This window comes from Terrapene carolina, unplaced genomic scaffold (genome assembly GCF_002925995.2).
Source record: "Terrapene carolina triunguis isolate 2854851 unplaced genomic scaffold, T_m_triunguis-2.0 Scaffold211, whole genome shotgun sequence".
Classification (NCBI taxonomy): domain Eukaryota; kingdom Metazoa; phylum Chordata; order Testudines; family Emydidae; genus Terrapene; species Terrapene triunguis.
The window spans coordinates 23913261-24057439 of record NW_020664562.1 but is presented as its reverse complement, the minus strand read 5'-3'; the positions used below and the strand labels follow the sequence as shown (position 1 = coordinate 24057439).

Here is a 144179-nt window from a genome sequence, read left to right as displayed (position 1 = left end):
AGGATCAGGCCCCAGGTACCGACCCTCTAGACAGAGTGGGAGGAAATATGCCCCAGCACCGCCTTGGGGCACCCCTGCCCTGGGGAATTTGTAATAGACCCTGCAGCAGGTTAGGGAGAAGCATTGGTCAGAGGGGAGGCATGGGGAGCGGTTCTCCAGCTGAACACATGCTCACTGGAACCCCCTACCCCATATCATATAGGCCATACAAAAGGTGCCTCACTGGCTAGCACAGGTTCATTTACCTAGGTCCCCAAGACTGGATGTAGGGCAGCTGGAATGGCAGGTAAAGAATGGCTCCTTTGTGGAGGCTGCATTTCATCCTACCTTGGCTACTTGAAAGAGCAGGGCCCCGAAGATCATGAGTCACTTGTAACACATGAGGGCCAAGGGAAACCATTTACTTAGAAAAATTCAAACTCTTGGGAAGGATGTTACAGAACAGAGCCTGCTTTCTACCGCTCATCAGAACCCACCCACCCTATGGAGTCTCTTTGGGTCTTCCCTTTAGAGCAGGGGTTCTCAAACTGGGGGGGGGGTCACAAGTTGTCAGCCTCCACCCCAAAACCCCCACTTTGACTCCAGCATTTATAATGGTGTTAAATATATAAAAATGTTTTTAATTTATAAGGGGGGGGGGTCACACTCAGAGGCTTTCTATGTGAAAGGGGTCACCAGTACAAAAGTTTGAGAACCACTGCTTTGGAGTGCCATAAACCAGGCACTTTCAGCTGTGGGGCCTTAGCCTGCTCCCATTGGTCTTAAGGGTCTGCAGGATTAGGCCTTTTGAAAACTGTGGTCTGCTAGCAAATGTGGTCTCTAAATGCTGGGTGCCCAATGTGAGGCAGCTGGGGCCTGATTTTTCAGAGATGCTGGAGTTGGTGGGGGCTGTAGATGCTTAGCACCTCTGAACATGAGGTCTTTGGTGTCCCAAAAGATGGGCATCCAAAAATTACGGCATCACAGATTAGAGGCTACTTTAGAAAATTTGGGCCTACTAGCCTTATCCTTGAGAGGTCACCACTGCCCTCAGCTCCCATTGAAACCCAGAGGTGTTCAAGACGTTCACTAATTCTGGGACTTATTAGTCTACATTTATATTGTATTAGCACCTAAAGGTCCCAGCCAGGATCAGAACCTGATTGTACGTTATTTTGGAGTAAGGACCTGGCACAATCTAATTACAGACCAGACAAAACAAATTGGTGTGACAGAAAATGGGAGAAAAGTAGGCAGGGAAAGTAGGTTAACAATATGATTTTAGATTACATAGACTCAGAAAGTGTGTACAGTTTGATGTGTCTGCTTTATTTAAATAAGGGTAAAATGACATGAAATAAATACAAACATTTAACAGTAAGGATGATTAACCATTGGAACAAACTACCAAGGCAAGTGGTGGAGTCTCCATTTCTTAAAGTCTTCAAGACATGATGCCTTTCTGGAAAATATGCTTTAGTCAAACAACCTGCTGGGCTCAATATAGGAGAAATTGGAAGAAATGCAACGATATACAGGAGGTTTCAGGCTAGATGATCTAATGGTCCATTCTGGCTTTAAAATCTATGAAATCCCTTTCTGTCTCTCTGTGTTGGGTTTGTTTCTAGCCCTACTGATCACCAAGTGGCCGACTGCTTGCAGTCAGAAGATGTGGCACTTGAGGAGGGATTTGAAGGAGGAGAGGACCCTGACTTTATGGATCCGTTCAGAAAGGGTGCTCCATACTTACAGAGAGGCATGAAAGAAATCACTCTACAGTTATTGGAGGAGCAGACAAAGGGACAGTCAAGGTTCCAGTCTTAATCCCTAATCTGAAGATGACAGTGCTTCCTTCCATCCTACCTCTCCCTATCCCAACTCTAAATTTGGCCTCCTCCCTGTATCACCAGAGAAACCAAGCTCCATTGAAGGTTGGGTAGCTAGATGACAGCACTGAATGGGAGGCATACAGGTGATGGGGCACTGAGGCCAAGAACAAAGGCCCACCACTGGCTGTGATGGCAGCCCAGAGCACCAGCACTGGCGGCATATCTGTAGTTGGAAACTTCTGCCTAGAGTCTTTCCTGGCCAGCTGTATAGATAAAGTTCTGGCAGGCCTCAGAAGGGATAGGGGGCGCACCTGGTCTCTTGTCACATTATCATAGTTTCATCAAAGTCTGCAACAAAAGGAATCAAAGGGTTCCAAAGCATTTCCAGGGAGAGAAAGACAAACTCTAGGGGATCTGGGCAAGCCTTCCAGAGTCCCATGGCCGCTAAGAAGCCAGCAGTGGTTTGAGAAAAGAATATTTCTGAGAGAAAGCTATTTTGCATTCCTTCCCTTAACTGTCAGTCTGCATGTTCCTTTCACACTAATTATGTGACCTTCAGAGGCATTAGAGCTGCAATTCCCAGCCCTAGGAGAGGACAACACATTCTACTGTTAAATCGAAGACATGAAACCCCAGAGATTAAACCAAGATGGAAGTTCCCGACACACAAACACACTGTCGCTGTGAAGAAGGAAGATTTATTTAAAGCCATGGACCAAAGCAAGAATATTAACAACAAGCTAGAAACACCAGTAACATCTCTGGGGTGTTTTTATTAGTATCACCCCTTTGTAACGTTTTAAATGCTGCTCTTAAGGAAAATGCTGATAATCCTGCTGAAGTACTCTCTCTGAACTTTTGGCTGAGTGTCTGCCAGGCCACTCCCCTGCAAGGCAAAAATGTAGCAAACTACTTCCCTAACAATGTAGGTTTTAAGTAGTGGGCCTAAAGATCAACCAGATTTCTAAGTGGAGACTAGTGCCTCCTCTGGGTAAATGCCCTTCAAACATTCTTTTGAGAATGGACCATGGTTTCTAAATAAATGAATTTTTAAACATTCATGTTCTCTTCTTGAAGGAGGAAGAAACCCTGATCTGCAGATCTTTGCCAAGCATAGAAACTGACTCAAAGCAGAATCAAATGGAGTTTGAAAACTGAAGCCAGACCCTACTCCCAATGACAGTTTTCCCACTGGTTTCATTGGGAGTAGGATCAGGGCTTCTAGTTTTAACAGTACCAGTTTTATAAACAACATAGGTGAAATCCTGGCCCAGATAAGTCAATGGCAAAGTTCTCTTTCAACAGGATGAGGATTTCACCCTATGTCTTCTATTTGACCATAAAGAAGACCCATCCATTTCCTTCTCCATCACATGGGTATTTTCAGATGCTACAAGGACTTATCTCTGTGCTTTGTTTCTGAATTAACTCTGAGGAAATGATCCCTAAAACCTCCTAAACAATTAAGATTGTGGCAAGTGATTATGCTAAATCCAGTGAACAGCAGACTCCCTTAGTTTTGGGGATGGAGCAGTAATTGACAGCCAAAAAGAGAGATCGTCTCATGGAATTATATATCATCAGTGTCATCAGTCCTTTGCCATGGAATCAAATCTAAGGACAATACAACTCCTTACATCACTTGATCAGAGATGGGCCATTGTAAAATGTGGCATCAGCTAGTTTTTTCCACAATGTTTTTTGAAGAAAAAGTGAAGTCACAGCCTTGGTATTACTTTTTAAAATGATGAATGGGAAATGTAACATTTCCCTCTCCTCTTCTTTGTAATATCCCTCCAACCCCCATAAAAACCAAATAATTCTATTCACACATCAATCATACAAAATCATCTAGTTCAAAGTGATCTTTTAACTGTAGAGGCTCTGGGCTGGAGATCCTGCTGTCGTTACACAGGCAAAATTCCCATTGACTTCACTGGGCTTCAGTTGATTTCAGAGGGAGGTTTAACTGCCTAGGAAGTGCATGATCACAGCTTGCAGCAGTGTTTCTTGAATTCCTTGATTACTCTTGTACAATATTTTTTTAAAAACTGTTTAGGATTTCTCTAATAAGTAATGCATTGCAGTGTAAATGTCTGCCCTCTGCTTTTAACAGCATTAACTACAGCCCCTGAGTTTTATTAATCCCCATTTGGTTTTCTTTGCATACAAAAAAAAGAGGGGTTTGACAATAATCTTAAAACAAAAATATAAATTTATTTCTTAAGTGGTTTTTACTTACCCTTTAAAATACACACTGAAATGCTGACACACAGATACTGCTTTTACAGTATTTGTGTTATATGAAAGTAAGATTCAGATTTTCTCTTAAACTGAAAAGCTTCCTGCACATGAAAGCGACCATAATGAAATTGTGAAGCTCATCTTATATTCTTTCCACAATATAGGAGGGATATTCCCTGTAAAATTAAAGTCAAGAATAAAACAAGACCATTAGGATATTAAATATGCCAAGATACATTCGCTGTCTCTAAATCAACATTGTTTACTTAGAGAACAGAAACCCTTTTTGCACAATGTCAAAGTGCAATTAGTTCTTTATACAATAACAATTTAGGGTGCATTAATTTGGATTGAATTACTAAGAAAATAATAGAAATGTTTATAACTTCAATTTTAATGCCAATTGAGTTAATTGGAGCCACTGCTGTTCCAATAAACATTCAGTTCAATAAGCCACTAAGCACTATATAGTGTCAAACAATCTATTTCCCAGTGTACTTCTGAAAGAAAAAATCAAATCTACATACCTGGAACACCTAGGAGGTGAGGTAAAATCTTGATATGTACCAAAGCTTTGCATTAGATGTGGGGCCCAATTCTGCATTCGCTGTGCAACCCAGCCTCCTCTTTAAGTCAATGAAGGTGCTGGCTGCACAAAATAGTGAGTGCTGGGTGCTAAGTAGGTTAAGCACTTTCATTATGAAAATCTATTTACAGACATCTCTGGAAAAAATGACATGCTTGTTCCCAGCCCAAAGGGGTGTGTGTGTGTGTGTGTGTGTGTGTGTGTGTGTGTGTGTGTGTAGAGATCAATACAAATTCTATTTTGCTCTTTTTAAAAATTGACTTTGACATGGTTTGAATGGGAGCTCTGGATGTAAAGTGCTTGTAGGGTTGGGCCCTGGGAATGTGAAAAAAGGTGTTTTCACATTTTAACAGTTCCTGATTTTTGTTTGTTTGTTTGGGCAATTCAAACAACAGGTTTATTTTTAACATGTCAGATTTGCCAGTGACTTTGGCCTGATCCTGCACTCTTTATTCAAGCAAATGTCCAGCTGAATTGTGCCTAAGTAATAAGCCTTTGGCTGGTCCAATAAAATTTGGTTTGGAAATAGCCAAGTTACAAGTGTGTGAATATAGGGAATAGAGAATTAGCACGATTGTCCCACATTTCCTGTTAAAATTCCATTGAAGTCAACTTAAAGAGAATTAAGGATCTGGCCCTAAATGTTTAAAAACACACCACGTTGGAGAGCTTTAGATAGACACATAACAAGCATGACATGTACTGCAACAGTGTAGTCCACTGTGAAAACAGTCTAATAAATGCATTAAGTTGCAAATTCAAACAGCAGCTAAACAAACAAATGTAAGGCCCAATTCTGGCCTCAGAGGCACACCCAATGAAAGCCAATGCACATACACCTCAGGACAGAATTTGGCCCTAAATTGGTTCATTTTAATCTTACAGTGTACGACTGAACATACAAAAATAACTGAGGGGTCCAACATGATTCCTCCAATCTTCCTCCTCTCATTGAGTTCGCTGGAAGGGGGATTAGGCCCACACTTCACTTATTTCCATGGGGTTTTTCTTCTTCACTTTTCCCTTCCACATTTTCACTAAATGGTGTTGCCTGAATAATGTGTACTGAAAATGGCAATCACACCAACATAGCTCCTGCTCCCCTTGACTTCAGTGGGGGCAGAATTGGCCTTTCTGGGTTCAACACTGAGGTAAAGGGACTATCACAAGTGTGTCAATACCCTTTCATAGCACAGGTGATTCCTTCATGCCAAATACTAGATTAAAACTCTTTTTGGAAATCTCTTAGAATTTAAAATCTATGTTGATACAAATATCCCTATCCGCCTATCTCGGAGGGTAGGTTGTGCTTGACAATTATGGTTACTGGTGGAAAGAAACATTTTAATTAGTTTTAAAACTTTTAAAAGCGATTTAAAGGAGCCTCTCTGTAAACAGTGATAGTCACAGTTCTGGGATCCAATATCACATTACCTGCCAAGACAAGACAAGTTGCAGCATCTAGATTACTAGAAGGCCTGGAATCCTAGCCCTCCAATAAGATTTAGCAAGTGGGTTTTTTCCCCTGGCAGTTTAATTCGTCAAATCTGATGCTGATTCAGAACCGAATAATGCCAATCCTGGACTTTGCATCATACGATTCTAAATCCCACTGGTTCTTTTTTGGCGGGGAGGGGGAAAGGAGAAATGAATGTTTATGTCAGGTTTTTTTGGCAAAAATGGCTGCTATCTCAAAGCTGCTCAGAGGTGTAGAGCATTAGAAGTGGTCTTGGCTAAGGTAGATCAGAGGGTAGAATGCAGGTGAGATGATCATAGGTGTTAAATAAATTCACTGTGTTCTATGGTTCTGCAATGCTTGCAAAAATAAAGAAAATTGAGTGTTTAAAGCTTGTCAACATAAAGGTGTAAAGATGTTTATCTAGCCTTGGGTGTTCACTATATGATGGATTTAAGTGTTTAACTTCTTTCAGTACTGATGGGTAGTTAGGAGTGCAAATCTCCACCTATTAGCGGAGATCAGTAGACCCCATAGTTGCTCAATAGCTATCTCGTAGTGTAAAGATACTATTCAATGGTGGGAAATGCAGTACACTTTTTACATTATATATATTAGTGACGACCATGCACACATCATTTCTGGCTTAGCATAATCTAAGAACTGTATGATGATTTCCAGTATATTATACTGTCTACCATCCAGGGCTGCCCAGAGGGGAGGGCAAGTGGGGCAATTTGCCACAGGGGCCCCCACGAGAATATAGTATTCTGTAGTATTGCAACTTTTTATGGAAGGGGCCCCCAAAATTGCTTTGCCCCAGGCCCCCTGAATCCTCTGGGCAGCCCTGCTCCCATCATACATGCTCTATAGCTACCAGTCTTTCTGCAGAATCTTCAGAGACAGAGGACAGCTTCCTGTAAGAAATTCCAAGCAACATTGTAAACAATGAATGTTTCCTACAGTCTGTGCATATGCTTATGTATCAATCAGTACACATCACAGCAGAAAATGTATGCATGTGCTCTGTGTATGTCTGTGATCATGTATAGATATAAACAAAAAGACACAGCTAGAGAGATAAACACATATCTCATGGTCCTTTTCACTGCCGTTTGGAATTTATGATAGCGTTTCTATTTAGGTCTTCATTAACATTTTATGTAATACTGAAGAGAATAATGCTCTTTATACACAGAAATGCATATATTAAAATACGCATACATACCAAGGTTGAAAAGCAGTATCACCACCAGTAATAAAACTAAAATGGTTGTCACACAACAGCCAGGGTCGTTCATTAGACAGACACACCGTCATGGACTCTGGGTAAGTTTCCCAATTGCACCTGTAATTTTCATATGACATGTATAACATTACCTTAAGCATGAAGTGCAACAAAATTAAAAAGACTCCCCTTACTATTCTTTATTCAACACTTCCAGCAAGTGCAAAAGGTTGGCTGGTTTAAAAATTGAATATTTACATTTCAAGCACTCTTACTTGAGGAACCTTTACAACAATAGCATGCAAAGACTGCTAAAGACATTTCTCTCCCCCCCCACATCTGCTTTCTAAATATACATGTGGCAACTTACTAAATAGCACCCTTTGTGCTATAGAGATTGCTATCAAAAGCGAACCTGCAAAATAAAAAATCTGAAGACACAAAAATGCATCAAAAATTAAAATAATAATAAAATATTTAAAATCAGTAAATGCATTATAATTCAGAATGAACAAAACACTATAATCTTATTTTAAAATGTCATTTCCAGGGAGGCAATTGTTTACCCCTTAGAGGTGGGCCATAGATAGCCAATTAATGCAACTTAATTCTGTAGTTGTTTCTGTTTAAAGAGTATTTGGAATGATTTTTTTCTGTTGTTTATGATCAAACAAACGAGCCCTGCTAATCTTATATTTTATCTCCCTAACATATGGAAAAGCTATTTATCCTAGCCAATCACAATAAAGTGAAGAAAACCCCATTTTATGGAAAGGTATATATCACAAGTTTGTTCATCATTAAAGATATGATTACCAGTGAAAACCCTCCAAAAGTGGCACATTTATGATTCCAGGAACAGATGGGGACATACATTTTCCTTGCAAATACTTTTGAAATTGCTCTACTGGTAGCAGTATAAAAATGATATACAGATGCCAGTGCCAACGAAGCCAGGACAAGAGGTCCAGATTTACACAGTAAAAGCTTCACATACGCTCTGTCAGCTTTGATTGATCTGTACTATACCTCAGAAACTTGTTGACTGGTAAAGGAAACAGTGCAAATAATTCACTGCAACAAGCCAGATAATTCACAGAGCCAATCGGTCTGCTTCACTTTTCCTCACCAAGATGCATCATTTCCCAGCATGAGCAGTATTCAGTGTCAGGGAGGGGGAGGGAAAAGGAAAGAAAGAAAAAAAGAAAGAAAGATAGGAGTAGCTCACACAAAAGAAAAGGCAAGACAAGAGAAGTTGTTTTGGGTAATGGGCCCAGCCATCTACCTTTTCCACTTTGAGCCCTAGCAGAGCCATTCAGCCCCAATTGTCATTATCATATTGATTAAGTTCATCAGAGTGCAATTTTAGGTTTAACGCCAACGGATTGGGAAAGGGAGCAAAGAATTATCTAAGAAAAGCACAACATTCTCACCGCAGGGACGTTTCCCTGTTCCAGTTCATTGATGGAGTTGATTAAGTTTAAATGAAGCAGACACTGGATAAAAGTAAGGGTATTGACCACTGGGCAGGGCGGGCTGTGCTTGAAAAGGCCTGATACATGCAGAAAAGCAAGATTTGCTAAATGCTCTAATCTTCAATCAAATCTAACATCAATACAGACAAAGTTTGGTAATGAGAGATTCAATGAAGCATGCTGGAGAAAGAATTAATCCTCTTGGTCTAAACTGGGTTCAACTTTGAAGCCTGCTCCGAAGGAAAGACAGTTATCTAAATGCTAAATAAGAAACTTATTGTACTTTTCATGGCATGCTAATCTTTTGTCTATTTCATCTCTATTATTTGTATGCTCATAGATTGCAGTTGTCATGGTGATTATATCAAACCACTCGGAGCGGATGGCTGCGAGGACTCAGGGCCTCCATATAACCCTCAACCACACACACAAAAACAAAAAAACAAAGCATGGCAATTACGCCCCTTCTGTCCGGCTGGCCAGACCCCCAATATTGCCCTGCGGGTGCAGGTCAGGAAATTCTTTACGCTACCAGCCGGGGAACTAGCAGTCACCCGGGCCCTGGCCACTAGCTCTCTTCAGTGCAGCGATTTAATTTGCTGTGGCAGTCAATACCGTTTTATGCACCCCTGCTGCCCCACCCCTTGGGAAGGGAGACCATCCAAAACCAGCGAGATCGCTCCCCTCCACGCTCAGCCCAGCCTACGCGAGGTGCTTTTTGTAGGCTTGTCTTGATAAGCTTTTGATGTCACAAATCAAACACTCGCCAGGAGGTAGATAATGGGGAGTGTGATCTCCTCGATTTGTACATAGCTAGCGCTTTGCATCGGCTCTGCCTTGAACTTTTGGGAGGGAGAGTAAAACAAAGGAGTGGAATTTGACAATTGCGATTGAAAGGGGGGAAAGCGCCCGGACCAGCGGGGGCTGCAGGCCTGTCCTTCGCATGGATCCGCTCCCTGCGCACCACCTGGAGGGACGCAGGCTCCGGGCTCCCTAGGCCGGGCAGCCATTGACAAGGGGAATTAGGATTCATATATGCAAATGCCTAGGGGCCGGCAGACACTTTAATTGAGAAAGATGGGAAGGCAGGGGGAGGAGGAAGCGGTGCGAGCAGGAAAGGGAGTTCGGTGAACGGCACTTGGTTCCCATTTGCAGACAGGCTGCTCGGGACAGCCGTAGGAAGCGCCGCGTAGTTTGTTGGCAAACAGCGAGCTCGCCTCTTCCCTCCGATCGCCGGGCGGGGGCTCGGGGAAGGGCCGCGGCCGTGACAGACAAGCAAGCTACGCCTTGCTGCTGCTATTGCAACTGCTGCGTCTTGTAGGCCTGATACACAGGAGGGGACCTGACCCGCAGGCCCAGAGCTGCCACTGGCCACATAGGTGAGACACTGGAGAGATAAAATAGACCAGAGAGGACAGATCAACTACATAAGATTGGCTAGGCAGGCAGACCAGACAGGAGCCAGGCAACCCAAATCGGTCAGACTGCACAGACAGACCGCCCAGATGGATACACAGACAGGCAGATGCCTGGAGAGAAAGACCAGCCCTTGTCCAGGGGCACCTGCTCCCTGTCTGCCCAGAAAACGCCAAGTCCAGTTTCTCCCTAGGAATTTGAGGGAGTAATCAGGATTTCACTGCAAATGGGGAGAGGGGGTAGAGCGACCAGCAGAAGGGCATGAGGAGTCTAGGCAAAGAGGGGGAACTTCCCTTTGGCTTGTTTCACTATTATATAGTCATTTGAGCGCACAAAGGTAGTACCCCAGCTTTTATGTGTTTTACAAAAGTTACCAAATTAAGGTCGGATTAAGGATCCCTCCAGGATTGGAGGGAGCTTTAGAGGCTGGGAGCCGCAGATATAGCCCGGCTGTGTTTATGAAAAGCTTAAAAAGTAATAAAAGGGGGGAGAGATTCCGAGAGAAAGTAACATGTATAACTCTTATTAAAGGAGCAGCGAGCAGGGCTGTGAACTTGAATAACTGTTTGAACTTTAATTTGTTCATTAACAGGATTTGCCCCTGACTGTGAATGTTATTACTTCTCTAAAAGCGAGGTGCAAATGCAAAGCCATAATGAAAGAGCCTCGCAAAAAGTTAAATGCCTAGTAATTACACTTGTCTCATTGAAAACTTAAAGTAATACAAAAGTGATGAAAAATGGGAGCTGGGCTGATATTCTCCCAATGTCCCAACCTTTAAACAATAGAAACGGAAAGCTTAAGGCCTCCATTTGAACTTCATCTCAATTCGAGAGCAACACACTAAGCTTGTGCGAATATAACAGAGACCCACTGATCCAGCTGAACTCTAGGTACCTAACTCTAGGTATATTTAAAACGGTTATGTTTAAACAAGTAAAAAAAAAACCCTTAGAAAGTCTTGGATTTTTTCTTTTGTTTTATTTTCCTTTTCCTCAGTGGGGGAAGTCTGTTTTATTCCTCCGTTTTAAGTCTTGAGTGAAACATGGTGTCAGAAGTCTGATCTAATCTGCATGTTTGTCTCCTAAACAGGGCACATTAGCTCCTCTCTCCCCCATCACACCGACAGTAGATAAAACTCTGGAGATCTGGAATAAAACAAACTACTGCTCCTCTCAGAAGGTATGTGACTTTGTACTGATGCTTTTGCCTGTTAGCTCCGCATTGACTGTCTTTTCATCTGTCAGTTATTTCTTTCCTGTTTTTGTCAACTGTTTTTTATATATTCACTTGTCATCTGCATCCTTCCTCAACAGGAACATGCAGCCAGGTCGCAATTAAATATACAGATACACGAGCTGTTAGCAAGATTTTACCCTCGCATCCGAATCAGAAAGCAGCAAAGTTTGGGGGGGGAAGGGGGGATGATTGCCATGTCACTTATTCTTTATACTTAAAATGTCTTAAAACTCGCCGGCAGAGCGATGTGTTTGTTATTCAGACACTTTCTTTTGTTAGTGTCCCTTTCGCTACCGAAAAATCTTTGAAGTGTTGACTTAAACTGCTGCTTTTTGGTTTTTAAACTCATAAATGTATTAAAGAGAGAGAGTCCCCAAAGAGATTGTCTACCAGCTGCTCTTACCCATTCGCTTCTTCACAATTTTCTCCTCATCACAATCACTATTTCGAGAAGAAATAGTGGAGTCAGATGGGTTTGATGCTCAGTTCTCTTGATACTCTCCCCCTGGATATTATTATCGCTTGTCTTTACACGCGTTGGAGGGGATCAGCCGACGTGCTTCTGTTGTGCCTGGGAAACATTCATACCAAAGTGTCAGAGAGGAACCCGCGTTAGCCTGATCTTACCCCTCTCCTGCCATCACCCCCTGCGGGACCAGGGTGGGGGGAGCCTCTGCAAAGGGAAACCCGACTCAATCGCTAACTGGCCCGTAACGGCTCCTTGCCACGGCCCTTGGAAAACGTCAGCCCCCCCTGCCGAGCGGGCGAGTTAACACAGCTGTGGGGCCCGGGGCCCACAGCTCCGGGGTGGGAGGAGCGCAGCCCCGCGAGGAACGGAGAAATACAGACACACACACACCCACCCAGCGGGGAAGCTGCAATGGCTGGGCCCGGCAGCTCGCAGTCCAGGCTTGGGAGGGATGCCCGGGAGTAAAGACGGAGTCTCGGCGGTCGGGCAGCGTCCTGCAGCAGCTCAGCTCCTCCCCGAAGCTGGCGAGCCGCCCCGTCGGACGGAGCTCGAGCCTGCAGCCCCCCCGCCGGCCCTAGGAGAAAGGGAAGGCCCCCGCCCCCGGTCAGCCCCTTTCCCGCCCTGAGGGAGGCCGCTCTCGGCCCGCTGCGGGCGCTGGGAGGGAGCGAGGGAGGAGCAGGCCGAGCTCCTGCACGCCCTCCGCCGCCGCACGCCGGGCTGGCTGGGGGATTTGTTTACACGGGGGAGCGGGGCGGGGAGAGAGGACTGAATAATTGATATGGCGGGGCCCGCGCGTCTCCCGAGCTTCCTTTCAGGGGGAGGGGACTCGTGTTCTCACAATAAACACTGCACTTCCAAAAAGAAATTGTAATGGCGTGGCGGCCAATTAAAGCAATTAGCTCCCACCAGCCTCTCTCCCCGCATCTCTGTTCAGCTGGAAACGCTCAGAAAACAACCCCTCCCAGGGGCTCCCCTGCCAGCCCCACACCCCCACGATGGACGGGAGGCGCTTCACGTGCTCCCTCAGGCGTGGGTGGGTGTCTGGCTGTTCGCCTCCCCCTTCCCCGGGCATGGGCGCCAGCGGGCCAGGAGTGGCCCCACACCTAGGTGTAAAAGGGAGCAGAGCGAAGCCACCTCCATCTGCAATGGGGAGACTACCGGCTCCAGCCTTTCACGAGCCGCGCTGAACTTAACAGGAGGGCCCTTAGGCCACGCGATGGCCCATTGCATTGTGGGACCTGTGGTCTCCCATCAACTCCATGTCAAAAACTAGGGTGCTGTGGGGGAGCTCCTGCCATGTGGGCCGTTTTTTACACTTCGACTACCCCTTCCCTAGGTTGTAACCAGGTACCAGAGGACTCTGCTATACAGCAGGTTTTTTCTCTTCACCCTCTTGGTATTTTTTTTCCTTTTTTAGTTGATTAAAAAGATTCTGGATATTTTCAAGATGAGCTGTAAACACACCCAGAGTTTACCAAATTAAAGATGCTTTTGTGAGCGCATGTAAACTATTATTTCAAAAGAAATGCCATATGGGAAATGTGTGACAACAGGAGAAACAGAGTCCTGTGCAGAGGACCCCTAGGAAGCCAATGCACCTCTATCAACAAGGCTTAGGTGGGATTGAGTGATGCACTGGCCTGGTGGTGGTGGTGTTCTGCACAGGTTAAATTATACCTCCTAAAGATGTCCTACCAGCCAGCTCAAACCCTGCTCAGGCCTTTTTCCTGAGAGGACATATAGTGTTCTGCAGGTTCTGCAGAGTCATTGCTGGGGAAAGAAACAATTCTGGGTCTTCTGACAATCCGGCATCTCCGCTGTTTGCATTTATTTAGAATCATCTATCACTGGGGGCTACTTATATGTTTATACTACCCAGTAAGTCCTTCATGAGAGTGAAGATGAACCACACTGGTGGCCAGGGGCAAGCAACTGTTTCAAAATAGCATTAAGGGACACAAGAAAAGCAAAATATGTGTCCTGTAGAGATCTGTCTACAGTAGGGTGATGGTACTGCATTAACTATACTTGTTGTGTAGAAAGGCCTTATTTTTGTATTTACAAAAAAGCAGCTCTGGGACACCATTACAGTCATTAGAAGAACACTTTTTGGGGGGGTCACTATCCAGAAAAAAATCCTACCATCCACAAGCAAATTCCTTTCCTTCAGCCCCTCTCTAATCCCCAACAATCCCGCTCCAGGGAAAGCCTGGGTATATCGATAGGCTTTGCCAGGTGAGCTGAATGGCAACAAATGCAGACTCTACTGGACCCTAGGGGAAAGGTGGGTACCATAGCTGAAGATGCATTTATTGAAGCCACTGACAGTCTCTGATTTAAATCAGGAGCTGTAAACTCCAGTGCTGTAGCTGATCATAACTGTTGCATTATCATATGAAGATAGAGGTAGTTTCTAAAATTTCCAGAACATAAGACACTATGGGTGCTGGAAGTCAAAAAACACCTTACACTGCACCAGGAAACTAAATGGAAGCCAGTGCAGATCACAGGGAATGGGTATAATTTGCTTTATGTGAAAAGTACCATGAAACATACAGATGGCAACATTCTGCACCAGCTGAAATTTCTGAATGGCCTCAGCTACTGTCTCACATATTAGTAACTCAGTTGTTAGGTGACAGGGATCGGTAACTAACAAGGTCCTCATCCAAAAGAGAAAGAGTCCCAACATTTTTTCCAAGCAGAGATGAAAAATGTGGCCAGTCACACCAGTGCAACTATCTGGATAGCTAGAAGCTGCTGGAGTCCAAGTTACATACTTGGCTGACAAATGGCAGGCAAGTGCCCACAAATGAGGGGTCAGACATAGACCCCAATCCTGCAGTGGACTGTGTATGGGCTGTTCCTTGTGCCTGCATGGAGCCCCATTAATGTCATTGACTGCCTGCATAAAGCCTATTGTAAGTTCAAGGGGACAAACCATTTTTTCTGTTTTTCCCCCAGCCTATAAGTATTACCTAAATCTGATAAGGATTTAACTTTAGCAAGATAACCCTCATCCAAAGGATTGCCAAACACTGCTTTGGCTGGATTGTTTAACTTCAGCACACAGGCTTATTCACTGGAGACACAGAGCTGGGTGTAACCTACTTATTGGAAGCACATCAGCATCAAAAGCTTCACTAACTGAGGTCAGATTTAGGATGATCAGACATCCTGATATTATCAGGACCATCCCGATATAGGGGCAACTATACCCCTCCCCCCAAAAGGGTCCCTATTTTTCAGACTTGCTATCAGGTCACTTTAGTCAGACTAGAATGATCACAGTGGTCCCTTCTGGCCTTAGAATCTATGGATCAACTATCTCCCCCAGTAATCTCATATATATATTGAACAGAAGTGACAAAATAGAACCTCATGGAAACTCACGAGAGAATACCTGGGGCAGAGGAGTAGCTGAGGTCACTCAGAATAGAACACTCAAAAGCAAACTTCACCTGCCCCCACTAGAGGTGTCAGCAACACCTTATGGGAAAATAATATTTGCAGCTGATGGGTTTAATTGGGAGCATTTGCTACTGAAAGAGGAAGAGTTCTGGCAGCCAGGCAAGGTGCTTGGCAATGGAGTATGGGATTTGGTAGGATTCTACACACTGAAAAGTGATTGGGCTCTGGGAGTCTTATGGGGGAATATATGTGAGGGGCTTGTCACTGAGGTGAGGGCTTCTCAGAGAATTGCAGGAGAGGTGTCATTGAGGATGCACCTTCCAGTTTCTTCTCCTTTTCTCTCTGCCAAACACCACCTTTGACTGCAATGGGAGTTTTGCTTTAGTAATATTTCAGGATCAAGCCCTACATAGTCATAACCAATATATTTTAATCCTGAGATATGCTATATCACCTGTAAAATTTTAATAAATATGTACTTTATAGGGTATATCAGATAAATCATATGCTGCATGGTAGGACTACATCAGTTCATAAACCAGTCTTTGCCACAGTATCTCAATAAAGCATTAAAAAGTAGGATGTCAATCCATGGAGTTCTAATCTTAATCTAAATACAACTGGTAAACTACATTTTAAAATTTTATTTCACAAATATCCACATTTTTAAATATTGGTAACTTAGCAATAATAATTATATTTTTATACCAGAAATGGCCTACACCATAGTGACAAATATTGGCCCCCACAATTGCAATTGGAATGAAACCTCCCCCAACCCTTTTTTTAGTGAAAGTGCACAAAACTGAACAAAATACTATTTACTTCTTCTGCAAATAAAAAGTAAATGATTTTTTAAAAACGGTGTAAAAATGCCTACAGCCAGAAGATTTGTAATTTGAGTTTCTGTTATTGCGGATATTATTTTTTGTATATAGCTACATAAAACTGATTGGTGCTTTACAGGCAAATAAAAACTGAAGTCCCTGCCCTGAAGATCTTACAATCTAGGTAAGGATCATCTCTTTTCAGCCTGACTTGTGTAATTGGAGAGGTATTTATGTACCTGGGCAATTGTTGTCACTTATTTACCTGACAGATGGTAAAAGCCCTTTTGAACCAGGTGTTAATACAAATAATGAAGTTAGTGCAGATTTTGTCTGAGTAAGAAATTCAAGAGTGGACCATACTATGGATTGCTTCTGTGTGCCATGTCAGAGATCCTCCTATCTGTGCTTCCATTTATGTGCTGAGGATTGAGGGGAGATTCTGAGCACACTATGAACTCAATCCTGTAGTTTTCACTCAGGCAAAATTCTCACGATGGGAGGCAAACTCCCATTGGTGCAAAGACGGCAGGATCAGGCCCTTTGATCTTTGAAAGAGCTTTACTTAGAAGCAATTTTGAGGGAAGACGGAGGAGAGAAGAGTCTTTCAGCGCGCCCTTTTTCTTATTTTTTTTTTTAATCAAACCATTTCATTAGGCCAGAGCAAACCGGGGAGAGAAATTCCCCTGCATCCTCACTGTGTATGAAACAGTCTCGTTCTAATATGTGGTCGAGCACGGAACATCGAATGTAACGTAATAAAGAAATGATGTATAAAATACAAATGGACAGACTTCAGCCTCTCTTACTGACAAGAGTCCCCACTTCACTCATGAGCCTGCCAGAACCGCTCAATTTCGCTCTTGATCAGCCCTGACCTGCTATAGTCTACCTCACCTATAGATGTAGGGGTACTTGAGGGGATTGAAAAGAGTAGGTGAATTCTGGTACCATAAATACTGCACTATGCAGATAGTGATTTACTAAGATAATTAAGAGATCTTGAATTTCTGGGCTACTATGGGTTTAACTCAGATTATTCACGGATTTTAGTGAAGTCTTTTGTATATTACCAGTTAGTTTATAGCATGTTTTCTGCAACCCATAATTTATTAAAGGGCAAAAACTACAGAGAATAAAGGATACATATACATGTAATGATACAAATAGTATCTGTAAGCATTTCCTGTGGGTATTTGATCGTGAATTTCAATACTTTAGTCCCTTCTTTTTTCCTTATTAGTTTCCCTGCATTTGTGGTAACTTGAATCTTTGGTCTTAGGTCATATACTAATCAGTTTATCTTTTATTAATTTACAGCGGGGAGGGAGAGAAAAGACTGGAAGGGAAGAAATAAAAACAGTTTTTATCGAATAGTTTACGGTAGCCCAATGATAAGATCCACACACCCACTCTTTTGATTAGACAATAAAGCTGTAATTCATAATGGGAGGGGAAAATCATGATCGTTCTCAAAAGTCTATGGCAAATATGCGTCCCTTTTAACTCTCGCTAACCTGGATGGTAGTAAAGGATATTCGGTACTTACTCTCTTGTAAATCCAACTGGCCTTCTCCAAATGATTCAAAGCCTTTTAATTGTGAGGTTTCTGATTCAAACCTTCTTACTCTTTGGCTGGTGTAGGCAGACCACGCGCCTAATCATGGTAGAAGTATGCAAATAGAGCGGCCTCTAGTGTTCATTCTCAGATTTGCATTTCTGACATGGAAACAGCTAGTAACAAAACAACAACACATGGGGCTAATGCAGCTATTGGGCAAAAGACGAACAAGAAGTGACACAGAAACCATTCTACCAAAATGAACTGTGATATCCTTTTGATGGCTATAATTTATTCCGCATAGTCCTTGGACTGAAACGATCAATTAGCAGCCTGAAATGCACTGTGAAGTAAATTGTCACACTCCCTATTACAGGGTGGTTATCATATATTTATAAGGTGGGTTTTCTGCAATCAGAGCCAACAAGGTGTTGAGTGATCAGTCATAAACGTAATTCTTCAAAAAAAGAAAAGCCCAAGTATTGTGTACTGAAAAGAGAAATCTTTGTGACGGATATTACACCTTTCCTCCAGGAGTGTTAGATTTTATCTGGGGAATGCAACAATGCACTAAAAATGGGAACCGTGCTATTGCTAAAGAGGGAGAGATTTCTATACATTTATTTAAAGGGCAGCCTACTCTGGCCGCTAGTCGGGAAGATCCGCTGTCTTCTCTCGGTTCATGCGAAGGAACACCGAAATGGAGAGTTTAATCTGCTGACGTGCCCCTAGCTCGCCCAAACCGGGTGTGACAGCTCTCTCTCTCCCATGACATGTTCTGTGCTCGCCTTCTCCACTGGCTCCCCTTTCCAAGCAACTCCTTGGTAATTTGTGCTTTTAATGAATTAGGCCACAGATTTTGCTCCTATTGTTTGTTTCCCAGTAGCATGATAGTTTCATTTGAAAATAAATAAGCTTTTAATTGGAGTTGACATCTCACATTGTGAGAGCCAGGGGCAGGGGTGAATGAGCTACCACTGCCATTTAGGGACATTTTTCTTATTTGAAATAAGCTTCATAGAAACCGAAGGGACCACTCTGAACCAGGCGCTGGGTGTCCTTTGGAGCTACCCTCCCAGGAGATGGAATGCAGGCCTCTTTGCAGGGGGTTCTCTGGGCCGGGCGTCACGGGTGTGACGGGTTCAGTATAGCAGGAGTCAGTCATTCGAATCTGGGATATAGCCTGGCTACAGCGTCCCCTTCTCTCCTGAGAGCTACAGGCCGGGTTCTTTCCCCCCTCCACTTCCCCATAATGCACCTTTCCTGGTGCTGCTGACCGCCCTGCGGTGCAGGAGGGCCTGAGAAAGGAGGTCAGGTTGCGCCTGGAGGGATGAGGGGCAGCTGCTTGGTGACCAGCTCTCTGTCACACCTAGAGCTTTTTTTCTGAAGACGTTCTTAAGCGAGTAATCAGTGGGAAATAATGGCCTCGCCAGAGGAGCCGCGAGCAGCCTCACCCAGTGCTCTCCGACTGGAGACCTGCCCCTCATTAGCATATGTATACTTTTAAATAGCACTTCAGCCAGGGGACTTGGCTGCCGCCCACGCCAGCGCCGGCTCCCAGGCCGAGGGGGCAGGTTGCTGGGACCACTGGAGGGCAGAAGCAGTGGATACAGGAGGGGCTGGGTGGCCAAGGAGGAGGCCGCCCTCAAAAACGGCAGGCACGTGGGAAAGCAGCTTCCCATGTTCAGTACAGCCCCACTCCCTTGCCGTGCCTGCCTGGTGCAGCGCTGGAGAATAGGGCACATCCCGCGGATCTCCCAAGTCTAAGCCAGGCGGCGGCGGTGCAGACACGGAGGCAGAGGCCGTCTCAGCCCAGTGTGGCTCACCGGAGGTGGAATTTAGCTTCTTAATGGACTTCAAATTACCAGCATCGCTAAACTCTCCCCTAATAGACTCGTAAAGATCCTCGCGCTACCTTTTCCCCTTGCATCTGGAATTCGTAATCAAGAGCCCAATTTTGTCATTTGGAAATACTAATTATCTAATCACGCCACGCGACAGAACGCACTTGTCTGCCCAATTAGCTAGGACAATTATTAAAATTCGGAGGCCTAATTATGTCTCAATTTAATGCTGGCAAACTCGTGTATGGAGCAGTAATTAAAATCCGCTCTTTGCCTCTGCCTTTAGGGCAGTGGCTGATTAGGACCTGTCAGAGGCTGTACTGAACCAAACCAGTCAAGCGTATTGTGCAACATGACCCTGCATTGTTAAGTGTGTCAACATATTAACCTGAATTCCCTTCAGCCCCCATAATCACATTTGGTAAGAGGAAGAAAGGAGGCTACAACATGAAGCATTTTATTAAAAACACATACATTCTTTTTAATTAATGCTACAGGAGATCTGACGCGGTTTGAGCTACCAAGTGCTGCAAGTCATAAGACCGGTTCTTCTAATTACCGGTAAAGGAGGGTTTATTCTTTTCCCTTCCAAACGCCTCCCTTCTGGTCTCGTTTAAAGAAAATGATCGGTCTGGTGGATAGTGTATTTTTTTAAACCCAGCTAGTTGGCTCGCAGTGATAAAGTTGATTGCCAGTTTTTCTGTTTGATGAGGGGAACGCAAGTGACTCTGGGCTTCTGCGCGAATCAAACGGAGGGCTGGAGGCACAAAGAAAGAGGCCAGCGTTTAAGACTTGAAAGTAGTTAATGGAGGTTGGAAATTAAAAATCCTAATATTGGGTTAATTGCTAGCTATTGATGTTCGTTCCTCTTCCCAGTTCGGTGTCTGACCGGAATTCCGCCGGAACCCACCCCGAGACCGGCAAGAGCTGGGCTGAGGCCAGAGGCAGGCCAGGGACTCGCTCCGCTGGCGTGGCTGGGGTTACACTGCGGCCGCGCTCCGGCGGGGAATCCGCATGGACAGATTGGGAGCGCGGCTGCGCTCCACGGAGCCAGTGGCGGGGGAAGGCCCTGCAATAGCGAGGCACCCTCTGATCCAGGAAGTTGTCCTTCATCTCCGGGCTGTGTCTGTGCGCACAGGGCCCTGAACGTCCAAGGCCGCCCTGCTGAGGGAGCGGGGGCAGGGCCCAGCCCTGCTTTGCCATGGCGTTTGCCCTACATCTGGGAACAGGCCTTCCTTCGAGCCTCTCTGGACGGCAAGCCGAAGTGCAAAGCTGTGTTTCGACTTGTTCTAGTGGCTGTCAGCATGTTTGCCTCTTGTCAGCAGCAATTGACTGGTCAGGTTCACCCTTGCACAGCAATTGTCACAGCTCATTGACAGACCAGTGACCCAGCCGCACCCGATAATGGAAAACTATTGATTTTTGTGGGCTCCGCAAATCTAAAGCGAACAAGCCCTGTAAACTCATCAATTGCCTTGGATCCTGGTAAAGAGACAAAGTTCCAAAGATCTGCTGCACATCCTGACAATTCGCTTGTAAAAATCAGTGAATACAACAATGAAGTGGACCTTTATCAGCTTGTTTCCCAAATAAACAATGATCAATCAATCCCTCTTTTAACCCTAAGGCTGCACTAGTACATGTGCCTGTAGGCCAGCTGCAGTGGGGATTCCAGCTACCTTTTAACTGAAGAGATCTGTGTCTGTCTCTTCTGCTGTTAACACTTGCAAAGGAAGAACAAGCATAAGGAGAATGATAATAAAAACTGCACCAACCCACTCTAGAACAGAGACCAAGCAATGCCAGGGGAATGAACAAAGACAGCACAGTATCACCTCTGTAGCCAATACTATCAACTTATAGTTGAAATCAAGCAGAAAGCTAGAATAACCAGACCCAGCTGTGCAGACCACATCTAGCTACGGAGTCTTGTAAGGCAATGTGAAACTTTTACTAATTAGGGAATTGATTCAAATGTGACCCACCTCAATTGCCCCCAGCCAGGTAAGACTTGGTTTTCAGAAGAGATGAGCACCCACAAGTCCACCTGAAGTCAGTGGGATATGTCTACACAGGGATAAAAGACCCTGACAAAGCCGCTGGCCGGAGTTTGCCTTGGGAGTGTTTTCTGACAATTAGGCCCTCGCTGTCCAGCTGCTCTTTAATGAATTCTTGCTCTCACTCCCTACTGGACAAATACAGACAATACAAAACCCAGGAGCAGAGCTGACAGAAGTGAACAGTCAGGAACAAATTGCGGGGGTCTGGCAAAATTGTGCTAGCACATAGAACATGGCTTGATTACATTATATCCTGCAGAGGTGGGGAAGTGGAAGACATAGATCTGTGAAAAGTCTGGGGGGAAGGCAACTGCACCCCCATCCCATAACAAATGGCATCCCTGCTTGTAGCCAGTCTCAGCAGAGAAATCAAGGATTGACTGGGCATGGCAAATGAGCTAGTCTCTCACTTGTTCAGGGGTCCATCCCTCTTCCAGGTGACAGGGGAGACACCAATAGGGAAGCTCACACTGCTGTGGGACTGGAGCTTTGCTTTGACTGCTAGGTTCCATCCTGTAAGGCATTGACTAAATCAGTGGTCTCCAAACTTTTTTGATCGCGCACCCCATCAGTAAAAAAATTTTGAGCACACACCCCCTGCCGCGCCGCAGGGCCGGCTCTACCATTTCTGCTGCCCCAAGCAAAAATAAATAAATAAATAAATAAAGCGGCGCTGCTCCGGCGGCACTCCTCCTGCCACGCACCCCGAAGGATCCTCTTGCGCATCCCACTGTGGAGACCACTGGACTAAATGACAGTTAAGGGTACTCAGCAGCTTGCAGAATTAAGCCATTAGGATCTGATCCTGCAAAACCGTACTCATGTGAGTGCTCCTCCCTCAAAGGCAGGGAATATGTCTCACTCCTGCAAGCACTTAAGAACAGGTGTAACTTTACTCATGTGAGTAGCCCTATTCAGTAAATTAAGTGCTTCCTTAAGGGAATAGTGTCATATATAGCTATTAATAACAAAGGATTTCATTCATCAGTATTGTCCATCTAGCATCTTTCCTAAGAAATCATTATTTGGGGAAAAACTGATAGTTGAACAATTATCTGGTTTAAGAGTAGCAGCCGTGTTAGTCTGTATCCGCAAAAAGAACAGGCGTACTTGTGGCACCTTAGAGACTAACAAATTTATTAGAGCATAAGCTTTCGTGGGCTACAACCCACTTCTTCGGATGCATATAGAGTGAAACATATATTGAGGAGATATATATACACACATACAGAGAGCATGAACAGGTGGGAGTTGTCTTACCAACTCTGAGAGGCCAATTAAGTAAGAGAAAAACCAAAAACAAACAAACAAACAAAAACCAACTTTTTAAGATTACCTTATTTTAAAATCACAGAAATCATAGTCTATTCCTTTATAAATGTTGAGTAAATCATTCCTTTTATGAAGAAATATAGAGTAATGAATCACCTTTAGTTTCTTGTAGGCAATTGGCTGAACACAGATCTTGCATACACTTGCATAAATCAGGAGTAAGTTAGTGGAGTTACAACAGCGTAATACATAGGGGAGATTGGAATCAGGCAGGTTCTGGCTGGGGGCTACCAAGTACATTTTTGCAGAAAGTGTTTAAAAGGCCCTTGAAAGGGCCATGGAGATAGCCAGAACTTTACTTGTTTCTGCTAAATGAAGCTTCCTTTAAAGAGAGAGAGAAGGAAACAAATATTTATCTTGCAGATGACATGATAAACTTAATTCAACACCTAATAACAGTTGAGACTTAAATAGCTTTGTAATCCTGGTAAAATGTTAAATTATCTTTGCAGGAAGGAAGTTTATTTTACATCTTAACCATTGACCAGCCCCTATCACCAAAACACAAATCCATTCTGCAATAATTTTTCACTCATCTACTGTAATTTCTCCTTGCTGGCCTCTCACTCTCCTGCCTTTTTTCCATCCATGCAAAGGCTGCTCCGAATGTCACCTTTATCTCCCACCTTTGTGACAATGGGCCTAACCCAGCAATCTGCTAAGGACTGTCAGTCAAGCAGAGTAATTCAGCATCTTGCAGGAAGCACTCAGCCCCTCACAAGATAATGACTGTCTTGCCCCACTTTTGAATTCTTTCTTATCTTCTTTATATATTATCTTCTCACCTTCAGGCAACTCCATAACACCGGTTCTGACAACACCTGAGCCCTGACTTCCCCCTTCATCTCCATCCTCTCCCTACATTCCTCTCAACCCTCTCTCCTTAGTGTTCCCTTTTGGGCTGATACTGTGAGGTTAGGTATGCAGCACCTGAGAACTGCCAAGTGCCATCAACTCCCAATAAAGTCATTGAGAGTAGAGGGCGTCCAGCCCCGCACATAACGGTGCTCAGGACCACACCTTTTGTCATAGTCTCTTACTATGAATTCTGTCATACTGGCCCCCTAATCTTGCAACACCTCCCAATTAAATATTCAATGCCTCTTCCTTCTCCTCACTTCTATTAAGCCAACAAGGGATCACATCTATTCACTGCTCTCTGTTTGACTGCAGTGTACCCACACAGGCCTTTAGATAGTAAGCTTGCGGGCCATGAATATTGCTCATTATTACTGTTGTCATATTTTCCCTGCTGTAATGTTTAATGTACAATTATGATATCTCAAAAATATAATAGACATGTTGGAACACACATGGAAGCAGAAGAGAAAAATAAAAGCGGAGCAACCATCTAGGTTTGTTTTCTAAAACTATGATGGCTCTGATGACATGTTGCCAACCACCAGATCTGAAAAAGAAATGAACTACAATTCTGAACATTTTAAAATACAGCAAACTAAAAGGATCCCAGGCCATGATTCACCTTCACTTAAATGGTGCATTCATTATGGTCTTCAGTAGTTCTTTGTCCCCTGGCTTTTTATCATCTCCTCCCTCAAAACACTTTTTCCTCATTCAAATGATTCAGTTTAATTTAGGCAGTAGTTTTACTGCCACGTGACAAATCCAGCAACAATGAAAGCAACTAACCACAGTAATTATACGAAGGAAAACATTGTTTATTCCTGTGTCCCTTGTGTGTTCTTGTAGCATTTGACTTTTCCACGATGAAGCAAATCTTAACTCAAACAGTAATCTTTTTTCTAGTCACCTCACACACACTTCGGAGATAGAGAGAGGGAATTTAAAACGGCTCAGTTCAGAAACTGGCTGTAGCTGTCCCTCTGCAAACACATGCTAAAATTAACCAGTAAAAGGTTTGCTTCAAATCACCAGAACTTCTAAAGGCAAATCTGACTTGCAACTAAATCCCTCTCTGCAAAAGTTTTCAGTATGAAATCAGTCACCTCCATCTTTTCCATAAGAAAGAAATTAATATAATACAGTCATTCATTTGGTTTTAAATGAGTTTAAATAGATATCATATAGAATCCAGTGTCTTGGGCAGTGGCTTGTCAAATCCAACATGACCTACACATTTAATAGATGTAGGTCCCCATCCTGCAACTTCTCCCACACAGGAAGACTCCTGCGCCCATGGAGAGCCCTACTGGAGTCAATGGGGATCCTTCCATTGGATGCAATTGCAGGACTGAGGCCTAATTTGGGCTGTGATTTTTGTAGGGATCTTACAAAGCCTAGAATTTTTCTTTGCAAGTGGCTACGAATACTACAAACCCAAATCCCACCCTATCTTTATAAGCACATTTTGCTGTTAATCTCAATTACTCCTCTGGCTATCTAAACTTCCCAGAACTTTTAGTAGAATTTCCTAATGCTTAATAATTACTTTATCTTTTCTATAACTTTTAACTATGATATGCTACAAAAGACTAATTTACTTCATGACCAATTTATGTTAGATTTAGGAATAGCGTATTAATCTTAAATTATACAGTGTTAAATATTAAGCTAATATGATCTAATTCTATACTTTCTTTTTCAGTGGAAGGTAAACATGGTTTTCATTCCTGAATAGTAGAAGATCCAGAGGAAGGCCAGCTCATGTTGTTTTGACTTCATAAATAGCTCTTTATGCCTATAAAAGCTCATAAGTGTAAACACAGATTTAACAAAATCAGGTTTATTCAGGTTCCTGTGAATCCAAATGCACAGGTTTAGTTTACACAAAGGCACAGTGGCTCAGAGAGGTTACGTGATTTATACACAGTCATCACAACTCAGTGGAACAGCAAGAACCAAACCTAGAGAGACCCAAACCTCCCAACACTATGGCTTTTTTTTGCGCTACTTAGGCTGTGCAAAGCCCTATAAAGCTGGCTAAATCAGCCCCTTCAAGATTCCTCTTGAGCAAGGAGAAAACCCACATGATGAACAATCACTGTAGCAGCTCTGTACCAACACCCTTCTCAGTCCCTGGCATAGGTAGCATGGCTGGTGTGCCCCTGTCCTTTGGTAATTTCCAATTGCACAGCCCTTTGGTACTGTTGGGCTCTGGACATAATTTAAAATAGCCTTGAGGCTGTTTTAAGTTGCACCAGAGAACAAGCCTGGATGGGAAGGAAAGAGAAGGGTGTAAAACTGACTTATTTTCCCCACCCAGAAACGTTCTGAATGCAGCTCTGGCATGGCTCAGGATCAGGGTCTAGGAGTCTAACTTCAAAACATGCCACAATGAGTTAGTGTGATCCGACTGGCATCCTTCTTTGAAGTGAAGTATAAAATATAAAAGCTTTCATTGGTTAGTTCAAATCCCTGCTAAGAACTCTCCTATTTCTGACCCCATATGGAGCACTCTTAATTTAGTCTCACTGGGAGCACCAGATGCTCTAATTACATCATCCTTGTCTTTTATAAGTTCTATTAGACAACAAATGGGAACATTTTAAATTTAACATTGACAAATATTTTTTAATCAGATCAGCAACATTTTTTATATCACAGCTCAAGAATCCTCTTCAGCGGGACTATTTTATGTTTTAACACTACCCAAGAGCGTTAGTGAGGCATTCTTAGGATGCACACGCTTGTATCTGTATTGAAAAGACTCAGGCACATAAGGCCATGAATATATCTTGCCCATCTGCTCCATAAATTTTTCTGTAAGGCTTATTTGTAGAACATGGTAAATGAGTTATACTTGGTCAGCTGTTGCTTTCCATTTTTGTTGCAGTCACTTAATATGTTGCAGATAAAGCCCATTTCTGCATCAGCCTGTTTGATTTCATTTAAATCTAAATTAAATGGTTAGATGGGGCATCTGAATTACTGTTATCTGTATCATCTCTTAATTAGTCATTTATTTTAGTAATATTAACAGCTGCATGGAAAGGACCCATGAAGCCTTTACATGTTATTTTCCTATAACATTATACGAAAGTGAAGTTTTCCCCCTAATCAGATGTCTCAAATACAGTATGGCAAACTTAAAAATCACAAGCAGTGTAGAATGATCACTGCATTCTTAGCCAGAGTTTTCATCACTTATTGAAGCTGCCCTTCTTTTGTCTTCATGATTAAAAGATGTTCCTTTTCTATTCCCTTCTACACCCTCTGAAGGTATGTGAGCAACTTTTGAAAGTTAGTCTTAAATAAGGATTTGGAGTAAGTGCCATCAGGAATAGCAGACAACAGGGTGCATGGCTGTTGTGATATAAGCATACATCTCAGGTGTGTGCTGAAGTGTAAGACTGAATGCCATGTGCCTTCAGCATCTGAGAAGTGCAGTTTTCTCACAACCATTGCAAATCCTGGAATGTGTTTTTTTAGGTATGTAAAGGAATAAGTGTGTGGGGGGGAAGTGCTAAGCCCTAGTTCCAAGAAGTGTGGCTGTTGTCCCATATCATGTGGGCTAAGAGCTTAACTAGCCAACCTAATCTCTCTCTTGCTCCTGCCCATTTTATAGTGTTCTTTATGCAGGGGAAGGGAATGAAAAACAATGAAATACGCTGGGAGAACGGTGACAGTATAACCTAAAGTCCAGGGAGCTAACTCGGGTTTCAGAGTGGAGTCACCACTTCCAGCCATCCACTCACCATCATACACGCAGACCCCTACCCTGAACAAAACATTTTATAAACTGGATTTGGGCAAATAAAAGGAAGAAGAAGAAGGTCGTATACCTTCTGCTCTACAAACATTGCCAGCCTCTGAGGACTAGGCCGTGCTTTGAGTGCTAAGTTAGAACACCCTTCCTATTCTAGCATGGTAAGGATAGAAGAGGATCCCCTAGTACTCTCTTCCCCCACTAATTCATTTGCACAGCAGAAGCTCTAGCTCTTACTGTATTTCTCTCAGACTTTCTGCTAGGGATTTTTTTTTTGTTAATTTAAATGATTAATTTACTCTGAGTATCTTGCTCTGACCATCACTTGTAACCAACGCTCACCATTGTCATCAGGAAATTCATATGGTAAATCCTTTGCCCAACTGGGATCAGAAACATCTCTTTGTGCTAGGAGTAAGTGAAGGAAAACTCATATGTTAAAAAATACTTGGCTTGTGCAAGCACTCTGAATTTTGGCTAGTATACAGGGGAAGGATCATGTAAGTCTACTCTGTTGTCATGTTTTGGCATTTATCTTTCTGTTTAATTATTTCTGAAATGTTAATTTTCTATAACTCACTTGTTTTACTCTTCGTAAATTCTCCTTTCACTTCACTCCTGCAACAATGGTCAATCAGTGCGATCTTCCTTATTGAAAACAAGGCTGCCAGAATCTAGCTATTTCTTTAATAATTTTCAAAAAATATGTAGGGTTAAAGGGTCCAATTATTCACAGAATGGCTTTGTTTACGGCATTTTGCAACTACTAAAAACGGTATGACAAAATGAGTAATGAAAAGAAGTCCAGATCTTGGGAGACTGGAGTTCAAGTCCCGGTTTTGCCACAGATATTCTACGTCAATGATTCTCAATCAGTATGTGTACCCCTAGGGGTATACAGAGGTCTTCCAGGGGGTACATCAACTCATCTAGATATTTTCCTAGTTTTACAACAGGCAACAGAAAGAGCACTAGCAAAGTCAGTGTGAACTAAAATTTCATACAATGACTTGTTTAGACTGGTCTATGTACTATACACTGAAATATAAGCACAATATTTATATTCCAATTGATTTATTTTATAATTATATGGTAAATATGAGAAAGTAAAGCAATTTTTCAGTACTATTGTGCTGTGACACTTTTGTATTTTTATGTCTGATTTTGTAAGCAAGTTTTTAAGTGATGTGAAACTTGGGGGTACGCAAGACAAATCAGACTCCTGAAAGAGTTACCATAGTCCGGAAAGGTTGAGTCACTGTCCTATGTTATCTTGAATAAGTCATTTAGTCTCTCTATGCCTTAGTTCCCCATCTGTAAAATGGGGATGTTTCCTTACCTCACAGGGGTGATGTGAGGATAAATACATTAAAGATTGTGACGCACTCAGATACTACAGTAATGGGGCCAGATTAGGATCTTAGAAAGATACCAAGAAAAGAATGTGTCAACTACAGGCTTGATCCAGACAACTGTGGCACACTCACTTTCTTGGAATTAAGCATTGGTAGTTGGGGTGAGATTTCTGAGAGAGGACATTGCTGTTTGGGACCATCTCTGTTCAAGGACTGGTGTATAGTATGTAAATAAACCCATTGTACACACACACACAAAATACCCAGACTCAGCATTTGGAAGGCATTCAGATGGATGGTGGGTGAGGTTAAGATTGAACATAACTAAAACACCGCTGCAATCCATTAATTAATTAATAGTTTGGGTAGTGGGGATGGTCAGAACCTGAGGAATTACCCTTAATTTGATTTTATTCAAGATGTGGAGTACAGGGAAATCTTGAGTTTATGAAGCTATTGATATCTTTTAAAAAACCTAGACTGGAAGTTACCTTTCTAAAATAAATCAGTGCAGAAATAGAACATTTGATCTATGCACTCTTTTTGTGTTTAAGCCCTATGAAGCCTGAATTCATAACATACCTTTACCAACTTCCTCATAAGGGTGAAACCCTTTTATGCAATCTACATAATCTAGTAAATGTGATGTTCTCAATTATACCTGTAAACAAGTGAGTGCAATGAACGGAAGTTTTAAAAAGCATGCATCCAAGATACTTTCTGACTTTTGTTTTTATTATTTTGTTCTTGACGTACTCCCACATAATATAAAATTAGGGCCATATTCAAGCTTTTGTTATGAGAAGATGATGAGCCTATGTTTAAGCAAATTTGGTACGTCCCCTTGGGTTACGTGTCATTCACCGAGCTGTGCTTACAGTCTGAGCCAGATGGCTGATGCAGAAGTCTTTTGGAAGAACACATCTCTACAGAGGATGATGTCGCACTGTACGTGGTGGCCAGGCTGTCACTGAATGCAACTCCGTCACGGTATTTAAATCACATTAAAGCTTTCTTTTATTTATGTACCCCCTTGTGATTTTGTCTGGCTACATTCTAATTGCTAGCCTCACTGCAGTGCACTGATGTGCCACAACTAGCTCTCTCTTTTTATTCTAGGGCCTATGACCTCCAGCTCCTGCATAGAGTGTTCACAATCCTGTTGAAAATACTGTGATGAAGTAACTCACTCTTTTCTTATTTTACATTTTCCATTCCACAGCACAAATTTTATTATGAGAGCTGCCTTGACATTTACTCTGCATTTTTTAGGTGCTGTAGATAGACCTGCTAAAGTTGGGGCAGGTTTCAAAAAGTACTATTTTATTACTTTGTTGTGTTTCAAATTTATTGATAGATAAAAATAATTCAGTAACTGAGGTTCTGTAGAGAGGTCAAGGAAGTCAGTTTCCATTGCTTTCAAAAACATATGCACATTTCTATTATGTTTTAAATTATCTATTCCCCCTCAGCAATGGAAAATATAATGTATTAACTAGAAGAATTGTTGAAAATAAGATGTGTTTCACTGACTTCTGATGACTGATTTTATAAGAAAAAAAGTCCAGCAAAAGTTAAAGGTAATAAGTAGCATAGTGCTATTCCATCTATTACCCACTCGCCTGCAGTCTGGATAGGGAAGGGCTCACTGGAGTTTAAAAGAAAAGTGGAGAATGTAATGATCATGAAAGCAAAGGATGTGAATCAGTAGTCCAGTCCTTCATACACCTCTGCCATTGCTCTTCAATCATAGCCTGGAACAACTCTTGCCATTCCAGTCTCAGCTCTCTCTTGAGTAATACGTCAACCATACTAAACTGTGTGTCAGTTCCATAATCTGTCCACCATTCCATAGCTGCCTATTCGAATGATACCCAAACTCATTTGGATTGGTAACCAAAGCAAAACTCCAGTGTGGTGAAAGGTCAAGTGTGTACTTACTTTCTCCTGGGTTTTCCCCCTAAGAATCAAATTGTGGACAATGAGAATGGACCACAGCATGGGGCAATTTCAGTCTAGAAAGTGAAAAGTTCAGACCTACTTAGAGAAAAAGAGGAGCACGTGTAGCGATCTCAGCTACACAGTTATATCTGCACCAAACCTAGACCTTTCATGAGAACCATCTTCATTAAAATCCACACAACTAATCGTTTCATAGTGGTGGCAAATTGAGATCTTTGTGAGATCGTAATCAATACAAGGCATTGACTGTATACAGACAGCACATGCCAATGTTCCCAGGCAGCTGCCATATGGAACAGTTGAAGCTCTGAATACACCTGCTTTAATGTTCACTAAGTACACAATTTCATTTTGATTCTGGGAAGCTCAAACTATTCGATCTATGCATAGTAATAACAGTAACATCACTGGAGGTTTGTAAAATTAGGCCAAATTATTCAGATGTTGGGAGTCTGAAATGAGACACCTAAATAAGTTGCCTGATTTTCAGAGATGCTGAGCCCTCACAGGCCATTAACGGGTTTCTGAGAAATCAGGACACTTTTGAGGTGGCTAACATTAGACATCCAAGTTTGAAAATTTTGGTCCAAGAATTTGTGTAGAAGTAAAGTAAGTTGTAGATAAACTTGTGAAATCTGAGACAGCAATGTAAGAAAACTTACTGCTTCAAATTGAAACAAGTAAAAAATCTGCCTGTTGTAGGCATAGCTGCTGTGGCAGTAGATACTCTGTACATTTATCTAGAGATATAAATACCCTTCCTTCACAATATGCTAACTACTTTACATTTCTAAGGCAACACAAAGTGCATTTCCTTCACATCTTATCTCACCATTCATAAACCAATCCAATGCCCAACACATGTTACAGCAAGTGTAGACTTCAAGCCAGTGCCCCCCCCCACCCTTTATTAAATTATGTGCCAGCTGTTATGTACTGCAAAGAAATTATGTTAAACTGCAGGTTGCTGATTTTGTTTGCTGCTAGCAGTGGGGGGTTCAGGTACTTCTGGCATATTTCCAGATAAAATCTGAAATCACAGTTTAATTTTGTATGGAGATTTTCATGACATCTATTGTATTCATTTTTAATAGGTATACGTGCCATGATTCAGGCTCTTCAATATATTTGTACACAACATATTTTCATTTAAATCTCCCTGTGAAGTTATCAGTACTACCTTGCTTAAAAAGCTAGCCAGCTGCTTGCTCACAAAAAATCATTCAAGTCAAATACTTCATTTCCCAGTTTTCCCCATTTTAAATTCAACTTGTCAGCAACGCATTTTGCTGTTACATTAGGAAACCAGAAACATGGCACAGGGAAAAGAGAGTATTCCATTCATGTGGACTCAGCTCATTCTATGTAACATAATTCAGCAGAAAAGATATTTCAATCATGAAACCAAATAGAAACACAAGTGCATTTTGACCATCAAGATTTGGGAGGAATTGTTACAGCTCTGGCCTTACTATCCCTAGTTTCTCTCATCTGCTCAAAAACATATTTAAACATTAGCAAAGACACCTAGGGTCTATTTATAAGGGAGACACCAACAAAAGACAGTTACCTTTTCCGTAACCGGTGTTCTTCGAGATGTGTTGCTCATGTCTATTCCACAATAGGTGTGCATGCTCGCCATGTGCACCAGTGCCGGAAGTTTTTCCCCTAGCACAGGGGTTCTCAAACTGGGGGTCGGGACCCCTCAGGGGGTCACAAGATTATTACATAGGGGGTTGCGAGCTGTCAACCTCCACCCCAAATCCTGCTTTGCCTCCAGCATTTATAATGGTGTTAAATATATAAAAAAATGTTTTTAATTTATAAGGAGGGGGTTTGCACTCAGAGGCTTGCTATGTGAAAGGGGTCACCAGTAAAAAAGTTTGAGAGCCACTGCCCTAGCAGTACCCATGGGGGGAGCGCCCCCCGCGACCCATGGAGTGGCGCCTCCATGGCGCGGTATAAGGGGAGCTACGTGCTCCCCCCACCCTCAGTTCCTTCTTGCCAGACAACTCTGACAGAGGGGAAGGAGGGTGGGATATGGCATAGACATGAGCAACACATCTCGAAAAACACCAGTTATGGAAAAGGTGGGTCTTTTCTTCTTCGAGTGATTGCGCATGTGTATTCCACAGTAGGTGATTCCAAACTATATCTGCTGGAGGTGGGAAAGAGTTCACAAACTCTCAGGACGGAGAATGGCCCTGCCGAACCCGGCGTCTTCCCTGGTCTGAGAGACAATCGCATAATGCATGGTGAACGTGTGAACTGAAGACCACGTGGCAGCCCTACAAATGTCCTGAATGGGGACATGGGCCAAAAAGGCAGCCGACGAGGCCTGCGCCCTAGTTGAGTGCGCCTTCACAATAGGTGGTGGAGGGATTCCCGCCAGGTCATAACAGGTACGGATGCACAAGGTGATCCAGTTGAAGAGCTGCTGAGTGGAGATTGGCTGACCTTTCACGCGCTCGGCCGAGGCAATGAATAGTTGCGAGGACTTTCTGAATGGCTTAGTCCGCTCCAGGTAAAAAGCCAGAGCCCGTCTCACATCCAGCTCCTCACTGGACGCATGGGGCTTGGGGCAGAGGACCGGCAGAAAAATGTCCTGACCCATGTGATAGGCGGAGACCACCTTCAGGAGGAACAAAGGGTGTGGGCGGAGCTGGACCTTATCTTTATGAAACACCGTGTACGGGGGCTCGGAGGTTAGGGCCCTGAGTTCCGAGACCCACCTAGCTGACATGATCGCAACCAGGAAGGCCACCTTCTACAAGAGGTGTGACCAGGAGCACGTGGCTAGCGGCTCAAACGGGGGCCCCGTGAGATGGGTCAACACCAGGTTTAGGTCCCACTGCGGGACTGGGGGCCTAACATATGGGAAGAGACGATCCAACCCCTTAAGGAATCAGCCAGTCATAGCATGGGAGAATATCGTGTGGCCCTGCACCGGCAGATGGAAGGCTGATATGGCCGCCAGGTGCACCTTGACTGACAAGGGCGCCAGGCCCTGGGCTCTAAGGTGAAGGAGGTAGTCCAGAATGAACTGGATCGGGGTGGAAACACCCCGCTCGTCTGCCCATCTGGAAAACTGAGACCACTTTGCCAAGTAGGCTCAGTGTGTGGAGGGCCATCTGCTTTCTAAGAGGATGCGCTGAACCCCCTCCGAGCACGTCCTTTCCTCCCTACCTAACCATTGAGCAGCCATGCCGTGAGGTGGAGTGCCATTAGGTTGGGGTGGAGGAGGTGGCCCTGGTCCTGAGAGAACAGGTCTGGGCGAGATGGCAACGCCCACGGCAGGGCGACCACCAGGCCTGTGAGGGTCCTGTACCAATGCTGCCAGGGCCATGCCGGGGCAATCAGAAGGACCCGGGCTTTGTCCGTCTTTATCTTTTCCAGGACCTTGCCGATCAGCAGGAACGGGGGAAAGGCATAGATAAACTGGCTTGACCAGGATAGGAGGAAGGCATCGGAGATAGCACCCCGTCCCAGCCCCCTCGGAGCAGAACTGGGGACAGCGAAGGTCCTGCTGAGTCGCGAACAGGTCCACCTGGGGAGTTCCCCACACTTGGAAAAGTCTGTGCACCACCTCTGGGTGGATAGACCACTCGTGCTGAGAGGAGAAGTCCCTGCTCAAGCGATCCGCCCGCGTGTTCCAGGCGCCCGACAGATGGAAGGCCTGTAGGCAGATGTCATGGGCTATACAAAAGTCCCACAGCCTGAGGGCTTTGTGGCAGAGGATTGGGCCCCGCCTTGCCTGTTGAAGTAGAACATCGAGGCCATGTTGTCCGTGAGGACCCTGATCACCCAGCCCCCCAGCTGCGAGCGGAAAGCCATGCACGCCAACAGTACCACCCTGAGCTCCTTGACGTTTATGTGGAGGGTCAGATCCTTGGGTCTGAACGTTTCCCACATGGGCCCCCCATCCCAGGTCTGACGCGTCAGACACCAGTTCCAGTGAGGGGGCCCTGCCCCTGAACGGGACCCCTTGGAGCATGTTTCTCGGGGAGGACCACCACCATAGGGAGGTGATCATTGGCTCGGGCACTGTGAGGGCTTTGTCCATCCTGTCCCTGGCCTGGGAGAACTCTGAGGCCAACCAGAGCTGGAGGGGCCTCATTCTGAGTCTGGTGTGATGGACCACATACATGCACACTGACATGTGACCCAAGAGCTGGAGGCACACTCTGGCTGTTGTCACCGGAAACCTTGTGACTGTCGATGAGTCCCTTCAGGGTCTCGAACCTGTCCAGTGGGAGGGAGGCTCTGGCTGATGAGGCGTCCAGGACCACCCCGATAAACTCTATGCATTGTTCCGGGACTAACGTGGACTTGGTGTTGTTTACCAACAGGCCCAAAGTGGTGCACGTGGACAGAGGGAGAGCCACATGATCCTGCACCTGCGACCAGGAGCTGCCCTTGACCAACCAGTCATCCAGATAGGGGAAGATCTGGACCCCACGGCGCCTGAGGTAGGCCGCCACCACTGACATACATTTCGTGAATACCCTGGGAGTAGTGGACAGGCCGAATGGGAGGACCGTAAATTGGTAGAGTTCCTGCCCCACCGTGAAATGGAGGAAGTGTCTGTGCCCCTCGAATATATGAATGTGGAAGTACGCGTCCTGCAGATCGAGGGCGGCGTACCAGTCCCCAGGATCCAGGGAGGGGATGATGGAGACCAGGGAGACCACGCGGAACTTGAGCTTCACCATGTACTGGTTCAGGCCTCGCAGGTCCAAGATGGGCCTGAGCCCCCCTTTGGCCTTCGGGATAAGGAAATAGCGGGAGTAGTACCCCTTGCCTTTGAACTCCCCCGGTACCGCTTCCACCACTCCTAGGCCCAGGAGCCATCCCACCTCCTGCTCGAGCAGAGTCTCGTGCGAGGGGTTCCCCAGGAGGTACAGGGCCGGGGGGTGGTTGGGCGGGGAGGAAGTAAACTGGAGGGTGTAGCCCCGGGAGATCAGTCCGAGGTCAGCCGCGACCACTCTGGGAGGAAAGCACACAACCAGTTGGAGAAGGGAAGCTTTATTGAGGGTGGATCCCTGATGAGAACTGGCAGGGCGCCCCCGGGCGTCCCGTCAAAACCGCCTTCTCCCCGCTTGCTTGCCCTTGGAGGACCCAGGCTGGGGAGCAGGCCGAGACTGCCTCTGTGGGCGCCTCTTATAGTCCCGCAACTTCTTATAAGCAGTCTCATATTTTGAATGGGTGGCCTGAGCGGGAGTCTGCTGCGGCTTGAACTTAGGTTTAGCCAGAGCCGGAACATAGAGACCCAGAGTCTGGAGAGTCATGCAGGAGACTTTCAGGCCATGCATCTTTGTATCCATTTGTTCCACAAACAGAGCTTTGCCATCAAATGAGAGGTCCTGCAGGGAGGTCTTAGAGGAGGGGGCCAGTGAGGCCAGGGTTTGCCACAGGGCATTTGAAATTTTCGCCACCATTTCGTGGAGAGGCAAGGCCACCCTGCCCGGTGCCAAGGAGGACAGTACATTAAACAGGGAGTCCGAGGGCTCCTCCATCTCCTCTGCTTGGCGGTGGAGGCTTGATGCCCCCTTTATAAAAGAGTTCTTGGTGGGCCCTAAAGTCCTCCTGCAGGATGGAGGGAGGAGGGGTTGTAATTGCCTCATCCGGGGAGGGTGCGGAGGCCGGTGCAGTACTTTGTATGTCCACTGGCAACAGAGGGTCCACCACCTGGTTGGTTTCCGGGCACGGTGCCGAGGATGCATGTCCGACCAACTCCTTCCTTGGAGGTCTGGAGAGAGAGGCTGATGGTCCTTCTGAGGCTCCGGCCACCGAGCAAGCTGACTTGAGTCGGAGGCCTAGCAGCTGGTGGGGATCGAGGACCGCCCAACATGGGTCTAGCCTCTGTCCCGGGTTTACTCCGGTGCCGCGGCGAAGAAGGCCTCTTCCTAGTCTTCTTGGAGAGCTCTGTGGATGGGGAGCTGTGCCAAGTAGTCAATGGTGCCGAAGGGTCGCCGCGCACCGACACTGCGGTGCCAACTCGGAGCAGCGCGCCGGAGCCGGGGTCAGTGTTGACTCCATCAGAATAGCTCGGAGCCTGATGTCCCTTTCTCTCTTGGTCCGAGGTTTAAACAACTTGTAAATCTTGCAGCGATCGCTGAGATGGGTTTCCCCTAAACAGTCTGCATGCGAATCACTCACTGGCATAAATCGTCTACAAGTGTCGCATGACTTAAAACCCAGGGCGCGGGATATGCCCCGGCCTGGGCATTCTAGCTAAGCTAAACTAAACTAACTAACTACAGGTACCATACAAAACGAACAAGCAGTTTTGGGGATGAGCTACAGCAAAGCTGGAGCAGAGCAGTTCCGAAGCACCTTCACTGGCCGCAAGAAGGAACGGAGGTGGGGGGTGCACGCAGCGCCCCTTATACCGCGCCATGAAGGCACCACTCCAGAGGTCGCTAGGGCACTTCCCCACGGGTACTGCTAGGGGGAAAAGTTCCGGCACCAGTGCACGTGGCGAGCATGCACACCTACTGTGGAATACACATGAGCAAGCACTCGAAGAACTTTGGCTTTTAGCAACAAAGCACAGACCATGAGATAGTGAAAATAGGTACTTACTATTAAGTTACAGGTGTTCACAGTACATATATCCTGTCAGCCCTTTTCAATACAATTAGGAAGCAAACCTTTAGCTCTAAGGTGGCAGAGGCAAAACAAGAGCACCAGGCCCCCCACTAACCCCCCAGGCCTCTCTGGACCCAGAGCCATCCCATCGGGGCAACCGCCCCGGGCCCCATGCTTTGTGGGTCCCCACGCTTCAGGGGGATGTGGGGTCCAGGGCAGCCTGGGGGAGTAGCAGGGGGGCCTGGCGCTGGCAGCAGCGAGGGACCTGGCCCCCAGCGTGCCCCCATTCCACCCCTTCCCTCAAGCCCCTGCCCCGCCTCTTTCTGGCTTCCGGTCCCTCCACCAAGCGACGCCGGGGCAGGGCAGAGGGGCAGGCTGGGGCCGGGTTGCTTGCTGCTGCTGGCACCAGACCCCCCTCTAGCTCCCTAGGCCACCCGGGACCCTATGTCCCCCCGAAGCACAAGAAGCTGAAACGTTGGTAGAGCCAGGCCCACGTTCCTAAATATTGGTGGAGCACGGGCATCATGGGCCCATATAACTTGCCGCCTATACCACCTTGCCTTTTGTAGAGAGGACTGCTTCCTACCGTTTCAGTTGGAGAAAAAGACACAAAATGGCAGATGTGTAAGAGAGAGACCTTTAAGAAGGAAAAAATACACCCAATAGGAAGAGGAGTTGGAAAGTTATCAGTAACAGGTTTGTGATTTAGGCTAAATACTGTGAAGAGCTCACATTAATTTGTTATGTGACTAATCATTCATGTCTGCAGATTGAACCATCATTTTAAAAATTTACAGTAAAATTAATTCAGGTGGCAAAGTGGAACAATAGCTTTTCATCTATGGTAATTTGGATTCAAAGCCCGTATTTGTTCCTGGCACAAGCCTATTTCCTTTATATATTTTAAGTGGACAATCAGACAGGGGCCACATTAGTGATCCTTGCCCTGTAAAGGCACTTGGAGAAGAATTGAAGAGTCTGGGAAATTCAGCAATCAGATATCATGGAACACAACAAAATAAGCAGCAACTTTAGGCTAACTTTATCTTCTGCTGTTTCTCTCAGAAGCTGGGGAAAACCTAACAAAAATTGTCTATGTCCAAATAAGGACATTAAGTTATTTTACATTCTGTAATTGGCTTTTTTAGAAAAGAGGTAGATGAAAGTCTTATTTCTAGTAAGCAGGGTTTATACATGGTTGACATGCACTTCCTCATTCAGTTAAAATGTAGCTTAATCTTGTTAACTCTCACTCTCTTTGTCAGTCATATCTCTTACACTGAACAAGTGCAAGAAATCATGACTTCGGCATTCATTACTGCAGTGACTTAAGTTATTAAGTTGAATTTGAATATGTTTCATAAAGACATACATGAACATGATTTGTATTTGTAGCTGTCTAAAGGATCCATCATCAATACTACCTTGTGTAGATAACCCAAACATCTGAAGAACAATCACACTGGCAATGAAATTCCAAAAAGCACAGATCATTACAATAATATACAAGTACAAAGATCAGTATACAGCACATTCCCTAAAAAGTCATTGGGCGGGGGGGAGGGGGAAGAGAGGATGTTGCAGGTCTCTCCAATACAAAATGCCGCATTCAATAAGTAAAGATACAATTGTCAGTTAACTTTTGTTAAAAGACCCAGTTTTGCAAGGTTAAAAACTTAGCTTTTTACTGGGATACAGGATGCTAAAATACACAATGCTACACATGCTATGGGATTGGTTCAAACATTTTTGGAAGTGTAAGGGAGGGGGTCCAGCATTTTGCTATCCCTTCAAGTCTCACTCACAACAAAGCTGTTCATATAGGGGCAATTCCAAGGTGGGTCAATCTCATAACTACCAGGAATACTTGTTTCTGTGACGTCGTATATATTAGGGAAATTTACCATGACCCTGAGTATGGGTCTCCCTAGCACACCTGCACCCTTGCCTCCATACTAGCACTCCCAGTGATGTGTATCCATACCAAACATCTTTTGAATTGGACACGTTTCCAGCCAGGTTAACCACTGTGTCAGTCTCCACTGCCACTGTGGACACAGTCTGCTGCTGTAACACCTCAAATGGTGCAAATAGTCCTCTTCCATCCCAGAGCATTTTGGTGGCCTGTCTGGTCTAGGTTCTGTGCTCCACTGACTAGAAGTCAAGATGGTCAGACACCACTTACCTGTACAAAGTTGCACACACATGGGCTGCAGATGCAAACTACTAAGACTGCAAGTATCTTCTGCTTCAAGCACTTGAATATTACCTGCATGTCATTAAGAGGAAGCCTTCTCATAAATGGGCTGCCAGCTGGCAGGCCCTGGTCTCAAGTCTGGGGAGAGGTGGAGATGCAAGGTAAGCTAGGCAACATAATTAGAAATACTCTGTTTTATGGCCAGGTGGGGGCAGAGTTTAGGATAACCAAGACTAGCAACCAATGCCAGGGGATTAAGGGCCTTACATTACAATATAACAAGGCCAAGAGAAAATAGCAGTTAGTGAAAAACATGCTCATTTTATGATGAACTTGATTGGCTCCTGGGTATTTGCTCCCCCAGTGAGCCTTAAGTGCTGTGAGTCCACAATGAATCACTTTGTGGTGTGGTTGTGAGGGCTCAGGACTGCCAGCAGGGAGGATCAGGAGGCTAAGGAGATGCACTGAGAGATACCTGATATACTGCTAGGATCACAGGATCTTTTTGAGGTGGACTCAGGATCCAAACGTGACTGGTGACCCAGTGGGCAAGCCAGTTCTGTGATGGAGGATCTGGGGGATCTGGGACCCTTTACGGGAGATAGGTAGCTCCTTATGATAAAGGTACCAATGAGGGTGGATTTGGCAGGCTCAGTGGAAAAGTTCTCCAGATTCTTATGAATAGTGCCATTATTATTTGTGAAAGGATGGATATAGCCTCATACCAGGGCAGAAGCGTCCACACTCTCTCTCTGCTCCACCAGTCTCCATTCTCCACCTGCACCACTGTAGCACAAGTAACAGCTGGCTAGACCCTTCCTAGCTCCCCCAATTCAAGCCCCTCAGAATTTCGTAGGTCTTGTAATTCTCTTGGCCCCCATTTTAGCTGCATAGAGTATTGTTCCAGGTGGAAGCAGAAGGGCCTGGTTTGGCATATATGGCAGCTCACCGAACCAAGTCAGGTGGCTGAACTTGGAAAGAAGGACCAGTTGGGAAAAAAATTCAAGAAGTCACACAAACTGCAGTGTTAAAAGGCAAAACATAGGAACATTTTATTGCAAGAAGTTACATATTGGGCACTATGGCCAAAATGTTTCCATTACATTGACTCTGCTAGCCCACGTGCCAGGCAATGGCATCCACATCGCATGCTGAGCTTATACACCTGAAATCACATGAAATTAGTCTGACTTTCTATGAAACACTTTCCTAAGCAGATTCTTTCTAGCTGTTTAGGTAATACCTTTAAAACTGCATAAAGCACAATTCTAGAATGTAACCAATGTGCAAGTAGCAGTCCACTGACTAGTGGGGTACAAACTACAGTCTAGTAGAGAGTTCTGTTAACTATAGCCCTTATTTCATCCCAATCCCTAATTACTGTTTCCAAAAACCATTCATAAGAGCAAACAGTTGCTATTCATCACCATTCTGCTCAGTGTATAGCTGAATTTTCTTCTATATATGTTTGCATACTCAGGAAAAGGCTTAATCTATGAACAAGCCTTGGAAGATAACACCATTAATGTCAAAATAGTTTGGTGGATTCCACAATGCTCACTCTTCTGAAGTTCTAAATTTTGAAAATCCTGGAATTATGCATGTTTCAAGGCTCCAAAGGCTTCAAGAACTTTTCATAAAGATCCAAGAAGGCCTGCACCACCATGGAGAAGCAGCCCTTCCAGTTAAGTGTATTCCTGAGCTTGTTTGGGAAGATGGTGGGACACAGAATGGATATATGGATTCTTCCATCAACAACTCACAAAACCCAACTGTTTAAATACCTTGATAAACTTAGGCACATTAGCAGCTTGATCACACACTCCTGCAATACACTAGGTTTTGTCTTGCACACTTTCACCAGAACAGCAACTACCATGGACTTCCTGATTCCAGACTGACTCTCTCCAGATGACTGGTAATGAATCTGGGGTGGCCAAATTCAACAGGATGACGACTACTCTTTTCCACAGAAGTTTAGCACTGTAGTATTGGGCCCTGGTTAGCATAAGAGTTCCAGAACAGTTTCTTTTTTCATCCCAGGGTTCTGTAGGTAGAGCTGGCCATCCCAAGTCACCAGAACAACTCTGTCCCACAAGCTTGCAGTCGTGCTTCACCGGGTGCAATTCATCCAAGAGTTAAAACACACAGCTATGCATGTGTCAAGCAGCAGTAAGTGCCTGATGTGTGTTTGTGTCTCTAGCTCTCTGCAGGTATTGTCTGAACCATTTCACCACTCTGCAGCAGCTCACTCAGATGCCTCCTAACGGCTTGTCAAAAATTGGACTTTTCCCGTAATTCTCCTGTGCTTCCCAGGATATTCTAGAAGTCCTTCCACAATCTGCCAGAAGCAACAGCTTGCGAGAGCTGTACCAAAAACTAGGATAGTTATTGGGAGGTCAGTGCAACTACATTGCTGTAGAAGAGCATAATATAAGGAGACAGAGCAAAACTGCAACGGTCTTTAGCCTGAAACATGGCTAGTGTGGACACACTGTACCACTGGTGCTTACATGAGTGCAATTCGAATGGTTCAACTCCCTAGTGAAGACTCTGCCTAAAGCCTCCTAAGCACAGCAAACATGCAAAGATTCAACATCCCTATGCTTAGAGGACTGGACTTATGAATTTTGTCATTTGGCAGGGTGGGTGGCTAACAAAAGACTGAAACATTTTGGAAAATGTGTGTGGCCTGATTTTCAGAGGTTTTGAGTACCTGTAACTCCCATGGAAGTCCATGAAATCTAAAAGGTGGCGCCTCTGAAAAATCAGACCAATCATCCTTATTGCTTGACATCCATGCTAAAATGATCCACTGTAAAACTGTCTTGCACTTCACCAAACACCCTATGCATCACCCCTCCCTTTGCTTTTCCTGTCAGTTCTTTCCAACTTTTTGGAAAGCTGTAATCCCTCTTCTACGAATTATACATTTTACCTAAGAAATCTAATAAACGCTTTTAACTGAAAAATAAAATCAGCCTTATCAGTTCAGGCAGAACATGGTCATTTGAACTGGCCACAAAGCAACATGTATAAACTAGTCAGAATGATTTATGTTAATTCAGTCGTCATCTCCATTCAGTTCCTAGTGGAAAAGTGTCTGCAACACAAAAACAATCCATCACAATTGGCATCCTTTCTGGTGATCTCATCGGAGAGACAAGGCATGGGAACTCAGCTGGTTACCAATAAATATATTAAAGTACAATAACCAGTAATGGCTATAAACAAAAGAAAAGGCCAAACACCAGACCAAATTTTTCAAATTGGATGCCCAGCACGAAGTGTGAAAATCCATATTCTGGAACCTACATAATGTGGGCTGAGATGTACTGAGCAACTTACTGAGTCAATGGAAGCACTAAAGTCAGTGGGAGCTAAATGGGCTGTGAATGATAAGCACTTCTGAAAGTCAGACCACTTATTCAGATGCCTAAATATGGAATTAGGTGCACAAGTTTGAAAATTTTAGACTTCTCTGTGAAATGAAAAAGGATGAGCGATTTAACTAAACCTGTTCTATCAGATTTTTCATTACCTCCATAGTACCGGAAATTGGGATTTATGGAATCTGACAGCAAATACTGATGGGGATCAAGACTCCCAGCAACAGTTACACTTGGAGAGTAGAGAAATCCTAACATCTTGGGTCAATAGGGTTATTTGAAAAAGACCTAAGGATAATTTAATAAGCCGCTTTTATATAATGCATTTCAAATCCAATGTAGGTCCCAAGGGCAATGAATTTAACTATTCAGAGTGCTAAGATTTGCCTATATTTAAAAAAAATATATTGGTAGGAGTCCAAGACAAGCACAGCAGGATGCCGCATTTTGAGACAGATCTGGATTAGCAGTGAGGGTATATCTGAAGAATTGTGCAGCTCTGGCTCACACTACGCAAAATTCTAGCCATTACAAACAGACCATTTTCTCAAAATTTAAGGGTCTGATCCTGGAAGTTGCAGAGCTCCTCATTCAAGGATTATAGGACTAGACCCATATGCTTTTCAAACTTAACTTTAAAAGTGAAGATGTTACATAAAGTGATTCACTCAGTGGTATTACACACTGCCTGGTTTGAATGAACTAAATAAAATTCAAGTTATTTATCTTGTTGAAAACCTAGTTAGATTTTCTACTACTGCTAAATTGTGCATGGTACGGTTTTACTCTATCAGCATATTTAGCAATGTTAGATAATGATCAGTGTAGCTTCACCGAATTTTTCATAAGTTAACCAGCCACAGAATATGCTTAACATCTTTTTGTGAAAAGAATAAACAAATATTCTAATAAAACATTCTGAACTTTCAAGGTAATTTCATTGTTCTTATCTAATTTACATCCATTTCTTATGAATATTTTTTCTAATCCTCCACCTTCACCTTACAAAGCAAGTTTTCCACCACAAGAGCTCAAAATCCCACAGGTTGCTTGCAAACACCTACTTATTTTTCAGTATCCACAACTAAAGCAGCTCCCATGCAGACAGAGAATAAGGCTGTTCCCTGATCCCACATTGTCTAGTGTGTGGGTGTACTGCTGCACTCAAGCAAAGCCCAACTGATGTAGATGGAGCTTTGCATGGGCACAGCAGTCCACCTGTGCGCTACCACAATGTAGGATCGGTTCCTAAATGATAACAGACACTCAGTTTTACGATCAGATATTAAAAAAAATCAAGATTAAATGCAGTTTTAGTATATCAAACCAACCACATGTAAGGAAATGCTCAGGAGTATTGCTATGAGATTTTCCTCTCATCCTAAAAATATCAGGAGGCAGCACTCTTTTTAAATAACAAGAGAAGCCCTACAACATTATAGTAGGGTGTTTTTGTACTATACATCGACATATTTCAGTTATCCTATTTTTAAAATTTTTCCCACAGCCAAACACCCTTTGAATATTTTGAGGTATATTTTTGATTCAGAAAGGTAACAATATAATGGACATGTTAAAGCTTCAAGTTATCAACAGGGAGTTACACTAAGACAGTGGCTCTCAAACTTTTTTACTGGTGACCCCTTTCACACAGCAAGCCTCTGAGTGCGACCCCCCTTATAAATTAAAAACACTTTTTAATATATTTAACACCATTATAAATGCTGGAGGCAAAGCAGGATTTGGGGTGGAGGTTGACAGCTCGCAACCCCCTATGTAATAACCTTGTGACCCCCTGAGGGGTCCCGACCCCCAGTTTGAGAACCCCTGCACTAAGAATACCTTACAATACCTCTCTAATGACATTAGCCTAGACATATAGAGAGCTTCTTTTGCAAGATATTAGCAAGTCCTAGTATGGAGATTATTTCAACTTTATAAAAAAACCCCATCATCCTGACATTTACACCAATCAAATGTAATGCATCTGTGAACAAATCATATTATGTTATGAGTAAATGTATTCTACTCTGGATCATTAATGAAGAGATTCTAATCTCAAGCAAGACAAATCAACTTTTCATGAACTGTTATTTCATACATAACACAAATAAGAAATGCTTCACATTATAGACATTTAGATTTTGTTTAAACCTTTTTATTTAGAGATTTTTCTGGTAAGGAGATATACCATAGGAAAGCAATTTCACTGGCAGTGAGGTATGTATATACTCTACCAAAATACTCCTTGTTTTAACTGCTTTTAACTTTATTTACATATAAAGAAAATATCAATGCATATTCTTGATTTAACTACAGTTTTAGTTACCCTACATGAATAAAATGAAATGTTACTTGCATACAAAACTGATTTGTAGAGGAATCTGATTTACTGATTAAAAAATTAAATCACGTTTTGATGACAATTTAAATGAACAAACACAATTTATCATGACCAAGACACCTGCACCATATTGTCCATCCTCACAGCACATTTATTTCAGTAATTCCGTAAGTAGGTCCTTAGCATGAGCATAGTGTTACACAGTTTTCATACATAGAATCACATCCAAAACAAGTTCTAAAATTTAAATTGTAAACATTCTCTTCATATGTAGAAACATTTCAATGTGTTCAAATTTGTTAAAATGATCAAAAAAATTTAAACAGAATTATAAATGAAAAGTCTAGTCCTAAACCGTGTAGTGAGCAGTTCTCATTAGTACATTTCTACAGTGTTAAATAAAGTAGTAGAGAGGCAAACTGTTCTGTAAGCAAGTCAGACTTTAAGTAAAACATCATAAGGAAACAAACTTTAACAAAAAAAATGCTTTGCAATAAAGAAAGTTAGATTTGAATCTACTATGATACAAAAATGTAAAGGGTAAATAACATCTTTGTTGACAAAGTAGGAGGTAGCATGGATGCACCACTTTATTGTCAGTGAGAAATGCAACTGAAGTAAAGAATACTTCCTTACCACAAATAATTTCCAGTACTATGTACATATTTCTCTTAGAAATATTTGTTTAAACAAGTTTCCCTCCACTTTTTAGTACAAAAAAGCCTCATATGATTTTAAAAAAACACTTACACACCTAGATAGAATAGTACTAATTGCCCTATTTGAATGAAACAGTCTCTTGAACTATGAAGTACATGATATTTAATGCCCTAAGTTGAGTAAGTTGTATTAGCGGTTCTTGGTATTATACAAAACACTACATACATACAAACAAAATATAATATCTTATTTTACTATGCAAGTGGGGTTTGTGTGTGTGTGTTTGTTTGTTTTTTGAATAAACAGAGCCTTGATTCTGGTAACACTGCAGAGGGCATGGTTTGTTTTTAATAAAATCTGTCTATAAGTACCCATGTGCAACAATTTAAAAATGGCTGCTTACATGTAATGATCTTGTATTGATAGTGAACACAGTAACTGACAAAAACATAGTAAACCTTAAAAACACATCTGCCACCCTATATAAAATATAAAGACTACTTACTGTAACTGTTAAGTACTCAATTTGTTTTGATGTTACTGTAATTCACTTTCCCTACTTCTCTGGCTTTAGGATTTATAAACATAATTTAGTGTAGCAATATTTTTTAAAAAATGACAAAGTATTTCAAATTTACATCCAATTCAAATTTAAAAGGTTTCCTTGTTCTATGATGCTGCTTCTGCCATCAGTAAAGAAAACGAAGTTTCAGTAATTGAAGCAGGCTTTTTAAGTAGCGATGTGACCTCAACCATGCCAGCCCCAGTCCGTGGAAGATTTGCATTGACGATGTGTCTCTGCAAGTGCTTTATCCAGTCTTCCTGAACAGACAATGGTCCTCGAAAGACCAGACCACAAAACCTGTGCAAATTTTAAAATCATTCCATCAAGAAGATATATTAGCATTAAACAAAGTACAGGTCAGCAGACATTGCTAAGGATTAAGAATTATACAGAAAGTAAACTTTTCTCCTAAAAGCTCATTTTAATATATTTTTTAGATGAAAACCCTAATGGTTTCATGGTTAATTCAACAATACTTGATAATTGTTTCAAATGACTATGAAGATATAAACACAAGATTGAAGTTTATACTACAAATTATACCTTCACATTTGTAATGCTATAGTTAATGGCCCATTTCCATTAATAGGCTTTTGTTTGTTTTGTGCAGGGGAAGAACACTGCCCAAATATGAAATATGGAAAACACATTTTCAGCCAGGAGAGGGGAAAAAAATCTATTCCAAAATGTAAGACTGTTTCAGGTTCTTTTTTGTTTAGGTTACTGTAATATTAAACTTAGTTGTTTGTTTTGCTCAATATTGACTTTTTAAATCAAATGCAGTTACAATATATACTTCTGAATATTCTTATGTAAAAGCAACAATATATAACCTCTTTTTTTTAAAAAAACCCAGATACTGTAATTTCAGTTAACCAATTATAAAAATCCTGCATATACCTGCATCGGAGTATGTAAACTTCATCAGCACTATGAGGTAATGGCAGCATTTTTTTCTTGCTTCCAGATCTTGATCTTGACTTTTTTTGCTTACAATCTAAGGCTAAGAAGGAAGGAGAACATTTTCCATATATAAAAGTGAACAATTAAAAGTTAGTCCTAAACCAAATAGAAATATTCAACAAACCTTCATTTATAACCATGCTGAAAAACTCATTTATTTTCTCTTACTGTGCCATGTTAAATTACCATCTAAATTCCAAAACTTTCAATTACCTTTCAAACTCTAAAGAATGATTCACAAAGAAGCAAAGATAGTCTTTTCCTATCTTTGTTTATCATAGTGTTTGTTCTCCTCTAAAAACCATCGGACAATCATTAAGCTAGATACATTTTAGTTCCAGCAAGCACTAGTAACTGTTATTGTGGAATTACCCAATGACAGTTTGAAATTCCCTTTCATTCTTAAAACTTTTTCGGTCTTAGAAGATCTGTTGATAACTATAGTTCAAATTATGTCATAAAAATACAGTTACAGCTTCAAAATGTTGACGCATTCAAGCTAATTTGATTTAAATCCAAAACATGAATGAGAACTATCTGCAAGGAAGTCTTGTCTACATCTGCTACAACAGTGAGGAATGCACAATCATCTGCTCACATCATACAAGCGCCAAACAGAAGCAAAAGTTTTGGTCCTGTCCTGTCTCTGGGACTCTTAGCTGAAGCTTTCTTACCATTTGTCTATTCGATGGTTAAAAGGAATAATAAGAAAACAGTGATTATGAACCTCTTGTAATAGGTTGACAGACTTTATGACAATGCATAGAGATGCAGAGCCACTTGCTGAATCACTGTCTTATCAGGTGTTTGAACTATGCATGAAAGTACAGCGCAATTACTGCTGAAGCATACTAGCATGTGGATTTAGGATTAAGAGGGGCTGAGCCCTCTAGGGGCAGAGGAAATTGAAGTTTGCAACAGAGGCCTTGCAGGGAAAAACTCTACATCAGCCATGGTTGGGAAATAACTTTAAACTGTACTTTACATTGTGTAATGATTTACACTTACCATGAAGCTAAACTCGAGGGAGAGTCTGGAGGCATGTGGAAACTTTACCTATTCCTAAACATGAACACGAAACACTAATGACATAGAACTATCAAAGTAACAATAATGGAAAGGGCATCAGCAGCACCAGGGAGGGTCACTCTAGACCAGAGGTTCTCAAACAATGAGGCACAGGCACCAGTTGCCTGCCTTTTGGCCAGCGGTTAAGTGCTCCCAGAGTAGACCCAGAGCTCTGTCCTGCCTGGGGGCAGGGCAGAAGGAGCCAGAGCTCTGTCCAGAGGACAGTGCTGGGACAGGGGCCAGCCAGGGGTCTGTGGGGGAAGCAGCTTGCAGGGGCTCCCCTGCTCCAGCCCCCAACTTATCTCTCCCTACAGCAGCACAGGGATTCTCCTGATTCCCCATCTTTTCTCCAGTAACACAAGGCCTCCCATCCCTGCCATCTTCTCCCTGTGCTCTGCTCACCACCTCCATCTCCTGGGGTTCTCCTCTTTGGCTGAAGCACCCCGCAATATCCCAGGGGCTCCCTTCCATCCCCTTCCACCCAGCCCAGCCACATACGTGGGGCTCCCCTCCACTCCTGTCTCAGCCCTGCCCTGCAATATCCCCTCCATTTGCTACTGAGCTGCTGTTCATCCCTGGGCTGCAGGGCTGGATGAATTGGGCTTAGCAGAAGGATTCTCTTTCCTCAGCTGCTGCAGCTGTTCATTTCCAGCTGGTGCCCCTATCATGGCAGCAGCCCTTATGCAAAGCCGGCTCTTAGCTCTGCAGAAGCTATTGGCACTGCCTTCCTCTCCATCCCTGGTGCTGGAGCTTGGCTGCTTGCGACAGGGAGAAGCCACCATGGGGGTCCCTGTGGCAGTGGGGAGCCATGAACCCTGCATGGTTCCTGCTCAGCCTGACACACCACCTCCCCTATGGCACTAGTACAGCTAGACAGTAACCAGCTGGTCCTGGCCGCAGCAGCCCAGCTCAGTCCCGGCTACCAGCTTAGTACCCTGATGGACTTCCTGCTGCACCAGACCTATGCGGAACTCAAAGTGCTGGCGAACCTCTGACTGCCATGCTCTGACCTGCCCTGCCCCCACCTGCCGGGCCATCTGCACTAAATGGGGGGCCCTGTTCCCTGCCTGTAAGCCCAGGACAGCTGGGGCGGTGTCACACAGTCAATGGTGTTATGATTTCCTAAAATATTTGTGCAGTTTTATTTTAGTTGCTACAGTTTGTATTTTTTGGAACACAACTGTGAGATAGCATGAAAAATAATTCATGCAATAAAATTAGTACTTTTGATACTCAGACCCTTATTTTAACTATATTGATCATACACTGCTACATTATTATTTGTATTCTTGCAAAGTATAGGATTTTCAGTTTTGTGTTGTCACTGTAAACAATGGGGAGCTGGGAGGTGCAATTTTTTCTCTCTCTAAGCTTAGGGAAGCTCATTGTGACAAAGTTTGAGAATCCCTGTTTTGCGCTGGTGTTTCTCAGGTGCAGAAACATTAAGATGTAAAATCCTAATGTTTGCGTTCTCTGATATACCAGTCAAGGATCTGTCTACTCTAACATGAGGATAATGACACAAAGACAATTGCTCTCAACACTCAACGCCTCCTCTGCTTACGCATTTATACCAATTAAGAGAAAAGAGAGAGCATCACACTGCACCTTTGCAGTTTTTTTCTACCGTGGGTGAATATTCTGGGGAGCAGGGGATCCCTTTAGATGAACACTTGATCTAGAGGTTTTAATCCAGTGGGCCAAACTTATTTTTAGAGGCCTTGTCTTCATCCCTGATTCTGTCCAATAGAATAACTATTTAAAGATTTCTGTTCCTCTAATTCTTTCCAGATAGAACCTCAAGGCCATAGTGTACAGAGGCTGCCACAGAAACTAACTCCTGACTGAGTACCAAGATGTTCCCTCTCCCTCTATCATCTTATTGTTGTGGAAAGAGAGTAAGGGAGAGGAGATACAGAGACAGCTGCCAACTTGCTGATCCCTTTTCTGGAAACAATATTATCTAGAAAAATGACTAAAAAGCCAATAGAAAACTCACTGACACTTCCGAGTCTTGAAGGTAGGAGAGAACTAAATTCAGACTCCAAATGAGTCCAAAACAGGTATCCAGATAGGCTTATTTACACAAAGCTGAAGGAAGCCTTCTATTAGCAGATGAGGCCCAATGGTGTTCTCTTTGACAGCAGCGAGCGAAGGGATCTGGACACAAAAGGTGCTGACAGCAAGGACTTTGTCAAGACCCTCTTGGAGAAAGTGAAGGATGTGATCAGGGGAACAGGAATTGGCCCTAATGCTTTATGGCAACATACAAAGAAAATGTTCCATTTTCTATAATGGAGAGAAGACCATATCTTCCAAGTTTTAGGAAAGTATGAATTACACAGGAGTAGAAACCATTAAATTGGCCTTTCCCACACCACTGGCACCTTATCTTTGGGGAGGATCATAGGACTGGAAGGGACCTTGTGGGTCATTAAGTACAGTCCTTGGCTATTGCAGGCAACCCCATTATGTAATCCCATTCACAAATTTAAAACTAGTTGGGATGTTCATCCTCACTGCTCCGCTAAGGAGTATTGAGATCCTCAAGTGAAAGGTGCTCTAAGTACAAGGTACTAATTTTAATCACTTTGTGTCCTCTCATAGGTATCAAAGATCCTTTTCAGCCTCATCTATATACACATAGGTTTTTATGTAACCCTCATAAATGCAGCATCTGAGCACCTTCCACAAGAGATATAATCACCTGCACAGAGATATAATCTCTCCTCCCAGTCAGGAGGAACTGGGCTTAATTCATTTTGTATTTTCCCTCCCTTTTAAATCTAGTATTACTGATGGATATCTTGCTCAAAAAAGCGGGATTTGCATTTTGCCTGGAAGGTACTGAAATGTATGGCCATCCTTCTCTCTGAGAGAGGAGACAGGGTACCTGAAGCCTGGATGCCAGTGTGCCAGTGGAGAACTAGTAGCATAAAAGGAGATCCATCTGGCCAGGTGGAAATGATTCTACAACAATGGCTTTGCCTCCGTGGATTTTGCAGAACACACCATAGAGGAAAATTGGAGGAAACAGAGACCACAGCTCCATTAGATTGCCAAGGCATTGATGTGAGATCCTTCTGAGGTCAGTTAGCAGTTACAAAATCAATGACATTAAAGAACGTGAAAAAGGTCTACAAAGTGGCAGCCCTATATGTGTAGCAGGCTCCAAAAACCAGAAGGATGTCACTCTTGTGAGATAAATGCTTTGTGGCTCAGAGTCTCTTAGATCGGATTTCTCTGGATACAGACAGACTTCAAGGCTAGATTCCCCTCATCCCCATCAAAAAATTGGACTCTTCTCACTCGGGCAATACGCCAGTGTTTCAGGGAGGCTATACCATCACTTGTGTCCTAACCCTAGCTTTTCTAACAAAGGGTTCCTGAAGGCTAGCAATTCTAGGACATGGATGTGCAATCTTCTGAGAAATAAACCTCCCTGACCATCCCACACTTAATTGGGCCCTAACACAGGAAAATGGAGTCTGGCATAATGCACCAAGAGAGGTGGCGTTGCAATAGCCAGACAGGGATTTTACAGAGTGTAGAGGGAAGGAAGGAGAGAATGGGGAAGTAATTTTCTGCTGTGTCTAGTACACAGGCTCTAGACAGAACTGTAAAACACAGGACTGAAGAACTCAGCGAAGACTTCCAGCCCCTCTCACATAGGGTAACAGGACTACGGTTGGAACACAAGGATCAGTCCACATGAAGCAATAGTAACAATAGACTCAGAAAACAAATTTGCAAGCAATTCAAATGTTAAAACTGGCCAAGAGTTGAAGTAGCATTCCACACAACACATCTGTCCCCATTTCTTGTGGTTTTTGACTTTCTGAGTACATTTCTTTACTTTTAAAGGCACAAACCAGCATGAATGTGCTTTCGGGTCACTGTAGGAGAGAAGGTAAGACCAAAACTTTTGGTAAAATTTGACTGATGCTTCTGATCAACATTCAGATGATTCATTCACCAAACAGACTGGTATATGAGTAACTGCAAAACTGTCATCAAATTGCTAAAACTCAGGAGTAGTAAACTCACTTAAATTAAAGCCATGTGTGCACAAACACTTTTGATGCTCACATACTGTACTGATAGGATACTAAAACAAGCAGCACCAACTTAAGAATAACACAGTCTCACCCCTAGGTCACCTGTTCCAACCCAGCCCATGTTATGACCAAAACTGGTTATTTAACAACATCTGTCTGGTGGTTTCAATCCTAGTTCCTAGTGGACAGTTTCCACATGACAAAGTAAAACTCCCACAAACAGCAGGCTCACTAACACTCAGCAAAGAGATCAAGAAAACTGAACCCCAACCAGCCTCATGGAAATTCCTTAAGATTAGGGTGAGGCACATTGTCAAAGTGTATGGAAGCTCCGACTGCCACTACCTATGCCCATGTTGTGGATCGAGGGTATCAGTCTCCACAGCTGTCAACTACCACCTTTCATGAGCACTATATTCAGTACAAAAGTCTCTCTGAAAGAAGGCTTTTCCCTTCAACTTTGACTACCCGCTGTCTGCTTAGTTGCTGCTTCTGAAAGCTGTGTGTGACTGACTGGATTCACTGCTCATCAAAAGCTCTGATTCAGCATGGCAGAGTAGAGGAACAACCAATTTAAAATAGAAGATAACTGAAAATCTTTGGAAAGATCACTTGGAGGAGCTCAAGTTCCGTTGAGAACACACTATTTAAAAAAGCATACACACATTAGGTAAACAGGCTGCATATACTCAATTCCACAGCACAGTGTCAGCATGGCAGGAAAGACCCCAGTCTCATGGAGGGGGCAAATTAAAATGTATGCCCAATATGAGTGGGCCGCAGCATGGATTATGTTGGAAATTGTAACTAGTGGTTCTTTGTTGCACATCTTTAGGTCCAATGAAATTCTCAGGCTGTGAAATAAGTGTGCAACTACACAACGACTTAAATTTGTGCTTTCTACTAATCCACAGTCCCCAAAATGGGAACACTCTTTACTTCAAGTGCTGAAGCATGGTCTGTTCTTACTAGGACTTCATTATTTTTGCTACAGAACATTTACTAGTACACTAAACACAGGCAACACTACAATTAAGTGATATATGTTATCATTTAATTGTATTTGTTTGCTTATTTGCTAATTGGCCACATTCAAATCATTTGCGATGTCTCTCCCAGTCATTAGGGCAAATTTGTAGGGTTTAACTATACAACAAAATATTTTTACCTACAGTAATTTTTATGCCAGGGAACTTTATTGTGTATTCCTGAAGATATTAATACATTTTCTTAAGTACTGCTTGATCAATTATGGATGTAAGACTGCAGAATAAAGACTTCCAGGCTATATTTCTTGCTCCTCCTCCTAGCTCCAAGGCCACTTCCCTTGTTATGTGCCTCACTGCAGCAGCACAGCAGGAAGCAGTAGCAGAGGAAAGCATACGTTATTTTCAGGGGAGCCAAAGGAAGGGTAGGACGGTAAAGACAAAAGAAAGGTGGAAATGCCAGAGTGCAAGAGAGATCAAAGAATCTTAGGGGACAAAGAGAAAGTTGGGGAGGTCAAGGAGAGAGAAATGGGGGACTCTGGAATACAAGACCTTAATAAGGAAAAACCAAGTGGAGAAAGATGTATTTTGAAGATGGTGAAGAGGTCTGTCCTTAAAGTGACAGGGTGAAAGAGAAAACCTCTCAGCTGCTCTGCAAAACATCAGAAGTGGACAGCAGTCCACTAACTCTTTCACCAAAATAGGTAGGAGGAAGAAAACTAGCATCTGTTGGGCATGGGGGATTAAACCAATCGTGCAAACCTGTGTTGTACAGCCTGAAAACTTGCACTAACTTCTGGAACCCAGACTTCCAAAGTTAGATGTGGAATTTCACAAGCAAATTGGGTAACTGGGCAAACAAATGCACCTAGGTCATTTATGCATATAATTACAGTGAACAGTGGACCCATATTGCATAAATTAAGTTTGCAATTACACACTAAACTTAGCCTAGCCAATGATCTAACAAATCTTGGCCTTGCTTGAAGATTTGTTCCTTGAACTATTTTTCAATATTGGCAGCTATATTTCATTTTTTTCTTGTTAAATCATAACATGTGGCGGCATAAGACTCCTGTATTTTCTCAGCATGCAAAATTTGGTTACGTACCCTGTAAGTTACTGGTTGTGAAACAGCATGGAATCTACTAGAAAAGTGATGTTGTAATAGTTAATATTGAAAATACGCATAGTCAATGTAGTGGGAAAAACATTAATTGCCTAAAAGAAGGGTACTTAAGCTAATGCAGCCCTGGGAAAGCTTTCATTTCCGCTTCAATGACTTGCAAAGATGACTCTATTTCTTTTATTAAATAGCAAAGTATAAACAGTTCCCATAATAATTGCCACATCACATAAGAATTACAGCAATCATGTATGCATACAATTATGTAATTAGAGCAAGGACCTGGGACAAGTACTGAACTAATAAAGAATTTCTCTGACTAATATTTCTTTACAAAGATGTAAGGAAGTAAAAGAGTAAGTTCAGGGCTTTTTTTAAATAGGAAAAATTACTAGATACTCAATGCCTCTATACAGTTTAGAAGCTGAGGTCAATGAATTTCAGGGCTGAAGACCCTATATAATAATTTCTCTAAAACACAGTCATCTTCATCTAACAAGACACGAAGAACTGGGATCTTCCCAATATAGGAGATGCTCAATAATACCTGCACTCACACAGAGCCATCTCTTCTCACTTCTCAGAAAAATAGAGCACAGTGCTTGTAGTGTGGTATGACATCACTAAGACCTCATCCTACACAATGTACAACAGTGTAGTAGATTTACTGGTACACTATGAATTATCAAATAATTAAAACCACAATTTTCAAAGTACATTTTGTGATCCATTATCCTTGCTTTGTTTATTTGCTTGCCAATTGACAAAACTCAGTAATTTGCAAAGGGTCTCCCAGTCACTAGTGAAAACTAGTAGCATTCTAGTATCAGTTACTGGGGATAAATGAATTCTAACATAATTTAATCTTCCTATACATCATTTTTGAGACACCCAACCCATGGATTTCCTCTAGCTGGTTTAATGTATTTATCTCCTCTCTGTGACCAGATTCAAATTCTGCAGTTAAAAATTAAGTTTCTAGCTCTTCCAGATGAGAAGAAAAACTTCCAAATGGGCAAATATAAATGAAGAACTACTCATACAGAATTATCACTGTAAGTTTGCAGACAGCCTGAAACTGCTCTAAAAACATGAACTGCCCTAAATCTCAGAGGTGTGTTATATAATAAATAATAAGACTAATACCACCTAGCTTTTATATAGCACTTTTCATAAGTAATCTCAAAGGACTTTATTAAGTTAGTATCATCTCTGTTTTATAGATTGGGAAACTGAGGCACAGAATGACCTGCTCAGTGTTACCAAATGTAGGTCTCCTGAGCCGCAGACCCGTGCTCTATACACTAGGTCACAGTGCCTCCTCTGTTAACTTTTAAGTCTAATGAAAATATTTTAAAAGCAATAATTTCCAATAACTTACATATGCAATTGTGCACCTATCTTGCACAATTATCATAACTGTGTGCATAAACTGAATAAAAGCACTAGCAAAGAGTCCAAAACCTCAAAAACAGCAGTGATGGTAACAAAGCCCTATGCATCATCTTTTCCCCACTGAGTGACACTGCAAACAGTAACCTTAACAACAAAATTAATTACACCTCTACCTCAATATAACGCTGTCCTCGGGAGCCAAAAAATCTTACCGAGTTATACGTGAAACCGCGCTATATTGAACTTGCTTTGATCCACCGGAGTGCGCAGCCCTGCCCCACCGGAGTGCGCAGCCCTGTCCCCCCGGAGCACTGCTTTACCGCATTATATCCGAATTCATGTTATATCGGGTTGCATTATATCGAGGTAGCGGTGTATTATGTAAGGGCCAGATTCTATCATGTAGTCTTTGTTCAAACCTCCCATTGTTATCAGTGGGAGATCCACTGTGAATCAAGGGTAGCACACAACCCAACCTTCATAGACTCTGCCTACAGACTAGAATTAAAAACATATCTTGGCCCTCTTCATAGAAAGTTTGACATCCCTGCTTTACATATGACTTGTACTTCATATAACTAGCAAGATCTATGGCTAAGAAAATGGAACACTACTTTTACCAAAGTTTACTTTTCCCTGTGCTTGTTTCTTCTTTATGGAGTGACAGACAGCTGCCTTCCCCAGTTATCTAGTATTTCTATTTCAGGCTCTCCACCTCCCGATTTCCTTGATATCTTCCCCTGCTGCTGACTTCAGTGATACTTCATGTGGCCACAAGGGGTTGCCTGCAGAGAGCCAGCTGCAGAATCAGGCCCTTGGATATTATTCCAGATCACAACATAAAATGGTAAGGGACACCAACCTGAAATCTAGTTTATTTTAATATGAATGAGTTAAAAGTATTGTCAGGACAGTACTACATTCACCTCATAGTACCACTACTAAATTATTTTTGCTTTGTGAACCACCAACATGAACAGAGAAAACCGTGAAACTGACTATACACAAAGTGCTGTCAGATGCATAGACTGAAAAATTCGTTATTTTTCGCTCATCTGTTTCAACTGTAGTACTCTTAAGGGCTATTTGTAATAGTAAGTAGGTAAAAAGTGTTTGGACAGGCATGATTTTTTAAAGCTGTTATATCCCTTTCATAAAAAACAAATAGCTATTTTGATTTTGGGGTGAAGAATGAAAGTTGCTCAGCTTGCAGCTTTGTTTACATACCTGAAATGCTGGACCAAAATGAGTGAGTAAGAATGAAAAACAAACATGAAAAATGGACAACAGCAACACCTATATGTTTACAAGTTGCTGAAGTTCAATCTCTTAATTCAACTTGTTTACCAGAGAAAGCGTCAAAATTCATTTGGATTAACATATAAGTTTGTGCAGTCTGATGAGGAAAATGCATCATACACAAACTTGCTTTTACATCTGTAACAAAACATACCTGTCCCAGTCAAAAGTCCAGCACTCTTCTTTCGTGCATAAGCGCGTAAGTGGTTGGACAGACTAACAGCACTTGTAAACGTCGTATTGCAATGCACACACGTTCTAAGCTTCACAGGCATACCTATCATTCAAAAGAAAACTATAATCCAGTTCTCTCTTCAAAAAATGAAATTCTCAAAGCGTTGTAAAAAGTTTTCTGTAATAAAGATGTTTAAAATATATTCACTGCATTGATGCAATCGTTTAGTATATTAGAAGGATCCAAATTAACCATTATTAGTTTTGCATGTAGCGTTTAGAGCCAAACCATGTTATTTTGAAAGAAAAGGGGGGTAAACCTTGAACCCCCAAGCTTCTCTGGATTTAACACCTATTATCACTTTCCTGCAAATCTCCACAGTATGCAGATCATTTCCTAACCCCAAAATACAATCCTGTGATTTGAATAGCACAATTCTGTTGAGAAGTTTCAAAGCCTGCAACATTCCCAATAAAGAGAATTAAAAAGTCTAGTTGACGAAGTGGTAATTAAAGTGTTTTACCCACAAGACTGTAAAAGGCTCACTACTAAATTAGGCTGCTGATGAAGGCTGGGAGAAAAGGTGGTAAAACACACCACTGAACAGCTGTTAGACAAAACATTTTATTCAGTGCATTTTATGTTCATTACTTTGGATGCGCAATCAATAATGAAAGTTAATGATTTGAAGTTTTTTGCTAAAATCTTTGTGCTAAATAAATGATCAACAAACTAACATCTTATTTATCACAGGAAAGAAAACATAGTGAAACAATACTAAACTCCTCACTTACCAGACAAAGAAACCATTATAATTGGTTTCTTCTCAAATTTACTGTGATACCACATCAAAGTGCTTCCCTTCCTTTTGTCAAAAATACATTATCTTGGTCAATGATGTCAACTAATATTATAGAAAACTTAAAATATGTTAGTTTAAAAATGTCTAGAGCTATTATGTTGGAAAACTTCTGTTTGCAGGATAGAAAGAATCCTATAATCCACAGAAGAAAGACTGCTTTTCAGGCAAATTACAGAACGAGAATACCTGGTTGGTAGACAATTTTTTAAATTTAAATTGTATTAAAGATATTTGGAATAACTTAATTTTTGCATGATAAGCAATTTATGGTTACAGAGATTTTCTTTTCTTTTTAACTCAACAGTCGTAGTGAGTTAGTTGTCAAATTCTATTATCTTAGCCACAGCTAGCTTTAGGTCTTTGTTTATAACTATTAGTATTATGCAAGTGTATATTCATTTTCACTTAATTTTTCAGTACAGCCAAATAGATACCATCTAACATTCAGAAGTAAATGTATTAAATTTGGCAAGCTATACTTCAGTATGTTTTTCTAAATATAGTGAAATCTGTCGAAGAGACAATTCCCTTATTAGGCAACATCCTGTTTGAAGGGACCACCAAAAATATCCAAATGTACTGAATATAATTCTGTTCCACCTCTGTTAGGCCAAATTAGAAAGTCACCTTTGTTAAGAAACTGATTTTTGTCAGACAATTGTGTGGTCACTTAAGACAGATTTTACTGCACAGGCAAGTTATTTTTTAAAAAGGCAAACATTCAGGTGAACAAGCATTGAGCACTGCCAGATATGCTATACTGCACTGGAATATTGGCAAGAGAACCAGCAAAATAAAAAACCGTTAAGGGAATAAAATAAGAACCTATACTTCAGTATCTAGGATATTGCAGTACCAGAAAGCGGTGTCCAAACTAGGAGCAGAAACATACTAGCTATAAATTCTGTTTACACAAAGGTGTTATCAAAGGATACTAGTAGAGTTTCCCTAACCAATGGAAACAGATTTTATTGCAAGAGCTGCGTTAAGAACATTGTTCTAAAACGGGGCTAGAGACTATCTAGCAAGTAGTCAAAAATTACAGAATTGTTTTATTAGCACAGTTCTCATGGAAAAAAAAATCTTTGCCCGCAACAGTCAGGGATTGTGCGTTAGAACCCTGCTGGCAACCACTGTGTTCAAACAGAGCTGTAACTAGCACAGTTCTTCTCCCAGGGTAGACAGGGCTAAAAGGAGAACAGCAGTTTCCCACATCAGCCACAATTATACAACAAACATGCATTAATTTATGCTGAAGAAGCATGTTTGCCTAAAATGTTGAAATTATTCAATAGTTGTTCATAGTTTTGAAATATTATGCCTTTGTAACATTGAGAATAGTTCTGTCAGCTTGGGTAAATGCTGCTTCTGCACAAGTTAGATTACTCTCTGGGAGGTCTAAGGGTTGCACTCAGCTACTTCAACTATTTTTGTTGAGGAGCAGCATATTTTGCTATCAAAGGTTGTACTTTTGTCTAACCTTTTGCTTATTTTCTGGCTCCTTTTAAATCACACCCCAACCACATGCCGAAAAAGAACTATTTTTTGTGCAAGAAAATTCACTAATGTTGGGCAAGTTACACTAGAAGTTTATTGCACTCTCTTTCCCCACTCAGTACTTTGTAAAGGAAACAAGAGTTAAATGAACTGTGTTCTAGGAAAAATATTCTACACTGCAATACCTTTTCTAATAAATGAAAGAACTCTTTGGAAGCATAGTTAGACAGCTATAAACAGCCTCTTACCTGACTGCATAGTCAAGTCCATTCTTTGCGGCTGATACATCAATGGACTGTCTTCATTTAATGGAAGAACACATTTCTGAACAAACCTCTTCCTTGCAGTCTGATTATGGATCTTTTGAGGAGAGATATCAGGATTCCTTTCTTCTCCTAACCTTTTATTTTTCAGAAGTTCTATCAGTGTAAGTGACTGATTTTTTTTTTCATCACGTAGTACTGTTTTTGTTTCATCACATTCATTTAGGAAACTCAGACCTTCTTCCTCGGATGCAGACACTGAAATATCTTCAGTCTTTAGGCCATTACGGTATGCTTCAAGAGGTATAACATTTTGAGATAAAAAGTCATCATTTGAAGCAAGTTTCTGAGCGACAAATGGTCTGGGAATAATACGGCGACTGTTCAATGCCTTTAGGATTTTTTCATATTTTTCTTCATTTTGCATCATCTCATTTAGAACGCAGATTGGAGACTTGTGTGCATCCCACTTGGTTTTGCCAAGCCTTTTCAGGTGTCCTCGCACATGATTAGACAATCCAATTTTCGTATCAAACCAACCTCCACAGAGCTGGCATGTGTGTTCAGAAGAAGTTTCAGATTTCTCAATAGCTAAAAAGAAAAAATAATGATTTATCAATTTTTCCAAACATTTTTGAACAACTTAACTGTACTTAACACTATAAACTTTTAATCATGAGTACAAAAAAACACCTTTTTTAAAGGAAAGAAAACATAATTCATCCTCTTTTATGATTAACAGACCATTATATCCTCCTCTACCCCCCACTGCACACCCAAATTAAAAAATCGTACCTTTTCTAACTCGTTTAACAGGGGTTCCTGTTCCAGTTCTTTTGAAATGCTGCATTTTGTCACTTGTCGCTATCTGCTCCGGTGAAACAACATGGCGGGCTTCATAGCTTAATCCAGCTCTGTGAAGATGCCCACGGACATGATTAGACAATCCAACTCCTGTTTCAAATGTTGCTGGACAGTATGGACAGGACTTCTTCTCAAGTGATAAATCAGTCCAATGGAAAACTGAGTTATGCTTTGGCAATGCTGTTCCTACGTTTTCTAAATTTTGAGGATCATGTAATTCATGCAGAAAGTTACTACTCTCTGCATCTTCATAATACTCAAAATAAAAACCATCATTCTGCTCATAACGAAGAGAGGATTTATCACCAGCTTCTTGATCCTCCATTTTACCTTTGAATAAAGGGAATAGGTTTACATGATCCTGATTAATATCACTGTAAGATTCATCCTCCATAGACTGTGCAGTGTAATCACATAGTTCAACATTATCCCATGAACTTTCATCCTCCGTTTCATAGCTGTCTTTTTTTTCAGCAGAGTTAAGTTTCTGTAAAACAACAACAGTCATTTTATGTAGAAAATCTGGATAGCAATCCAAATCATCTCCTGTAACAGAGCCTTCCCTCTTAGACTCTTTAACCACTCTTTTTACAGCTACACGCCTACGGTCTTTATAGCCTTCTGGGCTTTTGGAATCAAGATTATGAGAATCCATCATAAAACAATTATTATGGGGACTATTTGATGATGAAAATAAATGTAAAGAACTAACAGAGCTGGACTCTTCCTTTTTAAAATGTAAAGGATAAGGATCACTAGATTTTTTAATCATCCTGTAGTTTTCATATTTGTGCCTATATAAATAATTACTGCTTGTTTTGACACTAGCTTTTTGTTTTGCTGCTTGATGGAAATATTTAGGTTTTTGGTCAATGCTATTTTTAATCAAAATAGTCTTGTTTGTAGAGTTTTGATTGCACACACTTACAGCTGACTGTGAAACGCTTTTCCGAGCCTTCTGTATCCTGCGGGGTCTCTTGTGAAGTTTCGCAAAGTTACTGGATTGTGAAGCTGAGCCAAACGATCTTTTTACATCTTGCTTTAGAACAGAATTCTTTGGAAATGTAGATGATTGTTTGATCAATTGTTTAGTTCTGCTACCAAAATCTAAAGGTTCTTCAATTATGCTACTTTTCCTTTTTTCTAATCTAAGATGGCTACCAAATGGATCAATGCACGATGTTGGATGCAAGTATTCCATGTGTTTTTTTAAAATGCTTCTGGCTGATGTAGTAAATGGACACATTTTGCACATATATGTGGTTGACTTTTTTGATGAGCCTATATATGGATCTTTCACTGAAGTCTTTTTCTGTGTTTTTCTCTGGGACATATCACTACTGATAATTGAACACTTCACTACTGCTCCATGAGCAATCCCTCTATGGCATTCCAGTTCATTTTCTGTCACAGCCATGAAATTGCATTCTTCACAACAGTAATATCTTTTATCCTTTTCATGGGTTTTAGCGTGTTGCACAAATGTTTTGGGACAATTGGTACCAAATACACATTGTGGACACTGTAATCGTGCACTTCTACCCTCATCCTGAAGTTCTTTCAACTCCCGGATTTCTTCCATCAGTTTCTGCCTTCTTTCCTGGTGAATTATCATGTGCTTAAGAAGTGAATTACGATCTCGAAATGTCCGTCCACATTCCCTACATGCATAGGGCCTTGGAACATTGAGATGACGGAAGTGACTGTTCCCATCCAAATGATACATCATATGCCTATGCAGGTGTTTCTTCTCCCTAAAATTCACATTGCACTTTGTACAAGGATAAAATGATGGCTCATCAGTACTAAAAGTAGATGGTGATTCTGAATCATTCTGTTCACATTTGTTTTTTAAAGTACTAGAAAGAAAAGTGCTAGTGTGAACTGGAGAAGTATCTTCTGCACATTTGTTAGTAGGACTATAAATCAATTGTTGGATAGCATCAACAGCTTCTAACTCCTCATCTGTTGATTCAGGCTTCACTTTTGTTAATGCATATTTCTGTGGTTCTACTACTTCTAGATCCTCACTCTGCTCTAAATAGTCAACATTTAGTAATTTTGATTTACTGGGAATATAATCTGTATCATTAAAACAGTCCTCCGTATAACGTGTTATCTTGCTAACATCCATTTTTCTTTTTCTCTTTTTCTCTAGACCTACTTTACAGTGAACTGGAGACTTCTCTATTGTTTCTTCATTTGTCATAAGAAACTGTATAAACTCTTTTTGTGGATCCCAGTTTGTATCATTTCCTGATCTGAAACCACCTGTACCTGAGGAAATTCCTGTTAATGTATTGACACAATCATCGTCTACTAGTAAACTTTTGCTATCCTCACACACTTCTACTTGGCTTATTAAAGTGCTATCTGATTTCACACTATTTCCTATTGATTTCTGTATATCACAACCAACTGAAGCAGAGGTAGGTAGATTTTTAATGGAATGAGTCAGGTTCTTAGCCTGTGCTACATCAGGTAACAAAAATAACACTTGGTGTTGACTTGATTTCTGTATTGTACTCTTTGCAGGCAGCTGGAGATCATGTACCGCTGGCAAAGTTGAGCAGGAATCTGTATGACCCACAGGTTGTCCAGTGGTTAATGAAACATTACCTTTATTCATAATGGAAGTTTTAGTTAAGGTGGAGTGTGAAACTGGTCCATTAACAGCAGTTCCTTTAGGCAAGATAAAGTTTTCAGTAGAAACAGTAGGAGCACCAGTATGTATAAATAGAGACTTCTGGCCTCCACTTAAGGCTTTTTCGGATCTGTCCCTTGATAGCTCTTCCGGCAGAGTCAATATATTGTTTTTCTGAAATGATGTTTCACTCTCTTGTGGTTTAGGAATGCCACTTTTTCCCTCGGAGATGAAATTGCTGTCATCTAGGAGTCCTTCTTTAGCACCAGTAATCTCAGTATTTATCTTTGAATCATCCATATTGCTGGTCTGTCTATTAAGCACATTTATACTAAAAATAAAAAAAAATACAGTAGTTAGACATGCACAGAAATAGCTGATAAAAGCAGTTTTAAATTGATGTTATTTCTGCAGCAATGTACTGTATTATGATTGGCTGTTTAAAGCTGAAAAATCATTTTGACTGTGTTAAAACAATTCAGTCTTTTCATTTAGGAGATTCAGGGCAGACTGTTTTCTATATTAACTTGAAAAATAAAGTGAATCCAATGCACCTCTTCCCCTAATTTGTGCAACGTTACGGTTGCAAGATAAAGCATTAAAAACAAACTGAAAGTTCAAAAAGTTAAGTTTGAGATAACAATATTAACTTAGCCACATTACACAGCCTGTATACTTTATGATATACCTTAACATTAACATTTTGCAAGGAAAAGAAATAGTATTTCCTATGTATTTGCAATGGGCAGACAGTAACCTTAACTTGTGGAATTTCCAAAAGTGCTTACAACCTGATCTTGCAGCCTTAACACCATTTCCCCCTTCTAATGTCCTACAGTTTGTATTTGTTTAAAAGGGAAAATATAGTGGAAACTGGAAGTAATTGGCTTGTGCAGCTTAACACCAGCAGAACTTTTAAGTCCGCCAATCCTGCAAACACACATTCTTAACTTTACTATGGGGAGTAGTTCCAGTGATTCCAGTGGAACTACTCACAGTAGTAAAGTGGTTGCAGAATCAGGGCCTAAATACCTTGTTCCATATCTGTTGGGTTTGCTCACCTTACAAACTTCACTGGCTTTGCACTTGACAATTTACAGAAATTTTCTATTATATTCAGTGTGTAGTTTTCAATGGTTAGCTCTTAATTACCGTATATACTCATTCATAAGCCGAATATTTTTGGTAAAAAAGTGACGCATCAAAGAGCGGGGGTCGGCTTACAAATGGGTCTACACCAAAATTTGATGATTTTAAACTCTATGGAATCATTGAATTGAATATCTAATACATTGTCGTTTTGTTTACCTGGAGCGTCTGCAGGCATGGAGCCCCTCAGCTCCCTGTGGCAGGGCTCCATGCCTCCAGACGCTCCAGGTAAACAAAATGTCCCGACCCGCCAGCAGCTTACCCTGATGGGCCGGGAGCCAAAGTTTTCCAACCCTGAAATATAGGGTCGGCTTATGAAAGGGTCATACAGTTTTTGCTATTTTTACCTATCCATTTTGGGGGGGTCGGCTTATAAACGAATGGGCTAATGAACGAGTATATACGGTAAATCAAACCAACTTTATAACAAAGTAAAAGCAACAGTGCTTAATGAGGATACTAGTTTGATGTCTCCCTCTCCCCCAAATTGTCCGCCAGTCATCTCTTTATACAACATTTAATCTCCCGATTAAAAAATGAATTAGTACATGCATGTAAAAAGGGCAGGAAAGTATTATTAACAAAAAATACTGAAAATACAATTTATAAGTACATTAATGTGGATTACAAAGCCAACGGAGAGTTCATTTTTAGCTGTTTACTATAAACATTCTAATCTACACATTACTGGTTACAGACATAAACCTACAGTTGGAAAAGAATAAAGGCTTCCAAGATCACTGTTAGAATCATTTCAATGAACTTGCATCATCGGAAAAGTCAAAAGCTCCCTTTAGCATCTGCAGAGTTAACCAAGAGAACTTGCTCTGTATCTGAAAGCATCACCCACTTCAAGGTGTCTGCCACAACAGACCTGACACTATGGAACAATTTATTAAAACCTTTGTTCTAGTGGTCAAGGAACTCCCCAGCACCAGAAAGAAGAAAACAAAAACCTAATTCTAGTCTATAAGCATTGATATAAACATGGCAAAGCACACTGAGTATATAGACAGACCTGGGTTATTTGAATCAGTTAATGAATTTAAATGTGTCTTGCAAAAAAGAGGAGAAGTTGGGTGTCTGTCTTTCACTACTTCCTTATGCTACATAAAGTTCACCTGAAAGATTTTTCCCTTCTTCCTCCGCACCCTTCCTCCTCAACTCCAAAAATATTTTTTCTTTTACTTGGTTAGGATTTCCAACCCCATTTAGAATGGAACACTATGGCAACTGGAGAGCAAGTGTAATATGACATCTCAAGGGTACAAAAAGTGAAAGTTAAGCAACGGAAAGGGAGAGAGAATTTTAAAGGTGTATCAAACAGGGCACCCAAAACTTGAGGCAGCCCAAATCACTAAGCACTTTTGAAAATTTTGATCTTTGTTATCTGTTTGTTGTTAACACCTATTTAACTTCAATTACTAATTAACATTTTGAATAAAGAAGGCCTCTGTTAAAGTCATCACCTACACTCCTTCAATTAAAGCGTCATAACAAACATCTCTGACTCCTCCCAATGGTCCTTCAACAAAACCAAGGAGGACCACACTAGACATCCCTTTTTCCTAAAATTAAAATTAAAAATAGAAATCAAGCAGTAAGTTAAAGAAAGCACACTTTCATCTTATTAACAAATCAAAAAGTAGTAAAATGGACCCACAGTGTCTTTTTAAAAAAAAAATCCTTCATAGTTCACCCTAAAAACAATCTCCTCCTTCTAACACAAAGCCAGCAAATGCCAGTCCTCATGGAAATGCAGCTGCTATACTGTTTATATTGGAGCCAATTTACAGAGAAGGAAAAGCACAGATTTACCAAGCCACACTTAATTTTCTCCCTCTCCCCCCAACAACAATTTTTTACTATCTTATTTTCCTGGCATGGTTATTCTGTACCACCTTATAAAAACTAAACTGGGCTAAAGAGTGTGAAGAAGAAATGATAATACAAGTACTGTTGTATAATGAAAATAGCTTTCCATTACAAGCAATATATATCAAAAACTTTTCTTCATTGTATCAATACTCAGAACAATTCCATTAAAGTAATATAGTATTACTCATATCAGTGTGCAGTCACAAATACATGAAGTATACATTAATGACAGATTCTTTAAACTAGATTTGTCTTACATTGTTTAAACAGATTTATGCCATATCCTTAAGTAAACCTAACTAGACAAAACATCAATTTTTAATCCTTCCATTTCTCCAATTTTCAAAATTCTATTAAATGTTGAGATTAGCAAATTTCCACAGTAATTAAAAGACTTATAATAAGATCATATTCAATGTTATCACCCTAAAATGGCGATAATGCAGCACCCAGCAGGAGTCTTTACATCACATACACAAGTTAAAAATGGGTAGCACAAACATGCACTAAAAAGCAGTAGTGCAAATGTCAGTTAAAAGAAAAGCAAACTCTAAGGATGCTCCACAGTTTCCCTGTCAAATTTCTCATGGAATAAGTATAAAATATTGAACTCTGAATCATATCAGGTTATTCAATCATTCTGAAAGAGAGTTTAGAGATTTCATCTTTTTAAGTTATTTATTCTGAAAAGATTTGTATTTTTTTCATCTTATTATATTCACAGAGGTAGACAAACGTATGCTCAGTCAATTTGAGAGCCTATATTAGTTTTTCTCAACAGGAAGCAATGTTGCTAACGAAGTGGTAAATTCAGTGTTAATGAGTGGCTTCACTGTTACCACCTCTTGAAGTAAAACCTTCCATGTTCCACGTTCTACCCATCTGTTCTGGTGTTAGGGGTTCAGAGAAAGAACAGACGCTTCCCATTTAAAGCAACTTCATTGGTACCCCCTGAACAGCAGGGTGGCAAACTGAGAATATCATGTCTGCTTGGAGATTGCAATCCTCATTATCAAAATGGCTTCATGAAAACTTTCCACAAGTTCAGATGAAGACACAAAACCATACTGTTGCACACATGAAATTGTAAATGCATAAAGACTTTAGTAATCCATAGAGAGTATTTAATTTTATTAAAATTATGGAACATGGTAATATTACAATCCAACCACCTCCAGCTAGAAATTTATTTTAATGGTATGATGAACAACAGTTTAATTATATCAGATATTTTTATTTTTCATAAATTACTTCAGGTGTTATGTTTATGAAGATTGACAATGAGTCAGAGAGGGCTCGATCAATACTACCGAAATTGATAAAAGTCTTTCCACAGACTTCAGCAGGCTTTGGATCAGGCCCCCAATGCATACTACTCCAACACTAAGATGTATCAGATCATTTTAAGCTAGTTGTAGCATTCTCCCACCTATGAACAAAGTGTTGGTGCCAATTAGCTGGCACCAAGGATGAAGTAACTTTATGTTTGCAATGATTTTAAATGTCTTTTTGTGAGTGTATTGGGAGGCGGAGATTTGAGGCTGAAATTCAATACTTAAACCTATTGGATTGTACTTGAATACTACAACATACAATCGCCCACTCTGATATCCTGAAACGGATGCAATAAAACAATACGCAGGGCTAGATGGTTTTAATAGTGTTCTATCCTGAGCTTTGAATGTCCTTATTTTTAAGAGAATGTTTATGTTTGAACCTCAAGAATAGTGACCTACTGAAGTGTAATCTGATCCAAGGCACTTTCAAAATTAGATGCATCAATAGAGCAATTAAGATTTAGCCAAGATTGTATATTATTCTTAACATGCAGTCATAGCACACATCTTAAAAAACTTCATGCTATACACTGTACCATGAAAGCATATAACAATACAAACTGATCCAAATGCACAGTAGTAACTTTTAAATATTACTTACTGTACTTGCACAGTACTAGCCACTTTAATGTGTCAGGATTTAAACCACCTATTTCTTTGTAAATGCTGAATGTATACAGTATTCCCCCTCTCCCCCCCATATTAAGCATTGTCTCTCTTTTTCTAAGATAGAGAGCTGAGCTAATTTCAAATTTTTTTTTTAAAAAGGTACAACTTCTGGCTAAAATCTTGTATAACAAGTCATTTAGATTGCAGCAATGCCTAAAATATGCTATTATTTTACAAACACAGAATGACACAGTCCCTGCCTTGAAGAGCTTACACAATATATACCTACAATATCTGGCTAATAAATATTGATAAATTACTACAGTAGTGCTATCATCCAACTGTATATAAGTACCAGGCCAAATTCAGTTACATCAGCAGAAGTCTGGAATAACTCTGCTGCTACTAGCAATTTTACCTCAGATTTACACCAGCACAACTATTTATTTTATTGAGTTACTCAAGATTTGTACTAGTGTAGCCAAGAGTAGAATATGACCCATTGCTTAGCTAACCGAAACAGTTTGTCCCACCTACTTTATTTGTAAATGGACATTTAAAAAAATAAAACCACTAACTCTTCTTAAATACCTTGTAAGCAATATTTAACATAAAACATCTCATTTTCTGAAAAATCCTAATGGGTTCTGCAGCTATAACTGCCTATAGCTAGATATACTATAAGCCTTTTTTTAAAAAAGTGCAAAGGTCAGATCTGTCTTCAAGATGACAGATCATCACTTAAATGCCTCAAGCTAATCTTATTGTCTCAGAAATCTCAAACATCAGTATTTTTGCAAACTATCAGCACTTGCTATAACACCCTTACTACACTACATCTTGAGGTTACTACAGAAGAAATGAGGTGATAATTGCATATTAACATAATTATTCTGTAATCCCTCTGAGCAAGCTTCCTAGGTCACTCAGTAATTCAGATTAGATGCAACCTTCTTGTCATCAAATCTATGCTGTCCACTTTCTGTTCATTAATAATTCTTTTTGATAGAAAATGTATTTAATTCCATTCTTTTATGTACATTATTAATTGTATTTATTACAAGTAGGTTAATATTTCTTGAGTACTTATTTCATAATGACAACCTTTGCCATGTAATACTGTCACACACCAAATTATAATATTGCTCTCATTCAAGGCTAGTTCACTACAGAGCTAAATATATTATACTGTTGCCTGCTAGCACCGTTATAGTTAGAGGCTTGTCGATTTCTGTTATAACCCCTCTATTTTACAGGCATTTGCAGCATACTCAAAAAAACACTGGAGCTGAAAGTCAGAACAACAAGATTTAACCAAATTTGTAAAGAACATAAAATGCTTTCTCACAGCTAATATAAATTTTCATGCAAAAGCTACAAGTACAAACGTAAATGAGCTAAAACCATGGATCTTAAAGTGACATTAATATTAGACATTTTTAATAAGGCCATAGGGTTTATTATTTTCTGAAACCCTGATTGAAAGGGTCACTGGAAAGTAGGTGGCCCCAAAAATTGAGCCAATTTAAAGGTGAGCTAATTTTATTCATCCTGTTTATACAATATCAAAGAGAGAAAACAAGCCTTTCAGCATAGTTTTAACCCTATATAAACCCAGCACACTGTTTTTTTAAACAGACACATGCACAATCTTTTCACAGGAAATATGGATCCAACATTTAGCAACAGGAAAGGCATTTAAAATTCTGCACCAAGTTTTCACTTGTGCCTCTTTTGTCACCCAAGAGTGAAGCCTTGAAGAGAGAAGACTGCTGCCTAATATTTATATCAACTATTTTGGATGTACTTACTAAAATGCATAATTTTACATACAGAAGGTTTCATAGAGTAATGGTCTCTAACACACACAACCCCTATATGACTGGGAGACAAGATGGTGGAGCCAAAGCACAGCTTTTCAAGAAATGAAGGGCAGAAACAGAAAATTTAGTCTGCTGGCTCTTTGGTTCTGGGATCAGACAGGACCCCAGTCAGGCTAGTGGATTGGTCCAATAGCCATGCTGAAGAGGGGCCATTTGCAGCCAGAAAGCATAAGCCTGAAGACTATCAGTGAAGACAGAAAAGTAAAGATAATGGGTGAGAAAAGAGAAAGAATGACCAAGAGACGAGGAGACACTGTGCTACTCTGGAAGCTATTTTTGCCTAAAGAAAAAAGCATACAGGACAACTGGGGAGGAGGGAAGAGTCACAGCAGACAAGAACTCATTACTCAGAGAATGATATTAAAAAGATAGATAGGAAAAACGAAAAAAATACATGAGAGAAGAGAAGAAGAAAAGATGCACAATTTTTGGGTTGATTTTTTGGGTTTTATATTTTCTCTCTCTCTGGCCAATATACCATCTCGATCAAAGTAAAATTTGAGATGACAGGGAAAAAGAATGTTAACCTTATGCGAACAGGAGTCATTACTTCATATTGTTATAGCTGAGCATGTAAGAACTCATATTGTTTGGTGGGGGAGGGGGTTGTTTCAATGAAGCTAATTGCCACTTCATGTTCAAGCACTGGTTTGGAACAAGACTGAAAGTTTAAGACCTTTTAAAAAATGAAAGGGCACAGAAAGAAACAGAGATGATGAGAAATTGGTATTAACTTGTCAACAGTCAGCCTGGAGGGAGACAGCCTGCTCCACCAGTCACCAACAATGCTAGCAGAAGCCAGCCAGTCACCCAGCAAAACACCCAAATGGTGTAAAGTAAGAACAAAATCACTTGACTTTAAGTGGATTTTTTGGATGCTAGCAATTCTGGGTATTCATATTGTTGGATATATAATTGACTTGTGCTTTTGGAGGAACAGTTTAGCAGTTCTGGTTCTCTGCCTTTTAGAGCAATTCTGACTGCTTCCTGAGAGAAATTTACTGTTCCTTATGTAAGGCTTCACGGTGCTTTCCCCCCTTTTCTGCTTGTACTTGCAAAGCAGATTGTTGAGAATGTGCTCCCATACTCATGGCATAGCACTATGGATCATACCATCTCCACTGTTTGTGGGCTTGCCTTGTTTAGAAACCCACAATTTACAGAATTCCAGTAAATGCAGATGTGACTTTGTTTAGCACATGGTCTGACCTTCTTCTCCCTTGGCTACTCATGTTGAATTTAATTAAACACACACAGAGCATTCTACAACATTTACTAAAAGAGTAATGGAGGAAGGCTCCTTTAAGCCCTTAACAAAAAGCTCTCTTTTTAAAAGGAAAGAAAAAATGGAGTGCCAATGGTTCTTCCTGATATTTACATGGATTGACTGTTTTGAGTATACTTACTAAAATGCATCATCTGTAGGGTGACCAGATAGCAACTTTGAAAAAATGGGACAGGGGGTGGGGGGTAATAGGCGCCTACATAAGAAATAGTCCCAAAAAACGGGACTGTCCCTATAAAAACGGGACATCTGGTCACCCTAATCATCTGACACACAGATGTGTTCCTAAAGATCATTCAGGCCTTCTCTAGGTGTTTTTCATTTGTTTTTATAAATTCACATGTGTAGAGTTTTGAAACAAGTACGATTACTGGTTTGGAAACAATTCCAACCTAACTACCACTATAATGAAGTGCTAAAATTAAGTTTTCCAGGTAGTCTGGTGTGGCACTACTCAAGTCAGAGAGCAGAATCCAAATCCTTGTATCTGGCTCCTTGAGTCAGCAAGGGTTGAAAGTGCTCAAGAAGCAACATAGTTGCAGAAAGAAGGAAAATGGATAATTTTTCAAGTCATTCAACTGGGACAATAGATCTGTTAACACCGAGTGACTCTGAAATCTTGTAGTATAGTGGTTGTAACTTGGGTCCTTAAGACATATTCTGGCTTGCTGGAGGCAAAGTGTCCGCCGAGAGAAGGCTGTAGTGACGCAAAGTGTTCACACTATTCCTTATGTTGAAGATATGCTGGGGGTGATCACAACCCACAAAGTGGGTAGTACAGTCATTGCAGGGGTTTTGGCATGGCAGCCAGGAAATGTGTCAATTCAGTACACTACCAGGACTGCCTCAATTAGCAGAGCATGTGAGATTAGACACCAAGCACAAAATAAAACTGGCCCTGGTCAAACCATGACCAAAATTCAAACTGCTCCTGACCACTGGACTCCTCCCAAGATCCAAGGTGGAAATAATGTTTATCCTTACTAGGTGTTAATCCTCGCTGAAGTGCAGTGGGCCTTGCTAGTGTGGAGAAGTGCAATTTACACCTCCATCCAACAATCAGAATATATCCAGCCCATTTTTGGATGTGTGATCTCAGATTCAGATAAGCATACCAAATGCATTTACTTGAATATGTACTCTTTCGTACCTGGTGACATACAAACTATCACATTACATTTAAGTAAAGCAGAGTCTTCAGAGTAATTAAAGTTAAAGATGACCAATCAGGCAAATTACTTTACACCATATTTGACTGCACGACGATACAAATTTCTACCAAAACTATTTCTAGAGTATGTCACCTTCGCATCTAATTTTGCAACAAAAGCATCACATCTTAATGTATTAAGTTAATAGAAAATGATAATCTCAAAGCATTTTTCAGATAGACAATGCCTTAAGACAACACTCTTGTTGTCAAATATCATCCCATCTTACAGAAAAGGAAACAGATTTTGCCTTGGCCAAAGAAGGGGATTGGGGAAGGAGAGGAGACTGCAATTAGCTGTGATTTGGTAACCAAAATCCTTTGAACAAGACAGAAGGCATTAAAAGTCAGACAGTTTAAGAAACACACAAAAAGTGACAGAGTGCAAACCCCCAAAGTTTCTGAACTGGTAAAATACACCATATCCTCAGGCTCAGATCTTTCAGGAATGGCTTTTTACTAACCAATCAAACAACAAAAGAAATTCACCTTTCACTGAGGATATACATGTACAAATAAAAAGACCATGAATTTTTCTCTGTGCATCATTTTAAAATTAAAATATTTAAATAAGATAAACTAGTAATGAAAATGAAATCCCAATGTCAAAAGTAGCACATCTATGCATATGGCAAAAATGTACTGTTAAAATACTGTTTCATGTATTATTATTTGTATTACCATAGCATGTAGGAGCAGTAGTCATGGATCAGGAACCCATTGGGCTATTAAAAGAATCGTATGATTTCATTCTTAACGGTAAGACTTTCATAGGTACTAACTAAATTCACTATAAAAGATGCCTGATTGACAACACTGTAATCTGAATTCCTATTTTACTACAACTTGGCTGGCAACAGCGCAAGCTTCCCCAAGCCCCCAGAGTGTTCAGTTCTGTTCTATGAGGGACCATCAGGTCTCCACATGTATTCAGTGCTTGATGACTCTACTGAGATTGCCAACGAGTGTAACAATTGCAGCGGAACTTCACTAAAGCTACGGCTGCACTAGAGAGTTTACAGCAGCGTAGCTATACCGATACAGCTGTGCTGCTGTAAGTTCTCCAATGTAGCCACTCTAAGCCGACGGGAGAGAGCTCCCGTCAGCTTAACTACTCCAGCCCCTGTGAGCGGTGGTAGCTATGTCGGCAGGAGAAGCTCTCGAGCCAACATAACGTTGTCCATACGGCGCTTATGTCGGTGTAACTTATGTCGCTCATGGGGGTGATTTATTCACACCCCTGAGTGACATAAATTATGCTGACATAAGCTACAGTGTAGACCAGGGGTCGGCAACCTTTCAGAAGTGGTGTGCCGAGTCTTCATTTATTCACTCTAATTTAAGGTTTTGCGTGCCAGTAATACATTTTAACGTTTTTAGAAGGTCTCTTTCTATAAGTCTATAATATATAACTAAACTATTGTTGTATGTAAAGTAAATAAGGTTTTAAAATGTTTAAGAAGCTTCATTTAAAATTAAATTAAAATGCAGAGCCCCCCGGACCGGTGGCCAGGATCCGGGCAGTGTGAGTGCCACTGAAAATCAGCTCGTGTGCCGCCTTAGGCACGCGTGCCATAGGTTGCCTACCCCTGGTGTAGACATAGCCTAATTCTCACTAAGGACTGGAAGACCATATTTGAATCACTGAATTTTCTAAGCAGCCCATGCATACAGCAATCAATGCAAGAGGAATGAGTGCTTCTATAAACGGCAAGATAGATGTCTGGAAATACCATTTTTGAAAGCATTTTTAATTAAAACATATAAAAAGTGGTTTCTTTACAAAACTTGGAGTATTTTGTCCTACAAAGAAAAAATTGACTTTTGGTCCTTATTCATACATAAGTAGTAAGAGACAGTGTCGTAAACTCATGATTATACCACAAGTCTCAGTATTTGCTGATTTTCTTAAAGGCCCAGTAGTTGGACTGCATGAAAATCTTGATATTTGAATGCTTAGGATTGGTAATACTGAAGAACATATCAATGTTCCAGTTGGGACCATAAACTGGTAACCAAATTAGCTGTAACACAGAAAACTACTTCTAAAAGCCTGAAAAGAGAAAATCTAGCTGTTAAGTACACCTAAAGCAGCTTTTTCACAATAAGTACAATTGCTTTAAATTTTCTCCAGGAAACTCTCAACAAAGTCAGAGCCTTTAAAGTTTTACTGTAAAAAGAAGGAATTCTTTTCAACTTAAGCATGTATTATGTATGCCCCATTAAGAAAATCAAATTATTTGTAAAGGTAAGAGAGCCTCAAGCTAATCAACACTATGGATTCAGTTTAGAATAGTGAAACTCCAGAAACAGGAAATTTGCTTGTCTGCACTGAAACTTGTTTAGTATGCACCTTTGTCACATGACTATCTTTAAAATGAATATATTTTTGCAGTGGCAAATAACCAGCAGTTTCCTCTAGCTGTGATTCAACACTCATTAAAGCTGTTAAGTTTTTGCTTATTACATACTCAGTTTTAGAGTTTCATTTACTATTGCAGAGACATCCGTTTAGTATAAATTTCAATAATTTAAAAGCCACATTAATAGATTACAGAACACGAAGCCCATATGTTATACAAAGCTTCCATTCCTCAGATAATTTTTTTTTTTTTTTTAAATTACCGAGAGCTGGATTTTTGTGTGGTATTTGTCAGCAACTGTTCACCACCACCAGCAAAAGAAATTAAGAACTCAACTTCTCTCAAGAAAGCAATATACCCCAAACAAGTATAATACAGTGTTCAAGACCATACAGACTATCTAAGGTCAGAGAGGTTATGTACATTTGGGGGAGAACTGGTAGAGAGGGGATACACATATTTTAGTTTGATTTTTTTGGTCCTAAAATAAAGTGCTATTTTCCAGGACACAGTCTATCCCAGCCATTCTTCCAGCTGCTCTGTGTCAGTGCTCTCTCCCTAATGTCTCTTCACTTAAACCATGTCCACACTACCTCTTATGTTGGCAAAACTTATGTCGCTTAGGGGTATGAAAAAAACCACCCTCCTGGGCAACACAAGTTTCACCAGCATAAGTGGTAATGTGCACAGTGCTATGCCGGCAGGAGAGTTTCTCCTGCAGACATAGCTACCGCTGCTCGTTGAGGTCTCTCCTGTTGGCACAGAGTGGCTACATGAGCGATCTTTGTAAGCTCGCTATTGTAGACCTGTTGGCCAACCTGGTACTCTGTTCTGGTCCATGTGCTCGTCAGATGTCAGGCCAAGCACAATAGAAAGCCTCAGAGGAAATCTCAGTCACCAAGAAAAGTTAAGTACCTATCCTAATCTTTCTTACTCTGCATCTTCTATTATATCATTGACTTACTACCTCATTTGACACTACACTGGAATCCTATCCACTGTAGACTTCTACCATCTCATAATTCTGATTCTTCCAGGTCTTACACTTAAAAAATGAGAGCATGCTACAGTGCAGAACCAAACAATATGGATATCAAAGTGTCAGGGTGGCTGATTCATGTATCTCCTGCTTCAGTCCTCTCTAGGGTGACCAGATGTCCCAATTTTATAGGGACAGTCCTGATTTTGGGATCTTTTTCTTATATTAGCTCCTATTATCCCCCCACCCCCGCCCCGCCTTTCACCCTTTCTTTCTGGTCCCCCTCTCTTTCTGGTTTTTTTTTTTTTTTTTGTTTTTTTTTTTTTTTAATTCCTTAATCTAAAAATAAAATATTTTGGTTGACAGATGCAACGCCCAGGATATTTTTTCTAAAGTTAGAAAAAAAAGACCTCATTATTATGGAGTAACACTAATTAAGGTGAAAACAAGCTTTTTAAAGCATTTTCCTGTGTATTTCATTGCCACTGAATATGCTGCAGAACTCACTAGTTGACAAATTATGCTTCAAAATCTAAGTTTTCATTTAAAAGGAGTTTTGTTCCTAGCCTTTATGATAGCAAAGGTAGCCTTTCAAAAGTGAAATGAATATAAATTATGTAGTGTTGTTGCCTTCCTCAGTTTGCAGGCAGTCTGAAGCAATGTCTTTAAGAGAGATAAGACCTGCCCCCCATTCAGCATTATGGGATATTATATTATAATCATAGAAGTGTAGGGCTGGAAGGGACCTCAAGGAGCCATCAAGTCCAGCCTCCTGTGTTGTGGCAGGTCCAAGTAAACCTAGACCATCCCTGAAATGCTTCTCTCACCTGTTCTTAAAAACCTCCAATGATTAAACCTCCTCACTCGATTTCAGAATCAAAGGTCAACATTTTTTAACTGTCACTGCTGATCATTTCAGTAGAAACATCCAGTTAATATGTTTATCCCAGCAACTCAAATGACCCTGAGTGCTAAAAGCCCCAAATCTTCTCTATCCAGCTGCCAAAACGTCTAGTTTCTCAATGATCCCTGATGAGATTACATGGAAACTCATGAATTTTCTTGTGTAGAGGATGTGTCATCCCACAGACAAATGAAGTGCTAATCATCAAATGGTTATCAGAGAAGCTGAAGGTTTTGAGAGGTATATTCTAATACTAAAATACCAAGACAGTAGAATTTCGCCCAATTAATCCTGTATTGAGCCCAATAACTTGTGGTTGAACTAGAGCATAAATCCTAGAATGTCTTATTCAGTTTTTATTTAAATATTCCAAGGGATGGAGAATTTATCACAACCCTTAAACTGCTGGTTAATAATCCTTATTTCAAATGTATATCTTCTTTCCGGTTGGAATTTGTCCGACTTCAACTTCGTGCCACTGGATCTTGTTATGTCTGTCTGCTAGAGCTCTCTCATATCAGAAATCTTCCCTCTTTTGATGTACTTAGCATGATCAAGTTGTCTCAAATATCTCTTCAATACCATACATAGACCAAGCTTCTTAAGTCTCCCATTGTAAGGTTTTCCAGACCATGAATCATTCTGGTCAATTTTGACTTCCATCCTTCGTAACTCTTCTTTATTTGTACACTTGATTTCGCCTCCAAACCTTTCTCTTATGTTCCCCTCTGCCTAGATTAATTCCTTTCCTTCATGCTAATTTCAGATACCTAAGCTTCCTCTTTCTTTAAAAATCTAAAACCTTGATACCATATCGTCTAGGTTTTCCTTTCCTCATTATCACCTGGCTCCTTTCATTCAGACTTCAAATATTTTTTATTTCACTTATGTCTAGAGTAACCTGCAGACAGATCAGTATTTTGGCTACAAGTGACTTTTTATCATTAAAATTCCATTTTAATAAGTATTTGCATTTCAAACAAAAATGTTTGGTGTAGACTTTTTTTTTTTTGCTTTCCATTCTTCCCTTCCAGTAAAATTCCCAGCGTTTTCTCTCTTCCCTTTTTTTTTTCCAAATTAAAACTCCGCATTTTATCAGTCCCTAGAAAAATTCTAGGTTTTAACATACATATGTAAATATACAGGGGCTTCATTCTGATCTCCATTATAACTCTACTTCAACGGATGTGCCCTGCAGGCTCAGATTTCATCTACAACTTTCACACATTCTCAAATCTGGAAATATGCAAATTAAGGAATTTTACCCAAAAAATGTCCACTGATGCTACCACCAGATGCAGCCGCAGTTAAGTCTCCTGAGCAGGTTAAACCCCCTTTACTGAACACAATATTATAGGTGCATTTAGAAGATAATTATTTTACACAATGTCACTATGAACATCATCACGCCTAAAATACTGCCCACCATCCCCTCTAGGTCTCTTTCACCATTAGTGTTTTCCAGGAGTGTCTCATTAAATTGCCCAGTTTGGGATTACTCCTCCGCCACTGTATTAATTTGCATTTTTCCAACTTGCAACTTGGTATTTTCTATTAATAATTCTAATATTCAAGGTATTTATTATTTCTCAATTTCATGCAATTTAAGATCTGTAAATTTCACTACTGTTCTGTGGATTATACCCTCCTCTAGGTCAGGACAGCTTACCTGGACTGCCTTCTTGATTTATCATGCTTCAAAGGAGCCTAAGGGAGTTAGGCACCCAACCTATATAGCTTCTGAGGTGATGCAAGAAAAGAATGCACTTTCTTCTGGCAAACTTATTTGTTTCTGTTTTTGGTTTGTTTATGGTTTTTTGGTGGGGCGCACACAGCAATAGACAATTCTAGTTCCTGTTACAAGAGATGAGAATTGTCCCAACAGGAGGCACTTTTATAAGAGTGCCTGCTCGGGGTATTTCCTCCATCCCCTGCAGGCCCTGGCTCTGCAAACACAGTCTTCATGAAACAAGCAATTCTGAAAGCAGTTTTACCTCCAAGCCAAAAAGTGCTGCAATCAGAAAGGTATGAGAGGACATCATTAGGAAAAGAACAGGTGAAAGTAGTCCTTGTCCCACTGTCTGGAGCCATCATCTCCAAAATATTAAATAAGTTATGCTATTTCAATTGAAGTGACTGAATGAAAACTAAAAGAAATACTCTAGATGAACAAGTGATCACAAGACTAAAGATTCCTTAGGTGGTTAGCTGTTAAACAGAGGAAAACACATTATCCATTTAGGGCAATGTCATCATGTTAGTAGCAAAATTACAGTAGGTTAGAATTCCTTTAAGTACACTGTCCCCAATAAAAGTAAAACACTAAGGTAATTAATAGGTTATTACACAATGAAGGGCACACCAGTTCTTTAGCTTTACAGTTAAACATTGCCCAAAGTTAACACTTAAAAAAAAAATCACATCCCTTTAATTATACATTTTAAACATTCTAACTAACTTCTCCATAAAACAGTCTTTGGGACAGAACAATTAAAAGCTTTTCTTTACGTTAAATAAAAGCCTCTTGCATTTCTGAACACATTGCCATTCTTTCCTATTTTAAAACAAAATTAATACAATTCCTGTATCCTCTAATCTGTAATTTTTAAGAGAATTAAGGCCATTTTCCTTTTGAAGCCAAGTACTGCCACCAAGTGGTGATCAAATTATTTAACCAACAATTGACGGAGTACACAAAAAACCAGAGAACCAGAAACACTTATTTTTTCAAAATGAGCACACAAAAATTATTAAAATCATGCAAGTAGCTCAGGTCAAAATGGATTTGAACATTTGTTTCATGTTCCAAAACTGAACTTTCCTTTCAGTCTGAATAATTAAAGCTTTTTTCTAATACTAAAGTAATCATTTACATATAGTATTGTTTACTGTAGCCTTTAACCATTACTCCCATAGCTATGAACAAAAATAATTTAAAATCTTATATTTATACTGAAAGTTATATTGTATGATACAGCGGTTATATCTTGCAGAGTTACAGTAAATTTAATTTTAGTAGTTTGTTAAATTTTGATTTCTATAAGAATTTAGATGTTAAGCTCCAGGGGACAGACAGTGTCTTCCTCTGATCTGCGCAGAGCAACAAGTATATTGTCAAAGTTTAAATGTCTATATCTTTCACTGGAATTAATGAAAGTCAAACAACTTTGAGAGGGGGATATTGCCTTTTTTATTATTATTTCTTACATTCCCTTACACACTTTCAAGAACACACTTTTCAAAGGACAATCCAGGCAGGGCTGGCTTATATGTAAGGCTAGCACTCACCCAACCATTACTGAAACTTTTTAAAAATAGTCTTGTATTTGTCTATTATCCTCTTCTGCAACCTATACATCAAAGAAGAGTTTTATGGCTCTTTTCAGTAGATATTATTTCATGACTTCTCTTCAAGCTGTCTGATCATGCTGCTGCAACAACAGGCAGTCATATACAAGGCTTATTTTCACAGTAGTTACAGATTTTTATGGGTAGTGTGAAATTGAGTTCTCACAGTGGAAAACATTAATATTCAAAATTCCTAACAGCTTTTTGTTTACTGCAAAGTTGATTGAATAGAATCTAAGTTATTTAATATTTATATTGTTATAGTGCCTAAAGGTCACAACCAAGTTGGTCAGGAAATGTAAGAAATCAGCTCAATTTGATTCTTGACAAGAACATTTCCCAGATTTGTCAAACTTTGCAGTCAGCTTGTGCATTAGTCCAAAAGTACAAGTTCTAAAAGATTTTCATATAATGCACAGAAAGAAGATAAAATCAGGAACACAAAGACAGAGAATTTGCATGTCAACAGCATGCTGCCACAGAATGAACTTAAAGTACAGCTTCCCTACAGCCAACTTAAGAATTTTTTAATTCAATTTCACTGAAGTTTGTCATGGTTTTATAACAACTTACACATCTTCTGATTTTTGGAATTTTTCAAAGTGAAGTTCCATCAAGCTAAAAAGTGAAAATTCTTTCTTCAATGAATACTGAAACATACCTAGCTACTTGTGATACTTTCTTTGGTTGATAGTGACCATTGCGATCACCAAAATTCATGACTAAATTTTGCCATTTTGCTCTTTGAAAGCAGATTTTTTCAAACTGAAAAAAATACAGCCCTAGTCATATGTTCTATTAAATATTTTATAGGTAACTGGATATTGTATTGGTATGATTGATAAACTTAAAAATACAATGAAGTATGATCTGAGGAAGCCATCCACCCTGCCTCATCAAGATCCATCTTCCCTAAATTAGGAATTCCTCAATGGGAGGTGGGAACAATCAGTACTTTTATTTTCTTCTCTGGCCCCTAGCACACTATCAGCATGCTATCCTTTCCAATCTCATGATGTGCCTTTCAATAGGGAACCTTTTAAGGGCAAACCCTCCCTTCTCTATCCCACTCTACAGTACTGGACAATGACTGACATTTAGGGAAGTTCTTTGCATCTGTCCTGGGGCCAGCTTCTTATGTTCCTAGCTCAATAGCTGTGCTCTTCAATGATCACGTGTATTTTTAATTTATAAACAAATGCCAATTCAAGGCAAGGCCAAGAAAGTAAAGATTGAGAGCTAAGAATTTGGCAGTTGGGGGGTGGGGAGAGGGAGGGCTCCCTTTCAGTATTATCCAATATACTGAATGATTAGGAAAGGAACCAAATTTATTTTGGAAAAAAAATTGAGAACTATCAGATGTCCCATGTGCGAATTACAGTAAAAGAGGAACACCAGGTTGTAAAAGAGGAATAGGATACAAGACAAAGGGGATAGTGATACATAAGAGCACCCAATGTGTCTCTTCATTGCCCAATAGGCATTTGGTCTATATTTAGTCTAAGGTAAAATAATTGCATAAATCAGTTTGCTTGTAAAAATATTTTAAGCTTACTAGACCAGATACACACACAATCTAGTTGGAATCTTCCAGAGGAAATAAAAACACATGTATTACTTTAAAGTTTTTTTTTATTGCTCAAGTAAAAGAAAAGTTGGAAATTTGGAATTCTACAACTTCAAATTACAACGATCAAAACTTTAGGATACATGAACGCACAGAACACTAATTGTTCACCAAGTCCATCCTGTGCTTTATAGTAAATATATTTTGCTATTTAACAAGTATACCAAGCTAAGTATTTTGATGTCATTACTGTACACTATATTAGGTAAGCCAAATCTGAGAGACAGATCTAGGAAAGAACGGTTACTAATCTTCAGTAGCAGTGGTTCTTCAAGATGTGTTGTCCACATTAATTTCACCTCTGATGCGCACGCACCATGCGCACAAGAGCCAATTCTTTTTGGCTAGCAGTATCTGCTGGAGTCACACCAGTGTTATGGATGTCCTCGCACTCTCCCCTCACCTCCCTCCAGGGCATAAAGGACAGAGCTGGCCCAGCTATTTCTCATTTCCTATGAGCATACAGAATTCTGTAGCTATGAGACATGAAAGAAGCAGGGAAGGAGGGCAGGTGGTGGAGCTCTATGTAGGAACAGGGACTCAACAACAGGCTGAGAGCCACAGCCTGGCCCTTTACAACCAACAGGGACTGTAATTGGGGAGCTCTGTCCATAGCAAGGGATCCTTCCCAGACAGTAGAGACCCATGCCAGCCCAGGAACGTATCTTCAAATCTTGTGTGTTTGGTTTTGGGATTTTTGCAGTCTTGTTCATCTGCCACTCAACCATAGCCCGCACCACACCCCTCTTCTGCATGCTAGCACCCATCCTCATCCTCTCGCCTCTTCCCTTTCCCTCCCACCGGCTGCATCTTCCTTTCCTGGTAACCTTCACCCCTCTACAATTCTTCCTACTCTTTTCCTCTCCATCCCAACCTGCCCCCTCCTCCTGCCAGCACAAATCTAGGTCCCACATCCAATTTGTCCTCCTCATCTTTGATGACATTTGCCACAACCCTGACCTTCCCTCCACCCCCACCATCACCTCCACCCTTCTTGTACTACCATTCCTAACCTCACACCCATCCCCCTCCTCCCCTTTTCTTGCAGTCATTTCTAAAAAGATCAGTCATTCAGGACCTCTTCCTATCTCACTCTCTCCAGTTCCTGGCTCTCTCAGAAATCTGGATCTCTCTGTCTGACCCTGCTTCTGCAGTCACCCTCTTACGGAGCCCCCCTCTTCTCTCACGCTCTCTCAGACCATGGTGAGGGTGTTGAGATTCTCCTCTTCTGATCCTGCTGCCATTTTCAACAACCCTCCTCCTCCCTTACCAATCTCTTCTCTCTTTTGAATAAACCTGTATCCAACTCCTCTCCTCTCCCCCTCCAGGTTGCTGTCAGCTGCCATCCATTCAACTCCTCCCCATCAGCCTTCCCCTCCTGGCTCTCTCGCTTCCTCTTCTCAGTCTCCCACACTCATCCGCAGCAACTTCAACTTTTGTGTTGATAACACATCCGACCCCTGAGCTGCTCATTTCCTTACCCTCACCTCTTCATTTGACCTGAAGCCCTGATTCAGTTCTCCCACTCACCAAAAGGGCCATTCACTTGACGTCTCCAGGCAATGGCCTCTCTGTTGTTGAATTCTCCCTCCCTGACCATCACCTGCTCTCTTTCAGCACATCCAACAGCCCCCATGCCCTATCACCCTGCTTTTCCATGACTTCTCTCCTCCCGCCACACCCTTCTGAATAACTGCATACACAAACACAAATTCAATTCTCTCTATGATGAGGTCTCACAGATCTACCTCTCCAGACCTGTCTCCTTCTGTCCAATCTAAAATCTTTGCCCATCTCTTTAGCATCTCTTCATGGCAGTCTAGCTTTCAACTCAAGCTCAACAGAGCTCTTAATCTTTCCCCCCAAAAGCCTCCCCTCCCACCTCTTTTCTCCCTCACTGGACTTTTTTAATAGTCAGCCCAATAATATATAGGTGAAATACAGGTGTGAAATTGATTTCAGCCCCGTAAAGTGGAAAAGGAAAGACAGTTACCTTTCCTGTAACTGGTGTTCTTCTTCGAGTGCTTGCTCATGTCCATACCATATTAGATGACTCCCAAACAGTACCCCTGGAGGTGGGTAGGAGTTCATGGACATGTCGATTGCAACACAGCTCTGCCGAACCCAGCATTGTCCCTGGCCTGCTGACTGATGGCATAATGAGCGGTAAACGTGTGAACAGAGGACCACGTTGCGGCTCTACAGGTGTCCTGGATAGGGATGTGCGCCAGGAAGGCTGCCGAAGATGCCAGTGCTCTCGTCAAGTGGGTTCTGACAACTGGCAGTGGCGGAACCCTGCCAGGTTGTAACAGGTCCTTATGCACGAGGTAATCCAATTGGAAATCCTCTGCAAGGACACCAGGTGACCCTTCATCCTATCTGCTGTAGCGATGAAGAGTTGAGTCAATTTCAGAAAGGTTTGGTACGTTCTAAATAGAAAGCCAAGGCCCTCCGGACGTCCAGGGCATGAAGACGCCTCTCATCACTGATCTTGTGCAGTTTGGGACAGAACACCGGGAGGAAGATGTCCTGGTTCATATGGAAGGTGGAGACTACCATTGACAGGAAGGCCGGGTGGGGCCACAACTGAACCTTATCTTTGTAGAAGACGGTGTACGGAGGTTCTGAGGTCAAGGTTTTAATTTCAGAGACCCGTCTCGCTGACGTCACTACCACCAGGAACATGACCTTCCACGACAGGTGGGAAAGGGAGCAGAAACCCAGCAGCTCAAAGGGCGGGCTGGTGAGCCTAGAGAGGACCAAGTTAAGATCCCACTGTGGGACAGGGGCCCATACCTGTGGGAAGAGTCTCTCAAGCCCCCTCAGGAATCTGACCGTCATGTCATGGGAAAACATCATCTGTCCTTGGATCGGCGGGTGAGAAGCGGAGATGGCCGCTAAATGCACTCTAATGGAAGAGTGTGCTAGGCCCTGGTTCCTCAAATGGAGCAGGTACTCCAGGACAGCCTGTATGGAAGAACGCGAGGGAGAGATGTCGCGCTCAGATGCCCAGCGGGAAAACCTCGTCCACTTGGCCAGGTAAATCAGTCTGGCTGAGGGCTTCCTACTCCCCAGGAGGACCTGTTGGACTCCTTCCGAACAGGTCTGTTCCTCCGGGTTCAGCCATGCAGCATCCACGCTGAGAGGTGGAGGGACTTGAGGGTGGGTTGTAGGAGCCGGCCATGGTCCTGTAACAGCAGGTCTGGACGGTTGGGCAGGGGCCAGGGAGGGGCCGCTGACAGACTCATGAGCGTGCTGAACCAATGTTGGCGAGGCCACACCGGGGCGATCACGACAGCCTGCGCTTTGTCTCTCTAAATCAGAGGTGGGCAAACTACGGCCTGCGGGCCACATCCGGCCCACGGGACCGTCCTGCCTGGCCCCTGAGCTCCCATCCGGGGAGGCTAGCCCACGGCCCCTCCCCCACTGCCTCCGCCTCCCCCGCAGAGATGCGCTGCCACGCGGGAAGCGCTCTGGGCTGCGGAGCAGCGCGCTCCTGCCGAGCAGAGTGGCAGCGTGTCTGGCTCCGGCCGGTGTGGCAGCCAGACATGCTGCTCTGCATGCTCTGCTCGGGGTAGTAAGTGGGTCGGGGCCGGGGGGCAGTCAGGGGACAGGGGGTGGTTGAATGGGGCAGAGGTTTGGCGGGGGAGGGTGGTCAGGGGATGGGGAACGGGGGGGGGTTGGAAAGGCATGGGGTCTCAGGGGGCAGGGATGTGGATGGGGCAGTCAGGGGACTGGGAGCAGGGGGGTTGGATAGAGGGTGGCGTTCCAGGGGGTGTTTAGGGGTGGGGGGTCCCAGGTGGGGGCAGTTAGGGGACAAGGAGCAGGGGGGGTTGGATGGGTCGGGTGTTCTGAAGGGGGCAGTCAGGGGGCAGGAAGTGGGAGGGGGCAGATAGGGGGTGGGGGCCAGGCTGTTTAGAGAGGCACAGCCTTCCCTACCCAGCTCTCCATCTAGTTTTGCAACCCCAATGTGGCCCCCAGGCCAAAAAGTTTGCCCACCCCAGCTCTAGATCTTTGCCAGGGCCCTGCTGATGAGCGGAATCGGAGGGAACGCGTACATCAGGCTCCCTGACCACAATAGGAGGAAGGCATCGGAGAGGGAGCCCTTGCTCAGAGCTTGCCGAGATCAAAACCGGTGGCATTTCCTGTTCTGTCTGATAGCGAACAGGTCCACTTGGGGAGTTCCCCACCTTTGGAAGATCATACAGGCTGCCTCTGGATGGAGCACTTGTGGTGAGAGGAGAAGTCCCTGCTGAACTGGTCCGCCAGCGTATTCCTGACACTGGCAAGGTGACAAGCTTCCAGGTGGATCTCGTGGCTGATGCAGAAGTCCCATAGGCGGAGCGCCTCCTGACAGAGAGCTGACGAGCGCGCTCCCCCTTGCTTGTTGATGTAGAACATTGAGGCTGTGCTGTTCATCAGGACTCGTACCACCTTGCCCGACAGGTGGGGCAGGAAGACTGCAGGCCAGCTGGACTGCTCGGAACTCTTTGACATTTATGTGCAACTTCGTCTCCTCTGGGGACCACATCTCCTGTGTCTGGAGGTCACCGAGATGTGCACCCCAGCCGAGGTCCGAGGCGTCCGACACCAACTCGATGGAGTGAGCGGGGTTGTCAAACTGAACCTCTTCCAGGTCTGTTCTGAAGTCGGTCCACCATCGCAGCGAGGTAAGTAACACCTGGGGAATGGTAACTATCTTTTCCAGAGCGTCTCTGGACTGGGAATAGACCGTCCCCAGCCATTGTTGCAGGGGCCACAGAGCCTGGCATGCCGGACCACGTAAGTGCACGCTGCCAGGTGGTGCAGCAGGTGCAGAGAGACCCTGGCTATAGTCAGAGGAAAAGTGGAGACTTCCACAATGAGGGTTGTCAACGTCTGGAGCCTTTCCAGTGGCAGGAATGCCCTGGCGCAGGTTGAGTCGAGGACCGCCCTGATGAACTCTATCCTCTGCACTGGCACTAACATGAAATTTTTGTCGTTTACCAGTAGGCCCAGAGAGCGACACGTGTCTTGAAGCGCCGTAACACCCCTTTGGACTTGAGACCTGGAGCTGTCCTTGATGAGCCAATCGTCGAGGTACGGGTAGATCTGAACACCCCGGCGCCTGAGGTAGGCTGCTACCACCAACATGCACTTGGTAAACACTCTCGGTGCTGTCGTCAGGCCAAACAGGAGGACCGCAAACTGGTAGTGGTGGGGCCCTACTGTAAACCAGAGGAAGCGTCTGTGTCCTTGAAAGATCACTATGTGGAAGTATGCGTCCTTCAAGTCGAGGGCGGCATACCAGTCTCCCGGATCCAGGGAAGGGATAATAGAAACCAGAGAGACCATGCGGAACTTTAGCTTCTTTAGGTACTTGTTGAGGTCTCCCAGGTCCAGGAATAGAATCCCTTGTTCCTGTACTCGAGAGGAACTTCTTCCACCGCACCCAGCTTGTAGTAACCCCTTTACTTCCTGTGCGAAGAGACTCTCGTGAGAGGGGTCCCTGAAGAGGGACAAGAAAGACGGGTGGGGAAGGGAGGTAGAAAGGAACTGGAGGATATAACCCTGCTGCACTGTGCTGAGGACCCATCGGTCCGAGGTTACAGCCATCCAGGCAGGGAGGAAGAGGGAAAGGCAGTTGGAGAACAGAGGGAAAGAGGGATCCGGGAAGTAGTCTGGTAGATCGCTCTCAGGTGCACCCTCAAAACGACCATTTGGCTGGGCAGAGGCAGGTGGCTCGGGCGGCGCTTGTAGCCTTTGGCTCGTTTATAGGGCTGAGACTGACTCCCCGGCCCTGCGGCTGCTTCGGTTTGAACCACTTAGGCGCCAGGGCTGGGACGTAGAGACCCAGGGTTTTAGGGTGGTGCGGGAGTCCTTGAGGCCATGCAACTTGCCGTCTGTTTGCTCCACAAATAGGGCCCGGCCATCAAAGGGTAGGTCCTGCATAGATTGTTGGGCCTCGGTGGACAACCCAGAGAGGAGCAGCCAAGAGGCTTGCTGCATGGAGATAGCAGAAGCCAGGGTGCGGGCAGCAGCATCTGCAGTGTGTGACGCCGCCTGCAGGGCCACCCTGGCCACGGTCGTGCCCTCATCAAGGATCGCTCAGAACTCCTTTTTGGAAGCCTTGGGGAGCAACCCTTCGAACTTGGCCATGCCTTGCCAGATATTGAAGTCATATAAGCCAAGGAGGACTTGGTGGTTGGCCACTCTCAGCTGAAGACTGGAAGACAAATAAACCTTTCGCCCAAAAAGATCCAGCCTCCTCAAGTCTTTATTTTTGGGGTTGTCCTTGCCTCTCCTTGTGGTTAACTGCCTGGACCACAAGGGAATTGCGGGCTGGGTGGGAGTATAAGTTCTTATGCCCTTTGGTTGGCATGCAGTATTTGCGTTTGGCCCTTTTAGAGATAGGGATCAGTGAAGAGGGGGTCTGCCAAAGGGCATTAGTGATCTTAGAAACCCCTTCATGAAGGGGTAGAGCCACCCTGGCAGGAGCCGAGGACCAGAGGACGTCAAACAGAGAGAGTCCGAGGGCTCTTCCAATTCCTCTGCCTGAAGCCCGAGGTTAGAAGCGACCCTCTTCAAAAGTTCCTGGTGCGCCTTGGCATCATCCTGAGGAACTGGATGAGGGGGACCCGCAATAGCCTCATCTGGCGACGACGAGGACGATGCCAGTGCCACGGGAACCTCCATGTCCATTAGTGGTCCAGCAGCTTCCTCCCCTGGTTCCTCCTGGGCCTGCGGGGTCCTACCCCCTGAAGTCTCCAGCACCAAAGGGGGACGGGATACCGAGGCAGCTGACCTTGCCGAGGTTCCTGACACAAAGATACAACCTTTTCTGTCCATCCAAACAGCTAGAACTCTTGTTCAAGCTCTTGTAATCTCAATTACTACATATTTTCTGAGGCCTTGAAAAATACAATCTTGCCCTGCTTAGATCAATTCAGAATGCTACTACAAAGATCATTCTCTAACCCCATCACTTTGAACGTCACCCCCCCCCCCCGAATCCCTCCACTGGTTCCCCCTTTTATATCGTATCAAACATAGGCTGCTTGTCTTCACTTTCTAGGCTCTTTACCACCCACCCTTACACAGCCTATTATCTTATTCTTTATCACATCATCAACCCCCGCCTCTGATGCTACCCTCCACAGCCCACTTATTGCATTTTCAAACAAGCACCTTTGCGTTTTCTCCCATGCTGCCCCGTCACACTTTGAAAGAGCTCTCTGTAAACATCCAGAAAACGACCTCATTATCCTTCTCCAAATCCCTCCTTCTGCCACAAGGCCTACAAAATACTTGACAATGGTTAGGCCACCAGTATGCTGAAATCACTGGCTATCACACTGACCAATATTGTCTCATTGTTTCCTTGTACTCCCCTGTCTGTCTATATCTATCTTGTCTTATGCTTGAATAGTAACCTCTTTGGGGCAGGGACTATTTGTTCTGTGTTTGTACAGCACCTAGAACAATGGAGTCCTGGTCCATGACTGGGGCTCCTAAATACAATGGTAATACAAATTAATAATAATCTCACAGAACCGCAGTTACTGAAGGCAAGCAACCATTCTTTCATCTTCGGGTGATTGTCCACATGGATTCCATTTCTGGTAGTTAAAGCAGTGATCTCATAGTTACAGTTGGGTGCTAGACATCCTACTTCAAAAAGGACTGTAACATAGCTCTACCAACATGGGCATCGGATCCTGAAGCCTCAGCTAAGGAGTAGTGCTGGTAAAAGTGTGGACTGATCCCCACACAGCCACCTTACACATTTCTGAAATAGGGATGCTGCTTAGAGAAGTCACAGAAGCTGTGTGAGCCTGTAGCAGGGTGGACACCTGCTCCTGCCTGGAAGGGCTTGAGATAGCCCAGGGAGCAGGCAGCATGAAGGCTGAGCTGATCAGGGGAAGTGGCTGCAGCTGGGGCCACGCCCCAAACAGCCTCAGCAGGCCCTATATAAGAGGCTGGGAGCCAGGAGCTCGGTAGTCTCTCTCTGCGTTCAGGGAGCGAAGGGCCTGGCTGCAGGGAGCTAGACACAGGGTACCTGTAGTGGAGCAGGGCTGGGGAAAGGCGGAGGAGCTGGGGAGCTCCAGCCTGGAAAGCCCCAGGCTGTGGCCTAGTATTAGGCCAAGGGGTACTGGGGGTTGCAGAGGGCAGCCCAGGGCTAGGCCAAGGCAGCAGGTCCAAACCCCCCTTGCCAGTGATGAGTGGCCTATACTGCAGTCTGCCCCAGGGAGCGGGGGCTAGTTGCTGACTGGCAGTGGCCTAGTACTGAGGCAAGGTGGGGATAGTGGGTGGGGGTTCCCCAGGGAGGGGAGACCCAGATCTGCGGGGTACTGCCAGGGGGCAGCATCCCAGTAATAGGGGCACTGGGTCCTGGGAGGGACACAGGGGCCAGAAGTAGGGACAAGGCGGATCACCAGCCTGCAGAGGGTGCTCCAGACGCTGGACAAGCTGATTCCCCGAAGCAACCAGTAGGGGTGAGTCCACGCCTGTTACAGAGCCCAGATGGAATGGGTTCTAATCTGCATGAGTGGATTTAATTTAGCTATCTCGTAACAGGATTTAATTCAGTTGGATGCTCATACAGACAACCTTTGATTGGATATGGCCTGACACGTAACCTTATCTGCAGAGGCTACAAACAAATCTGGGAGAGCTCTTGCATGTTTTTTTCCTGTTCAGGGAGTACGACAGAGCCCCAGCATATGTGGGTTGGCTTTCCCCTAGTTAGAGTGGAGCTCAAGGAAGAAAACCAGGAAGTGAAACAACTGATTTAGATGATGCCTAAGAGTCTCTTTGTCTTTATGGAACACCTATAAATTATAATTAACTAGCCTAACAAATAATTACACAGTATGAATAGTAAGAGGACACTGCAGGGGTTCCTCTTACTGCAACGGGCAGTAAGACAGAACCAAGGGATGGCTGCACCTGCTCTGCCTTTTATGCCATTAGGTGGGTGGACACAAGAACATCCAAGGTGCAGGCACAGACCCAACAGACACTGCTGGCCAAAAAGACTATAGTCTCCTACACATTGGATGTACACGCATCAGAAGTAGAATCCATGTGGACAATCACTCAAAGAGCTACTGCTTAATTCTGCTTTTGACTAGCTACGTAGCCTTGGGCACAACCTCCCTACATATGAAATAACAGACAGTTACCTCACTGGGTGTTGTGAAAATACTTTGTGGAGTGTTTTAATGATGTTGGGAGACATAGGTACTATGTGCAATATAGGTCACCATGCTACAGGAAAGGTATTGTTGCCTTGGAGAGGGAGCACAATAGAGAAAATGAAGCTGATAACAGCTGTCAAGAATATAAGTCTGAAGAAAAATTAAAGCGTTTGGACTTATTTTTAATAAAAAAAACATCTGGAGGTGATCCAGTAGGTTTTCAAATATATGAAACTGAGTAGTAAAGTTGAGAGGGAACATTTTTCACAATGGTATAGAGATCAAAGCCTTAGAGACAATCTATAATAGTTTGGATACTAGGAAAAGAAGGCTCCAAAATCCCTATTTCAGATTAAAAAAGCACACACACAGGGAAATATTAAGTACCTAAGTGATTCTAATACAGAAAAGAGGGGGATTTGAGAAGTATTGTGAAAAAAGTAGAGTGAAATTAAAATAAGCCAAACAAAGCAGACAAGCATCTGGGCCAGATGTTTTTGGCCAGCTGCTAACATTTCTTATGTAATTTCCTAATGTATGTCATTCCTTCTCCCCGGACCACGTGAGGTGTCCCACAATCACAGCTGATTAATGCAGTTAAGCGTGTTCAAATAAAATTCTGATATTATTCAACCATATAGCTTTCTGAAGCCAAATGATATCATCACTCAGATGACTTTGAAAAAAAGAAAAAAAAAGGCACTGGAATCTAGATGCCTTCCTTCTCTAAGATTACAGGCCTGCAGGAAGCTTTCATCCAGAAAGCATAACTTTGTCTAGTGCAGGTGAATGTCAGAGCTCACTACTTCAGACTTTTCAACAAATTTGCTAGGAGTCAGAGAGGATTCCGAGTGCTTTGATTTATTTATTTATTGTGCTCTCTGCCCTGGCAATATCGCTGCACCAGTTTATCCAAAAAGAAAAGAAAAATCTCCCCCCACATTTAAGCTATTAATACACTGTATCTGTATCTACCCTGTAAATCAGGAAAAAAGCAGTTAAGATAATCATTATCAGGCATGAAAATTACAGGTAACAAGGGGCCCAAAAGACTTAAATACACACTATACGTGGCCCAACAAACATCGTCTCCCCATTCATGGTTCTTCTATTATAAACTCAATCTGGGGGGTAAAGATTAAAATCGTTGTGGGCATAGTTTTGCAGAGTTCCGGTTGTTCCACTTTTTAAAGTCCAGCTTGAAATTGTCATCAGTTCCAGTGTTAAACATATACATGCCACTAAGGTATTGGAAACATTCTTCTCTAGCTAAATATCAACATGATACAATAACTTGTCTGTTTATACTGTTTCCTCCAAACAATGGAAGATCACACTATTCAGCCCAGAGTTACCTACTCCAGTACACAAACCTACACCAGTAGACAAATTGACATTTCAAATTCCCAGGAAGTCTTCTCCTACAATCAGTGCTGTTAGGTCCATACCTGTGGCTCTTTCAGAATCCTAGGACAAAAGAGGTGAAGACACAAAGCAGCTCAAGCCTATTTTAAAATGTACATTTCAATTTATTTTTAAAGCAATTTTAACTCATTTTAGGTCTACATATTAATCACAGATCAGAGAAACAAAGCAAGTTCAATATGTGTAAACCCATCCCATCCAAAATAGCAAGCTACCCATTATTTGGTTCAAAGATTACATGTTAGTTGAACAGCGAGCAGAAAAAGGAATGTAGAGCCTAAATAGTCAGATAAGTGAGGAAGTTTCTGTACATACAATGCCATCATGACCAGGTTTCAAGCACAGAAAGTTCCTTGAGAAATGGGTCCTTAACTAAAGCTGCCATGCTTTAGTAGGCCAAGTAGTAATGCAAAAAGTAGGCCAAGTACACCTCTACCTCGATATAACGCTGTCCTCGGGAGCCAAAAAATCTTACTGCGTTATAGGTGAAACCGCATTATATTGAACTTGCTTTGATCCACCGGAGTGCGCAGCCCCGCCTCCCCGGAGCACTGCTTTACCGCGTTATATCTGAATTCGTGTTATATCGGGTCAGCGGTGTAGTAATGCAGAGAGCTTAAAATTAGAGAGGCTCAAATTTAATTTCATTACCACAGAGAACATTTTCTATAATCTTGACTTTATAAATCTGTTTGTAACAAATTGATCTCTATAGACTGTAGGTATATTTAGGTCTAAAATGGAGTGATGTCCCTAATAATGAGGGACAGCTGAGTGCATGGCTAATTTTTGGTAATGGAACCTAGCTATTATTGACCAGTGACCCATGTTTCTTAAGTCACCGATATATGCAGATATCTTTTGAACAGCATAGATATCTACAAACATTATTCTTGATACAACCCAAACTTTTTTGTACTCTGTCTTCTGTGGTGTTATCTACACCAGTCTCCCCTGTCTTTTTTAAGCTCTCTGTCTCCCCAATTTCTCTCAAGCCACATCAATTTGTTCAAAATCATGCAGCACACTTGACTCTTGTTTGGCACAGGATTTATCTTTAGTTTAAAAAAAAAAAATCAACCTGTTTGCATGCTTTATTTTACCATGGGATTTCCCACTTGCTGCATAGTCAGAAAGGGTTTGCTCTGAAGCAGCATTTCATTCCAGCACGTTTCAGAATACAAATGGCCCTGGTCATGCCCTAGAAAAAAAGCTTCTCTAACACAAGTCTTGGCCAAACTCCTAATACTCAACCCCGCTGCCTTAGACACTCACCAGTTTGGTCCCTTAATTCCCCCCCAGCACTCTAGCAAGACGGTGAGGACACCTTTGATTGCAAATTCCTACATACCTAAAAATGTAAAAAGGAATGCCAACTGATCATCAAAAGAGGTTTTAAAAAGATCTGACTGTGAATCATTTGTTCTTCAAAGTTAAATTTGCTTAAACTTTAATGGAGGAATCGAAGAGAAGGAGAAACAGAATGTCAAGCAATAAAGAGAGGCCTAGAATCCAGCTTTAGATAAATATTTTCAGATCAAGGGAATTTTATTGTGAATTGTTCCTTTGTGGCAATGCTGCAGTGAAAAAAAAATTCTCCTTGAGAACATATATTTTGCAGTTACCTGAGAATGCCCATGTAATACTCTGAAGAATATCAATGCTTTATAGTAAAGTCTTTACTAGCTTGTCAGTCAGTCTCATGCCATCTGATACAGTTCCTGAGGACAGGAAAACCAAAGAATATAGGTAAACCTGATGTCCTCTGGTATTTCATTTTGTAAAACGTTAGAAAATTTGAGTGGCCACCAGAACATTTATGTACCAGTTAAGAGAGCTATGAACTGAATTAAATCTGAAATACAAATCTAAACAATACTTCTGTAGCACAGCAAACTACATTGTCAGCTTTTCATAATCATGTGGACAATTTGCGGATAGAAATTCACATGAATGAAGTCTTCACTGGTTTTGGTTCTCCACGGCTAGCACAGTGCAGGTTACTTTCTCGGCTATGGATCATTTGATAGATTTGTCATCATAATGTTAAATACACAGTCAACACAAAACAGCACAAGAATTTCATTTTTTTTATCTCAGAAGAGGAAAAATAAGCTATTACAAACAAGTAAACATTCACTTTATTAACTTATTCCAATTTCCGTAAACCAGTGTTTCTGGCTATTTATAAGTAGGTATTAACAGATCAAAGATTTGCTACATACCATTTTTATAAGCTGATTTTCTACTTACCTTTGTCTGTTTTATTTGTATCAAGCTGCGAGGTCTGATTTAAAACAAACCTGCGAAATAATAAATAAAAAAATGAAAATCTTAGAGCCATCATCCTGCTTAGGATCCTATAAGCATTTGATGACATATCAGCAGAGCATCAAGTGAGGAGTTTTTACACATGGAAGTATTTTATCTTACCCCAAGTTGTAAGGATCAAAATCCAAAAAGTCACTTTCCCTCTCACATGCACAGATATCAAAATAACTGGATAACTATTATAATTAAAAAGGTGAAGAGAGACCCTGAATATCTACAGACCTGACACTTGATACAGTAACAAAAATGTACACAAGATATTTCTTGGGTAAACTGTGTGAGCAGAGCAGGAAAATCACATAAAAAGTCAGGGAAAACCCCTTGCCAACATCTTCAACGTCTGCTAAGCTATTTCCCTGGACTGCACCAAGCAGCTAACTGAAAGAATAAGTTCAATACCTGGATGTAAATGGGATGAAATGCAACATGGGTTTACCAAAGGTAGATCATGCCAAACTAACTTGATATCTTTCTTTGAAAAGACTTGATTTTTTAGACAGAAATGCAGTAGATCTAATCTATCTGGACTTCAGTAAAGCTTTTGATACAGTCCCACATGGGATATAATTAGTTAAATTGGAGCAGATGAGGATTAGTACAAGAATTGTAAAAGACAAGTTGTGCCTAAAGGAGAACTATTGGGCTGGAGGGTGGTTACTAGTGGAGTTCCTCAAGGGCCAGTTTTGGGACTGATCTTATTTAACAGTTTTATTAATGAGGTTATTACAAATAGTGGGAGCCTGTTAATGAAATTTGCTGATGACACAAAGTTGGGAGGCACTGTCAATACAGGAGGATCAGAATATTGTACAAGAACAATTTGGATGACCTAGAATATTGGTGGGATTGTATAACAGAGTTGCCTATGATGGTGGGGGACCAGACTCAGTGGTCAAGGGAGTTCCAGTCCTGAGTCTTATATCCCTAAATCTCATGTTTAGAGCTTTAGCCAGTTACTTGCACGGTCAGGAAAGAATCTGTCCCACGCAAATGCATTCTAGGGGGGTTGTTTCCCCCCCCTTCCTTTAAAACATCAGAGATGGTCACATCTGGAGATGGGACAACAGACAGGATGAGCTTGTGCTCTGAGACGGAAAAGAGAATTCTCTTTCAGATGCTCAGTCAAACGGATTGCCATATTCGGGATCAGAAAGAAATTTTTCATAAGGTCATATTGGCAGGGATCTTGGAGGATTTTTCACTTTCCTCTGCAGCATGGTCAGCTGGGTACTTGCTAGGATCACCTCGGCATATCTCAACAAATCAATTCCGTCATTGCTGGGGCTTTAGTGCACTCAGTCCCTCCTGTTCTCTGCCTGTGGCACACAGTATTTTAGTCTATAATACTTTATTCTAATCCAGGTTATTGTGCTCAATATAGGCATAACTGGGTGGGGTTTAGTAATATACAGGAGGTAAGACTAGATGATCTGGTGGTCCCTTCTGGGACTCTATGACTCAGACTCTATTAGAGAAGACAAGGAAGCAAGTGGGGAAAGTGAGAACAATTTTTCTAAACCACTTCAGAAGAATCACCAACCTTTTTGAGATCAAGTGCTGAAGGACATCAGAGCTGGGCCAAACTAAGGCCTGTCTTCACTAGGAAAAGTGTGTTTTTAAGGTGTTGGCTAACACCCCTTAGAGTTTTATTCTTGACCAGCTAACCCGTTAAAATCCTAGTATAGACCAGGCAAATTGTAGTCTTAACATGTGTTAGTTAACATGTTTTAGCTAACACATTAAAAATACACCTTCCCCCAAGTGTAGACATGGCTTCAAAGGGCTTTGGCTTGGCTGTTTTAGTTAAAGTGCTTTAGATAAGTCACCTCTCTTCCCTGTTCATCCCCTCCAACCAGACTCGTCCCAAACTACCAAGTATAATTTTATGAACCCCTGTGATTTGAAACTGGGTCACATCCCCTTTAATCCCATTTTGGACTACACAGATGAAACAATTCTAAAAAAAGAGATGTAGATAGGGTTACCATACATCCGGGTTTTCCTGGACATTTCCTCTTTTTTGATCCTCTGCCCTCTGTCTGGACAGATTTTTCAAATAAGAGGAAATGTCTGGGATTTTTGCGGAGCAGACATTGCAGCTCAGAAAGAGCTGGCTCCACATCCGGATTGGTCCCTGCACTGCAGCTGCCTGCTCCCGCTCCCACCCACCGAAGCCCTGGCTCCCAGCCCTGGAAAGGGGAAGAGGCAAGGAGGCACTGATGGACAACTGGAGCTGTGTCCCAGGCCTGCACCAGTCGCCCTGCCTCTGTGACAGGGAGCGCCACTGCCCCCCACATCGAGAGTGAGGCTGCAAGTACCCCTCCCAGTACACATCCCCCCCTGCATCCCCAATGCCCCCCAAATACTCCCTCCCAGTACCCATACCCTCCCACACCCCAAATACCCACTCCTGTACCCTCCAAACCCCCTTCCAATACACAGACCCCTCCAGCACCCCCAAATACCCCCTCCTGCACCTCCAAATATCCCCTCCAGTACACACCCCCCTCCAGCACCCCCCAAATCAGGGATGGTCTAGACAGTATTTGGTCCTGCCATGCGGGCAGGGGACTGGACTCGATGACCTCTCGAGGTCCCTTCCAGTCCTAGAATCTATGAATAAATGCCCCTCCCAATACAAACACCCTTTCCATACCGCCCAAATACCACCTCCCAGTAGACACCCCTCCAACTGTACCTTCTCCTCCAGCTCCCCCTTCCCCCCCTCTCTCTGGCAGTGTCCTCTTTTTGGGAACCTGAAAGATGGTAACCCTAGATGTAGAGTAAATCAAGACAGTAATGAACACGAAACATTCCACCCCTTCAACTCCTATGGCTTGACACTGTTACGGCCTGTCTTCCCTAAGAAGACAACTGAGTTTAAAGGTGACGAGCAATATTGTTAAAAATTGAACTTATAAATTTTGCTTCTTTTATGCTATATGGGGAAAGTCCAGAAGGCTTTTCTCTCTCTTTTCCCCTGCTTTATATTCTACCTTTGAAATGCTGATGGTTTCGCTAGTGGGCCTCTGAGAAGACTCAAGGACATATGTGTGAGCTCTCACATCTTGACTGGAGAGCAAAGGTGTGGAATATTTAGCGAAGACTTACCCAAAATTATAAAGTAAGTCACTGAAATTAAATAAAAACACAAAGCCAGTGTTTTAAGGATATGTCTTTACTGCACAGTTAACTTTGGTTCTTCCTTGGGTGCTGCCCTTAACCTCCCTCCCAGCCACACAACTCTCTCACCTGAATTTAGTGATGCTTTAAACCCAGGCTAGCTGGCCTGACTGGTGAGGATATAAGCTACAGCTCAGGTGCTCCTTTCACTCAGGCTGGTAGCCCAGCCACTTTGCAGTGAGAACACAGGCTAAATCTCTCAATTGCTGAGAGTCCTCTAATGTCTTCCCCCAGTTCCCCCGGTATGCCCAGAAGGACAGAAAAGTTCTCCCACAATTCACTGGGAAAAGAATCAAAAAGACAGGTTCAATTTACTGTAGCACAAAAAAACATAGGATGTGCCCCCAGAAGTCCTAGCAACACACACTGTTGAGGACACATTCACTTGGGTACGGCTTTGCAGTGTGGCTGCTCACACCAGGCTATGTTTACCTGAGTCCTCATACACAGGTGCTGATCACCTCAGCTAACTCTGCAGTGAAGACATCCCTTTAGGATATGTCTACACAGCAACTAGACACCCATGGCTGGCCCGTGCCCGCTGACTTGGGATCATGGGGCTTAGGCTGCAGGATTGTTTCATTGCTGTGTAGACTTCTGTACTCCAACACCCCCCTTACCTCTCAATTTTAGAGCCCGGGCTCCAGACCAAACCCGGACATCTACACAGCAGTGAAGCAGCCCCAGAGCCCAAGCCCCACGAGCCTGAGTTGACTGGCATGGGCCGGCCATGGGTTTTCTTTGCAGTGTAGACACACTCTTAGACAACCTAAGTAAAAGTCCCTTTCCCCTCAGATCCTTCATGCTCTTGGCTCTTGTGATGTCACCACTTTGAGTTCTCCAATTATGTCATTGTAATTCCCTCAAGGCTGGACAGAATTTTATTCCTAATGATAAAAAAGGAGAGGAGTGGGGGAAGTGGTTTTTTGTTGTTATTAAATTAAAAACTTTTCAGGCCTTGATTATCCATCATAAAGTAGCAAGAAAAGGCACCAGCCTCCCCGCCTTCCAGGTTATTTATAACAACTCTTATGCTCAACTGTGGCCGAAACATGTTATTAGCAAGTATGATCCAGCCTGTGTGGACAATGAAACTAAGTTATAATCAGATTTTTAAAATGCTTAAGTCTAAGTCTCTTGCTTTCATAACATAAATGTATCTTACACATACAGAAGCTCAACAACTGGTATCAAAATAAGTAGACACTAAAGTAAAACTTTGCACTTTGGCCATGTCCTCAAAGAACCACAGCAGCTCCAACCTTGTTTCCCTGACCAGTGCAAACAGGAATTTTTATTGCCAAGAACCATACAATAGAATACTGCCCCCTTGTAGTCAACAGCATGGATTTACCATTCTCACAATATTCAAATCTTTTGACCACACTACTTAGGGAAACATGAGCAATAACTGTACTTAAAATGTATCTGTAAGTAGCAGGTTTCTGATCTAAATGTGGACAGAACATAGTCTTCTGAAGAAGCAGAATATAGTTTAGTTCTCAAATTAGCCTGTATAAAATAGCAAAATAAGGCATGTAAAATTAAACTGTATATATTTCTCTTGGGGATTTCCATTTTCCTTATAAGATAGAACAGCTTTTGCAGTCCCCAAATCAGCAGCACATTAGAAGCCTTTCAGGAACAAAATGAAGTATTATAAAATCTGTAATATATTGGTATAATACTACAGTAGGAATATTCAACTAGGAAACAAGGAAGGGGTCTGCAGAGAAATAATAGTAATAAAAAAACAACAGCAGCAAACACACCCCTACAAGCTGGAGAAAACAAACAAAACAAAACAAAATGCAGGATTCCCAACAAACAAAGATGGATGTTTTAAGCCAAAAATAAAATCTGTAGCTTACCAAAAAAAACTAAAAGATCATTCATTATGCTATTTGTTCACAAACTGCAGTCCACAAAGTGGTGTCTAGTCAGACAGCAGTTACCAAAAAACCCTTTCCCAATATAATGATCCCAAATAAGGAATTGCTGTGATTGTCACAGGGATGTTTAGAGATTTAAGGCCACTGCAATTATCTTCTAGCCTGACCTCTTATAAAAGGTCAAATAATTTTATCCAGTAATTCCTGAATCAAGCCCACATCCTGTGGTTCAGCTTCAGTACATTTTATAGACAGATATCTAATCCCGATGTAAAGATTTCAAATAATGGAGAATTCACAACAGGTCTTGGTAAATTGTTCCAAAAGTTAATTTCCCTAATTTAAAAAAATCTGCATCTTGTCTCTAATCTGAATTTCTCTTCTTTCACTTTCCAGTCACTGACTCTTATTATGCCTCTGTCTGCTATTATCAGATATCTCCCTGTCTACTTACTTACAGGCTGTGATCAAGTCACCTCTTAACCTTCTCTTTGATAAGCTGGCAGTTGTGAGTGGAAAGAGAAGTGATCCCTGCAACCGTGAATGGGAGGGATGGTAATTCACAAATCTCTATTAAAATCTGTTTCATGCTATGAATTTTTGAGAAGCATTGGACTATGCTATTGTGGCCTGTGTAAAGGCTACGATGAATCTGCGTTGATTAAATAGAAGCCTGCAATGCTCCTGTCAACACTTTATATTTTTTCTGAGGGAATCATCTATCTTCATTTCTGTTTATTCCATTAGGAAGGAGCCCTTTCCCAAATGAATTCTTGTCATTTGCTAAGGAATCTACTGCTGCATCCGCCTTGGATATTTGCAACTGCTGATCCTAGGTATACACTACAAACTTTTCCTGAATTATATTGATCAGGGATGTGATGAGGTGTGATTTTGACTGAGACAGCTGAGCTGGCAAAAACCCTGAGCATAGAGACAGCTATACCAGCAAAACTGCACTTTTGGCGGTATAACTTATTTCACTTGGAAGGAGGGAGTGGCCCAGAATAAGCAATAATAGGAAAAGCAGTTTTATCAGTATAAACTACATCCACACTATCTGTTAGGTATGACATTTACACTTAGTAGGATGCTCCCACTCCAAAATTATAATTTGAGAAATGCAAGTTAAAAAACTTTTTATCAGAAGGAAAAGATTTCACCATGTTCACATTCTGGCTTCCTCTTGTTGCAGGCCTGAAGTATTAGAGTCTTACCATCATCTTAAAGAAATCTGAAGACCTTAAGAACTAAGGTCAGAAGGATTGGGGGAAAGAACAGAGTGTGTACACGTTAGGAAAGTACTAGCTAAATCCCAGCTTCCCCACCTAGGGAAGTATGAAGTATATAACCGTCTCATGAGGCACTCCTCTTCACACTTTCGTAATTCTCTTTGAAAGGGATTGAAAAAAGTAGCATTTATCTTAAACCAGTCATTTCTGAGTCAGTTACTACAGCTGACTCAGCTGTTGGACTGAGTATGTGTACTCATCAGATTGCAATCACCCACATAGGCAATCAGCAAGGCTAACTAGCTCTATATGAGGTACACAGCTTCCTGCTCCTTTTAAATGCTTGCATAGGGAGGGACCCTGGATGTTCTTTATGGCTCCAGTTATGAGTCTGAAATTACTTTATCCACATCCGATTCCTAAGAGTAAAACTAGCACCCAGGGTGGAGCAATTTAGATCATTGGTTTACATCATGATTTGAACACATGATTTTTTAAAAACTGATTTAAATCAGGTTGAGGCTTTGTAAAACTAACGTGATAACCTGAGCTACTGAAATGTAAAATTTATAAAGAGCTAAATTAAAAATGCTTTTTTTAGGGCTGTCAAGCGATTAAAAAAATTTATCGCGATTAATCACACTGTTAAACAATAATAGAATATCATTTATTTAAATATTTTGGGATGTTTTTTACATTTTCAAATATATTGCTTTCAATTACAACACAGAATACAAAGTGTACAGTGCTCACTTATTTTTATTTTCGATTACAAGTATTTGCACTGTAAAAAACAAAAGAAATTGTATTTTTCAATTCACCTCATACAAGTACTGTAATGCAATCTCTTTATCATGAAAGCTGAACTTACAAATATAGACTTATGTACAAAAAAACTGCATTCAAAAATAAAACAAAGTCCACTCAGTCCTACTTCTTGTTCAGCCAATCGCTAAGACAAACAAGTTTGTTTACATTTGCAGGAGATAATGCTGCCCACTTCTTGTTTACAATGTCACCTGAAAGTGAGAACAGACGTTCTCATGGCACTGTTGTAGCTGGCATCACAAGATATTTACGTGCCAGATGAACTAAAAATTCATATGTCCCTTCATGCTTCAACCACCATTCCAGGGGACATGCATCCATGCCGATGATGGGTTCTACTTGATAACAATCCAAAGCAGTGTGGACCGATGCATGTTCATTTTCATTATCTGAGTCAGATACCACCAGCAGAAGGTTGATTTTCTTTTTTAGTGGTTTGGGTTCTGTAGTTTCCACATCAGAGTGTTGCTCTTTTAAGACTTCTGAGAGCATGCTTGGAAGGCACTTCAGATTCTTAAACCTTGGGTAGAGTGCCGTAGCTATCTTTAGAAATTCTCACATTGGTACCTTTTTTGCGTTTTGTCAAATCTACAGTGAAAGTGTTCTTAAAACAAACAACATGTGCTGGGTCATCATCTGAGACTGCTATAACATGAAATATATGGCAGAATGTGGGCAAAACAGAACAGGAGACAAACAATTCTCCCCCAGGGAGTTCAGTCACAAATTTCACTAACGCATTTTTTTTTTAAATGAGCATCATCGGCATGGAAGCATGACCTCGGAAATGGTGGCTGAACCATGAAGGAGCATACGAATGTTTAGCATATCTGGCATGTAAATACCTTGCAATGCCAGATACAAAAGTGCCACGCAAATGCCTGTTCTCACTTTCAGGTGACACTGTAAATAAGAAAAGGGCAGCATTATCTCCTGTAAACATAAACAACCTTGTTTGTCTTAGTGATTGGCTGAACAAGAAGTAGGACTGAGTGGACCTGTAGGCTCTAAAGCAGGGTCGGCAACCTTTCAGAAGTATTGTGCCGAGTCTTCATTTATTCACTCTAATTTAAGGATTCGTGTGCCAGTAATACATTTTAACATTTTTAGAAGGTCTCTTTCTATAAGTCTATAATATATAACTAAACTATTGTTGTATGTACAGTAAATAAGGTTTTTAAAATGTTTAAGAAGCTTCATTTAAAATTAAATTAAAATGCAGAGCCCCCCGGACTGGTGGCCAGGACCTGGGCAGTGAGAGTGCCACTGAAAATCAGCTCGCGTGCTGCCTTCAGCACACGTGCCATAGGTTGCTTACCCCTGCTCTAAAGTTTTCCATTGTTTTGTTTTTGAGTGCAGTTATGTAACAAACAAACAAAATCTACATTTGTAAGTTGCACTTTCATGACAAAGAGTTTGCACTACAGTACTTCTATGAGGTGAATTGAAAAATACTATTTCTTTTGTTTATAATTTTTACAATGCAAATATTTGTAATCAAAAATAATACACACACTGATTTCAATTACAACACAGAATACAATATATATGAAAATGTAGAAAAACATCCAAAATATTTAATAAATTTCAATTGGTATTCTATTGTTTAACAGTGCGATTAAAACTGCGATTAATCACAATACATTTTTTTAACCGTGATTAATTTTTTTGAGTTAATCACATGAGTTAACTGCGATTAAATCGACAGCCCTAGCTTTTTTATTTATATGCCAGGAGTAAGCTATCTTATTTAAATTTTACAAAACTGCTGGAGGCAAAACAAAATATTGAAAATTAAAACACTGATCCTGCAAGCACTAAAGGGGGTATGTAACTTTATGAATTAACCCATTGACTTCAACTGGACTACTTAAGCTTAAAGTTAAGCATGTGCACAAAAGTGTTTGCAGTATAAGGAGCTAAAACTTTATTTCTCCTAGAGGCTTTTGGCCTCTACATTTGCTCAAGAAACCTTCCCTTACACTAAGGAGAAGAAAAACAGACTTAGACCAGGTCTACCTATAATCTTACACTGGTATAATAATGTCACTCAGCCTACGTCTACACTACCCGCCTGAATCGGCGGATAGAAATCGATCTCTCGGGGATCGAATTATCGCATCTCGTCGGGACGCGACAATCGATCCCCGAATCGACGCTTGTACTCCACCAGCGGAGGTAGGAGTAAGCGCCGTCGACAGTGGAGCTGCAGAGGTCGATTTGCCGCCGTCCTTACAGCGGGGTAAGTCGGCTCCGATACGTCGAATTCAGCTACGCTATTCACGTAGCTGAATTTGTGTATCTTAAATCGACCCTCCCCCCCATAGTGAGGACATAGCCTCAGAGTGTGAAAAATGAGTGAGCGACAGTTATCCAGATCTATCCCTCTGTGTAGAGAGCACAATGGCAGCTATGTCAATGGGAGAAGTCCTCCCGTCAGATACGTGTAGATCTGCCCTTAGCTTCCTGAATATGCTGCTAGATTTTGCCAGTCATATGAGCTTTTGCGTCTAGAAGAAAACTAATCTCAGAGAAGTTGCATTTATTCCTTTGTCCAATCACCCTATTCGAAGAACCTATAATACACACGTAGAGCTCCCCAAAACCGTGATGAGGCTTGCAATCTCTCCATTTTCTGGTCTTAGAGAAAGTTTTTATTTACTGACAGTCCTAATCATAGATGGTGAAGCAGTTCAAAAAGATGCCTGACAAGAACAGGAAACAAAATAAAACTGATAGTAACCAGACAAATCGATTACAAGTCCCCACATGCCAAAAAAGAAAACAAACAAAGCAGTGAAGAATTGTGTCACTCAGTGAGAGGGGGAAAAAGTAATTAAAGGAGCTAAAATGAGGAGTGAATGAAAAGATACAGAACAAGAACATGCGCTTCATCAATTAAGATACTTACAGGTATGGATATTTATTCCAAACTTATACAATGCTAGTAAAATGACTAAAAGAGCCCTCCCTCATGTCAGAAAGAAAGAAATCCCCAATAGACTGTAGTCTCTTGGATGGACACACAGAATTTACTATTAAAAATATAAATGGTTATTTTTTCCCCTCCGCATTCCTAAACAAACAAAAATATTCAATTTTAAGACATTTCTGTTAGAGAGAGTGGGGGAGGAAAGAGAAAAGAATTCAAATACTATTCTTATAAAAAACTATTTGGGCAGTATTCAGTCAAAGCAATGAACAAGTAGATGACTGAACTGTACATGTACATATGAAAATGGCAAAGTTTTGAAAACATTTTATTGCCTCAAACCCTTAACAGATTACATATGTGTATTTGTTACTTGAAAGTTTACTTACTCTGCAAAAGGAAAATTGCAATGATTGGTGGTAATACTCCACAGACTTAACACAGTACTTATTAAATAAAAATGTGTTTGCCACCTCTCGCTATGTCAGCATCTGGTGTCTCTTACAATAAGAACTACCATGTAGTAGGATTACGTCAAAGATACAAGAAGCAATGCAATTCAATTCTTTACATCTACCTTCACCCCTGCCATCTTAAGTTACAAGTTAGAGATATCACACTGATACTCCATTGTACATCTTTCAGCACCACCTTCCACCTTAGTTATCTTGACCAAGTAAACTAGCTGTCTCAATTTCCTTCATCTATATATCTCAAAGCTAACAGCTTCTCTTGAACAAGGAAAGCTAACTCAAACATAATGCAAGTCTCTCTCCCCATTTCACTCTGATCCACAAGTTCCTTCCACTATACATAAGCTTGGCATCATCCTTCGCCCTAAACTTCTTTTAGGTCTATATGTCAGCAAAATCTCTCCAACACATTCGCAGTATATGATACTGGCGACATGTCACCTGCTGAAATTTTCTCTCCTGTTTGAATTATAGAAAATTCCTTTTTCTATAGTATCACCAAGTCAAAGCTCTATAATCTCCAGTATGCACAAACTACAGCTGTCCACCATCTCACATTTACAAAGCTGCATGAACATACAAACTCAACACAGAGGAAGACTTGGGCTATAGAGATCCTATTTTATTTCTTGGACTTTGTTCCATAGCAACAGCTATTATTAGGGTACCCTAAGTGTTTCCATTCCAAACCACCATTTTCAGTTGCTCGTGTCTTCAAACTCCTTATAGGCTGAGAAGTTTTAGACTTGACCTCTGCCCCAAGGTGAATATTTCTGAAGGTTTTAGCAAGAATAGTTCAGCCATTTTTGAGGAACAGACATTTTTCCCATTACAAATAATAACATTGCAAGAACTTCTCTTAGATATTTAAAATCTGAAAATAAAACTTTCTTAATTAAGAAGTGCTTGAATGTTTGTGAAACAGTGCATGAGAAAAAGATTACTGTCCAAGAGACAGGCTGGTACCTACAAACTGCTGCCCATGTGGCTTCCACTACCCTCACTTTTGTTCTGCTTCCTGGTTTATATAACTGAGCTGCTAGGGCAGGGAAGAGTCTTGTTGATTATCCCCAGGCTGCAGGTGGTAGGCTACAGACAGCCACTTAAAGGGATAGTAGCCTTTTCTCATGCACTCTTTCCCAGTGTTCCAGTGGAAAAGTTTTTGTTTGAAAAATTGCATTTCATGCTTTGTTTTTTAAAAACAAAAGTGCATAAGTCAAGCTTATATATTCAAGCTTAACTTTTCCATTTCCTGACTTGCAGGCTTCACAGTTCAACTTTAAAAATATAAACTCCCCCCTCCCTCTCCCCCCAGAAAAGGGAAAATGCATTTTACTTATAATTGTTTGAGATCTTAAAACAGTTATTTCTTCATCAGGAACAATACTTTCACCAGGTGTTTACCCTATACATTTCAATCCATTCTGTCTCAACTATGCAATAAGATACAGTCAGGTATAACCTTTCATGTTTCAGTTGCAGAATCTGGCTTAAAAAAAAATCCACTAGACATTTTTAGATTATTTTAATATCAGCAATGAAGGCTGTGTTGGACTAAAACCCACTGAAGGCTCATTCTTTGAAAAGTGGGATTATATTCTAGGTACCAAATACATTCTGGAAGGATACTGAATTTTTTTCAATATTACTGAAGAGACAAGACTTTTCTTTTGGGATGTTGTTTTCATCTGTCATTTTACAATGTGGAACTAGAAATAAATGCTCTTCTACAAAGAATGAATGATTGATTTACTAAAATTATATTTAGAACAAATATTATTAAAAGATTCCAAGAATTCAAACTCTGAAAGAGCAATCCACTTACAGAAATGTGATTATAAAATAAAATTCTACTGACAAAAATCAAAGTTTATAAATAACTATATGGGAACATATATTCCCATTAAGCATCTCTTTTCCTGAAAGGCAGGCCTTACAAAACATTTCAAATGATATATGAAAACAGTACATTAGGAGTCAAGCCATGTTGTTGCTGTAGCAGCAATGATTTCTAGTGGCCATTTTCTTTTCAGTTCTAATACTGTGCCAATTCCAACACTTCTTGCTGCAATCTCTGTTTAAACCCAAAGGTGGCAATTGCTTTAATGCATGGTCTCTCTAGCTACATATACTCAGATCTCTTCTTCTACATTATCTTCTTAAACCTAATGTACATTCTTAATAGTATTTCCTAATCACATATTGCATATCTGTATTTCATATGTAAAAATTATTTGGGTCAATAAAAGTCTAACTTACTACATTTTGTGGACTAGTTTGCATCATACCAGTCAAAACTGCAAGAGAATTAGAGCAGTATGATGGTTATCTTAAATCTGTGGCCTACAAAAATACAGTAAAAAAAAAAAAGCCTATTGAAAATGTGAACTAGACAGAGCTGAAATTTCAAGTCAAAGGCATTGCTACAACATAAACAGAACGGAGTACTACTATAATGTAAACTGTATTATCTTTCCACCTATTTAGGTCCTTATATAACTGCACTACTGTTCACCGAACATCAGAGTACCTGAAGGACAGCAAAGGCAGGGAAAAGAAAGCTACTAAGGATGTTTAATTAAATGTTTATTGCACTTGTTTCTATTAGGAAAGATTTTTAGCCACCAATTTATATATGTGCATCATAGCACCACTATAGTAAGAAGTGATTATTAGATAAAATACATCCACACCAATCCAAAGTACTGCCCATAGAACTGGGCATAGCAGATTGCAAACGACTGAGATTGAAGCTACTGCAGTTTAGTAATCCAGTATATATGTACACTACTACAAAGGAGTCAATAGACAGAGGCCGGAGAAGAAATAGGAAGGCTTAAGTAACCATTCACTTAAGAGAACATAATGGCATCTTCAGCAAGGAAAATGTGTTTTAATTACAAAAATGCATGTAATCTTTGTCTCTCATTTTACCTTTTAAGGAAAATTTGTAAATAAGGGGCAGGAAATTAAAAACTGCAACTACAGCCATGTCTATATGTACACACTGCAGCGGTACAGCTGTACTGGTACAACTGTGCCACTGCAGCGTATCTGGTGAAGACGCTCTATGCTGACAGCAGAGAGCTCTCCCATCGGCATCAAAAACCCCACCTCCGCTAGCAGTATAAGCTGTCGATGGGAGAAGCTCACATAAGCACTTATGCTGATGTAATGTATGTCGCTCATGGACGTGGAATATTCACACCCCTGACAACATTAAGTTTTGCCAACATAGGCTGTAGTGTAGACATAGCCTAAGACTCCATATCTAACTCATGCAGACTTGACTTCTCAATATGGTGATTTAGAAAGACAAAGTCTATTGTCAGTTTCTCACCATCTTATCTTTTAAGGATTTTTAAAGTGTATTAGCTGTGCATGTGAAAATGTTGGTTTAAAAATTAATTTATTTTAAAATTCTACAAATTGAATAGAAAAATGTGACCTAACAAACTTAAATACAAGAAAGATTACTATAATTCACACCTTCAGTCAATTTGGATTAACTTTCCTGAGTGTCCCCCTCTAGACAAGACTTCAATTTTCACTCATTTCCTTTACAGAAATTACTCCTGCAAAAACCAGTACAAATTCAGTTTTACTACATCTACAAAGTAGTTACAAAGCTTGTTACTGTAAATAATGTTCCAGAATTCCAAAAGATAATGCATAATTTCAAGAATCAACTATTAGATAATTCTTGACCGAGAAAAGTATTATTACAACTGTTTTGTCCAAATATAGACAGCAAAGATCTCTAGGATTCAATCACTGTCTATCAACAGTTTTAAAGATAGCCTGCAAAAAGAATTTTTTTTAATTGGACTTGTATAAATTCTGCTTCTTTATAAATTATATCTAGTCTTCCCTAGTTTTACATGAGGAGATGGTCAGAATATGTTGAGCGTTCCATCATCTTAACTGAAAGGGTGCAAGTGTTAAATGTTTAAACAGACATCTTTTATCCAAAAGGTTAGTCACTGAGGTGAAACAGGTGTTGAGTTATTAAACAAGTCAAAATCCTTTCCTCTCCTCTCAGCTGCTCAACTTTCACCATTGTTTCTTGAAATATTATTTCACAAGTCCCCCAGGTGTCACAGTTTCTAAACCTGAGGTTAATATTGAATAAAAATACATTCATGACTTCTTTATATATCACAAAGTTGTAAAAAAGGTACAAGCCCATTTCTTCCCCTTTTGCAGGTCACTTTTGAAATAAAGATGTTAGTTCCCAGCAAAGGTTTAAAAAAAAAAAAAAAAAAGTTGCAGAACACTAAATCAAAAGGATCAGCTTATACTGTTATAGCTTATTTCCATATGGGAAAGGGAATAAGTTATCCCAATATAAGGCATCTTTGTATCAGTATAACTGCATCCACACTGGGGGTTGTTACTGGTATAAAATTAAACCCTAACCAAAATAATTATACTTGTACAAAATCTGCACATAAACCAGTACAATAGCATCTGAACAAGATTTGTACTAGTTTAACTACTGTATATTGGTTTAAAAAACAATTTTTGTTAAACCAGTGCAACTTTCCCATGTAAACAAGAACTATATGATTATATTGTCTCAAAGTCTAAAAAGTAATGTCAAATAAAGACGAACTCAGATTCAAGCTTCTGATCTAGTCATTAACAAGGAATAACAAACAGGATGAAGTATTATAGAATTTAGACATGCAAGAGACCATAGAGTCACAGAGAAGTGATGGTCATAAGATCCTGGATCCTTTTGTTCCCCATTAACTTGCATCAAGATAAACTAAAGATATATTTAAAACTTTCCGACTACTACTTTTCTATATAAGTCATTGCTGTACTCACTATGTGGGATTGCAAATCAACTGTTCTATTAAAATGTGGACCTTCTGTAAACATTTGGGAACCCTTACACTAGATCAGGGGTCGGCAACGTTCAGCACGTGGCTCGCCAGGGTAAGCACCCTGGCGGGCCGGGCCAGTTTTATTTACCTGCTGACGCGGCAGGTTCGGCCGATCGTGGCCCCCACTGGCCGCGGTTCGCTGTCCAGGTCCAATGGGGGCGGCGAGAAGCGGCGCGGGCGAGCGATGTGCTGGCCGCGGCTTCTTGCCACCCCCATTGGCCCGCAGGTAAATAAAACTGGCCCGGCCCGCCAGGGTGCTTACTCTGGCGAGCCGCGTGCCAAACGTTGCCGACCCCTGCACTAGATCATTTTGTCCATCTCCTTGTAAATACAGGATTGTTTTATATAGTACATTTTCTAGTGTTTTGTCCAGAATAGTTTTAGAAGTCCTGAAGAAAGGAAGCTTCTACCACTTCCTTTAGAAATTTATTCGACTGCCTATACATTTCACCATCAGGTAGATTTTCTCATTTTCTTAATTTCCTCCTAATTCATAGTTTTATTGCACACAATTACATAATAGTGAAAGTTTCTCACTCCTGCAGTGAGCTTCCCAGAGGCAGATCCCTCTGCCCATACAGAGTCTCTTTGTCTTCAGTGGTGCTCCCCATAGGGCAGAGGTCTTTCTGGGGAGAGTTCATTGGAAGATTGCAGCCTAAATAATTCTTCTCCCTCTTTAGTGTTTACACCTTTCAAGTATTTGTAGGCACTGTACCCTTCACATCCCCTTTTGCTAAGTCATCACTTAAACAAGCTATACATATTTAGCTCTTTTAATTTTTATTCAAATTAATCCCTCCAGTCACATGATAATAGATGATCAACGAATTAACTCTCTCAACCTTGCCAATATTATGTTTAGTTCTGGATGTCAAATTAACATAATATTCCAGGTATGATTGTGCGAGTTTCACAGAGTAACTTACCTCTCTGCTCCATGATTCCTTTTCATATGCAGCCAAAAATTGCACTGGCTTTTTTTTTTGCTGCCAGCTTATACTGCAAGCTCATGCTGTCCAACTTGCTTTCCATACCATAGGTCTCTTTCAGATTTTCTACTTCCCAGGTTTCTCCCCACTATCAAGTATTTGTTTCTGATAATTTTTCCTTCCCCGTGTATATAGATTGCATTTTTTCCAAGTTACAGATATTTATATATTAGCTAGGTTTTGGTGAGGAAATTGATATCCCTCTTCCAATTTATACATGATAATATCCCATGATGTGAAATTTACACAGGATGTTTCAAAGAAAAACATCATTGAGATAGGATAGACAAGAGACAAACTTCCACATATTTCTGGCTAAGGTATATTACCAGAAGGCAATGGGGGGGGGGGGGGGAGAAGAGTAAGTGGATAAACAAAGAGAAACTTGTCACCTATTGGATTAAGGGAGATAGCAACACACACCAAAAGAACTCTGCTAGAAGAATGTTTCAAATTTGCTTTAGCTAAGTTTGACAAAAATCCAGAACAGATGGGGAAAATCATACATTTTGCACTTTATTTTAGCTGTTCCCAGAATAAACCAATTAACTTCAGAATACAGACCCTAATGCCAGGTTTTTAACTGGAGGGAAAGTGATTCCAGATGAAGAATTATTTAGGTAGAAAATATTCCACTGTCTGGTGGAGAGTACCTTGGCCTACCAGTAAATAGTTTATGTAACCTGTGCCAAATGGCCCAGGACCAAGAATCCTCTTGAAACAAACCAAAATGAGCACTCAGATTAAGAGAATGGGCAACACTCACTTTGTCAGTGAGGCTTTTGACCACTATGGCTTTTTTAGTCAATTTTTAAACCTATCAGATGATGGTTCCAATTAATTTATGCAGAGACATTATCTGAAATCTCCACAGTCTGTACCCCTGAAGTGAACCCAATCTTTGCAGGACACACCAGGACCCATAAAACAGGGGAGTTCATGGGAGCACTAATGTAGCAAACACATTGACTGACAGAAAGAAGGGAAAGCACCCATCTTTTTAGTAAAAAATCTGAATGGCTTCCCTTTCGGGATAGGATCAGCAGAGTCAGCTCCTTTCCAACAACAGAGAGGAAAAACCTCTCCTTGTCCAGACAGAATCCTGATGAGGAATGGGGTACAGGGTGGAGGAGTCAGAGGCAAATTGCCCAATGATTGATCAGAAGGCAAAAGAGGAAAAGTTCTGAAGGGCAAAGATAATGAAAACAGCCTCAGAATGGCACCATGGCTGAAAACGCGTTTACGTCATCTGCTGGCCTTGAAGTTACCACCTCAGTATTTTCATCTGGGAATTTTGTAGCCCTAAATTTGACTGTTAGTTTGTTAGTGTTATAGCACTACAAGTTAGGATTTTCAAGGGTAAACATAGCACTCCATATTAGTTTCTGGGTAGGGCCCAGAAGTATCATATCTGATACAGAATGCTCAGAGAATGCTTCAGCAAATTAATTCTTCCTATTTAAACACTTCAGGGATGTAAGGACTCCAAAAAAAAATTCTAAGAGTATCTGGAATGTATCTTAAAGCGAGTTACTTTGTCAATCTGAAACCAGAAACAGGTCTGAATACTTTTACATTTCCCATTTATTTAACCTCAAAAACCTTCTGCATAGCCAATGAGATCCTACAGTTGCTATCTATAAGTCTGGTGAAGGAAGAATACAGAAAAGCTTAAGGAATGTTTAGAGACTTGATAAGTCTGGCTTCTTCACTAAATTCATAAAACCAACTGAAACCAAATCTCCTTGAATAAGTCAAAAAAGTGACATTGGGAGGAGAGGCCAGCTTCTTTCAATCTTTTTCTGATTTAGATTATTATAATCAAAGGTACAGCCAGGGAATTAGTATGCCACCTGAAAATTTCTTGAAGATTGACAATATTTAGAAAAGAAGCCGACATCAAAGTGTCTTTTTCAACTCTATTAGTTAGTACTGCTCCCAGGTGTGCATCCTTAAGTTTACCACCAGGCTTTGTGTCTGTGTCAGAGGATAAAGGACAAGACTCTAGAGAGAAAAAGAAGAGAGGTAAGTATCTTTGAATTAGTAGTGCTGTCCCCAGATGACATTCAAGTGAAGCTAAATTTGAGCAAAGAATGTCACTGACAAATGCTTGTGCTTCAGAGCACCACTTTGAATTCTCAATACCCTCCCAATTAAGCTGTTCCTTAACATCAAGCATTTTTCTTTAGTAGATTCCTTGGATGACACAATCTACTTTAAGACTAAGAATTAAGGCTAATGAAGCTGTATGAATTGAAAAACATGAAGATATGAGCATATGTTGTTTCAGTTTAATTTGCTGGTTCCTTGAATTTGTTGTAAGAAGAAACTCTGAAAATCTGACCTGGAACAATACTAAAAAACAAATGGGAAGAAGGAGAGACCCTCAACATAAAGAAAAGTTTGCTCAAATTTTCAAACACAGTCTGGTCTGAGGCAACAAGGAAATTTTTTTGAAACAGCTCCTCTCAAAGCTATTTTTTCCCCTCCTAGATTAGCCTAGAACCTCGTTCCATCACCGTCATTTTGAAAAAGCTCAACTTGAGGTGCCCACAACACTGACAGACTACTTTTAAAATTCTTCCAGGTCTATCTGCACTGGGTAAAACCAAGTTAATGTACAATGTATAAATAATGTTCCACTAGGTCAACTTTCCAACAGTTTGGCCATCCAATGTTAAAAACCATCTTAGAGCCCAGAACTATTTTTAAAACAAGGTTTTAACAGCTGAACTTACCAACTAAACTACATCAAAACCAATTTAGCTGAAACAGTGTTTAAACAGTTTATCAATTCTTCAGTTGAGCTATACAGTGTCTTAATACTTCCTCACACATCAATCCTTCTAATCTCTTGGTCAACTTTGTTGCACTTGTCCAAATTCTCTCTAGTTTCTTTCTACTATGAAATGCTCAGAAATGAACACATTAGACTATACCTAGAATAATCATTTCAGTTTTTATGGAGATATACCTATCTCATAGAACTGGAAGGGACCCCGAAAGGTCATTGAGTCCAGCCTCCTGCCTTCACTAGGCAGGACCAAGTACTGATTTTTGCCCCAGATCCCTAAGTGGCCCCCTCAAGGATTGAACTCACAACCCTGGGTTTAGCAGGCCAATGCTCAAACCGCTGAGCTATCCCTCCCTATATTCAAGAGTTAAGACAAATTAACTAACAATGTGAAGTTAATACGCATAAATTAAAGCATATTAGTTCACTGTGGCTTAATCTCAAGGAAGATTCATTGGTAACTTCCAATGCTACTTCCCCCAGGACCCGCAAACATTTAAAACCTCCTGATTCTAGGGCAGAGCTAAGGCAGCACACAAGTGGAATCAGCCTTCTCAATCTCCCCAACATCAGTTAGACCTAAAAAGAATCAACACTATGCAGCCACTTTCCTTCTTGGAGGATCAGGTTGAGATAATAACCTCTTTTGACTTGTAGGTTATTAGTCCATTAGGGGCCAATTAAATTTGAGTACTGCCAACAAAGAAAGCACGCTGCAGGGCCCCTCCTTCTGGCTGCAGAGGGCTGAATAAGGCTCCCTCCAGGCCCATTACTCAAGCTCCAGAGACTGACCATGCAGGATTTGGACTGCAAAACTCTTCTTGGTACTATACCCAGGTGACAGATCTAACAACAATAAATAAACCAAAGATTTGGGCTTTAAGCAGGAATCACTAGGTGAAATTTGGTAACCTATGTTATACAGGAGGCCAGATTATATGATTGTAATGGTCCCTTCTGGCCTTAAAATCTATGAATGTACTGAAGTACCTGTATGGTATTTTTGTAAATATTGTGACACTTTAATTCTATTAGAGCTCAGATGGTGTCTTCCAAGTTCTGTTTCCATTACTGATTCTGTTCCTTGTGCAGATCTGTGCGTGCATGTTGATGCACATTGCTACTGGTGCAATGGTGGAAAGTAGTGATAACCTTCCATACAACTACAGCTGAGTGGCTGTGCTAAGAAAGGCAAATTTTTATTTTATAGCTGAACACTATTTCGTTCACTGCATTTTCTTCCTAGGATTCACATGTTGGCACTTGTCCAGGATATAGTCCAGAAGGAATGGTTCTCTCTAGCCCAGCAAGTTTCTCCAAGTTGCCTGTGCCATCTCTGTAGCAGTGGAACCCACAGTGAATTTACCAGACAATCAAAGGAAAACCAACAGGTAAATATTACCTCCTGGAAAGTTTAAATGTAAGGCCCTTATGGAGGGGGGTGGCTAACTCCGCTTAGGTTGGTTGACATCCAAATTACAATATTACTTCTTTTCTCCTGCTGGGATCTGGCTCATAGGAACTACTGCTAAGGCAGCTCCCTGAGAAGTCTGCCAATCCCACCCCCCAGTATTTACACTGCTTTAGTGTCCAATACATCCTAGGCTTTGTACATCTAGGAAGACAATCCTGTCCCAAAGCATTTACAATCTAACAAATTTAAAAAAAAACCCGAACAGACAGATGAAAGTTGTGGAAAGGATACTACACAGTCAAAACGGTCAGAATGATGATTGGCACTGTCTTATTTGATTATATACAGAAAAACATGGAACTATCACCAACTGTCTTGCTACTTTGACACTGTTAGTTCTTATGTTTGATTTAATTTTTAAATATACAAAATATCCCCAACTGCTGTTATATCTATTTGTATGGAATATGGTCTAGATGAAGCTCTGTAAAGCGGGTGCATAACACGCTGAAAGATTGTATTGAGTAGTTTTCACTGTCAAACTGGGAGGGCATATCAAGTGGGGTTAATTCTTAAGGGTTCCTCTGTCTTAGGTCTGGTACCAATTCAATATTTTCATTAATGACTTGGATGATGGAATGGAGAGTATGATTATAAAATTTTCAGATGACACCTAGCTGGGAGGGGTTGCAAGCACTCTGGAAGATGGGATTAGAATTTAGAATCTTGATAAATTGGAGAATTGCTCTGAAATTATAGTAACAGAGGGGTAGCCGTGTTAGCTCTGAAATTATAGTAATAAAGACAAGTGAAAAGTATTGCACTTACAAAGGAAAATTCCAATGCATAAATATAAAATGTTAAGTAAACTGGCTGGGAAGCAGTACTGCAGAAAAGGATCCAGGTTATAGTGTATCACAAGTTGAATGAGTCAACACTGAGATGCTGTGACAAAAAAGGCAAATTTATTCTGGAATGTATTAACAGGAGTGCCAGATGTAAGGCATGGGAAATAACTGTTCTGCTCTGGTCAGCGCTGGTGATGCCTCAGCTGCAGTACTGTGTCTTATTTTTGGGCACCACATTTTAGGAAGGATGTGAACAACTTGGAGAGTCCAGAGGAGAGCAACAAAACTGGTAAGAGGTTTAGAAAAAATGACATATGAGGAAAGGTTGAAAGAACTGGGCATTTTTAGAGAACACTCAAGAAGGGACATGATAAAAGTCTTTCAAATACATAAACAGTTATTATAAAGAGGACAGTGATCAACTCTTCTCTAGGTCCACCAAGGTTAGGACAAGAAGTAATTGGCTTAGTTTGCAGCAAGAAGATTCAGATTAGATATCAACAAGTTTTTCCTAACTATAAGAATAGTTAAGCACTACAACAGGTTATCTAGGGAGGTTGTGGAATCCCTGTCATTTGAGGTTTCTAAGAACAGGTTAGATGAACACCTTTCAGGGATGGTCTAAGTATACTTAATTCTGCCTCAGTGTAGGGGAGTGGTCTAGAGATGACCTCATCGGGTTCCTTCAGGCCCTATATTTCTATGATTCTTCATCTTCAACCCACCCATTCTTTATAACTAACCTGGGTAATTCACCAATGCCTTCTTTCTTTTTTCTGCTTCAGGAAAGTTGTCACAGTACAATATCAATCTCTTGCCGACTGCTCTTTATAAAAATGCAGTCTATCTGGTTATTTGTTTTTCATTTCACAGAAGACAGGACAAAGTTTTCAAAACAAGTTTAGAATTTGTCAGCTTCAGTGCAATGTTCTTATAAAGAGTAGTAAATCTGTCCTATTGGGTTCCTCAATTTTTCAAAGCTCTAACCAAGTACAGCAAAGATCAACTTAGTGCCTTGATTGAGGCCAACCTAATTAAACAAGAGTAAGGGAACCAGGAGTTGCTAAATGCAGGAGGACAAAGTACACACACAAATGTGGGATAGAACTGGGAAGAAATAAACTGCAATAACCATTGCTGCCATCCACAGATTCAGTGCACCAGGGTGCAGTGCATAAGCACAGAGGGGGACATGATCCCCCCCCCCCCCCCTTTTTATTTTTTTTTGCTTTTGCACTCAGACCACTACTGGCAATGTTTATACAATACTAGAAGCATTTTTGTGTGAGGACACAAACCTGGTCTACATTAGGAAAATTTTCTAAAAATTTCCCACTATGCCCAGAACTGGTCTTAGTAACATTAGGACAAAGTTTCATTGATATGGTGGTATAAAGCGGTCCAGCCGTAGGAACCGTGTCTATACAAGGGTTCCACTCATGCCAGTGGTAACACTGGACATACAATTTTTGGTAAAATTCCCCTAAAAGTATACAAAGCATAAAAACAGTGAATTCTAACAAGTGAGGCACTGTCCTGAAAAGTTTGAATAAGGTTAACTACATGCAACTGGTAAGTAGATAGCTTTTGCTCGTGAACATGAGTCAAGCCATCTCTCTTGCAGCTTTAAGATTTCACTTTAAGAAGTTTCTAACCCTTAAGGTTTGCAAAGAAACTTTCAAATATGAAATGAATGTACACCAATTCATTTTTGAGTCGGCATAGAACTCCAAATCTGCTGTCCATTGTGGCATTCTAAAATGCCACAAAGTACAATTAACAAGACCGGTCAGTTACCATTCCCTTCCAACAGCTACAGCAGACAGAACTTAAAATTTAACAGACACCCTCTATTCAGAAGCTAACACAAAAGATGGAGCTCCAAAGAGGGTCAGCCCAGCCTTCATGCTACCTCAAGTTGTTGGGTAGGAGCGCAGTCTGCTTTGGACAGCTCCTAGGTAAAAATCTCAGCATCCTCCTTTCCCAGGAGCTGGACAACAAAAAGTAGCTAAACTTTTCACCAGACAACATAAGGATCATCTTTTCAGTTTACCACAAAATTAATCATTTTAATGTTATACAGTTTGGCTTTGTTAAGGAATTTTTCTTCCATTTTTAACATACAAAAGTTTAATAATCCACATGTACAGCACAGGACATTACTTTAAAAACACCAACACATCCAATGAAAGCTACAGAATTTACACCTCATTTTGCCCTGTGTTCAGTGAGCCATAGGTCTGTAAAGTGAGGTATTACCATGTAGAATTGCCAATTACTGATCCACAAAATGAGTGTCCCTACAGAAAAACTGGGATAATCCTGTCTTCTGTCATCAATGACTGTAAAACAGCTGAAAAGCAGCAATTCTAACTCCTCCTCCCACAAGACTTTCTGATTAATATCTTATTTGCTTGATTTCTTTTGCATTTGGACGTCCCATAACATTATCCAATCGTGGCTTCATATAAATGAACTAAATAGTGGTAATTGAAATTATTTATAAAAATAACAGTACTTGTGGCACCTTAGAGACTAACAAATTTATTTGAGCATAAGCTTTCGTGGGCTACAGCCCACTTCATCGGATGCATGTAGTGGAAAATGCAGTAGGAAGATATATTTATACACAGAGAAAATGAAACAATGGGTGTTACCATACACACTATAAGGAGAGTGATCAGTTAAGGTGAGCTTTTATCAGCAGGAGAGGAAAAAGAACTGTTTGTAGTGGTAATGAAAATGGCCCATTTCCAGCAATTGACAAGGAGATATGAGGAACTGTGTGTGTGTGTGTGGGGGGGGAAATAAACATGGGGAAATAGTTTTACTTTGTGTAATGGCCCATCCACCTACTACATGACAGGCCCAACAAAGAAAACAACAGAACACCACTAGACATCACCTTCAGCCCCCAACTAAACCTCTCCAGCGCATCATCAAGGATCTACAACCTATCCTGAAGGATGATCCATCACTCTCACAGATCTTGGGAGACAGGCCAGTCCTTGCTTACAGACAGCCCCCCCCAAACCTGAAGCAAATACTCAGCAGCAACCACACACCACACAACAAAAACACTAACCCAGGAACCTATCCTTGCAACAAAGCCCGTTGCCAACTCTGTCCACATATCTATTCAGGGGATATCATCATAGGTCCTAATCACATCAGCCACACTATCAGAGGCTCATTCACCTGCACATCTACCAATGTGATATATGCCATCATGTGCCAGCAATGCCCCTCTGCCATGTACATTGGCCAAACCGGACAGTCTCTACGTAAAAGAATAAATGGACACAAATCAGACATCAAGAATTATAACATTCAAAAACCAGTTGGAGAACACTTCAATCTCCCTGGCCACTCGATTACAGACCTAAAAGTGGCAATATTACAACAAAAAAACTTCAAAAACAGACTAACAAGAGACTGCTGAATTGGAATTAATTTGCAAATTGGACACCATTAAATTAGGCTTGAATAAATACTGGAAGTGTATGGGCCATTACACAAACTAAAACTATTTCCCCATGTTTATTTCCCCCCCCCTACAGTTCTTCATATCTCCTTGTCAATTGCTGGAAATGGGCCATTTTCATTACTACAAACAGTTCTTTTTCTCTCCTGCTGATAAAAGCTCACCTTAACTGATCACTCTCCTTATAGTGTGTATGGTAACACCCATTGTTTCATGTTCTCTGTGTATATATATATATCTTCCTACTGCATTTTCCACTACATGCATCCGATGAAGTGAGCAGTAGCCCACGAAAGCTTATGCTCAAATAAATTTGTTAGTCTCTAAGGTGCCACAAGTACTGCTGTTATTTTTGCGGATATAGACTAACACGGCTGCTACTCTGAAACCTGTCATTATAAAAATAACTTGCATCTGAAGAAGTGAAGTTCTTACCCACGAAAGCTTATGCTCCCAATACTTCTGTTAGTCTTAAAGGTGCCACAGGACCCTCTGTTGCTTTTTACAGATTCAGACTAACACGGCTACCCCTCTGATACTTGATTATAAAAATAAGTGTCCCTCAAAATAAGTTGACAATATATATTTGTTTATAAAGTCAATTTGCATCACTTTACTTCCCTTATTAAAACTGAGTAAGGGAAATTGCAAATTTGAACGGCAAGACTACATTTAAAGAATTGAAATTCCATTTTTAAAAAATTTAAACATTTACGTCATAGACATGTCACTAGTTAGTTATTTTAGGCACCTTGGAAGTAGTCACCCATACACTGACACTATACTAGAAGTTCTAGCAATCATAGAACTGGAAGGGATCTACTCCAGTCCCCTGCATTCATGGCAGGACTAGGTATTATCTAGACCACCCCTCACAGGTGTTTGCCTAACCTGCTCTTAAAAATCTCCAATGATGGAGATTCCATAAGCAATTTATTCCAGTGTTTAACCACCCTGACAGTTAGGAAGTTTTTCCTAATGTCCAACCTAAACCTCCCTTGCTGCAATTTAAGCCCATTGCTTCTTGTCCTATCCTCAGAGGTTATGACAAACAATTTTTCTCCCTCCTCCTTGTGACAACCTTTTATATACTTGAAAACTGTTATGTCCCTTCTCAATCTCCTCTTTTCCAGACTAAACAAACCCAAATTTTTTCAATCTTCCTTCATAGATCATGTTTTCTAGACCTTTAATCCTTTTTGTTGCTCTTCTTTGGACTTTCTCCAATTTATCCACATCTTTCCTGAAATGTGGCACCCAGAACAGGATACTTTAGTTGAGGCCTAATCAGTGCGGAGTAGAGTGGAAGAATTACTTCTCGTGTCCTGCTTACAACACTCCTGCTAGTACATCCCAGAATGATGTGTTTTGTTGTTGTTGGTTTTTTTTGCAACCGTGTTACACTGTTGACTCATATTTAGCTTGTGATCCACTATGACCCCCAGATCCCTTTCCACAGTACTCCTTCCGAGGGAGTCATTTCCCATTTTGTATGTGTGCAACTGCTTGTTCCTTCCTAAGTGGAGTACTTTGCATTTGTCCTTATTAAATTTCATCCTATTTACTTCAGACCATTTCTCCAGTTTGTCCAGATCATTTTGAATTATAATCCTATCCTTCAAAGCACTGACAACCCCTCCCAGCTTGGTATCATCTGCAAACTTCTCTATGCCATTATCTAAATCACTGATGAAGATATTGAACAGAACCGGACCCAGATCCCTGCAGGACCTCACTCATTATGCCCTTCCAGCATGACTGTGAACCACTAATAACTACTCTCTGGGAACAGTTTTCCAACCAATCTGAACTTCATACTGATTTAATCCTAATATTAACATTGCCTTGTCCTCCTATGAATTTCAAGAAATGCTGAAAGACTAAACATTGTATCATCATTCATTTGGTCAATTACACATGAGTAATTGCTAAAACTGCTCAAAATCAAAAAGTATAAATAATTCTTAGAATTCTAATTCTAATTATTTACAGATGGAGCTGGTGAATTTAGTCATTTCTACAGTACTAACTCCCATTCCATAAATATTAGCATCATGCTTATGCTAGTTTGAAAGGGAGTTTTAAATATTATCAAGTTCACTAGAAACATTAAATAAACTAGTTAACATTGGGGGTAGACGAAAACAAAAATGCATACTCACTGTTAAGCCAGTTTCTTCCCCCTTGAACCTAAGTGGCAATAATAAACTGTGCTTATTCATCACAATAGCTGCTGTATACTGCTAAACAGCCAAAGTGCACACAACTACTCACTTATCTTACACTTCAAATAATACAAATCAAGGAATCAACATATAAGTGGATTTCTCTTTTATTCAAAGAACAACTATTTAAATTTGAGTATTGTCCAATTCTGAGCAAAACACAACTCATACCCAGATCTAGGATGACCGTTACAAACGGAATAACAAGGAACATTACTCTTCCTAAAGAATACATACTCATGTCAACGATCTGGAAATCTTATATTAAAGTCTATCCAAAGTCACTGATCAGTGCCTTTTCTTGGCAGGCAGCAGGAGCAGATTTACCATGAAACAAACCATGCAGTGGCACAGGGCCCCCAGTAACAGGGGGCCCCCCAAAATGCAGGACAAATATCTGACAACCAGCCCAAGTCCCAGCCGGTGGCGCAGCAGGGCTCAGGCAGGCAGGCTGCCTGCGTGCTGTGGCCGGTGGCCCCATGCCACTCCCAGAAGCGGCCGGCTGCTGGCACATCTCTGCATGCCCCTGCTCGGGAGGAGGGAGGCAGCTCCGTGCTGCCCCCTCCCACCAAGGGGCGTGCAGAGAAGTGCTAGCAGCAGGGCTAAGGTGGCTCTCTGTCCGCTCTGCCTCCCTCCCTCCCTCCGCGCCACTTTGCTCCCGGAAGCTGCCGGCATGTCCCTGTGGCCCCGGGGGGGTGTCTCTCTCCACACGCAGCTCCCATTGTCCAGGAACTGTGGCCAACGGGAGCTGTGGGGGTGGCGCCTGCGGGCAGCACCACACAGAGACCCCCTTGCCTCCCCTGCCTAGGAGCCGCTGCCGGAGCGATGTGTGTGCTGGTCACTTTGGGATCCATGCCACCCTAGGTAAGCGCTGCCCCCCCCGCACCCTAAACCCCTGCCCCAGCCCTGAGCCCATACCCAAACTTCCTCCCAGAGCCCGCACCCCTTCCCCCTCTTCCCATACCCCAAACCACTGCCCCAGCCCAGAGCCCACACCCAGCACCCAAACTTCCTCCCAGAGCCTGCCCCCTGCAGCCCCTCCTGCACCCCAAACCCCACTCCAATCAAGGTACCTCACTTTATTTTCATTTACTTCCCATTACTTATAATATAGGAGGAGGAGGAAGAAAAAAAGAATGAAAAACGGGGGGGACAGGAGAGAATGTTCTTTTTCTTGGCTGGGTCCCAAGGGGGAGCTCCCGAAAATGAAGCTGTGCATAGGGCCCCACTAATTTTAAGTCCACTACTGGCAGGCAGCTGTCATCTCAGAACCTAATCATATCCTGCACAGAAAGTATTGCTGTATCTATGGTCTAATTCATGGAATTTTAAAGAAGTGAAGGAAACTATACTTAATATGGCAGTGCACAGCAAAGAGAGGAGGCATATTTCTATGGCCTCTGAATAATACAAGTGTGAAAGTACTGATGTAAGTAGTACACACACAAATGGAACAGCAAACATTCAGAAGTTTTGAATTTTAAGGGGAACAGCATGTTCGGGCAAAGAAGCGCATGAAAAAGGATGCTTTCTCTCTCCGCATCCCACCTTATTTTATTTTTTTTTTAAATGGGGAAAAGGCATTCCTCCAAGGATACTTCCCCCCCGCAATTTTAAACTCAAACAGCTTTTCAAGTCTATAAGTAAACCTGTCAGTGCTCAAAATTAAAAACCTACGGGTCAGTAACTGTATAATTAATACTGTCCATCACTTAGCATTTTTTCAAAGTGTGTGTTTTCTAGGGGTGATTTTGAGGAACTTGAAGCAAAAATGCATGTGCATTAGTACGTTCAGTTTATACATACAGCTATACGCACAAATCTTCTTGATGATAAAATGCAGTCATCCCTTAAATTCAAGAAATATCCATAAATAAATTCAGAATGCAGTTATTTCAAAATGGAAAATATTACTACCATTGTTCATTATACTGTTTATTCAACTGCTGACGCTAGCACTCTGACACATGTTCCAGTCAAGTGTTACATTGCTAGAGAAGACATGTAGGATGCTCAAAGTCATCATCATCTTCTCTTCTGACTACCCAGGTCAGCTAAATGGAAACAGCAGAGACAGGTTTCAAGATAACACTGCAAGAAAACATTTCTAACTCAAAAACTTTATAAGTACTTTGTATTGTTTTGTAGCTAGCATCTAGCACTACAGAATCTAAAGATTTATAGATATTGCATATTCTGGAGAAAATTCAGAAAGTAGGAGAGGGGAAGGTGTTGCACTGAAATCAGAGGAAAAGCACTGAAACCCAGAGTTTTTATATTAAAATGTATGAAAGTCATACAAGGAGTATACAGACACAGTATTCTGGCTTTCCTTTAGTTATTTCCATTACACGAAAAAATTTTTAGTGAAATTAGTGACCAATTTATTTTTGCATCCCTTCTCTCATACATGTTTATTTGAGAAACAGAATGTCACTTTTTGACGCAAGACAAACATCCAGTTTTAAAAGCTTTACTGGGATGGCTGTGGAAGTAATACATAAATTAATATTCTGAAGCTGATTGCAAATTCTGGTTATAATTCATGAATATTTCTATACCACATCACTTTGCTATCTTATTGACAGGTTTGCAACAACAGCTCTGATTATAAGTCAGTGTAATAGGATTGTCACACTGCACTGCTCCTCCATGCACTCTGCTTAAACTCTTCTCCAGTAAGGGAATTGCTGCATTCTCTCTGCATCTAAGTGATCCGTTAGCATCTTTTCAAGATTTATTTTCTCTGTCTAATCACTCCACTCCTGCAGTCTTCAAAATCAGCTGCATCATGTAATCCTGGTAGTGAAGAATTTTATGCAGAAGGGTTAAATTAAATTGTGGAACTCTTGAAGCATCTTACTCATCTTAGTGTAGTAAGATTCTTCTGTTTAAAATTATTTCACATCTTGAACCAAACAAGTAATTTAGAACCTACTTTTAATGGAAAAAATATTATGAAGAATTCCTGATATAAAGCTACATACAGCTATAATCCCATCATGGAGTTTGAGAAACACAACTATTCAAGGGTTGCTCTAGTGGTTTAGGTCCTCATTAAGCTACCCAAGATAAAATGGTTGCCTTGGTTGGGTGCATATGATTTCTAATATGCTTCTAACTACTAAATTCCATGACATAGCCTTCATAATTAAATTAACTACTAGAAAATCAGAATATCACTTTTCAATATTGCAAGTGAGATTTTGCTTAAAGTGTTATTTTTGTGCAACGCCAATGGGAACCTATTTGGGCACATTTTTATTAATGGCATGTCTTATCAGCTTACAGTCCACAGAGCCACAATGCATGCCTTTTCAACAGGCCTAAAATACATATAAGGCATTGAAAGAAGGAAAACTTATTTTGGGATTTTGAACAAGTGGCACAATGGCAAAGGGGCTTCAACTTCAAAAAGAATCTGAGCCCACAAATACAATTTTAACACCTGAACTACTAACTTTTTCTTAGCTATTGTAAGTCATCTGCATATTGTGAAGCATGTGCCCAGAAGACAGTGAGGATGCCACCATATTCATAGCACAGGCGTCTCAGACTCCACAATGGGCCACAGACTTACCAGCTTCAGTAACAATGACATACGTTTTGCTGACCTCCCGGCGTCATGCAAACGGGACAAATGTTGGAACAGACTTAGCACCACACCCAGGTGGGGACGCCACATTCTGCCACCATGACCACGCACCCAGCTGGGCACCGTGTGTGGCAAGCCCCACTACACTGCTGTGCCTAGAGGTGGCACCATAGTTGGCAGAACCCACCACGCTCATTTCCACACCCAGGGACATCGGGCCTGCCAGACATCACCGGAGTGACCCCGGCTGCCCTGCAGCTTCTGCATCCTCCTATCCCAGTCTCCCTCTGGGCGCCCCAGCGGGCAGCAGCACAGCCGGCGGGGGCCCTGGCACCGCTGTATCGGGGCTTTACCTCTCCTCCCCGCGCCCCAGCTTCCTCTCGGCTCTGCCGCCCGGCAATCCTGCGCCCCTGAGGCGACGCCGGGCTCCCCCAGCTCCTCAGCGCCTGGCAATGGCGGCGGCCCCGCTCCCCCTCCCAGCTCCTCGCTCACTGGCTGCGCTGCTTCATGTGACCGAACAAAACCCTCCTCAGCGCAGCCCTTTGTGTCCGGCCCGGCCAGGGCAGCTGGGAAGCCGCCCGCTGGCCCGCGCGGGGCTCCGGGGGAGCCCGCTGAGCCCGGCCGCAGCGCCGCCTCCCCCGCTTCGCTTCCCCTCCCCACCACCTACCCTGCGAGGGCGGCCGGGGCCGAGTCCCTTTGCCGCACCAGCTCGGCGACGGCGGCGGCCATGTTCCCTGATGCGGCAGGATGGAGGGGACGCCCCCGAGCCGCTAGGGCAGCCGGCTCGCCCCCGCTCGGGTGTCCCAACCTGCCCGCGACCGCGCGTTCCGCCCTTTCCCCGCGCGCCCCCTCCCGCATAGAACCACCTTCCCCTCCCCCACTGTCAGCGCCGGAAAAAAAAATCCATAACGGGAAACTCACGGGCTCGCCAGGGTGTGCGTCACACCGCGGTTACGTCCCACGCTCAGCGTCATGACGTCACCGCGCAACCCCCCCCCCCAGCAACACACATTGCCCCCTCCCCTCCTTCGGTGAAGAAACACGCATGCGTTTAACTTTCCCGCTTCAGCACATCGTAGAGCCCCAGCCTCCCCGAGGCAGCAAGCGAAAGGCGCTCCTGTTTGCCAGAGGTGTCAGTGGGACGCACACACGTGCCCCTACTCGAAGTGGGTGGTTGAGCGCAACATGTGCCTATAGGTGCTGGAACTAGGGGTGCTGCACTCAGGGCGCCTAGGCACTGTACACGCACCTCATAAGAGACAGTCCCTCCTCTGGAGGTCCCAGTCCTACTGACTCTGAGGGGGCAGAGCCCTGTGTCTATGTAGATCCTCCCTGAAGTCAAAATGCAGAACCAGTTGCAGGACTGGGGCCTAAACAGACAAGGGGTGTGTGTGTGTGGGGGGCGGGGGTTAGTAGCTACACTTTACTGGTAGGGAACCAAGGCACATGGCTCAAGACTTTGTAGGTTGTCCTGCATGTCAACTGACTCTGGATATCTCACTCATCATACAGCCAGGTCAGCCAATGGACCACAAGGCAGAACAAGATCTTGCCCTGGGGAAAGTGCCCTGAGCTGGGAGCTAGGAGAATGAGTTGTGGTCTCTCCTGTAACGGCTGCTGTTTATATTTCTCTGCACGTCAGAACAGCTGTTGTGGAGTAAGACCTCATACCTTACCCTAAAAGGCAGCTCCGTGTCATTCCACACCAAAGTGAACTGAGTGGTTGCACCAGGGCCCAGCTAGGAACAGAATCTGAGATTCTAACAGGGCAGCCCCAAGTCTTACCACTGCGTTACGTGGCCTTTCAGCTCTACGGAGTCAGCTCCCCTGTCTGTAACCACTCAGCCTCTCTCTGCTCCCAGAGCCAGGATAGAACCCAGGCATCCTGATCGGGACTCTGGAACTTGGGGTGCGGTAGCACCCCCCCGGCTTAGAATGCATGGCTTCCATCACATGCAGGTTTTCGATAGCTGTCAGCATCCCCAGTATAAAAATAGTTGCAGTCCTCTGGCAGAACCCTCCGCCACAGCTCCCTTTAGTGGCTGGTCCACATAGAGGATCAATTACTCCTTTAGCTCAAGTAGTAGATATCTGCTGAAGGTACAGGTTCAAGGCCAGCTGATACTCCATGTGGGGTGACAGAAATTTATTTGTTTCCTTTAAAAAAAAAAAAACCCAGGTGTCCTTAATTCACCCAAGGAAGAAGCATCCTTAGCAACAGAGTTTATAGTTTAAAAACACTGTAATCTGTCATTGATGGCGTGACAAACAGCAAACCTCGCCGGCATGCGTCACACGTTCAGTCGCTTGCATCATGCGCTGGCAATGGTCGAAGGTTGAAGAGGAACCTGCAGGGCCGAATTAATCTTTTGTAAGCCCTGCGGTCCCTGCCCTGCTCCGCTCCAAGGCCCCGCCTCGGGGGGAAGAGGCCCACCCACTGCTCGCACAGGTAGGAGCAGTCAGAGAGGAGCACCCACCACCAAAACCAAAAGTCAGTGCCTGTGGTGCTGCTGCTGCAGTATCCCCTGGCTTGCAGTGGATGCCATTAGATACAGGGTTTACAGTTTGCTTCAATGACTTTCAGAACCGCCCCCCGCCCCTCCCCCCCAAAAAAAAACATTGTTCCAAAACCCCTGCATGTTCCCCCTGCCCTATTAAAATAAAGCTGCCCCAGCCCTACACACAGCAAGAGAGAAGCATGGGCCAGGTCTGGAGAGTTGCAGGCCATAGGATAGGACTTGAGGCAGAGTTCACCCTAGGCATAGTTTGACTTCTATATTTGGGGGAAGGGGAGGAACTCCAGCCAGACTAAGGGGGCTGTGTGTGTGTGTGTGGGGGGGTGTTTAAATTCCACAATGCCCCAGGCTTGCGGTGGGGGAGGGGGCAACCCCACAGTAGAGTTACCAACTTTGGTTGGACAAATTCCTGGAGGTTTCATCACATGGCATTATCTTTAATTAAAGATTAGTCTTTAATTACTGGAGGGTTGGCAACCCTACCCCACAGCCTGGGCAGCCCTTTCAAAAGTACTTCCTATACAGGGCTAGCGTCCCTTGGGAGCCGCAGTTACCTTCACTCCATCATCCCATGGCATCCTCTCACTTACACAAGTGAAAACTAGTTACATCAGCCATATAGGTTGAGACAGTGAGGTTGGAACGAGAGTTACCCACATGGCTGAGGCCCTCAGCAGTTTGTTTACTGCTTGAGTGATTTTTTGTGTCCTTCATTTTGGCTCTTTCTAGGGTGATCGAATGTCCCGTTTTGGCCAGGATAGAATAATAGAAATATCGGGTTGGAAGGGACCTCAGGAGGTCATCTAGTCCAACCCCCTGCTCAAAGCAGAACCAACCCCCAACTAAATCATCCCAGCCAGGGCTTTGTCAAGCCGGGCCTTAAAAACCTCTAAGGAAGGAGATTCCACCTCCTCCCTTGGTAACCCATTCCAGTGCTTCACCACCCTCCTAGTGAAAAAGTTTTTCCTAATACCCAACCTAAACCTCCCCCACTGCAACTTGAGACTATTACTCCTTGTTCTGTCATCTGCTACCACTGAGAACAATCTAGATCCATCCTCTTTGGAACCCCCTTTTAGGTAGTTGAAAGCAGCTATCAAATCCCCCCTCATTCTTCTCTTCTGCAGACTAAATAATCCCAGTTCCCTCAGCCTCTCCTCATAAGTCATGTGCTCCAGCCCCCTAATCATTTTTGTTGCCCTCTGCTGGACTCTTTCCAATTTTTCCACATCCTTCTTGTAGTGTGGGGCCCAAAACTGGACACAGTACTCCAGATGAGGCCTCACCAATGTCGAATAGAGGGGAATGATCATGTCCCTCAATCTGCTGGCAATGCTCCTACTTATACAGTCCAAAAAACCGTTAGCCTTCTTGGCAACAAGGGCACACTGTTGACTCATATCCAGCTTCTCGTCCACCGTAACCCCTAGGTCCTTTTCTGCAGAACTGCTGCTTAGCCACTCGGTCCCTAGTCTGTAACAGTGCATAGGATTCTTCCGTCCTAAGTGCAGGACTCTGCACTTGTCCTTGTTGAACCTCATCAGATTACTTTTAGCCCAATCATCTAATTTGTCTAGGTCCCTCTGTAGCCTATCCCTACCTTCCAGCGTATCTACCACTCCTCCCAGTTTAGTGTCATCTGCAAACTTGCTGAGGGTGCAATCCACGCCATCCTCCAGATCATTAATGAAGATATTGAACAAAACCAGCCCCAGGTCCGACCCTTGGGGCACTCCACTTGATACCAGCTGCCAACTAGACATGGAGCCATTGATCACTACCTGTTGAGCCCGATGATCTAGCCAGCTTTCTATCCCACCTTATAGTCCATTCATCCAGCCCATGCTTCTTTAACTTACTGGCAAGAATACTGTGGGAGACCATATCAAAAGCTTTGTTAAAGTCAAGGAATAACACGTCCACTGCTTTCCCCTCATCCACAGAGCCAATTATCTCCTCATAGAAGGCAATTAGGTTAGTCAGGCACGACTTCCCCTTGGTGAATCCATGCTGACTGTTCCTGATCACTTTCCTCTCCTCAAAGTGCTTCAGAATTGATTCCTTGAGGACCTGCTCCATGATTTTTTCAGGGACTGAGGTGAGGCTGACTGGCCTGTAGTTCCCCCAATCCTCCTTCTCATGGGCAGCAAGTTATATACCCATGTGGTGCTCGGGCACCAGCAATATTCGGAGCCCAGGGGCCCAGCTCCAGCAATATTTGGGGCCAGGTCTCCCCCCAGCCCCCCCTGCCGCCCCCCCCCGTGCCTCCCCCGAGTGTCCCCCGGCCCCAGAGGGAGCAGAGTGTCCCGGCCTCTTCCGTCTTCCCTTGCCTCCCTGCAGCAACTGCTGCCGCAGGGTCCTAGTGCCCCCCATCTTGACTGCCAGGGCAGACTGACTGTGAGCCTGCCCTTCCCCCTCAAACCCTTCCCTTTTCCGGCAGGACCCTCCAGCAGCACAGGGGACCCCCCCCGGCCCGCAGTCACCGCTCCTGCCCCATGCTGGACAAGGGGCAGCCCCATCCCTCACCCCCAGTGAAGCTACAGTCAGGGGCAACAGCAGGGGAGGAGGCGCACGCAGCACCCCCCCCCCGGCACCCACCACGGGGGAGGCGAGGGAGATTCCTGGACCTGAGAGGGGCCCTAGGAGCACATGCAGTGACAGTGGTGGGGGTGAGTGTGCTGCTGGGGGGGCAGGAAAGGGGGGTTCATCCCCCAGAGCTTGCTGCTGCCGGCAGGGAAAGGGCTGGGGGGAGCCCCGGAGCAGCCTTCCTGCACCCCAAACTCATCCCCAGCCCTGCCCCACCCCAGAGCCCACACCCCCAGTCAGAGCTATCACCCCCCACCGCACCCTCAACCCTCTGCCCGAGCCCCTCCAGCACCCCAAACACCTTATCCCCAGCCCCAGTCAGAGCCCTCATCCCCCCCCCAGACCCCAACCCTCTGCCCCAGCCCTGAGCCCCCTCCAACACCACAAACCCCTCATCTCCAGCCCCAGGCAGAGCCCCCACACCTAACCCTCTGCCTCAGCCCTGAGCCTCTCCAACACCCCAAACTCCCCAGCCCCAGACAGAGCCCTCACCCCCCACACCCCTACCCTCTGCTCTAGCTCTGAGCCTCTCCAACACCCCAAACCCCTCATCCCCATCCCAGCCAGAGCCCTCACCCCCACACTCCTACTCTAGCCCTGAGCCCCTCCCACACCCCAAACCCCTCATTCCCAGCCCCAGCCAGAGCCCTCATCCCCCCGCACCCTAACAGTCTGCCCCAACCCTGAGCCCCCTCCTGCATCATGAACCCCTCATCCCCAGCCCACCCCATAGCCCTCACCCCACACCCTACCCCTCTGCCATAGCCCTGAGCCCCCTCCCACACCCCAAACCTCTCATCCCCAGCCCCACCCCTGCACCCCCTCCCTCCCCCAAACTCCCTCCCAGAGCCTGCACCCCAGACCTCCTCCCCCACCCAAACTCCCTCCCAGAGCCTTGGGCAGATGGGAGGCGGAGTTTTGGGAGGGCGGAGTTTGGGCGGGGGCAGGTTCTAAGCACCACCAAAATTTCTACAAACCTGCCACCCATGCTCCTTCTTCCCTTTTTTAAAGATGGGCACTACATTAGCCTTTTCCCAGTCTTCCTGAACCTCCCCTGATCGCCATGAGTTTTCAAAGATAATGGCCAATGGCTGTGCAATCACATCAGCCAACTCCTTTAGTACCCTCGGATGCAGTGCATCTGGCCCCAGGGACTTGTGCTCGTCCAGCTTTTCTAAATAGTCCTGAACCACTTCTTTCTCCACAGAGGGCTGGTCACCTCCTCCCCATACTGTGCTGCTCAGTGCAGTAGTCTGGGAGCTGACCTTGTTCATGAAGACAGAGGCAAAAAAAAGCATTGAGTACATTAGCTTTTTCCACATCCTCTCTCACTAGGTTGCCTCCCACATTCAGTAAGGGGCCCAAACTTTCCCTGACCTTCTTCTTGTTGCTAACATACCTGTAGAAACCCTTCTTGTTACTCTTAACATCCCTTGCTAGCTGCAACTCCAATTGTGATTTGGCCTTCCTGATTTCACTCCTGCATGCCTGAGCAATATTTTTATACTCCTCCCTGGTCATTTGTCCAAGCTTCCACTTCTTGTAAGCTTCTTTTTTGTGTTTAAGATCAGCAAGGATTTCACTGTTAAGCCAAGATGGTCGCCTGCCATATTTACTATTCTTTCTACACATCGGGATGGTTTGTTCCTGCAACCTCAATAAGGATTCTTTAAAATACAGCCAGGTCTCCTGGACTCCTTTCCCCCTCATGTTATTCTCCCAGGGGATCCTGCCCATCAGTTCCCTGAGGGAGTCAAAGTCTGCTTTTCTGAAGTCCAGGGTCCGTATTCTGCTGCTCTCCTTTCTTCCTTTTGTCAGGATCCTGAACTCGACCATCTCATGGTCACTGCCTCCCAGGTTCCCATCCACTTTTGCTTCCCCTATTAATCTTTCCCTGTTTGTGAGCAGCAGGTCAAGAAGAGCTCTGCCCCTAGTTGGTTCCTCCAGCACTTGCACCAGAAAATTGTCCCCTATACTTTCCAAAATTTTCCTGGATTGTCTGTGCACCGCTGTATTGCTCTCCCAGCAGATATCGGGGTGATTGAAGTCCCCCATGAGAACCAGGGCCTGTGATCTAGTAACTTCTGTTAGTTGCCTGAAGAAAGCCTCGTCCACCTCATCCCCCTGGTCTGGTGGTCTATAGCAGACTCCTACCACAACATCACCCTTGTTGCTCACACTTAATCCAGAGACTCTCAGGTTTTTCTGCAGTTTCATACTGGAGCTCTGAGCAGTCATACTGCTCTCTTACATACAGTGCAACTCTCCCGCCTTTTCTGCCCTACCTGTCCTTCCTGAACAGTTCATATCCATCCATGACAGTACTCCAGTCATGTGAGTTATACCAGCAAGTCTCTGTTACTCCAATCACATCATAATTCCTTGACTGTGTCAGGACTTCCAGTTCTCCCTGCTTGTTTCCCAGGCTTCTTGCATTTGTGTATAGACACTTAAGATAACTCGCTGATTGTTCTGCTTTCTCAGTATGAGGCAGGAGTTCCCCCCTCTGCTCGTGCTTCCTCCTGGTATCCCACTTCCCCACTTACCTCAGGGCTTTGGTCTCCTTCCCCCAGTGAACCTAGTTTAAAGCCCTCCTCACTAGGTTAACCAGCCTGCTTGCAAAGATGCTCTTCCCTCTCTTCATTAGGTGGAGCCCGTCTCTGCCTAGCAATCCTTCTTCTTGGAACACCATCCCATGGTCAAAGAATCCAAAGCCTTCTCTCCAACACCACCTGTGTAGCCATTCGTTGACTTCCACGATTCAACGGTCTCTACCTAGGTCTTTTCCTTCCACAGGGAGGATGGACGAGAACACCACTTGCGCCTCAAACTCCTTTATCCTTCTTCCCAGAACCACATGGTCTGCAGTGATCTGCTCAAGGTCATTCTTGGCAGTATCACTGGTGCGCACGTGGAGAAGCAGGAAGGGGTTTAGTAAGTTCTGTCCCGGCCATCCTGACTTTTATTGACAAAAGTGGGCATTTGTCCTATTTACTCTTGCCAACTTCATCCGTTGGCAAGAGCAAATGGGACAGATGCCCACTTTTGTCAAAAAAGTGGGGTGCGGAGGAACGTGTGGGGAGCAAGCAGAGATGCCAGCCCCATGCAGGGGGGAGAGTTCCAGCACGCAGGTGGCTATCAGGGTCCGAGCAACCAGTGACAGGCTCATGGGGGGGGGGCAGGTCTGGGAAGAGGCCAACCCCTTGGGGGGGGGGGCAGGGGAGGAAGAGGGCACTCAGGCCAGCCCTGCACTGTGTCCCATTTTCCCTTTGGGAAGTATGGTCCCCCTAGCTCTTTGTCAGAGCTGCCAAGTTTTGTACAGCTCCATGGGCAGTGGCATTGGAACAATTTGTATCGTGGGGTTGCTGAAAGCCATTGAGCAAAACTGTAAACTCTGTATATGATGATAACCACTTTAAGCCAGGGGGTGTTGCTGCACCCCCAGCACCCTTAGTTCCAGCACGCCTGTCCATGGATGACAATTTAGACAAATTATTGAATGAGCTAAATTGCATATAAGTAAACTCCAGCTTCAGCAAATACTGTGTTTACTTAGTGCTTGTGTAGCCCCAGTGAATTAAGCTCTGTGTTCATTTACAGGGTGGCAGCAGGTAAGCATAGCTCTGCCAGCCTGCCTCAGCCCAGCTCTGCGCAGAACTTCCTCTAAAAGGAGGACAGACAGTTCAGTCTCTGTAGCTCACCAAGCTCCTGACCTGCTAGGAGGAGGAGGATTTGTGAAATAGGCACTGGAACTGAGACTCAAACTCATTTCATATGGGGACAACTTTTAATCTCTACTGAGTTAGGCTGAATTCAAACTGGAGGCCTGCAGTCACCTAAGGCACCCAGCCCCCCGCTAAGTTCTGGCAGTTTTGGGTACTTACATAAAACAGCTGTTCCACTAGCTGCACACACAAGTAAGAAACATATCACACACACTACCCTCCATCTTCTTCAAATAATTCTTACAATGTGTGTTCCACCCTGTTCTTAGAGGTTTGGCCGGTTCGCCGCTCCAGGCCAATGGGGGCGGTGGGAAGTGGTCGCCAGCACATCCCTCAGCCCACGCTGCTTCCCACAGCCCCCATTGGCCTGGAGTGACGAACCGCAGCCAGTGGGAGCCGCGATCGGCCAAACCTGCGGACGCGGCAGGTAAACAAACCAGCCCGGCCCACCAGGGGCTTTCCCTGAACAAGCAGCAGACCGGCTTTGAGAACCACTGAGTTAGACAAGCATATAGTTGGAACTAGTTCATCAAAAGGCAATCTAGTAAATGATTGAGATGTGGGCCTGTCATATTAGAAATCTGGGTTCTCATGCCTAGAGGTGCTTACAGTGACAGTCCTATATCTCAGCAGAATGAGCAAATGATAATTGTCTTCATGAAGGTTGGGGGGGTGAGGCCTTGTTTAAGAAGGGTTAATAAATACACAGAAATATTAAGAACTGTTAATAAAAGAGCTAGGAATAGAGTGCATGGACTCTTGGCATGTAGTTCAATGCACCTTCCTGTAGGCTACAGGGTGTTGTCTGAGCGAGTTTCTCATCAAAAATACATGAGATATGTGACACTTGGCGGGGTCTGGTAGTTGTTGCAGATTTCATCCAACATTTTGGCCTTCACTGGTGGAGAGCTACGGGCAGGTTTGGGGATTGCTGCCCCCACAAACATTGAGGGAGACATTTAGCACTGTGGCTGGAGAGTTCCTCTCTTACCCTCAGGTCAACGTCCTTTTCTGAAACAAAACAATCCATGAGGAAACTGTTTTTCCAAACAGATTCTATTAGCAGTTTAGGGTCATCCTTCCCACACATGCAACATCAGGCTACTCTCTTCTTTGGCATCGAGTTCTATCCCAAAAGGCTCTACCACACAGTTATATCAGATAAGAAAAGTGTGTTTGGAAGTAAAGGGTCATAAAGCATGACTCCTGGAAATAAGTTTTAAGCCATGCAGAATGGTTTTCCAAAATCTTAAAACAGGTGCAGAGAAAGGCTATTAGGATGAGCTGAGGAATGGAAAACCTATCTTATGAGAGGAGACTCAAAGAGTTTGGCTTGTTTAGCCTAACCCGGGGTCGGCAACATTTGGCACGCGGCTCGCCAGGGTAAGTACCCTAGCGGGCCGGGCCAGTTTATTTACCTGCTGACGCGGCAGGTTCGGCCAATCGCGGCCCCCACTGGCCGCGGTTCGCCGTCCCGGGCCAATGGGGGCGGTGGGAAGCCGTGGCCAGCACATCCCTCGCCCACGCCGCTTCCCGCCGCCCCCATTGGCCCGGGACGGCGAACCGCAGTGAGTGGGAGCCGCGATCGGCCGAACCTGCCGCGTCAGCAGGTAAATAAACTGGCCCGGCCCGCTACAGTGCTTACCCTGGCGAGCCGCGTGCCAAACGTTGCCGACCCCTGGCCTAACCAAAAGAAGGTTGAGGGGAGATATGATTGCTCTCTATGAATACAGCAGAGGGATTAATACCAGGGAGGGAGAAGAGTTAGTTAATTAAGTGCCAATGTGGACACAAGAACAAATGGATATAAACTAGCCAGCAATAAATTTAGGCTTGAAATTAGATGAAGGTTTCTAACTATCAGAAGAGCGAAGTTCTGTAACAGCCTTCCAACGGGGTGGGGGGTGGGGGGTGGGAGAGAGAACCTAACAGGCTTTAAGACTGAGCTTGATAAGTTTATGGAGGGGGTGGTATGATGAGACTGCCCACAACAGCATGTAGGTTATCTGCGACTGCTAGCAGCAAATATCACCAATGACTGGTGATGGGACACTAGATGAGGAGGGTTCCCAGTTACTACAGAGGTTTTTTTCCCAAGTGTCTGGCTGGTGGGTCTTGCCCACATGCTCAGGGTCTAACTGATTGCCATATTTGGAGTCAGGAAGGAATTTCCCCCCGGATCAGATTGGCAGAGACCATGGGGTACGGGTCACTTGCAGGTTTAAACTAGCATAAATGGTAGATTCTCTGTAACTTGAAGTCTTTAAACCATGATTTGAGGATTTCAATAACTTAGCCAGCGGTTAAGGGTCTATTACAGGAGTGTGTGGGTGAGGTTCTGTGGCCTGCAATGTGCAGGTGGGTCAGAGTAGATGATCATGATGGTCCCGTCTAACCTTAAAGTCTATGAGTCTAAAATGTATTAAACTCATTCATAGTGGCAGAAAAATGTGATTAACAAACTAATTTTAAATTTTAATACATTCATTTTTGTAGATGAAGCCACTGAGGAAAAGTTGGAACAGGTCTAAGCTGAAGCATTTTGAATGAAAGAAGATTGCAGTTGTATCCCTCTAAAACACACACACACACACTATGACTAGAGGGAGAAATTTTATAATTATATTTTTTTACATTTATATAGCACCTTTCATTCCCATAGGATCTGAAACACTTCATTAACTATATGCAAACAGCTTCCCCCCTGTAATGCAGCTGCTCACTGCATCATTCTTTGAAAGTCTAGTTTGTAGTTAATACATTTCTTTCAATAACAAAATACTCCGCTGCTTCTGTATACATGGACATAGAGAAAAAGACAGATTAAAACTATAGTTTGTCAGATAGACAACAATTTAAGTGGATGTGACTTTCAAAATAGTGATGCATTCTTATAAAATGGACAACTTGTACAAATCTCCTCTACTTCCCCTCCCCATTCAATCCTTAGAGCTTATCCTTATGACAAGCTTGGTACATTAACTAACTTCTCCTGCCATACAATTTTCAGAACTGATCCTACCCCCATTTTGGATTAATACTTTGATGGTGAAAGCATAAATATGTATGCAGTGTCGTTGTAGCCATGATGCTCCCAGGATAGCAGAGACACAAGGGGGGAAGAGGTGAGGTAAGATCTTTTATTGGGTCAACTTCTGTTGGTGAGAGAGACAAGCTTTTGAGCTCTGTGTAAGCTTGAAAACTTCTCACCAACAGCAGTTGGCCCAATAAAAGATATTGCCTCATCCACCTTGTCTCTCTAAAGCATAAGAGGACATTCATCCAAGGCAGCTAAGAGGCACTGCAACTGTAGTGTGAAAGATGCCAGTGTCATTGGTTGAGGTTTGCCATAGAAATTTTCTTTGCAAATTTCAATGCAGGAAGGTCAGATGCATTTCTATGTTGTTATCTGTCCTTATATAGATAAATTACTAATTTTACCAGTTCCAATGCATTCAACAACTTCATGCAATGACCATTCTCCCCCTCCCCCTCCGCCACCTCCCCAACAGGAAATAAGAGGTTTCTACAGACAGACATTATGCAAGAACTTTAATTTTAGTTAACTGGGAGATTTCTATTTCACTTAAGAAACGTAAAATTTAAAGAAAAAAAAAAAAGAGTGTCCTTTTCTGAGAATTTTTTTGAGCCATAGATCCCTCTGCTGTTGCCTTGTCTCCTTACTAAGTACCTTTTTAAGAAGAGTGTCAAACATTTCAAGCAGACAATGCTATTGTCTTTTTTTGTGAAGCAAACAAAAAGTTCTATTTTAACTTCAGTTTAGTCCCCATTTTCACAATTGGTCACTTATATTTAGTTGCCTGTGATAGGCATCTTTTGTCTTTATCAATTACACTTTTGCACGTCAGAGATGTAATGGTGCAGGTATAAGGTACAGTAGAAAATTATAGAGAAGATCAGATCAAATTCAAACCTATGACTTCCAATACTTGGAATCCCAGGGATTCTCAGGTTAGTTGTAAAATAAAGTGCTTCCCAGTAGCAGGATTTCTAAATATTATTTGCTTGCCATTGCAAGTTGCCTTTAAAATGGATGGTCTGACAAGGTATGTTGAAAAATAAAAGATTCCTAATATTAAACAGTAAAGATAATTGCCATTTTAATTTGCTGCTTCTAGGAGTTTGTCCTCGAGTGCTAGGACAGTCTGACAATATCTCCTCCATGTTGAATCCTTTCCCACTGTGACACTACATTAGTACATTGACAAAACACTATTTTGTAGCAAATGTTAAATGTGCAACTGGAGCTCCTATAATTCTGTGATGTTTTTGACCTCTTCAGTGGGGACTATTATTATCTGCCACTGAGTGCAGAGGAATGGCTTCTGGACTTCCTGGAAGATCTCTTCTAGCCCACATTTTTCTGCTTCACACACCACAGTGGTATCTTACTATTTTAAGTCAGTCAAGTAGTATATTTATTTTACCACAACATTTATTATTTTCTTCACAAATATTAGTTTCTAAGACTAGGAAGAACTTTAGACCCTTGCTGATCCTCAACAGGTTAAGCCACCATCTCTTTATTTCTTCACCTCCTTCTGAAAGGTCAGCCATACCTTGAGCTACAGGCAGACATTTAGGAACATTAATCCTAAATAATTAAAGGTGTGGATTAGTTAAACTGCATTAAACCCCTGTGTAGACACTCATTCAGAATTAAAGTGGCCTTAATTCAGTTTAGCTTAATTTGCTTTCCTGAGTATCCCCAACTAGACAAGCCCTGAGAGACTTAAGCTCAAGCATGGGGAAAGGATGGCTGATCTTTCAGAAGGAGCAAGAAGGTTAAGATATAGAGAAGAACTGGTGACTCAACAACTTGCTGACTCTCAACAGCAGGCTGTTATACTTATCTCTTTTCCTATAAGAGTTCAAGAAGCATAGGAAAAAAGATGCTATACTTAATTGACTTTCTTTAAAACAGTATGGTGCCTTGGATAAATGCCATACTTGCATCACACAGGAAGTATTAATGGGAAAATATGCTATGAGCAACAAAACTAGTCTGTTGATGAATGATAATTTAGTGGAAAAGGAGAAAAGCGGTGGTATAAAGTGAAAAGAAAAAGGACCACAGTAGATGAGAGAAAGGAAATAAATATTTCTGTTCCAGGTACAAATGATTGAAAACAAAACACTGAAAAGAAAGACAACTTTGGGTCAGATCTCAGAAGGTATAAATTTCTGTAGCTCCAGTGAAATCAAGTTGAAGAACTGATGCATTGTATATTACTGCACTCAAACATGAAGAGTGGCTACTGTAGGGAAGAAGTTGGTGCTCACCAGAACAACTGAGTGGTTATGGTGCTGGACACTTCTGGTCGGCCTTCACTAGTTAATTGCTGTAAGAAAGAAGTTGCACTTCCTTGATTCAGGGCTGCCCAATTAGGGTTGCACAGCAGCAGCCCTAGTTTAGGGCAGTTGAGGGCTGGGCATAGAGAAGCTCAGCTCTGTCACACCCCACTGCCACAGTGGCCCTAACATTCCCCTCCTTTCTTTTTGCCTGGGGTGGTAGCAGCTGGCATGGGAAGCGAAGAGCCACTTCTGTCAGTTATATACACAAGTAAAGATTTTCCTGCACAGGGAGAAATCTCAACTGGCCTTTTCAAAGTAGCTGTAGCAGACCAGAGAGTTGGCCTGAGGTCTTCTTAATGACATTTCCTTCATAGACTTATCTTCAAAGGGATGTACCATGTGTTTTATCATCATCTTTCAAAATGAACAGAACCTCTTAGATGGCATCTTTACTTCCAGTTTATTAGTTTCCATGTAGTACATAAGCAAGAAAGAATTCAAACTTCCCTTTTCTCCCCACTAGCTCCTGCTGTTTTGCCCTCTCATTCATATACTTGTATTTTGGGATGGCTGTTATTAAATCAGTTGGACGTGTGTCCTATTATTCTGATGTTTATTTTTTGCAGCATGCAAACTACAATTATATCTAAATACCAAGCAATGAAAACAAAATATATTTTATTAGTATTAATAGTAAAGTACTGAGGTGCTTTTTTTGTCTTCTGGTAAGATCACAGCAACAGAAAATCTGTTTGATATGCCACTATCTTCTGTTTTGTTTCTTAATTGTAAGGAGTTTGTTTTTGATCAAGACAATTAATTATGAATATAGCTGAATTTTTTAACAGAGATAAAGCTTAGAAAAGCTACAAAAGCTTTTAGAATATACAGTATTGTGTATATATCTACAATGTATGAAAAGCGACACCTTTGTAATGGAAACTTGAAAAGAAAAGAAAAAGTTACCTAAAAGAAAAAAAATAATTTTAAAAAGATTTGAGTATAGCATATATAATATGCATGTGCAATAATCAGCATAAAATATAGAGGGTTAATATACATAATTTCAATGTATTGGTCATTATAAAAATCTATGAAGAGAAACAGGTCCAAGACATTGGAATGTAATATCTCCTTTTGTGGAATGAAAGCACTGACAGAGTAGAGATCCTCAAAAACACCAAAAAAGAGATTGAGAAATCAAAACATGTAGTCACTAAATGGAAATGGTATTACCTGAGGATTTTCTTTCTGGGACTAACCTCTGTTCCAGCCCACATTATTTGGTTTGTTCCTTTCTGTGCAAATACAGGACTCCTGGGCTTGGCCATACCCTTACACCCACCTGCTAGAAAAGTCTCTCCAATGCTGTAACCAAAGATGAATTAAAACATTTCTTTTAGAAATTAAAACATTTTTAGTAGAGCAATCTAAGGTTCTATCTATTTGGAAGGTAGCAAGCACCAGCAACAGCAAGAAAGAGCAGTAGAGATGGAGAAATAAGACAGGTACAAGAGAAGAAATGTTTCCCTTTCTGTAGAGATTGTAAGCAATAGATAATTTTAGAGACACATGCTTGGAGCACGTTCATGCTGAAGGAATTTTTAGCAAAGGACTGCAGGTTGAGTCTGTGATATTTGACAAAGATAGGGATGAAATACCAAGTAGAAGCCTCATAGGAGTTCTGCAATGGTGCTGATCAGGGAACACGATCCTTTAGAAAATTCCCACAGGAGTAGAGAAAGTTGGAAAGCATGGTGGGGCCATGGAGGAAAAAGGGGTAGACTGACTCATTTTACCACATAATTTAACCTTTAAAAGCTGTGAAGTAAAGATAGGAATGCAGTAACCAGCAGCAGGGGTGAAACATCCACTGAAGAAAAAAGAAAAAATCAGACACATTTATAAATATGCAGCATGTTTTTCTGAGCCCTTTCCTTCTGAAGATGAAGCCCACCTTTCCCCCGCCCCACTCTAACATTTGCTGATGACCTCCCCCCCCACCATCTATGCTGATAAATCCTCTATATTCATATTATGCCATTCCACAATGAGAAGTTCTTTTTTCAGTAAGTTATAATGGTATCATACTTAGCTTCTCTCCGGCTCATCCCAGATTTCCAGGCAAACAGCCTAACTATGCTTTCTGAGGATTGTAGGGTTTTGGTGTTATCAATGGGTTGCTATCACCCCACATAGAAAGTGTGTCTTGTGTTTAGGATTTAAAGGCAAGTTTTACGCTACATTGCTACACTTTTCAGCATGTCACGTATGGGAGCATAAAAGGCTTGATTAAAAGCTTGTTGAAATCATTGTAAAGATTCCTATTGACTTTAATGAGCTTTTGATCAAGCTCAAAGAGGAAATTTTAGCTCTATTTTTTTCTGGTAATTGAAATCTACATACTTAAAATAGCTTTAAAATAATGACTTCAATATACTGAATGCATGTGATATATATCTACTGAACTTCCATTAGACAAAAAGTCTGAAAGATCTGAGAGAGTTCTTGTGTTACTTTACTTTGTTCTTAATTTTGTCCTATCTGAGCAGTCAAGAAGGGACTGGTTTCCAGAAGTATGCTGTGATGTTGTACTCTATATGATTTTATAAATATATGCTAATGAGTGAATATAATGTAACTGGAATATGCTTTATGCAAAAGGTCTCTTGTAAGGTATCATTACAAAGCTTATAATCTACTGAGTGTGGTCATCCTACTTGTATAAATGTATCAATTTTGTATCTGAAACTAGAAATATAAAATATAACTCTGAGGGCCTATTGTCATTATGCAAAGTGTGGGCCATTAATGTTGTTTGGAATCTTAATGGCTCCCATCAACCAGGACAATTGACTGTGGATGACTCTGTTTGCAGGCAAGCCTTCCTGTGAGTCAGGCTGGGAGGAATAAAGGCTTGGGGTCTTACAGTGACATGTAATCATGTCACCTGAACTAAAATCCATCTTTAACCTAGTGCTTTTCCATTGAGAAGTGGGGGGTGGGAACCCAGAGGGACAAAGAATTCCCACCTTATGCAAAAGATATATAAATGGGTGAAACAGAACAAAGGGGAGAGCCATCATGAGGAATCCCCTTGCTACCACCTGAGCTGGAACAAGAGCTGTACCAGGGGAAAGAATTGTGCCCAGGCCTGGCAGCTGTCCAGTCTGAGGAAAAAACTTACTGAAGCATCTCTAAGGCCTTGGCTACACTTGCAGCTGTACAGCTCTGTGAGGTAAACCTGTCTTCGTACAGCTGAGTAGGGAAAGCGCTGCAGTCTGCCCACACTGACAGCTGACAGCGCAGTGGCGTGGCCACACTTGCAACATTTGCAGCTGTGTTGGGAGCGGTGCATTATGGGCAGGTATCCCAGCATTCATGTGGCTGCAACGTGCTTTTCAAAACGGGGGGGTGGAGGGGGGGGAGTGTGACAGGGAGTGTGGGGGGAGAGAGAGTGCTTTTTGGAGCATGTCAGCTCTCTATTTTGCAAGTTCCGAACTCCCAGCCCCTGCTCATTCATTCACTCGCTCAAAGCAAACAGCAAACTGTTTGCTTTTTCTCTGTGGTACGAGCTTTGAAACCGGCACTTCCGCATTCCTGCAGCCGGTGACAACAATGGAGAGGATTGGTCACTTGACAAGGTGATCAGTACAGCGCTGCAGGTTGATTCCTGGTACACACTCACAGGGGAGAGTCGTAGCCACTCCGCTGTATCTCTTATGCTTCTCGGGGAGGTGGAGTACCTGCAGCGGTGTACCCAGGGAGATACAGCGCTGCAAGTGCCCTGCCAGTGTGGACGGGGAGTGAGTTACAGCACTGGGGGAGGCTTTACAGCGCTGTAACTCGCAAGTGTAGCCAAGGCCTAAGGGTGAGATTATCTGTATTCAGTTTGATTAGAC

The 144179-nt window shown here is 42.3% G+C and overlaps 1 protein-coding gene and 1 long non-coding RNA gene across 5 annotated transcripts in view; both read right to left on the bottom strand.

The window, feature by feature from the left end:
- Positions 1–12473, bottom strand: part of LOC113407485 — a 15999-nt gene extending 3526 nt beyond the window's left edge. Inside the window, exons 1-3 of the long non-coding RNA XR_003369995.2 lie at positions 12316–12473; positions 11856–12023; positions 7323–7442 (exon numbers count right to left, since the gene is read on the bottom strand). This is a non-coding gene — a long non-coding RNA (uncharacterized LOC113407485). The remainder of the gene's footprint in view (positions 1–7322; positions 7443–11855; positions 12024–12315) is intronic.
- Positions 12474–45225: 32752 nt separating this feature from the next.
- On the bottom strand, positions 45226–127096 carry LOC112109876 (zinc finger protein 644). 4 transcript variants are annotated; one of them, XM_026655877.1, is made up of 8 exons: positions 127056–127096; positions 95276–95325; positions 62131–64177; positions 61134–61689; positions 60324–60929; positions 57696–57818; positions 47547–47649; positions 45226–46943 (listed from the first exon to the last, which is right to left on the bottom strand). In XM_026655877.1, the coding sequence occupies exons 3-8, from the start codon at positions 64144–64146 to the stop codon at positions 46751–46753; spliced, it is 3597 nt and encodes a 1198-aa protein (XP_026511662.1). In that variant the 5' UTR covers positions 64147–64177; positions 95276–95325; positions 127056–127096; the 3' UTR covers positions 45226–46750. The 4 variants fall into 4 exon arrangements, with proteins under 4 accessions (XP_026511662.1, XP_026511659.1, XP_026511661.1 ...); XM_026655874.1 differs by lacking the exon at positions 57696–57818 and having other exon boundaries at positions 61134–64177; XM_026655876.1 differs by lacking the exons at positions 57696–57818; positions 127056–127096 and adding an exon at positions 126802–126824 and having other exon boundaries at positions 61134–64177.
- Between the last annotated feature and the right edge of the window lie 17083 nt (positions 127097–144179).

What these genes read in the sequence shown, in the direction of transcription:
- LOC112109876 (XM_026655874.1), bottom strand. Translation starts at nt 64,146, where the DNA reads ATGGATGATTCAAAGATAAATACTGAGATTACTGGTGCTAAAGAAGGA. An exon ending in GGACTTGACTATGCAGTCAG is followed by an intron (nt 47,650 to 60,323) that starts GTAAGAGGCTGT and finishes CTTCCTTCTTAG; the next exon opens with CCTTAGATTGTAAGCAAAAA. An exon ending in GTTTACATACTCCGATGCAG is followed by an intron (nt 46,944 to 47,546) that starts GTATATGCAGGA and finishes AAATTTGCACAG; the next exon opens with GTTTTGTGGTCTGGTCTTTC.